General features: G+C 41.7%; 12 protein-coding genes and 2 pseudogenes across 16 annotated transcripts in view; 11 read left to right on the top strand and 3 right to left on the bottom strand.

Moving 5' to 3' along the window:
* Positions 1-3,865, top strand: part of LOC115674304 (disease resistance protein L6-like) — a 10,048-nt gene extending 6,183 nt beyond the window's left edge. Inside the window, exons 6-7 of the mRNA XM_030596664.2 lie at positions 984-2,893; positions 3,652-3,865. Of these exons, the coding sequence (XP_030452524.1) occupies positions 984-2,893; positions 3,652-3,718 (1,977 nt within the window). The 3' untranslated portion in view covers positions 3,719-3,865. The remainder of the gene's footprint in view (positions 1-983; positions 2,894-3,651) is intronic.
* Positions 3,866-35,938: 32,073 nt separating this feature from the next.
* LOC115674306 (disease resistance protein RPV1-like) lies at positions 35,939-40,515 on the top strand. Its single transcript, XM_030596665.2, has 4 exons — positions 35,939-36,566; positions 36,725-37,868; positions 38,012-38,305; positions 38,399-40,515. The coding sequence occupies exons 1-4, from the start codon at positions 36,076-36,078 to the stop codon at positions 39,884-39,886; spliced, it is 3,417 nt and encodes a 1,138-aa protein (XP_030452525.2). The 5' UTR covers positions 35,939-36,075; the 3' UTR covers positions 39,887-40,515.
* Positions 40,516-41,726: 1,211 nt separating this feature from the next.
* On the top strand, positions 41,727-44,390 carry LOC115674444 (disease resistance protein L6-like; annotated as a pseudogene).
* LOC130134546 (uncharacterized) lies at positions 44,337-45,120 on the top strand. The gene is made up of 2 exons (XM_056310353.1): positions 44,337-44,408; positions 44,506-45,120. The coding sequence occupies exons 1-2, from the start codon at positions 44,337-44,339 to the stop codon at positions 45,118-45,120; spliced, it is 687 nt and encodes a 228-aa protein (XP_056166328.1).
* A 5,934-nt stretch (positions 45,121-51,054) lies between these two features.
* On the top strand, positions 51,055-54,988 carry LOC115674308 (brassinosteroid-related acyltransferase 1). The gene is made up of 3 exons (XM_030596666.2): positions 51,055-51,545; positions 51,858-52,292; positions 54,219-54,988. The coding sequence occupies exons 1-3, from the start codon at positions 51,084-51,086 to the stop codon at positions 54,717-54,719; spliced, it is 1,398 nt and encodes a 465-aa protein (XP_030452526.1). The 5' UTR covers positions 51,055-51,083; the 3' UTR covers positions 54,720-54,988.
* An 8,204-nt stretch (positions 54,989-63,192) lies between these two features.
* Positions 63,193-66,584, top strand: LOC115674309 (deSI-like protein At4g17486). The gene is made up of 3 exons (XM_030596668.2): positions 63,193-63,630; positions 64,573-64,860; positions 66,008-66,584. Exons 1-3 carry the CDS (start codon positions 63,492-63,494, stop codon positions 66,280-66,282), a joined length of 702 nt encoding a protein of 233 aa, XP_030452528.1. The 5' UTR covers positions 63,193-63,491; the 3' UTR covers positions 66,283-66,584.
* Positions 66,585-70,714: 4,130 nt separating this feature from the next.
* On the bottom strand, positions 70,715-72,231 carry LOC115674312 (uncharacterized). The gene has a single exon (XM_056310843.1). The coding sequence runs from the start codon at positions 72,070-72,072 to the stop codon at positions 70,921-70,923; it is 1,152 nt and encodes a 383-aa protein (XP_056166818.1). The 5' UTR covers positions 72,073-72,231; the 3' UTR covers positions 70,715-70,920.
* An 8,756-nt stretch (positions 72,232-80,987) lies between these two features.
* LOC115674307 (disease resistance protein L6-like) lies at positions 80,988-86,338 on the top strand (annotated as a pseudogene).
* Positions 86,339-93,152: 6,814 nt separating this feature from the next.
* LOC115674310 (ethylene-responsive transcription factor ERF003-like) lies at positions 93,153-94,265 on the bottom strand. The gene is made up of 2 exons (XM_030596669.2): positions 94,039-94,265; positions 93,153-93,958 (listed from the first exon to the last, which is right to left on the bottom strand). Exons 1-2 carry the CDS (start codon positions 94,119-94,121, stop codon positions 93,481-93,483), a joined length of 561 nt encoding a protein of 186 aa, XP_030452529.1. The 5' UTR covers positions 94,122-94,265; the 3' UTR covers positions 93,153-93,480.
* Positions 94,266-101,209: 6,944 nt separating this feature from the next.
* LOC115674517 (60S ribosomal protein L39) lies at positions 101,210-101,951 on the top strand. The gene is made up of 3 exons (XM_030596912.2): positions 101,210-101,368; positions 101,513-101,616; positions 101,717-101,951. The coding sequence occupies exons 1-3, from the start codon at positions 101,366-101,368 to the stop codon at positions 101,763-101,765; spliced, it is 156 nt and encodes a 51-aa protein (XP_030452772.1). The 5' UTR covers positions 101,210-101,365; the 3' UTR covers positions 101,766-101,951.
* Positions 101,952-105,861: 3,910 nt separating this feature from the next.
* Positions 105,862-114,195, top strand: LOC115674514 (aspartate aminotransferase, chloroplastic). Of its 4 annotated transcripts, none has more exons than XM_056310643.1 (12): positions 105,862-106,120; positions 106,355-106,453; positions 106,662-106,733; positions 107,167-107,361; positions 107,552-107,590; positions 107,673-107,762; positions 107,842-107,950; positions 108,028-108,137; positions 108,275-108,418; positions 108,648-108,814; positions 109,315-109,579; positions 114,016-114,195. In XM_056310643.1, the coding sequence occupies exons 2-12, from the start codon at positions 106,376-106,378 to the stop codon at positions 114,178-114,180; spliced, it is 1,434 nt and encodes a 477-aa protein (XP_056166618.1). In that variant the 5' UTR covers positions 105,862-106,120; positions 106,355-106,375; the 3' UTR covers positions 114,181-114,195. The 4 variants fall into 4 exon arrangements, with proteins under 4 accessions (XP_056166618.1, XP_056166617.1, XP_030452765.1 ...); XM_056310642.1 differs by having other exon boundaries at positions 105,863-106,120; positions 106,323-106,453; XM_030596905.2 differs by having other exon boundaries at positions 105,866-106,284.
* A 688-nt stretch (positions 114,196-114,883) lies between these two features.
* Positions 114,884-118,876, bottom strand: LOC115674515 (probable receptor-like protein kinase At1g80640). 2 transcript variants are annotated; one of them, XM_056310645.1, is made up of 10 exons: positions 118,478-118,876; positions 117,936-118,076; positions 117,491-117,750; positions 117,257-117,389; positions 117,092-117,155; positions 116,910-117,006; positions 116,700-116,802; positions 115,980-116,098; positions 115,794-115,883; positions 114,884-115,518 (listed from the first exon to the last, which is right to left on the bottom strand). In XM_056310645.1, exons 1-10 carry the CDS (start codon positions 118,545-118,547, stop codon positions 115,396-115,398), a joined length of 1,200 nt encoding a protein of 399 aa, XP_056166620.1. In that variant the 5' UTR covers positions 118,548-118,876; the 3' UTR covers positions 114,884-115,395. The 2 variants fall into 2 exon arrangements, with proteins under 2 accessions (XP_056166620.1, XP_030452769.1); XM_030596909.2 differs by having other exon boundaries at positions 117,921-118,076; positions 118,478-118,875.
* A 3,821-nt stretch (positions 118,877-122,697) lies between these two features.
* Positions 122,698-123,971, top strand: LOC115674516 (uncharacterized). The gene has a single exon (XM_030596911.2). The coding sequence runs from the start codon at positions 122,862-122,864 to the stop codon at positions 123,420-123,422; it is 561 nt and encodes a 186-aa protein (XP_030452771.1). The 5' UTR covers positions 122,698-122,861; the 3' UTR covers positions 123,423-123,971.
* A 3,882-nt stretch (positions 123,972-127,853) lies between these two features.
* LOC130137945 (uncharacterized) lies at positions 127,854-132,191 on the top strand. The gene is made up of 5 exons (XM_056310647.1): positions 127,854-128,423; positions 130,529-130,585; positions 130,757-130,819; positions 130,903-130,971; positions 131,455-132,191. The coding sequence occupies exons 1-5, from the start codon at positions 128,052-128,054 to the stop codon at positions 131,746-131,748; spliced, it is 855 nt and encodes a 284-aa protein (XP_056166622.1). The 5' UTR covers positions 127,854-128,051; the 3' UTR covers positions 131,749-132,191.
* Positions 132,192-142,287: the final 10,096 nt, after the last annotated feature.

The following is a 142,287-nucleotide window of genomic DNA, read 5'->3' as shown; positions in this document are numbered from 1 at the left end:
GGGAAACTTGTTTGTGCATTGTAAATTTGAATGTTAGATGGTAAATTTGAAATATCATTGATAAGAAAAAACTGATTGGCAACTTTTTAGTCTGATAAATTATCAAATAACTAACAGTGTTACCATCATTAAACCTCATACCAGATTACCAATTGCTCTTGAATATTATAAGTGATCCCCTTCATTAATTAGTAGATAACAATTTGCGTAGATACTTTACTATAGCATCGTTTAATTGTTGTAATTTACAAATAAAATACTATTTGCCATGGTAAATGGTTGGTAGATTATGGCCATTGCTTCGATTTTACCGAGTACCATGTTTTTTTTTTTTCAGTAACATACAAATAAAATAATTGATTTATCAGGTTGAAATAGCCTCGTAGACTATGAACTGTCGTTCGCTTTGACAAGCGAGCACGATTTTCAGCTGGTGGACTATGAATTGCTTACATAATTAATTAACTAGTAGAATTGGTTAATGCTTGTGAGTCAGTAAAAGACTAACCAAATAATAGATTTACTGGGCTTGCCCTAGTAGATTATAAACAGCCTTTCGTTTTTTACAAATGAGCAGGTTTTTTCATTTCTAGATTATGAATTAATTGCTTATATACTTTACTAGTAGTATCGATTACTAGTGCTATTTTACAAACAAACAAATTGTATAATCACAATAAATCTCTAGTAGCTTATGAATTTCACTACTAACTTATTATTTCACCTCTAAGATTTAGTTAAGGGCAGTAAATTTATATAAAAAAATTAACAATTTTCAATTACATTGACGATACATGTTTACCATGAATGGATGATTATTTAGTCTTCCCCGAAGGAAGTGTTAGAAGCCACCTAGTTGCGCCATTTACAAGTAAACAAGGGAGTATATTGAATTATAAAAATGAGAATAATTACTTACATTAAAAATCTAGAGTGGTTGGTGTATTTCATTCTTTTTAATTTCACATTTTCTTTTTCTACAGATGACCAAAAAATTAAAAGTTTTGGATTTAACGGATTGCACAAAGTTGAGGAGGACACCCGACTTCTCTAATTTCACGTCCTTGGAGACATTAATACTTGCTCGGTGTTCCAACTTAATCACAATTCACCCCTCCATTTCTGAGCTTCAACTCCTAGAGACTTTGAATATCAAAGGGTGTAGTTCTCTTGGGGAGTTGCCCGAAGAAGTCTGTTCTCTACAATCTTTGAAGCAGATTGTCATGCCCCAAAATTTTCAACCCTTGAAGCTTCCGGTGAGATTTGGCAATTTGAAATCTTTATCGAGCTTTACATTAAACAAGAACCCTAATATCTGCCAACTTCCTGACTCAATTGGAGAGGCGGCAAATCTTACACGCTTAACTTTACGCGGGTGCGTAGGGATAAAGGAGCTTCCAAGCTCAATTGGGGAGTTAAAAATGTTGGCAGAGTTGGATGTATCAACGTCGGGCTTAGTTGCACTACCTGATTCTATCGGAAATTTAAAGAAACTAAAGGTGTTGAGTTTGTGTAGAACGAAGATAAAGGAGATTCCTCATACTATTGGAGGACTAGAGATGCTTGAAGGTTTATATGCCAATAAATCCTGGGATCTGACTGATAAAAACTTGGAGGAAATTGGAAAGCTATTCCATTTGAAGTCATTGAACTTAGCATTTACTAGTGTTTCTAGATTGCCTCCAGAGATAAGTCGTCTCCATCTCCAAAAACTTAAAGTGGGTTCGATTGAGCTTCAACAAGTGCCGGCTCTTCCATCAAGTTTGAAATCCCTTGCGGTTCAAGCTATGGACTTCTCTCTTGTCCCTCACCCCTCAAGCATCACCAATTTAGAACATCTGGAATTACATAGATTCAGTAATTTGAGAAGTAGATATCATTCTAATAGGCAGGACTATGACTCAAAACTTAAGGTAGCTTTGATGAGGGAGCAACCATCCTATCAGCTACCATCTCATTTGTTGACCTTGAAACTCAAAAGTATTAGTCCACTGCCGCATTTTTCCAACTTATTAAATTTGACGGTTCTGCATATAATTGAAAGTCCAATATCACACCTACCTGTCACTCTAGGTCTAACACATTTGAGGGAACTGAACATAACAAGATGTGAATCCCTTGAAAAAATACCTGGTCTGTCACTCTTGAGGAGTCTAGAGCGCTTGGAACTGAAGGGCCTAAATAGGCTAGTTGAGATTCAAGGTTTGTCGGAACTAGAATCTTTGCAGTACCTCCTTCTTTCCAGTTGTGATTTAATAGGACAGTTACCCAATTTATCCAAGTTGGGTAAGCTACAACATCTAGAGCTAGAAGCTTGTCCAAATTTAAGACCCATTGAGGGCATTGAGGGCTTAGAAAGTTGGGTGTTGGACAGTCGTGGCCACACTTTCCTAGAAAGATTGTTGAGTATCTCGAGATCAACTTGGCTTTCCCACAAATTACCTATGTACGATGTGTTCCTGAGTTATAAGGGACCAGACACTCATCATAGCATTGTCGATTATCTTCACAATGGGATGTGGAATGATCAAATTCCTGTTTACAGTGATAACGATGACTTCAGATCCAATGAAGGGATTGGAGAAGAGATCCTACAAGCACTCGATAACTCCAATATCTACATACCCGTCTTCTCTAGAAGCTACGCTTCCAGTCATTGGTGTCTCCGCGAACTTTCCCACATGGTAAAATGCACATCAGAATCAAAGGGGAAAAGAAGAATCCTTCCCATTTTCTACGATGTGGAGATTGATGATGTTAAGCTCAAAACTGATTTATACAAAAGCGACCTAGACAGGCACCAAGCGAACTTTGACCACATAGAAGTGGAGTCATGGAAAGAGGCCCTAATTGAGGTTGCAACAATGAGGGGTTTCGTCTTGAAAAATAACAGGTAATTCTGCTATTTCGCCACTAAATCACGAGGTAAATAAGTCATTCAATTGAACTTTCCCAACACGAAGAGTTTCAAAATTACTTCAATGCAACCCTTTTTACATATAAACGGTTGTCCACTCAAGCAAATTCAATCCTATGGAATAAGAAGCTGATCCTTCTAGTTTGTAATATCCGGAGGAACTCTGTGGTTGAACATAACATAATTGCATACTGGTACAGCGGCACATTTTTTTGTTTTGTTTTGTTGTCTAAGTTAAAAATCTTTAGGTTTTAGTGGTTTGAGAAATCAAATCAACAATTAGATCATCATTTTGAGGGAAAAAAAATCACAAGTGCCATAATTTTCGTACAACGCTCATTTGAGTGTCATAACTTATGTACGACGCCTACTTGAGTATCATAATTTTTTTCCCAATTACTTCATTGCTATATAACTTTTTAATTTATCACTCAAGTGCCATAACTTTTTAAAAATGTTTACCACAAGTGCTATGCCAAGTCAAATTTTCAACACTTGGATGAACATTTAAAAAAAATTGACACTTAAATGATCGATTGAAAGTTATGGCACTCGAGTAAATGTTTTTTTAGAAGTTATGGCACTTAAGTGGTGGAAAAAAAAGTTATGGCACTTAAGTGAGCGTTCTACGAAAATTATGGCACTTATGGTGTCTTTATCCCTCATTTTGATATCCTTTAAATTTCTATCTGTCCAACTAAAATGAGCTACCCTTCAATTGTGCATTGCTGCAGCTTCGAAGAAATACTTCAATCAGTTATTGAAGAGGTTTATAGAGCAAGGAAATTGTTAGACGAGTGACTCTGAAGCCTTCTTTTGGTCGGTTGTCAAAGAAAAAGTGAATGGATTTGCTATCAATGTAATGAAATTCTCCCTAACTACATTCTGATTCTATTGTTAGAGGATCTAGATATTTTATTTGGTAATGAAATTGGTTTACGATGCTAATGCTTAGGTGTATTATTTACAAGGTGAGCTTATTTGTATGAACGAGTATATCAATGAACTCCCATGCTTTATTAGAGGGTTAGTTAAGCTTATACGTCAGTGTTTACAGGCTGCTTTGCATTAAAAGGAGCTTCCATACATAGTTTGGAAAATTTAAATCGTTGGTGGAGTTGGATTGGCAACTGTTGAAGCTACCTGATTTAATCAGAAATTTAAAAAGAACCGAAACTAACTAGGATGGGCTATTCATCCATAAGAATGTCACATGATGCTATTGGACTGCTAGAAATGATTATTGTGACATCCTGAAAATTTGTCCATTTGGGATTTATGAAATGTTTGATTTTATGAATGTACTCGCAATTAGTTCTCGCCCGGAACTGATCATTCCTAGGATACTAACCATTAGGGAAAGGCTAATTAGGGATTTAAATTCGTGCGACTAAGAGAAAATTCGATCGTGAATTGAACTTCGATCATAAAATCGCCGAGGTGACATTTTGAACCACTGTTGGCCGATCCAAGGATAGCCAGGGGTCAGTTCGCCATTGTCATAGTAGTGGATCGCGGGTGATTCCGCTGGACCACGAAATGAATTGACGAATGATCTTGAACCTATACCAAACGATCGCGCCCCTCGGATCTAGCAATCGATCCTCGCGATTTAAATGACAACCGAAGTCGTCACGAACCGAATAAATTTGCACGTGACTCGATTTAGTATCAGTCACGAGTCGAAGATGCGAATTTCCCCAAAAAGCCGTCCGTTAGTTTGAGAAATGCTCGAGTTACGTTTAATAGAATTTAATTATTTAATTGAGCCCAGATTGGACACCGAAAAATTAAGAAGTCACAACAGGACGTTAGGACGACGTTGTGGTTGGAACATGCAGCTTCGGATTTGCCCGAATCCTTCAGAAAAATTCAATTTCGGCAAGAAAATGGAAAAGTGACCGTTTTGCCCTTGGAAGGTTATAAAGGCAAGTTTTATGAGGGAGGGGCATTTTGGTAATTTTGCCCTAACTTTTGGGTTAGACAATTTTGCCCTTGGAATTTTATGAAATTCCCAAATTGCCCTTGGATATTTTAGAAAAGATTCGATCTCGGCCGTCGGTTTCAAGATAAGATCGAATCTGGGCCGTCGATTTCGTTTGTGAGTAAAGGGCAAGATTGTAATTTGCCATTTTTGGTCAAAAATTGGACTATTTTAGTCCAAGGCCTCTCTCTCTCTTCATTCCCTCTCTCTCTCCTTCGGCCCCCCCTCTCTCCCGACCGTACCGACCGCCCCCTCCCCTTGCCGTCGCCGCCGCCGTTCGGTCGCCGCTCGCCGAGCCACCGCCCGTCCGCCGCCGTACCGCACCACCGCCACCACCTCACGCCATCCCCTCTCCCTCCCGGTTTTCTCTCTCTCCCGTGTGGCCGTGATCCACGGCCAAGGAGGTCGCCGCCGCCGCACGCCGAGCCGCGCCACCGCCAAGCCGCGCCGCCGATCGCCGCCGCTTTCCACTCTAGCCGCGTTAGTCTAGAGTTGGTAAGTAGCTCTCTAAACCTCATTTAGGACGTCAGATATTGACGGACAAAATTTAGGAATGAAATCGGGTTTATTTAGGTGTGGATTTGTGTGATTTTAGGAGTGGAAATATTTGGCGGGCCTTAGGATTGAAATCGGAAGATTTTGGTGGATTTTTAGAGACCGATCGATGGCTGGAAATCGCTGTTTGGAGTGCTGTGATGTGCTGTTTGGTGCGTGGTTCGTGCCATTGGATCCGGCTCGGAATTTCGTGAAAATGTCGTGAAGAGCCGGAACTGATTTGACGTGGTTTCGATATGGAAAAATGCCAATTTGTATGCCGATTGTGTGTTTGTGATGTGGCTGAATTGTGGTGGTGAAATTGGGTGCACTGGTGTGCCATTGATTGATTTAAATGTGCTCAATTATGTGCGCGCTCGGGCCGAATTGAATAAATTGTCAATTGGCTGTATTGAATGCTGAATGAGCATGAGATTGTGTGTGTGTTGATGCGTGCGCGGGCCACGTGTGATTGGCTAATTAATTGGCAAGTGAGTGTTGAGCACGTGAATGAGCAAAAGATTGTGTGGTGTGGCATGTGTATCTGCGAAAATCCCTGAGGCGTGTACTGCAACGCGGGGAATTGTGCCGTCCTAAGGCGTGTACTACAACGCGGGATGATGCCCAGTATTATCGGAAGAATGCCAGCCTGAGGCGTGTACTTCAACGCGAGTTGTGCCGTAGGTGGTAGGTGTTGAGCCTGAGGCGTGTACTGTAACGCGGGCAAGAGACATGGCCTGAGGCGTGTACTGTAATGCGGGCCCTGGAGTGTTGTGATGAGTTGGTCGCAGTGTACCTGAGGCGTGTACTGTAACGCTGGTCACTGGCGAGAGTTGTGGAAAGATGTGATGAAATCGGAACGAATGCGTGAAATGAGATTTGAACGTGCATGTGAGTGAAAAGCATATTACTGTGGCTAACGTGCAGGTTGCACGCAGGATAAGCCCAGGTAAGAATAAATGATGTGCCTGCTATGTGATGGTTGGGTGTGTGATTGTGTTTTACGATTGTCTGGAGGTACGTGATAGCCTAGGTGGGGTTTAGGGGTGGACTTATTGAGATGTAATCTCAGGTTGTTTCAACCAATATTTTTTTTCAGAACCCCGACCTGAGCCATGAATCCGCCGCCGCCCCCTAAGCGTTTTGGAGTACTGATGCACACCGAGCATAATGTAGTAGAGTTTCCTGTAGATGAGCAGATGACCTGGATTAAGCATACAACCGTAGTTTCTGTAGACATAGGATTACCCCTCTGGGAGGAGCATACATATACCGCCTGGTTCTTTAGGGACGGGGTAGACGAGTTTGGACTCGTCCGTGGTTTTGACATCCCCTTTGATGTAGTTGGGGATTGGGATCCGTCTGCTAGACCTCCTCCCAACGCTGAGCTGACTAGTTTGGAGACTAATCTGGCGCAGTCTGGATTGCAGCAAGGATCTGCAGCGCCTGAACCTTCGGGGGCTGAACATGAGCCAGAGCCTGATGGATCGCAGGCGGAGTACGATCCGATGGATGTGGATCTTGAGCCAATCCCAGAGGAAGCGGAACCGAGAAGAAGAAGAGCAGGAAGCAGAACACGAGAGCAGGCTGCTTGAGCACAGCTAGAGGAACCGGTATTTATACCCCGTCTGACGTGAGGTTGATCCACGATTTAAATCACGGAGTATGAGTCTGAGGAGGAGACAGTGGAAGAGGAACGTGTAGAAGTTCCAGCTGAGTCGGGTGATATAAACCACCCAATCGAGATTGAGGCCGAGCCGAAGTCCTCGGGGAGCAGACTGTTCAGGGGGACTCAGATTCAGATGATGAGGAGTCTGACTCAGAGTGGACGCCAAGCAGAGGGCGTAGGGGTTAGACTAGGGGTTATGATCAGATTTTGGGAGTATACCATTTTTGAGGATAGGGTATCCAGGTCATCGATCTTTTTTGTTGTCGGTGGTTTGTAGCACGGTGTGCTTATGTATGTTGGTGGCTTGTAAATTGTGAATATTATGTGAGTTTGAATAATGAAGAAATGAATATGTGTATTCTCCCTATTCTCCCCAGTTTTAATTGTCCGGGTATTCGGGGTTTCCACTGATCGTATCAAATCTCTGATATGTATATTTAAGCGAGGTCGGCGATACCCTGGGACGTCGCATAAATCGACCAGAGGAGTGTGTCACGAGCTCGATGGGACTCGGGGCGTGACATCCCAGTTGAATTGGTATCAGAGCAAGGTTAGCTCGATCTAAACTGGTCGAAGTTTGGAGTGATAAGGAGCAGAGACCCTGGGGTAGTGATTTAGGGCAACCTTAGCGAGATATAGGACGGAATAAGCTACACGTGCCTCCAGATTGTTTGTTGTGATTGATTGAGTGAGATGATTGTTGTGATGATTGAAATGCAGGTGTGTCTGGACATGAGATAAGTGTTTAGATCCTATTGATTGTGGCTTTGTGTTTGTAGTGATGGATTGCCTGCTGAGTGAATTATTGCGTTAATTCACAGTCTAGGACTAGACTGATCTAGTTGGCCTAGGTTACTAATTCCTGAGTGGAATTATAGCAGGTAGGAGAGCGATAGGAAGCTGATAATGAGCAGCAAAGGAAGAGGTATAGGAAGAGTCCCAAGAAGGGGCGCAGGAAGAGGAGCAAGAGGTAGAGGTCGTGCTCGAGCTAGAGCTGTAGAGGACCTCGGAATGGGTGCTGGAGCAATAGAAAACCCCAGAGTTGATGTTAGACCTGCAGAGGATCCTAGAATGGAAGCGGTCATAAGGACCTTAGAGCATATCGGTAACTTGATGGGACAGCAGACTCAAGAGCGAGCTGCTACGATTGCCCAAGCTGCCAAGGCCGCTATGGCCGCTGCTGCTAATAATAATAATGGGGATCAAGGGCAGGGGCAAGTGATCATGAATAGGCAGATGCATCATTTGGTCAAGCAGTTTATGAAGTTGAAACCTCCTAAGTTCTCTGGAAGAGGTGACCCTGAGGCTGCACCTCGATGGGTAGAAGAACTAGAGAAAGCTTTTGAGGTATTGGGATGCACTGAGAGCGAGAAAGTAACCTTGGCAGTGTATCAATTGCAGGACAACGCGAATGATTGGTGGAAGGCCACCCGAAATAGAGTGTTTCCAGAAAGGTATCGCCCATACTTGGGCTGCATTTACCGAAAGTTTTTATGGGAAATATTTCTCGGCGAGCGCTAGGGAAAGAAAATTAGCAGAGTTTATGAGACTCCGCCAAGGCCAGATGACGGTAGATCAGTATTAGGCGGAATTTGCTAGATTGTCTAAGTTTGCGCCAAGGATGGTAGAGCATCCTGAGGATAAGGCGCGAAGATTTCTGGATGGATTGAAAGCTGATATTCGTAGCCAGTTGTTACTGGTGAATTTGAGGACTTATGAGGAAATATATGATAGGGCCCAGGTTCTCGAGCGAGACCAGGTAGATAGGGCCATCGCATCTGGGTCGCGATTTGTCCAGGGTAGGGACAATCGTAATCTCGGGAAGAGGCCGATGACAGATAATCGACTTTTTGTCCCTCCGGCTAGAAAGAACATAGGGAAGCCGGTTCGTAATCAGAATGGCCCATGTCGGTTATGTGGAAAAAGGCATAGAAATGGACCTTGTCCAACCCGGGGCGGAGCATGTTATGGATGTGGTGGATTTGGTCACCACATAAGAACTTGCCCCAATCTCAGGCAGGATAGATCGCCTGCGTTGCCGCCTCCCAGGATCGGAAATCAGATTGGAGCGGCCCAGACAGCCAACCAGAATAGGCCACAGGCGCAAGGACGAGTGTACGCCATGGCCATGAGAGAAATTGAGAATGCGCCAGGGGTTGTCACAGGTACGATTTCTCTGTGCAACCATGCTGCGTATGCTTTATTTGACCCTGGAGCGTCACATTCCTTTATATCCGAGCAATTTGTTGAGCTGATTGGAATAGAACCGCAGTTGCTTGATGTTGTGTTATGTGTGACAACTCCCTTGAATGATAAAATGCTAGTGTCATTGGAGTGTCCAAATTGTAAGATTGTGATTGGGGATAGGGAGGAAAGGATTGATTTAGCGGTTCTAGCCATGTATGATTTCGATGTGATAGTGAGTATGGACTGGCTGTCTAGGCAGAGGGCCGTAATGTATTGCAATAGTAGGGTGATCCAATTTAATCCTGTTGAACATCCGGAATTTAAATTTGTGGGAAGTCGAGGAGGACCCTCAATTCCATGGATTTCGTCGCTAGAAATGACGAAGTTGTTAAGTGAAGAGTGTCAAGGATTTCTAGCGGCTGTAGTTGATTCGACGGCTGAGGAGCCGAGACTTGAGGATATAGCGGTAGTGTGCGAGTATCCCGATGTGTTTCCTCAGGAATTGCCAGGACTGCCACCAGAAAGAGAAGTAGAATTTGCAATCGAGTTGGCACCTGGAACTGAGCCAATCTCGAAGGCACCTTACAGAATGTCGTTGTCAGAATTGAAGGAGTTAAAGGTGCAAATTCAAGAATTGTTAGACAAGGGGTTTATTCGTCCGAGTGCGTCTCCGTGGGGAGCGCCGATTTTATTTGTGAGAAAGAAAGATGGATCGTTGAGGTTGTGCATCGATTATAGGCAGTTGAATCAGGTGACGATCAAAAATAAGTATCCCTTGCCAAGGATTGATGATTTGTTTGATCAGTTACAAGGGGCTTCGGTGCTCTCTAAGATCGATTTGAGAACGGGATATCATCAGTTGAGGATTAGGAAGGAGGATATACCGAAGACGGCATTTAGAACGAGATATGGACATTATGAATTTACGGTAATGCCGTTCGGATTGACGAACGCCCCTGCTGCCTTTATGGATCTGATGAATCAGGTGTTTAAGGAATTTTTAGATCAATTCGTGATCATTTTTATTGACGACATATTGGTGTACTCGAAGAGCCTAGAAGAGCATGCATTTCATTTGAGTAGAGTGTTGCAGACTTTAAGAGAAAACGCACTGTATGCTAAGTTTAGTAAGTGTGAATTTTGGCTCAATCGAGTGGCGTTTCTTGGACATGTGATTTCTGGAGAAGGAATCTCGGTAGATCCATAGAAAATTGAGGCAATAATGAAATGGCCAAGACCGACAACGGTAACAGAGGTTAGAAGTTTTCTGGGTCTGGCAAGATATTATCGTCGTTTCGTGGAAGGGTTTTCGGCAATAGCGACGCCGTTGACACACTTCTTGAAAAAGGAAACGAGATTTGAGTGGACCGATAAATGTGAGAGGAGTTTTCAGGAATTGAAGCATAGATTGACAACGGCACCGGTGTTGACTATTCCATCAGGACCTGGAGGGTACGAAATTTGCAGTGATGCGTCGTTGAAAGGATTGGGGTGTGTACTTATGCAGAATGGACAGGTTGTGGCTTATGCATCGAGACAGTTAAGGCCGCATGTGTTAAATTATCCGACGCATGATTTAAAATTAACCGCAATAGTATTCGCCCTGAAGATTTGGCGACACTATTTATGCGGAGAGAAATTTTAGATTTATACCGATCATCAGAGCCTCAAATATCTGTTTTCTCAAAAGGAGTTAAACATAAGGCAGCGTCGGTGGATGGAGTTATTGAAGGATTATGATTGCGATATATTATATCATCTCGAGAAGGCTAACCGGGAAGCCGATGCATTGAGTCGGAAGTCGAGCATCGCTCATTTGATGGTCAAGGAGTGGACATTGTTGGAAAAAGTGCGAGACTCGGAGTTTAGATTTGAAGTAAGTCAAGTCTCGAGCTTGCTGGCTACGCTTAGGATTGAACCGGAAATCCAGGCGAAAATTAAGACCTTACAGTCTGTGGATCAGGAAATCCAAAAGATTCTAGAGATGGATGAAGCCAAGAGAAAGCTGGACTTCCAGGTATCTGAAGACGAGATACTGAAGTTCCGTGGACGATTATGTGTGCCTGACGATGCGGAGCTTAAGGAAGAAATTTTGTCTGAAGCGCATTGGAGTAGTTATAGTATCTACCCAGGTAGTACTAAAATGTATCAGAATTTGAGGCAGTACTATTGGTGGAATGGTATGAAGGCAGACATAGCTAGACATGTGGCCAAATGTCTGACGTGCCAGCAAGTAAAGGCACAACATTGTAAGCCTGGAGGATTATTGCGACCGTTGGAAATCCCAGAATGGAAATGGGAACATATAACTATGGATTTTGTGACGGGATTACCAAGAAGCCAAAGAGGCCATGACGCTATTTGGGTGATTGTCGACAGATTGACCAAGTCGGCATACTTTTTGGCTGTGCGAAAGGATTTCGCATTAGATCGATACGCGGAGTTGTATGTGCAGCAGATAGTTCGTTTGCATGGGGTACCAGTGTCGATTACATCATATCGTGATCCTAGGTTTACTGTCAATTTTTGGAAAAGTCTGCAAACGGCATTAGGATCAAGGCTGCAGTTCAGTACAACCTACCATCCTCAAATAGATGGCCAGTCTGAGAGGACGATTCAGACTTTAGAGGATATGCTCAGGGCATGTGTGTTGGATTTTCAAGGTAAATGGGAAGAGCAGTTGCCCTTAACAGAATTTGCATTTAATAATAGTTTTCAGCAGAGCATCGGAATGGCGCCCTTTGAAGCGCTGTATGGCAGGGCTTGTAAGACGCCCGTGTACTGGGATGAAGTGGGAGAAAGGAGTATAACCGGGCCAGAGTTAGTTCAACAGTCAGTTGAGGCTGTTAAAGTGATTTGTGAAAGGCTGAAAACAGCACAAAGCAGTCAGAAAAGTTATGCAGACAGAAGGCGAAGACCTTTGGAGTTTCAAGTAGGGGATCACGTATTTCTTAAGGTATCGCCCATGAGAGGACTATCCAGATTCGGTAAGAAAGGCAAGTTGAGTCCGAGGTACGTGGGACCTTTTGAGGTTTTAGAAAGGATCGGGGATTTAGCGTATCGCCTTGCACTTCCGCCGAATTTATCGCAAGTGCATAATGTGTTCCACGTATCGATGTTGAGGAAATATGAACCGGACCCAGCTCATGTGTTAAATTATGAGGAGATAGAAGTCGATGACAAGGTGTCCTATGTCGAGAGACCAGTAAGGATTGAAGATCGGAAAGAGCGGGTTCTAAGGAACAAGACGTTCCCGATGGTCAAAGTTATTTGGGAACACCACGGAACTGAAGGCGTAACTTGGGAAAGTGAAGAGATGATGCAACGTCAATACCCCCAGTTGTATGGCTAGTAGCAGGATTTGTAAATTTCGAGGACGAAATTTTTGTAAGGGGAGAAGAGTTGTGACATCCTGAAAATTTGTCCATTTGGGATTTATGAAATGTTTGATTTTATGAATGTACTCGTAGTTAGTTCTCGCCCGAAACTGATCATTCCTGGGATACTAACCATTAGGGAAAGACTAATTAGGGATTTAAATTCGTGCGACTAAGAGAAAATTCGATAGTGAATTGAACTTCGATCATAAAATCGTCGAGGTGACATTTTGAACCACTGTTGGCCGATCCAAGGATAGCCAGGGGTCAGTTCGCCACTGTCATAGTAGTGGATCGCGGGTGATTCCGCTGGACCACGAAATGAATTGACGAATGATCCTGAATCTATACCAAACGATCGCGCCCTTCGGATCTAGCAGTCGATCCTCGCGATTTAAATGACAACCGAAGTCGTCACGAACCGAATAAATTTGCACGTGACTCGATTTAGTATCAGTCACGAGTCGAATATGCGAATTTCCCCAAAAAGCCGTCCGTTAGTTTGAGAAACGCTCGAGTTACGTTTAATAGAATTTAATTATTTAATTGAGCCCAGATCGGATACCGGAAAATTAGGAAGTCACAACAGGACGCTAAGACGACGTTGTGGTTGGAACGTGCAGCTTCGGATTTGCCCGAATCCTTCAGAAAAATTCAATTTCGGTAAGAAAATGGAAAAGTGACCGTTTTGCCGTTGGAAGGTTATAAAGGGCAAGTTTTATGAGGGAGGGGCATTTTGGTAATTTTGCCCTAACTTTTGGGTTGGATAATTTTGCCCTTGGAATTTTATGAAATTCTCAAATTGCCCTTGGATATTTTAGAAAAGATTCGATCTCGGCCATCGGTTTCAAGATAAGATCGAATCTGGGCCGTCGATTTCGTTTGTGAGTAAAGGGCAAGATTGTAATTTGCCATTTTTGGTCAAAAATTGGACTATTTTAGTCCAAGGCCTCTCTCTCTCTTCATTCCCTCTCTCTCTCCTTCGGCCCTCCCTCTCTCCCGACCGTACCGACCGCCCCCTCCCCTTGCCGTCGCCGCCGCCGTTCGGTCGCCGCCTGCCGAGCCATCGCCCGTCCGCTGCCGTACCGCACCACCGCCACCACCTCACGCCGTCCCCTCTCCCTCCAGGTTTTCTCTCTCTCCCGTGTGGCCGTGAGCCACTGCCAAAGAGGTCGCCGCCACCGCACGCCGAGCCGCGCCACCGCCAAGCCGCGCCGCCGATCGCCGCCGCTTTCCACTCTAGCCGCGTTAGTCTAGAGTTGGTAAGTCGCGCTCTAAACCTCATATAGGACGTCGGGTATCGACGGACAAAATTTAGGAATGAAATCGGGTTTATTTAGGTGTGGATTTGTGTGATTTTAGGAGTGGAAATATTTGGCGGGCCTTAGGATTGAAATCGGAAGATTTTGGTGGATTTTTAGAGACCAATCGATGGCTGGAAATCGCTGTTTGGAGTGATGTGATGTGCTGTTCGGTGCGTGGTTCGTGCCATTGGATCCGGCTCGGAATTTCGTGAAAATGTCGTGAAGAGCCGGAACTGATTTGACGTGGTTTCGATATGGAAAAATGCCAATTTGTATGCCGATTGTGTGTTTGTGATGTGGCTGAATTGTGGTGGTGAAATTGAGTGCACTGGTGTGCCATTGATTGATTTAAATGTGCTCAATTATGTGCGCGCTTGGGCCGAATTAAATAAATTGTCAATTGGCTGTATTGAATGCTGAATGAGCATGAGATTGTGTGTGTGTTGATGCGTGCGCGGGCCACGTGTGATTGGCTAATTAATTGGCAAGTGAGTGTTGAGCACGTGAATGAGCAAGAGATTGTGTGGTGTGGCATGTGTATCTGCGAAAATCCCTGAGGCGTGTACTGCAACGCGGGGAATTGTGTCGTCTTGAGACGTGTACTACAACGCGGGACGATGCCCGGTATTACCGGAAGACTGCCAGCTTGAGGCGTGTACTTCAACGCGGGTTGTGCCGTAGGTGGTAGGTGTTGAGCCTGAGGCGTGTACTGTAACGCGGGCCTTGGAGTGTTGTGATAAGTTGGTCGCAGTGTACCTGAGGCGTGTACTGTAACGCGGGTCACTGGCGAGAGTTGTGGAAAGATGTGACGAAATCGGAACGAATACGTGAAATGAGATTTGAACGTGCATGTGAGTGAAAAGCATATTACTGTGGCTAACGTGCAGGTTGCACGCAGGATAAGCCCAGGTAAGAATAAATGATGTGCCTACCATGTGATGGTTGGGTGTGTGATTGTGTTTTACGATTGTCTGGAGGTACGTGATAGCCTAGGTGGGGTTTAGGGGTGGACTTATTGAGATGTAATCTCAGGTTGTTTCAACCAATATTTTTTTCAGAACCCCAACCTGAGCCATGAATCCGCCGCCGCCCCCTGAGCGTTTTGGAGTATCGATGCACACCGAGCATAATGTAGTAGAGTTTCATGTAGATGAGCAGATGACCTGGATTAAGCATACAACAGTAGTTTCTGTAGACGTAGAATTACCCCTCTGGGAGGAGCATACATATACCGCCTGGTTCTTTAGGGACGGGGTAGACGAGTTTGGACCCGTCCGTGGTTTTGACGTCCCCTTTGATGGAGTTGGGGATTGGGATCCGTCTCCTATACCCCCTCCCGACGGTGAGCTGACTAGTTTGGAGACTAGTCTGGCGCAGTCTGGATTGCAGCAAGGATCTGCAGTGCCTGAACCTTCGAGGGCTGAACATGAGCCAGAGCCTGATGGATCGCAGGCGGAGTACGATCCGATGGATGTGGATCTTGAGCCAATCCCAGAGGAAGCGGAACCAGAAGAAGAAGAACCGGAAGCAGAACCTGAGAACGAGCCTGCTGAGCCTGTAGAGGAACCAGTATTTATACCCCCGTACGAGCAGTGGGTTGATCCTGATTTCGTACCGGAGTATGAGTCTGAGGAGGAGACAGTGGAAGAGGAACGTGTAGAAGTTTCAGCTGAGTCGGGTGATATAAACCACCCAATCGAGATTGAGGCCGAGCCGGAGTCCTCGGGGGAGCAGACTGTTCAGGGGGACTCAGATTCAGATGATGAGGAGTCTGACTCAGAGTGGACGCCAAGCAGAGGGCGTAAGGGTTAGACTAGGGGTTATGATCAGATTTTGGGAGTGTATCATTTTTAAGGATAGGGTATCCAGGTCATCGATCTTTTTGTTGTCGGTGGCTTGTAGTACGGTGTGCTTATGTATGTTGGTGGCTTGTAAATTGTGAATATTATGTGAGTTTGATAATGAAGAAATGAATATGTGCATTCTCCCTATTCTCCCCAGTTTTAATTGTCCGGGTATTCGGGGTTTCCGCTGATCGTATCAAATCTCTGATATGTATATTTAAGCGAGGTCGGCGATACCTTGGGACGTCGCATAAATCGACCAGAGGAGTGTGTCACGAGCTCGATGGGACTCGGGGCGTGACAATTGAGGGGTTAGGTGCCAGTATACGGGTCTGATAAGTGAAATCTCTAGTGAAATTAAGAGACTATCCTGGCCGTTCGAGGATCTTGGGCTTACACTCGTCGAAGTTACTTATGGATTCCTATGACAATCTGTTCTCTCTCCCATGTCCATAAACTTTTTTCTAGATTGTTACTTTCAAATTTGACAGTCACTGCAAGCTTCTTTAATTCGTCTTTATTTTGATGCATCTACACCCGGTATGTTCATGGCCTCATGAACATAGTTAGTTTATATTTGTTGGACACATCTGACATTTCCCTTGACCAATATCCACCAGCTTCCATTTACTTTGTCATTTTGCCACTTTGACTTAAGAAATATTGCTAGTTTTCAATTTTGAAGAACTTTTTGGTTCTCGAAGTTCATGAAACTCAGAGGTATTAGCCCACAGCCATACTTTTCAAACTTTAAAGAATTTGGCAAATCTGTGTCATTAGATGTCCAATGTCAAGCTTACCTGTCTCTCAAGAACTAATACATTTGAAGGAATTGAAAATAAGTCGATTTGAATTTCTCGAAAAAATACCTGGTTGTCACTCTTGAAGAGTCTACCATGCTTAACCCTGAATTGCCTGAATAGGCTAGTTAAGATTCGAGGTTTGTCGGAATTAGAATGAAAGTTTGGTTAAATGTCTTTGAGTCCACTCTATTATAGAGAGTCAATAGCATTAAAGGAGCTCTAAGATCGATTTTTTTTATTGTATCCATAACATGACAGAAAAGATACCAGAAAAAGTGATTTGTATGGAATGCATGAGGTATTACTTTCGTTATAACTCAGGAAATTGGTCCGAAACAAAATTGATGACACTCGTAAAGATATGTTTAGATGGATAGTCTATAACATCCGATTGATTCATCGAAAATCAACAAATGGAAAACATTTTTTCTCGATTTTCTACCTTTTGTATCGTTTAGAAAAATGAGTCAATATAAAATGTTTTCATTATCGACAAATACCTACATTTAAATACTTTTGTTGATGATAGAATATTTATTTGTTGGCTCATTTTCTTAAGTAATACAACAATGGAAAATGAGAATATTTTTATTCGATAGCATCCACTGACAGCTGCCCTGGGCAGTTCTAAGCCTCTCTCTAATTATCTTAACCGCATTCACTGACACCATACAATGCCCCGAATGGGCCCATCCCGATGCTCTGTTGATAGCTGTTTTTGTAGGTGAACTCAACAAGATATAATTGCTCTTCCCAACCTCCTTTAAAGTCCAGAACACAAGCTCGCAATATATCCTCGAGCGTCTGAATAGTTCTTTCGGATTGACCATCCGTCTGCGGATGATAAGCTGTGCTATATTGAAGCTTTGTTCCCATGGTAGTCTGAAGACTTTTCCAAAATGTGGTAGTGAACTTGGGATCTCAATCTGACGTAATTGTCACTGGCACTGCGTGGAGACAAATTACTTATCGCACATACAGCTCAGCATATCTGTCCATTGCAAAATCTTTCCGTACAGCGATGAAAAGGGCTGACTTGGTCAGTCTATCGACTATTACTCAAATGGAATCATTACATCTTTGGCTCCTTGGTAATCCCATCACAAAGTCCGTCATAATGTGTTCCCACTTCCACTCTGGAATCTCTAGCGATTGCAGACGTCCACCTGGTTTTCAGTATTATGCCTTCACTTGTTGACACGTCAAGTATTTGACTACATGCTTGGCTACATCGATCTTCATGCCATTCCATCAATAGTATTGCCAAAGATTCCAGTACATATTCGTGCTACCTGGATGTATGCTGTAGTTGCTTCTATGAGCTTCTGACACAATTTCTTCTTTCATTTCTGCATTGTTGGGTATGCACAATTGCCCACGGAATTTTAACATCCCATCCTCCATTGTTTGAAAATATGGTTTTCTCCTTTCCGCGCTCTCTTACAGGATCTTTTGGATTGCTGGATCTGTCTATTGCAGGGCCTTAATCGTTGTCTGCACTTCTGATTTAATTCTGAGGGTAACCAGAAGACTAGAAAGATGATTTATCTCAAATTTGTACTCTGAATCTCGTATTTCTTCGAGAAGAATCCATTCCTGAATCATCAGTTGTGCGATGGTTGATTTTCGACTGAGGGCGTCTGTTAATCTGTTGGCCTTCCCTGGATGATAAATAATATCACAATCGTAGTCCTTGAAAAGTTCCATCCAACGCCGTTGCCTCGTATTCAACTCTCTTTGGGAAAATAGATACTTCAGGCTTTGGTGATCCATGTAAATCGTGAACCTTTCTCCACATAAGTAATGCCTCCAAATTTTCAAGGCAAAGATAATCACTGTCAATTATAAGTAGTGAGTCGGGTAGTTCAGCTCGTGGGGCCTCAGTTGTCTGGACGCATAAGCCACCACTTTTTCATGTTGCATTAAGACGCAGCCCGGCCCCTTATGAGAAGCGTCATTATAGATTTCATAACCTCCGGGGCCAGACGGTATTGTCAAAACTGGGACAATGGTTAATATTTGCTTGAGTTCTTGGAAACTTCTCTCACACTTATCTGTCCATTCGAACTTCACATCTTTATTCAATAGTCGCGTCAAGGGAGTAGCTATTCCAGAGAATCGTTCCACAAATCCTCGATAATAGCTAGCCAGGCCTAGGAAACTTCGAACTTCCATCACTATCGTCGGCCTTGGCCAATTCGTGACTGGTTCTATTTTCGTTGGGTCCACTGTTATTCCTTCGCCGAATATCACGTGATTAAGAAAAGCTACCCGCGCAAGCCTGAACTCGCACTTATTGAATTTGGCATAGAGTACATGTTCCCGGAGTGTTTGCAGTACCATCTTCAAATGTTGTTCGTGCTTTTACTTGAGCTCTTCGAATATACCAATATGTCGTCAATGAACACTATGACTAATTGGTCTAGGTATGACTGGAACACTCGATTCATCAAATCCATGAAAGCAGCTGGGGCATTGGTTAGCCCAAATGGCATTAACGTAAATTTGTAGTGACCGTATCGATTCCAGAATGCCGTCTTCGGAATGTCCTCCTTCTTGATTCTCAGTTAGTGGTAGCCCGTTCTCAAATTTATCTTGAAAAATACCGAAACTCCTTGAAATTGATAAAATAAATCATCGATCCTCGATAGTGGGTATTTTTTCTTGATAGTAACTTGATTGAGCTGCCGATAGTCGATGCAATGACACAACGACCCATCTTTCTTCTTCACAAATAGGACCAGTGCACCCCATTATCAAGCAACTGGGGGCGCACTAGGGCAGATAAATCATTTATCAAGAAACTCTTGCATTTGCACCTTCAATTCCTTTAGCTCTAACAACACCATTCGGTAGGGGGGCCTTGGAAACAGGCTCCGTTCCAAGGGCTAGCTCAATCACAAACTCTATTTTTCTTTCTGGGGGCAATCCTGGTAACTCCTTTGGAAAGACATCAGAAAAGTCTCGCACCACGGCAATATCTTCTATTTTCGATTCTTCAACGGGCATGTTAACAACGGTCGCCAAATAACTTTGGCAACCTTCCTCTAGCAATTGAGCTACTTCAAACGACAAAATGAGGGGTATAGAAGGTCCTCCCCCGTTTCCTATGAACTCGTAACTAGAATGGCTAAGCGGACTAAACTGAATTACTTTACTATAACAATCCACAGTAGCTCGTTGCTTTGTGAGCCAATCCATCCCAATAATGACATCAAAGTCATACATGGTCAAAATAGCTAAGTCTATAGTTTCCCTATGACCACTTATGACTATCTTACATCCTTGACGCCCTACGGTGAACAACACCTTATCCTTCATCGGGGTGAAAACACTAAGGACCGTTCCCAATGGTTTCGGTTCTAGTCTCGCTAATCTGACAAATTGTTCAGCTACGAACGAATGTATGGCTCCCGTATCAAAGAGCACATAAGCAGCATGTTCATGTAGGGAGATCGTATCTGTAATCACGGTTTGAGAGTTCTCAGCATCCTCTCGAGTAACGGTGTACACTCTTCCTTGTGCTAGGGGTCGATTGGGGTTACCCTGTGGTACAGTTCCCACTTACGATCTTGCTTGCAGCTGCAATTGTTGTTGCATCCCTGGCGATTGTCGCGAACAATTCCTCATAAGATGGCCTGGCTAGCCACACCCGAAGCATGCTCCAATCTTGGCTGGGCACGGAGTAGTTATGTGTTGCCTCACACAAAGTCGGCATGCATCATTCAGCGCATACACCGGCTTCCTAATGTTGTTCTTCTTATCAGGAGGGGCAAAATGCCCTCCGCTCATCATCGGCCTCTTCCCTAACCGTTGATTATCTCGGGAAGATGGATAGCGTGATCCTGTTGTGGCTGCCCGCTCCAGCAAATCCCTTTTTATCAGCTCGGCTCGCTCGTACAGTTCGTTGTAATCCTTTAGATTCAGAGGCACCAACTAGCTTCGGATGTTCGGTTGCAAACTATCCGGGAATCTCTTTGCTCTATCCACCAGATCCTCAGTCAGTCTAGGCGCATACTTTGACAACTCGGTGAATTTAGCCTCGTACTGGCCGACCGTTAAATGGTCTTGGCAAAGTCGTAGAAATTCTGATATTTTCTGCTCACGTGCGCACTCAGGGAAATACTTCCCATTGAGCACCTCAACAAAGGTATCCCAGGTCGGAACTGTGTCTTCAGGAAAGATTCTTCCTTGGGTGGCCCTCTACTAATGACTAGCGTTACCCTGCAATTGGTATACCGCCAGTGTTACCTTGTCCTCACCTGAGCATCTCAGGAATGCGAAAGCTTTCTCCAGCTCTTCGATCCATGAAGCCGCTTCCTTGGGATCACTCGCCCCAGTAAACTTGGATGGCTTCAGCTTCAAGAAGTGTTCAACCAGTCTATGCATATGTCGTTCACCATTCCCATTACCGTTTCTGTTTCTAGGGTGGTCACCGGGAGCAGCAACGGCCTGATTCTAAGCCTGCCATCTCATCAAAGGGCCTCAAAAGCTTGCAGGATTCCGTCCAATCGAGGGTCCTCTTGTGACCTTCCTTGTGAACTTGACGAGCCTCGAGTTGCCCTTCCTATTGGAATCCTTGGGTCAAGGTTACTCATCTTACAGGAACTCTCGGGAAAGCTCGCTCTATAATTCCCAACAAAAGGTTAGGAATCAAGAATATCACTTAAGAAATCAATCAACAATCACAAACACGGGGTGTTTTCCTAATGATTTATCCCGAAATTCCCAGTGCACCTTATCACTCTAGATAATGACCTCGCTTTGATACCAAATCGAGGGGGTTGTCACGCCCCATACCCTATCACCCCGAGCCTCGGGCATGCGACACCCACGAGGTCATTGAAATGCAACGTCCTACGAGGCGTCGCCAACCAGTTTCTTTTATCATTCAATTAAGCACATGTAGAAGCATACTTGAACATCACTCAATCAACAACAACAAAAGGATAGCAAGAAAAACACGTAGACAAAACACACTTCATATATAAGCATCATTAACAATCAGAAGTTAACTAATTACAAGCCCACTACTACGGGCCTTTTCTGATTTCATCCAAAAAAAGCCGGGGTTAGTCCTAACTCCTCTATCTATAATGGCGACTTCCAAAAAGTGGTTCCCCACGGGAGGCCGATTCTCTATGGTTCGGGCTCGGAATCATAATCTGGGTCGGACTTGGGGTCACTCACGACGCCATCAGTAGGGTTCCCCACCATGGGATCTATTGGGATTCCGCCAAGGTCATCGGGGGGTTCGTCGAACCTGCGAAGAGGACCGAAGAGATCCCCGTCGAACCATACGAACCTCATCACAAAATAATGAGAAACCAAGTGCTCTAGGCCCTCATCGACCCACACCGTAGTGGTGTACTTATGATAGGTAATATCACTCACCGCTACCACGACCTCGGTAGCGTCCACTTCCTTGGTTACGGGGTGCCCAAAACGAACAATACGGCTATACATACCTACAAGCCTGAAAAAAAAAAGATGAACAATATCAAATGAGTAAAACTCAATAAGTAAATCACCTAATCCTCACATAGGAGGATGCCTCGCCTCGGAAACACGCAAAACTTGGAGCTCAATACGTCAATGGCAGATCAATAGCAAAGTCATTGTTTTGCCTTATCTATGAACATGAAAGAGGACCTCAAGTACCTACAATGTACATAATAACCAAGAGTCCTATTCATATCACATAAGTCACGCACAATCGCATTCACAACATCTCACGCTTGTTCCAATTATTACGACCGCAAGCGGCCCGATCGCAATTGGCCACAACCAAACCCCCGCCAGCACTTCCGGCATGACCGGGCATAGTCCTACCCCGTCAGGCACGACAACATCTCGACCCCACTCGACATCAGCATCCAATCAAGGGCTTCATTTCGAAATCCATTCGCGAACGGCATCAGGCATCGCCCCGAAATCCATCGGTGACGAGTCCTCTTATGTGATCACACGCACAAACAATCACTCATACCGGTTCTTATCTCCGCTTTAAGTCCATGCAAGTGCCTCAAAGGCGCGCAACAAGTGTATATTATGGCTTACCGGAACCGAGTCGATAGAGAAATGCCGAGCAACTCGGAGTGTGATTTCAAGCATCCATAATCACATATAACCAACAACACTTCATTATAAATCAATATTTGCAAGACAAGCACTAAAATCATTCATCAACAGTTCCGAGCATCCTTCTACGAACACATAACTCAATCATAACGATTTCTTGCAAAAATAGACATGCACATAGTAAAACATAATCAAATAACAACGGTCTCTCCTAATCCGACCATCATGTGGCAATATTAGACTTTCCTTATAACTAGTCATACACACGACAAGGATATACTAATTCCCGAACCTCAAAACCCAAGCAAATCATGAGCAAACCATACAAAATTCATACACGAGCTTCCTCTTCCTAAACAAGCAAGCAAGATCAACCATGAAAATCACGGAACCGAAACCTACCCTACATCCGAACTACGCAACACAACGCCCTAGTTAAGGGTTAGGGGATCTACTTACAAAACTGGGGTGAGATCTACGGACAACGACGAACGGCGACGGCGGTGAGGACGGCGTGCGGTGGTGGTGACGAGGACGGCGAGCGGTGGTGAGCAGCGGTGGCGTGGATGACGAGCGGCTAAGAGAGAGAGAGAGAGAGAGAGAGAGAGAGAGAGAGAGAGAGAGAGAGAGAGAGAGAGAGAATGAGAGAATGAGAGGGAAAAGGCAAGGCTTTCTTAAGTTTGGGAGAGAGCAATAATGCGAGGACACTTGAGGGTTATCCTATGCTAGTCTAGGCTTGTAAGGCTTCTTCAAAATTGCTTAGATGGGAGAGAACAATAATACAAGAGCTCATAAGTGTTAACCTAGACTAAGATTGTAAGATCTCTTCCTTGCCAAACCTCACCTTAGGTCATCATCATCTATCTTCTAGAGACAATTAATGAGGGGGAGCTTGAAGAGCAAGTCTCACCTAAGCCTCATCAAAGCCTATACTTTAGGGCACTATTTGAGCCCAGGGCATTAATGGGCAAGCTTCCCAATGCCATTAATGAGCTTGAATTGGGCAAGACAAAGGCTCATTGGCTTCCTCCTCCTCTCTTAGGCGTGTGGCTTCCTTGGACCTCTAATAATTTGCTCACTTCCACTTGTCCAAAGATTAGAGGACTAATTGTAATTACGGGGCTTAATTAAGCGTCGTCTAAAAAAAGATTATCTCTTAATAATCTAAAAATCGACACTTGTAACCGGATCGAGTCTTGTGGCTAAAATTGATCGGAAGTTGCTCTGACGAGTTCTACACGAGAGAGCGGCTTTGAGGGGCTTCGCACGTGCGACCCATGGTCTAATCCCACTATCGGCGCATTGATGCTTTAGACCATTTCTTGCGTCTGAGATAGGGGTTCGAATTGAGGATATCACAATGAAAATGCCCAAAGAGATGGATAACCACTTTTTATTATATATAGTAAAGACAATGACTTTTATATAGCTTTCTAGATTGATTTTTTTTTAATAAAATTAAAACAGATTAATATTGTTTCTGTTAGAACATCACTAAGAACAGCTTGTCAGAATATGCCCTAGTTTCTCAAGATCTTACTTTGAAATATGGATTAAACCCATGGGTTGGAAATGGTGGTCGATCAAACAACTGACGTTAGATGACATCCTCAAGTCTGGTAAGCGGATCCAATTTAATCCATTCCATCAAGAACACCTACTTCAGATCAATATCTGATGATGATGCTAGAGTGATAAATTAGAATAGTTGGCTGGGTCGGACTTGAAATTGTTAAAGATCGTCGGTCTACCTGATTCGACTGGAATTTTAAAGAAATCGAAAGGAAATTAGGATGGACTCCTCAGTGACAGAGGTCTCTCTGTGAACTTGCCCACGTGGTAATATGCAGGTCAGAGTCGAACGGGAAAAGAATCACCCCCACTTTCCATGACGTGGAGATCGATAATGTTGAGCTCTTAAGCTATTTTAGGAAATAGGTTTAAATCGTCACAAGTAGAGCAAAGCAGATAAGAGTTCAGAACAAGATGAGATAATTCCGATTTCAGTCCACTATTTAACTAAACCTGGTTATTATATTTGTTATTACGGTGATAGGGTAAAGCATGTTTCCATGGGACTTTCAAATCAAGTTTGAGATTGAAAGTTGTCTTCGCGTCCTCTGTAACTTGAAGAGGAATGATTTTAACATTCCGCAGCCAAAAAAAAAAAAATTGGTTTGGCATTGGAAAGAATTAAGGAACGTCGAATTCAATAGTAAAAATGTCGACTAATTTCCAAATTCACCATCCAATATAAAGACGAAAAATAGGAGAATCGGTACATATAGTAGAGAAAAGAAGTCATACAATATTGCAAACTAAATTGCATTTGGTTGGAATATCACTAAAAATGCTTGGAAAAATGTGCCATGGACTCTCGAGATTTAGCTTAACTGTTATCTGATACGTTCATTTCAGAATTCAAATTTCGTATTGATCGAAATGTCATTTTAGATAGATCCATGCGTTTCAAGTGTTGGTCAATCAAAGAAGTAGAATAATGACAATCGACTCAAATTTGGTAGTTCGATCCGGTTTCACCCATTCCATCAAGAATAGCTGCTTCACATTGGCTCATGAATTTTTTTTAGCATCTTAGACTTTTTCAAATTGAGCAATGTCCGTTCAAATTTTGGTGTAGCTATAGACCAATTAGGTTATCATTTATGACATCCTTTTTATAGCTTGCCTGACGAAACAAAATGTTTCTTTCATTGTGCATTGTTGAAGCCCTGAAAAAGTATTTGAATCGGCTAGTGAAGACATCCTCGAGACATTTGAAAACGTGATCATCACAAGAATGGACTATAAGAGGGCGGGCGTGTAAATTGAAAAAAACAAAAGATTGGAAATCATTTAAGAGAAACCATAAAATTTTGGAGTGGGGTCAAATCTTGCTAAATGGAAAGAATCGCGTGGAGTTTCAAAAACAGAAGAAGAAAAGAAGAGACGAGAATCGTGTGGAGAGAGGACGATATTTGCAATCTTTCGTAATTTTTTATATATTGTGCTTGTTCACCAATGACAACAAAATACATGCGGTTATCATGGGGAACGATTGTGATTACAAAGCTCACATTGCAATTAGAGATGATAATAGGTTTTGGATCCATGACCAAGTTCAGAAATTTAGAAGGTACACATTGTTGAAGAATAACCTCATGAGTTTGGTTGGGTGTGGATTCGTGGGAAAGCCGTGAAACTACTCGAGTGAAAAGAGGTAAATGGAAAGTGTGGAGAAAAGTGTCAAAAAAGTCATAAACCTTTTGCATTTGTGCCAATTTAATCATAAACCTTTTTTTGTGCCAATTTAGTCCTAAACCTTTTGCATTTGTGCCAATTCAGTCCTAAATCTTTTTTTGGTGCCAATTCAGTCCTAAACCTTTTGCATTGATGCCAATTCAATCCTAAACCTTTTTTTGGTATCAATTCAGTCTTAAACCTTTTGTATTTGTGCCAATTCAATCCTAAACTTTTTGCATTTGTGCCAATTCAGTCCTTCCGGCTAATAACTATTCACGTGTTAAATGACTGAATTGGCACCAATGCAAAAGGTTTAGGATTGAATTGGCACCAATGCAAAATGTTTAGGACTGAATTGGCACTAAAAAAAGGTTTATGACTGAATTGGCACCAATGCAAAAGGTTTAGAACTGAATTGGCATCAAAAAAAGTTTTAGGACTAAATTGGCATCAATGCAAAAGGTTTATGATTTTTTTGGCACTTTTCCCGAATGAAAAGCGGTAAATGGAGAGAAAAGAGGAAAATGGGAAGTGTGTATGCCCTGAAAAAGTACTTGAATCAGCTAGTGAAGAGGTCCTTGAGACATTTGAAAACAGGGTCATCACTAGAATGGACTAGAAGAGGGTGCGGGTGTAAATTGCATAAACAAAAGATTGGAAATCATTTAAGAGAAATCACAAAAATTTGGGAGTGGGTTCAAATCCTGGTAAATGGAAAGAATATCGTGGAGTCTAAAAAACAGAAAAGAAAAGAAAGGAATAGAATGGAGAGTGAACTCTATTTGCGTTCTTTTGTAATTCTAGATATAGTGTGCTTTTTCACCAATGACAACAAAACATGGTTATCATGTGGGACGATTGTGATTACTAATCTCACACTATAATTAGAGATGATAATAGGTTTTGGATCCATGACCAAGTTCGAGAATTTGGAAGGTTCACTATTGTTGAAGAATAACCTCATGAGTTTAATTGGGTACAAATTCGTGGGAAAGCCCTGAAACTACTGAAGAGAAAACAGGTAAATGGGAAGCGTGTATGTTTGAAAATATTTGGTGGAAGACATCCTTCAAATTTTCCTCTCATTGAAAGCAGCAACTTGGTTAAATCCTCTGTTTAAATTATCATAATAGGTAAGAAAATCTCTCTCTCTCTCTCTCTCTCTCTCTCTCTCTCTCTGCAAATCCTTCCCTCCATCTCAGATTCTTTCTAGAAGTTTTCAACTGAACTTTACCACCATAGAATGTCCTAGTCACTGCAATGCAAACAAAAGTACTCAAGTAGATTCTCACGCTGCGTTTGGAAAAGTTTTCTAGGTGGGTGTGAAGAAAAAGAAGGTGAAGAAAAGATGTTCTTTGTGTTGATTCGAATCACTCCAGTGGACTATGATTCTAGTGCTTGGTACATTGTTTGATAGATTTAGAATGAAATTCGACTAGCTTGTTCATGTGTGAGATCTAGAAAATCATTGACCTTCCACTATATTGTTACTCAAGCCTAACAAGTGACTATTAGTACCCTGCACAACACGCGTTTTGCGCACATGCAAACTACAGCTGTAGAACTTCTGCCCAATGCACAAAGTCAAAAGGTCACTACATTTTCAATCATCGTAGGTCTTAACACCTTTCATTGCACATAGTTTTTAGTTTTAGGTGAGAATTCCCGTGAATGCTAACCAACCACAGAACTCTCACTCGGAATAAGATGTATACACATCATACCCCATTCAGTAATAACGCTAACTAATCTGCCATTTTATTCCATCAACGACCAAATCTCAGAACAAGTACAAAAACAAGTACCCAGAAAACCATATCATGCTATTCTAAGCAATAACAAGGACTGTGGTTTATCACACATTTTGATGTACTTCTAGAAGTTCCTAATTAAGCTCCAAGTTTGGTTCTTCTATGGCATTTTCAAGCATCCTTCTTTTCTCCTTTTACTTAAATAAAATGCACCCAAAAACAAAAAAATTACCAACAATGGTATATATATTCACACACGTGAATTATGGAGCAATCGTTGAGAAGTTCAAATTTGCACAGGTGATTAATGGATAAATTTAGTATTTTTCTAAAAGGCAAACACTTTGTCATAAACATGAGAAATTTTTTGCATGATATATAACTCGCATAGAAAAAAAAACATAAATCAAGACAATCACACTGTAACCGTACATAATTCAGCACTAAATAACCCAGCTGGGAACAAGCGAGCATGTAGAAAAACACAGCAAGCCCAGCCCACAAGGACGAATCCATAAAATGACGGAGTTTCTTTTCCTATTCTCTAATGAGCATGGGCGGATTACTGAAAATAAAAAATTTTGCTCGTTCAAATATTCCATATACTCCAGCAAATCATAATTGCTATTTATATATATATAAAATTAGGAAAAGTCAGTGATCTTCTTTGCTCTTGTTTGAGTTCTTGTTTGGATGGTGATTCCCATTTTATCAAAAGATTGCACATCACAAGATAACAATCACGAACAACATCATAGAGCATTTATTCACCCTCGTCGCATTAGATGGATCATACAGATTATTGGAAAATTTATGTGCATGCATGACGTATATATAAGTGAGTCAATTTTTATGATCATAGAAAAAGAAAAGACATGTCTAATTCTATGATCAACCCAGAATAAAAATTATCACCTATAAGTTGTCCATAGATGCATTTCAGCACGCTCAAAATAATTGAAATAAAAAATCAATCTGCACCAGACGCACGAGTCGAGCGTGCGTGTGGGCGTTGCTTTCGCATGTGGCAACAACGGCGTCTTTGCCTTAATCACTGACACGTGTCAACCATGGGACGGTCCACGTGTCAGCCCACTAACATTGGCCAAAGCACCGGATGCAACAGAGGCTAGGATTAGCTTGGCCTCAACTTAGTCACGTCAGCTTGCCAAGTCAGCAAGTTCAAGATGCACGTCACCAATCAGAAATGATTATAGTAATAGTTATCTTCCGTGCAATACAATTCATTAACTATGCCAAAAAGTTATTGATTAGCTTTATATTACTCTTCATATTCCTGTGAAAACTTACTATTGATATTTGTGGAAAAGTTATTAATTATTATATATCACAAGTTGCTTTTCCATATAAAACCTTACTTGTCAGATAATTATGTTGATAATTTTCTAATCATATATATATATATATATATATATATATATATATATATATTACTAGTTACTTTCTATCCGAAGAAATTAGTAATTACTAGTATATTTCAACTACTTTCTTTGTTTTCATCCTATATTAGGAGAAAAGTTATTGACTGGAAAAAGATAGATACTTTATCTTGTGGAAGACAACTAAGATTATGCAAGATTTACAAATTACGAATGAAGCCACTAATTAATGTCTAGTAATTCTCTTCTTCTTTTTCCGTTGAGTTCCTATCTAAATTTTTGTTTCTGCTGCGTTTGAGTCATGTTGTTTTATGATCTCAAAAATTACCAATCGAATTAATTGATAATTAAATTAATGTACATATCTTGTTAATGAAATGTTTTTCTCAATCATTTCTTAATTCTTATTTTTGTCTACACAAAGCCGTGTACGCATGTTGTGTCAAAAATTATCACTCACGAGTAATTAAATTCAACTTATTTTTCTAAGATTTAAATATCTATTTTGTTGAAAAGTCGACTTCTTTCTGGGCATAAACTAAATTTAGTGCTAGGAAAGAAATAGAATGAACAGCGAAGTCTTTTTTAAATATCTTTTTTGTTGAAAAGTCACTCGCGAGTAATTAAATTCCACTTATTTTCCTAAGATTTATATATCTTTTTTGTTGAAAAGTCAACTTCATAGAGCCGTGTACGCATGTTGTGTAGAATATTATCACTTGCGAGTAATGAAATTCCACTTATTTTCCTAAGATTTATATATCTTTTTTGTTGAAAAGTCGACTTCTTTCCGGGCATAAACTAAATTTAGTGCTGGAAAAGAAATAGAATGAACTGCCAATTTTTTGTATTTGATTATAAGTAAAGAATTTCTATACCAAAGAAATTCTAGGTGGACCAAGTCATCAAGCACCATGAAAAGTTTCATGCCTCAACCATCAATCTAATGTGTAGCATTCTCAAAAGTTCAAGAACCCATTTCTTTGTCATATCTACACGTAATAATCTGAATCTAACATCACTTATAATGGACTAAAAAATATCATTCACAGTAAGTAACTATGATAGAGTTATCATGATTTCTTATTCCTCGCTATCCAAACATGATGATACTATGTCTTAATTCCAAGGAAGTTTCAAAAGAAAGATGATAACAACTTTTATTTCTAGGGCGAAACTGTCCATTGAAGTTCTTTCTCCCATGAAAGTACTTGTTCGGAAGTTCTAGAAACTTCAAAATCTATTGAGATAGAGAGGTGACCATATCTACGAACGATTTTCAATATTGATGGCGGCGGTACACTATATAATTGACCAAGCAATCATATGCAAAAGAGTATATTAGGAAAAATCACTATTCGTCATCCATGATGTCAAATTATAAGAGAGATTATCTCTTCTATTTTCAAAGATAAAGATATCACGAATGGGCCCCAAGAGAAAATTATTGGCTAACCCCGTTATCAGGCAGGATCATCATCATTTCTTACAGCTTTCCCATGAAAGTTCTCAACTAAAAGCGTGTAAAATTTCCGAACTAGCACATTAGATAATTCACATTAATGACCAAAATACCAAACCCATTTTTGTTTCTTCCTCTTAGTTTACTCGAACGGTCAAGTCTTCTATCTATCTGTATTTGTCCACCTTCTAGATCTGATTTTGGAGAGTCCAGATTCTTTTGTTCTCTGCACCCCAACTTCATTTGAACCCGCTCATGTTCGCATTTCCAGTTCAACAATCGTTACCCAAGAAGCATAGACGAACAAATATGGCACTGCGCATTGACGCCAACGTTCATGAACATGTTGACACTTGAGTAAGATCTTCCGTTGTCCAAAATGTTTGCATCAATGAATTGATATCATATTATACTAACTGGTACTAATGAAATCACCTAATAGCTTTATTTCTCAAGCTCACTCTTCTGTGTATTTTCTTGATTAGTCTCCCAACCTCAAGTTTTCCACGGTACTAAAGATTAACAAGAATTCCCTATCCCGCTTACTGTCTCCATTCTTGCCTCAATTAAATCTCACCATCGATAAAATTATCAAAAATTTCACGATTACCTCTCTTTGCATGCGGTAATAGTTTGGATGGACGAGGCACCGAATAAGAATGTGAACGGATGGTCGATGTAACCAAATGTTGAACGGGTCAAGGTTTCTTGTTAGTTTGATAAATGGGTAACGGGATTCATGGTCAAGGTTTCTTGTTAGTTTGATAAAGGGGTGAATTAAATACATGTCAAATATTGAACGGAGAGCGTTGTTACGGTTGGATAGTTTTGACGATTATCTAACTTTCCATTGGCACATTAATATTGGGCACCCTCGAAGTTCAAGCAATAGTTGTATAAGGATTAAAAAAAGGCAAAAAAACAAAACAATCATAGTCCAATTTGTATTGAGTGAACGGAATAATATTCACGTGATTGTCTTAATTCGTTGCCTTGAAAGAATATAGTTTGAAACTTTGAACTGGATGCTTTTGGTTTTATTTTATTTTATTTTTCCTTTGATCCAGACTGACTTGTTGGTGTTTAAAACCAAAGCAGTTCACATCTTGAGCAAACAAGCAAAAACAAACACTTCTTTGCTCATTTGGTAAAAGTTGCTCCTATGATGATGGAGAGTGCAAGTGACTCAAGAAATGAGTACGATGTGCTCTTGAGCATTAGAGGGTCTAACACTCCCCAAACATTCGCCGATTGCCATTATGAAGCCATGAAAGGCACTGGAGTCCGCGTTTTCAGAGACGAAAATGAAATCCAAGGAGGGCAAAACATCAAAGACAAACTTTGGCAAGTAATCAAGAGCTTCAAGATCTACATGAAAAAAAAAACAGTCTTTTTCTTAAAATCTAACATAACTAATTTTTGGTTAAAAAACTAGGATTAGTCGTTTTGCTCTTGTGTTTCATGATCTAGTAACATCAACGCCACATAGAGAGAGAAAATAACAAAAAAATACGTTAGCATTTTCCTTTAGCGAAGTTGGACAGAGTGAATATAAGAACTTGATTGCACCAATTTAACAAGTTTAATGACTTGATTGCACTTTTTGAAAGTTTTAGGACTCAATCTCATTTTCATGATAAATTTTATGATTTCTAATGCACTTATGCCGAATATTATTTATCCTAAGGCATCATAAGTTTCATAACAATGCTTATTTAGAACTGTTCTTTTATCTCTCATTGTTTTCGCTATGTGCGTTCGCTTGAAGCAGTTTCATTTGATTTAAGTTTATACTCAAGCCAGCCATTAACCAGATTAGGTGCAAGTCAACAATTACAAGCTTGAATTTGTCTACAACTATGTTTACCTCTCAAATTAATAATTAAGATGTTAACAACAAGGTTTACCCTATGTTCTTATTATTTCGTGCTCAGATGATTTGAGCCAACCTGTGTGGACGCATCTCTGCTGTTGTTTATGTAACTGTAAGGTTCCATGAATATGAACATTTTTTTCTGGGAAAAACCAAAGAAAATAGATGCAAACAAATAGTTTCGTTCACGTGCATTGACAAAGGCTCCTCTTTGTCGGGCTCAATGGAAATTAATGATAATTATTACATGTTAAAAAGAATACTTCCTGGGTAACACTGTGTATACTAATATATTAGGTCGACTTGCCCTTATAGATCCAAATGCATTGCCCCGTCCAAGTGCATCAAATGGCGTTCCACCCATACAGTGAAGAGCGTGACCTCAAATGCTATGATTCAAACACCAAGTTCACGGCATTGTGACCATGCTCTTGACAAGGGGGAAAGAAAGGTCTTAGGCTGCTTTGGGAAGTATTAAAAATCCTAGGCTAGCAATTCGGATTTGCATTTTATATTCGGGTCTTGTAATTGTAGCAAGTAACGTAGGTGAAGAACATTATTTTGTCAATTATATACAAAGATTATGTATGTTAAGTCGTTTTACCTTTAAATTTGTCATACAATTATTTCACAGCTTGTGTTTTCGTGCTAGAAATTATCAGCCCAGTATGTTTATCATGACTCGTTTGACAAATAACCCATCAACACAAGTCGAGCGTGTAATTTATATTTAATAAACTCAGAATGGTGATAGTGGGTCCACGGGCAAGCTTTTCCACTTTGATGAACCAACCAATCTCATGCAAAAAGAAAAAAAAAGGACATATACGTCAGGGTAAATTGATATTTGTCATCATCCATGACGCCAAATCCAATAGATATATCCCACGTCTATTTTGTCAAAGACGAAGACGTCATGAAAGGTGCCGGGAATAAGCATGTGGATAGGCCCTAATAAACAATCATTTACGGACAAATGACCACGTTAGTTAGGCAGTGTCGTCATTATTATTTTGTTCGCACCTCAATTTCATCTTGGAATTATTCCAAACGAACCCGTTTTTGTTTTCTTTTCTCTCGTTAATTTACTTCGAAAGGTCAATGTTTCCCATCTTCTAGATATCAATTTGAATGAGCCCAAAATCGCCCTCCCTCTTCCATCCAACTTGATGTCATTATTAGACCAATGCTTACTTTAGAAAATTGATGCTAACAAGTGCTTTTCCAGATACTTATTAAACATATTTGATACGAAGTATTTTCGATTTTTAGAACCTTTATTTTTCATGGTACACAAAAAATGTTTGGCGCTTTGAAAATTTGAAGAATTCTCTTATGTGATTACTTAACAAATGCTCGATAGAACTCATTAAAAAAATCCATTCGAGTTGGGGGTGTGGTTCATACTCCCCATCGTAGGGGCCAACGCCCTTGAGCAACTAAGAAATTTTTTAGTTTAGGCCCGTTATTTATTGGTAGTTTAGGTTTGGGTTCATGAATAGTAACGGAGTAACTTAAGACTTTCTCGGCCCCTAGGGTTTTCTTGTGCCGCATATATATAATTTATTTCTCTTGTAATTAAGAGTTGTTACAAAATGTGAGAGGTGTTAATTATAATAGAATCATTTGCTTAATGTATCCCTAATTTAAGGATGAATCACGATAAACCTTGTATCTTGATTTCTCTTTCTCGCATTTACTTTCTATTTCGTTGTATTTGTGCGCCTAATCCTAATCACCATGTGCGTTTGTTCATAAATGTGTAAATGAGATATGAATTATCTAAGTTGTTGATGTCATTATCGTAGGTTATCGAGTATTTTCTGAGTTCTATAGAAGTGTTTTATCTTCTACTCATGTGGAAACACATTGAATTAATATGACGCGGAGTTTCCTATGTACAATCCCGTTTTCCTTGGCTTTTGTACACTGAAATAGTTAGTACAATCATAACTCATGAGCTAGGAAATAGCCCGACAAAACCAACCTAATCTGGTATCACCTATTTATGTTCATAAACATATCTAGTTGATGGTGCATTGCTCATACTGGTTGCATTAAATGCGATATGTCTATTTACCAAATATTAAATGCTTATCTACGGATGCTAATCGTTCTATTTTTTTATTTTTTATTTTGTCTGTCATACTCCAACTCTCAACTTACTCTCAGACTTTTGTCATGTCTCTTTACAGAACGTGAGAGTCGAAATCCACATCTGAAACTGAACATCTCCACCTCTAACCCTCTGACGCGGAGTTTCCTATGTACAATCCCGTTTTCCTTGGCTTTTGTACACTGAAATAGTTAGTACAATCATAACTCATGAGCTAGGAAATAGCCCGACAAAACCAACCTAATCTGGTACCACCTATTTATGTTCATAAACATATCTAGTTGATGGTGCATTGCTCATACTGGTTGCATTAAATGCGATATGTCTATTTACCAAATATTAAATGCTTATCTACGGATGCTAATCGTTCTATTTTTTTATTTTTTATTTTGTCTGTCATACTCCAACTCTCAACTCACTCTCAGACTTTTGTCATGTCTCTTTACAGAACGTGAGAGTCGAAATCCACATCTGAAACTGAACATCTCCACCTCTAACCCTCTGAAAAGGTGAGGAATCGAACTCCCCATCTCCCCCTTTCCAAGTAAAAATGGTGGCCACTAAGTAAACCCCAAGTAGGAAGGCTGATCGTTCATAAAAATAAAAATAAAAAGTAGTCGGTTAATATTTCACTTGGTTCAGCTAGTTTTTTAGCTACAGATCTGCTAATTAGCTAGAGTAATTTGATTAAACATCTAGTCAAAGAGGTACCTTCAATTTGATTGAATTTTTTATGCCTATTTTGATATAATATTTATGTAGATATTCGCTATTTCCCACATATAACGACACTGAAGAAGACAAAGAATTGTTTTCCTAATTTTCCCCCCTCTCACATGCAAGTGTCACGGGCACAAGCATTTGAGTCAATAAAAAAAGAACCGTGCCACATTTTCAAGTCAAATATAAAAATTAAATAAGACTAAGGGATATAAATTACAAACTTTATTCAGTTGCCCTATCTGAAATCGGGACTCCTCATCTACCCACGTACCGCACATGACCGAATGTTAAATGGTCATGATGCCATTCAATTTTGACAATTAAATAGCAATCTGGCCATTCAATTTATTCAAGATGTGGCATTTAATTTCTTTATTGAGCCGGCAATTAGGGAAAATGGCAATTCAAGTTGATTAAGTTAACTTGGGATTAATATTCTGTTGACTCTAAAAACAAAAAGCAATTGAATTACCACTAAACTAATGGAAGAAAACCGAGCAAGAAAAGGGGATTGATCTTGAAATTAGAAAGTCTACAGGACCCTAAAGACAATCACAACCCTTTATTTAAACATAACAAATGTTCGAGATCCATGATAATCTATTGTACTGTATAGGTCATGGAGGTTGGTCGACGGTTTGCTTGTTTCTTGGAGGGGGGGCAACACGGTTCCATGTCTCAATCGCTCTATCTTACCATTAACATCATGAAATTACCAACAACTCAGTAGTATAACTTCATATGTTCGCTGGCTTCAGACCCTCAAAACGCTCGGCAGCGAAAACTTGGATGCTCACTTCCTAAAGAATGGCTCCTACAATGGAGAGAGACGGTGGCTCCAGGATTGAGTATGAGGTGTTTTTGAGCTTCAGAGGGTCCGATAGTCGCACAACATTCACCGATTGTCTCTACGAAGGCATGAAAGGTGCAGGGATCCGCGTCTTTAGGGACGACGATGAGCTCCAAGTCGGGCAAAAGATCAAGGAACAGCTCCCACGGGCCATCCAGAACTCAAGGATCTACATGCCCATCTTGACAAGGAACTTCGCGTCAAGCAAATGGTGCCTAAATGAACTCGCCGAGATGGTCGAGATGGCGTCAAAGTCAAAAGGCACAAAAGAGATCCTCCCCATTTACCTTGACGTGAATTCGGACGACGTCAAGCTCAAGACTCCATTGTTCCGCGACGCGTTCGCACGGCACGAGAAGAACTTCGCAGCCGACCAAGTGAAGTCTTGGTGTGACGCCCTCATGGCGGTCGAGGAAATCAAGCGATGGAGCTTGAAAAATTATCACGGGTAAGGAATTTTTGTAGAAAACTTTGAGTTCTCTTCATATGCATCATATTTGAGAAAACAGGTCAGAATTGAGTTTTCCTTTTTTAAGATTTATTTTCATCATAAGCTCTTCAATTTCGTGTAACGAGTAAAATAAACTGAATCGCGCATTGGTGCAGCTATGGCGAACTCATTAAAGTGATCATCCAGAAGGTCCTGATTAAGCTGAATGCCAAATACAAGAACCTTACCAAACACTTGGTCGAAGATCATGTTCAGGTCAATGCAATTATGAAGCTGTTAGACATCAACTCTAGCAGCGTGCGCTTCGTGGGAATCCATGGGATAGGTGGAATTGGTAAGACAACGCTGGCGAAAGTCATTTACAACAAATTATCTTCTCGCTTCGACCACTGCAGCTTCCTCGAAAATGTTCGAGAGATCTCCAGAAGATCAGATGGTCTTGTGCACTTGCAGAAGCAATTGTTGTCAAGCATCCGGAGGTTCAGCAGCGATACTTTTATCCGCGACATTGACCAAGGGATCGACATGATAAAGAAGGCACTTTGCGACAAGAAAATGCTCATTGTGCTCGATGATGTGGACGAGAAAGAGCAGCTCGAAAAGCTAGTTGGGAAGAGCGCTTGGTTCGAAGATGGAAGCAGGGTCATTATAACAACTAGGAACACAAGCATCCTGACCGACCAGATGGAAACATTAAAGGTCGGCCCTGCCCCGAATCGACATGAAGGAATCTTGACATATCAAGTCGAGGAAATGGGATTTAGTCAAGCACTTCAGCTATTCTGTCGACATTCCTTTAGAAGAGACTCTCCTACAGAAGATTACGATAGCCTATCGAGACAGATTGTCTCAACTTTAGGGAAGCTTCCTTTGGCTATCGAAGTGATAGGGTCATCTCTTTCATGCGGTACCACTGACAAGGCCTTATGGGAAGAGACACTGAAGAAGTTACAGAAAGTTCCTCCGAAGAAAGTCCAAGAGACGTTGATGATAAGTTATGAGGGTCTGGAATTGACGCAGCAGAAAGTGTTCCTGGACATTGCTTGCTTTTTTATCAAAGAAGCCAAGAAATATCCTATTTTCATGTGGAGCGATTGTGAATACTATCCTCATGACGCAATCAGAGTCCTCCTTCTCAGGTCTTTGATAACGATTGGAGATGACTATAGATTTTCGATGCATGACCAAGTTAGGGATCTCGGAAGGCACATTGTCCACGAAGAGAATTGCAGATTTCCTGGGAAGCGTAGCAGGGTATGGATTCCGGAGGACGCATTGAATTTATTGAGGAATAAGCAGGTAAAACTTAAAGAGTATGTACTTTAGAGTCCATTTTGCTAGTTGTTTCCAGGAAGTAGACAAACTTTACAAGTGGCTTACGGAGTTGACTTTTTCTTTTATCACACGATTTGTTGTCATTCATGCTTGGTCTCTAACGGCAGGCAAGTGAAGAAGTAGAAGCACTGAGACTGAGTTTTAATGGTCAAAGTAATGGCAGTGGCTGTACCATCACAGATGAAGAATCACAGAGTCTGCGGAGTCTCAGGCTCCTTCGAGGGAAAGGGTTGAATTTCGTCGGGAACTTCAAAAATCTTTTTTCTGAGCTAAGGTGGCTTTCTTGGCATGAGTGTCCTCCGGATTTCACGGCAACGAATTTTCACCTCACTAATTTGGTGGTGCTCGACCTTTCCAAGAGTGAAATTACTGAAGACTGGACTGGATGGAGTCAAATCAAGGTACTAATGTCTCTCCATATTGACTTTTGGTGTGTCTAATTCTTATGACACAAAGTTTTCAATTCTTTTATATGACGTTCGATTTCTCTGCAGATGGCACAAAAGTTGAAAGTTTTAGATCTGAGAAGCTGCAATTGCTTGAGAAGCACGCCTGACTTGTCTAACTTTGCGTCTCTGGAGATATTGGTTCTTGCTTGGTGTTCCAAGTTAGTCACAATCGATCGCTCCATTAGTAAGCTACAGAACTTGAAAACTCTGAATATGGAAGGATGCAAATCTCTTCAGGAGTTGCCTGAAGAAGTTGGTTCTCTAAATTCTTTGACGGAGTTAATCATGCCCAAAGATTGCAAGCTTCCCGAGACAATTGGCAATTTGAAATCTTTGTGTAGTTTGAGTATGAAACAGAATGAGAGAATAAGCAGACTCCCATACTCTATCGGAGGGCTAGCGAAAGTCACGCATTTGTCGATAGAAGGTTGCAAAGGAATTAAGGAGCTTCCACACACGCTCGGGGAATTAGAATCGCTGGTCAAATTAGATCTGTCATTCTCAGGAGTAGTCAATGTACCTGATTCAATTGGAAATCTGAAGAAACTCAAAGACATCAGGATGGGAAACACAAAGATAAGAAAGTTACCTGACACAATCGGGCTATTGGAGATGCTTGAAGAGTTACATTGCCCGGAGTGTCAGGGCCTATCCGGCGAAATCCCATGTTCTATTGGGAGATTGTCCCATTTAAGGATCTTGGACTTATCAGGCACTTGCATCTCTGGATTGCCTGCCACAATCAGTTGTCTCCCTCATCTCAAAGAACTTGAGTTGAAGGAGTGCCACGAGCTTCAACGATTGCCAGAGCTTCCTTCGAGCTTGACAAGCCTTGCCCTTGATGCTTATCACCGTCAAATTATTCCCGACCTCTCAAACCTAATTACTTTAGAAAACTTAGACTTGTCGTTCCACAGAGATTTTCTTGGGGGCACTAGCAAGGGGAAGGAACCTCTCTCACCTTGGAAAAACATAAAATCCATCCACCAGCTTCCATCTAGCTTGTCAACCTTGAAACTTACCGATGTCACGCCACTGCCACAGTTTTCCAGCTTCAGGAAACTATCAGAACTCTCCGTTTCTAGCTGCTCGATGGAGCAATTTCCAGCTCTTGACCACCTGGAAAATTTAAGGGAATTATCCGTAGAAAATTGTGAATCCCTCCTGAGAACACCCGATCTATCACACTTAAAGAATCTGGAAACCCTGCGTCTAACTGACTTGCAAGGACTTGTAGAAGTACAAGGTCTGGGGGAATTGGAATCTCTGGAGTCCCTAAAGATTACATGTTGTGGGTCAATAGAGATATTAGCCAACCTATCGAAGCTGGAAAAGCTGCAGCATTTCGATCTGGAATGTTGTCCCGGGCTAAGAGCCGTTGAAGGCCTCAGTGGCTTACGATGTTTGAGATACGTGACTATTAAAGATTGTCAGTCCCTGGAAAGTTTGCCAGATCTGCCGAGATGGACAAAGCTAGACTCAGATTGGGAATCATCAGAAACGTCAGACCCTTGTGTTTACATCAGCGGCTAGACCGATCAGTGTCTTGTGAGCCACTCACGTTGGAGATAAGGACAAGTAGTCTGAATATTAACCAACACAGGTCCTGCTAAGAACTATGCCAAAAGTCCGGCCTCGGTGAATAGTACTTCATCTTCGAAAATGCAATTTCCCTTGGACACTCCTCACAAGACACTACAAAGGTGCTCATTCAAAGGGGAGGACACAGATTCAGAGAAGATATACGTAGAGGCATCAAGAGCTCTCAACATATCAAGCGTCCAAGCCCCATAATCTTCTTCAACATACATCGTAGTCTTGTAGATCGCTTTTCAAATCCCCGTCACCTTTGTCATCGTTCATCAGAATTCTATTGGATCAAGTTTCAAAACCCCAGAGATTCAAGAAGTCAAGTTTTCCATCGTACAATTCGAGATCAACTGCTTAGGCACTCGAGTTAACGTCTCCATTTAGTCAAGAATGAGAGATACACTTGCAATCAAGTTGTCGAACTAGAGATTGTATCCACATCGTTTGTTATTATTAAATTTTGGCACTAGTTTTCTTGTCTGAAATTTAGACTAGAATTTCATTTGTGTACAATCATAATGGCTAAATGTCCTGTCTTTTTCTTTACTCTGCAGTTTATCTAAGCGTAGTTCCATATGGCAGAATGGTTGTGTAACTTGTGTTCATTTTTTCAGTTAATGTGCATTTACATTGTTTCTGACTTCTAAGTTTTCTCCCTCCTTTTTAAAACTTCTTATGCAGTCAGGAGTTATCGAAAGTCACTCCTGATAATCTGTAAGTCATACTTTCCGCATAACGATTCCTCTTCTATACCTTAGGAAAAGCTGCAATCTTTTGCATGATTTGCTAAGCTGATAAAGCTACAATCTTAGGGACTTTTTGCGGTCGTAATTCTGGATAAGTCTGTAATTGAACTTATGGAGAATTATATGAGGTTTCAATTTGAAATAACAGAAAGCATAAGTTTTTAGCAAAGCTGGAAGACAGATTCATAAAACGTAAAGCTATTAACTTTGACCACCATCAGTGTACACGCCAATAATGAACGAGAAGGCTTGTGATCCAGATTGGAGTAAACAAATGTCACAGGAGTGCCAATGAATGCTGTTTGGCCTATACTGACAAAACTAAATTGCCAGTCACTCAAAGAATTACCGAGCTTCTCGTATCTGGTTTTGTCACTATGAATTTGCCACGATCACGATCGTGAATGCTAAACTGCAAATCTGTTTGCACCAATTTAAATTGGAACTTTCATTTAATGAATGAACTTCATTTCTCAGCAATAACCTGATAAATATGCCATCCGACCAAAACTGCCATGGCGCAAGCTTGGAGAACTTGGTGAACGATGCTTGAAGACATCTCGTGTTGTTCATGCAACGTCGATTCTAGAGTGGTCTGAAGGACTAAATTTCTGCAGCAAGAACAGGGTTGAGTTCCTTGCGTCGATCAAAAGAACTCTGCGATCAAATGAAAGGTCAAACGACGTAGCGAGTGGACAACGGTTTTGAATTTCTATCTGTTCAACTTCCTCTTTTAATGCTTTTTTTTCCCAATATTTTAGTGAAGGGTTCAATAGAATATTATTCCACTTCCAGAGCTGATTTTGGTAGGTCCAAAGTCCAAACTCTGTAAAGCAACCTGGTGCAGTGCGCCCCCATATTTCTCAGAAGGCCACCTTCAACCTCTCCACGTTGACTCGAGCGCATATGATGTGCCAAAACAACTTTGATCTCGAGAGAATTCGCAGAACATAAATTACTTTGATCTGAATTCACAATTAGCTCATTTTACATTGCCCGGGAGCAAACTGATTGACAGAACCACCTGTTTCAGGAAAATGAAGAGGACTAGGAACTCAGGCGCCGCAGTGAGCCGTGAGAGCACCTTGAGAACAGAGTACGAGGTGTTCCCGAGTTTCAGAGGACCAGACACTCGCAATGGATTCACTAACTGCCTTTACCATGACATGCTAGGCACGGGAATTCGCATTTTCAGGGATGAAGAGGAGCTCCGCGTGGGCACAGAAATCAGCGGAGAGCTTATGCAGGCGCTCGACATCTCCTAAGTCTACATACCCAACTTCTCTAAGAGATACGCTTCCAGTTCGTGGTGTCTACGCGAGCTCACACAAATGGTGGAGCGCACCTCAAAATCAGATGGGAAAAAGCAGATACTTTCTGTTTTTTACTACGTCAAGCCAGTTGATGTCAAGCCCCGAACAGGATTATACAGAAATGCCATGACCAAGCATAAGAAGAAATTTGGCTATGATGAAGTGTCGCAGTGGGAAGATGCTCTAAAAGAAGTCTCCGAGATAAAGGGATGGGACCTCAAAGCTACAGGGTAACGATCCTAATCTTTTCAAGTGAATCTTGTTTCTGTCATTCCACTCAAGAATTTCATTTTGGGCGTCATAAGTACCATCCGATAAATTCAAGTGATGATGATGCCGTTAATCATGCCTAAATTCATCATAACTTTTCTTTTTCCAACGCCTTGCTCCAGCCATGGAGAACTAATCAGATCAATTGTTCAAGAGATTTTGATTAAGTTGAATGCCAAACACAAGAATGCGACTGAACACTTAGTTGAAGATCATGACCAGATAGAAGCCATAATGAAGCTGCTGGACAATGGTTCAAATGGCGTACGCTTTGTTGGGATCCACGGGATTGGTGGAATAGGCAAAACAACTCTAGCAAAAGTTATTTTTAACAAATTGTCTTTGAAGGCTGCTGTTTCCTTGAAGCTGTTCGAGAATCCTACCAACGCGATGGTCTTGTATATTTGCAGAAACAACTATTATCAAGTATTCTCTACTCTAGCTTTACTGACCAAACTAATAATGTTGACGATGGGATCAACATGATTAGAGAGAGACTGTGCAGCAAGAAAGTCCTCATTGTTTTTGATAATTTGGACAAGAAAAAGCAACTTGAAAAGCTTGCAGGGAAATGGAGTTGGTTTGGTCCTGGAAGTAGGGTGATTGTAACAACCAGAGACCTGAGCGTCCTGATGGCGGAGGTGGAAGCATCCAACGATGAAATCCTAAATGAAACTAAAAGAGTATTTGCTTATGAAGTGCATGAGATGGAATTTGATCGAGCACTTAAGTTGTTCTGTAAGCATGCCTTTAGGCGAGACTCTCCTTTAGAAGATTACGATGATCTCTCAATAAAAATTGTTTCTACTGTGGGGAAGCTTCCTCTGGCTCTCGAAGTGATAAGTTCATTTCTTTGTTGCAATCGCAAGGTTTTGTGGGAAGACACATTAAGGAAACTAAAGAAAGTTCCTCCCAAGGAAGTCCAGGAAACACTGATGATAAGTTACGACGGACTAGATTATGAGCAAAAATGAGTGTTCTCGGATACAGCGTGTTTCTTCATCAAGGAAGACAAAGAATACCCAGTTTTCATGTGGCATCATTGTGGATACTTTCCTCATGATGCCATTCGAGTCCTTTGTCTCAGGTCTCTAACAAAAATTGGAGACAAGAAAAAGTTTTGGATGCACGATCAAGTTCGAGACCTCGGAAGGCACATTATTCGTGTAGAGAATCTCAAAAATCCTGGCAAGCGAAGTAGGGTGTGCGATGATGAGGAAGCCTTGGACATACTAAAGAATAAGGAGGTAAACTATGGAGTCAATTCAATAGGAGAACATTCTTTTTACTCTTTTTCGTGGTTTCGTTTTTACAAAAGCAAAGAGAATCTCACTTTTGGTTTCTAGTGTTAAAAAGATAAAAACAGTTTTGGTTTTATCCTTACCCAAAAAAAAAAAGATTAAAACAGTTTTCGGCTGATGTTTTGCTAGGGAAAGAGCATATTTTATAGTTAGTCCCTGTTGCATACTCATAAGTCTTACTGGCAGATAAATCAAGATGTAGAAGCACTAAGCCTAAGCCTCAGTCAGTTTGGCTAAACTTTCACAGATGAAGAAATAGCAGGCCTACGTAATCTAAGGTTTCTTGGAGGGGAAGGAATAAATTTCGTGGGGAACTTCAAAAACCTTCTTTCTAAGCTAAGATGGCTTTCTTGGCGTTACTGTCCTCCCGGATTTCCAGCCACAAACTTTTACCTTAATAATTTGGTTGTGCTCGACCTGTTGTGGAGCGACATAACAGAGGACTGGAGAGGATGGAGAGAAATCAAGGTAGAGTTCACCCTGGCTGTTTACTTCTCTTCCTATTCACTGCCCTGTCGTTGCGCTAAAACGTTTCTCATCCTTTTTTGACATTCAAATCTTCTGCACATGGCAAATAAATTGAGAGTCCTGGATTTGTCATGGTGCAGATGCTTAACAAGGACACCTGACCTCTCCAAGTTTGTGTCCTTGGAGACATTAATTCTCGATAGCTGTTGCAATTTAACTGCAATCGACTGATCTGGAGGTAAGCTAAAACATCTGAGGACGCTTGAATCTAGAGGGATGTCGCACGCTTCAAGAGATGCCCGAGGAAATCGGTTCTCTAGAATCTTTGACGGAACTTACCTTGCCTCTAGATTCGGATCTGTCCAAGGTTCCCGAGACAGGTGGCAATCTAAAGTCTTTGTCAAGTCTTAAAGATAGAAAATGCAAGAATCAGAGAGCTTCCATGCTCTATTGGTGAACTGAAGCTTACGCATTTGTCTCTGAGCGGATGCTCTCTGATAAAGGAACTTCCATGCTCACTCGGGGAATTAGAAGCATTGGTGGAGTTGCATTTGTCATCATCAGGTATAGTAAATCTGCCTGATTCAATTGGGAATCTGAAAAAACTGAGAGTGATTAGAATCGACTATACAAAGATAAAAAGGTTACTGGACACCATTGGATTGGTCGAGATGCTCGAAGAGTTGTATGTAGGGGGTTGTCTGTTTCTGAGGGGTCAGATCCCCGATGAAGTCGGAAGGCTCTCCCATTTGAGGACCTTGCACTTGTCGTACACCCGTATTTGTGGATTGCCCATGACGATCAGCCATGTCGCTCGTCTCCAAACACTTGAATTGGAGGGTTGCCTCAAGCTCCAGCATTTGCCAGAGCTTCCCTCTAGTTTGATCCATCTCTCTTGTCATGCTTCTAGCTTTCTGTCTGTGCCAGACCCCTTGAAGCTAGTTAATTTAGATTACCTAGATTTGTACGGCCCATACAATCCTCCGAAGGAATTTCTCCAACCCGAGGATATCTCAAAGTCCATCAAGCAACTTCCATCTGATGAGACTAGCAAAAATCACCTAGAGAGGGATGAATAGGTGATTTGAGTGCTTTTTTATCAATATAAAGCAGAAACAATTGATCACGGGCAAAGTATGAACAATGTTTAGATTTTGAACAATCTTTGAACGGCAAATAAACAAATGTGCAATTAACTAACTAAAAGGAGTTTTAGGGATGAGAAAAATTGCACACAGATGTATAGTGATTCGCCTTAAATCAAGCCTATGTCTACTCTCTCACGTTGACAGCCTACTGGCCGGATTCCACTAAATGATCAATGAAGATATTACAAATTCTGAATGATGACTTCTCTGTGAAAGATAGGTCACTCTATCTCACTTTATCACTTTTACAATAGATCTCTCAATATTACTAATTTTTGCTCAAGAAGAACAAGTCACATTGGTTGGAGTTTGTTCAGACTTTAGAATGAATGATTCTTGATATCGTCTCTCTTCCTCTTCTCTTCGACGATTTGTCTCCTTTATACTCTTCCACTTCCAAACTAGCCATTGGACAGTCTTCAGAAGATCATTTTCCAATCTTCACCTTGGACAGATTTGTATAAAAATGATTGAGTAGTCGTTGAGTGACAAAATCAGAATCCCGCTAAATCTAGTTGCCCATACAACCAGAATTTTGGTATCCATAAGTAGAGCTTCTCTATTTAGAAAAGAACTTGTCGTGGGGTTTGATTATCAATCAATTTAGGATATCTTGCTATATAAATATTCCTTGCAAAATAGTCTTTTAAGATCGAATCAATCAATTCTTGCCATTTGTGAAATCCAAGCCAGATTACTAGCCGCTGTTTACGTTCTGAGTATCGATAACGTCCGGATAAAGTTTGAATCTTATCTTGTGCTCAGAACTTGAGTCATAATGGTTTGTTTTGAAAAATCTTGAATCTTCTTATTCCAATATATAAACTGAAGTTCCTCGACTGCCGTGTACAAAGTCTGAACTTTGTTTTTTGCGGTGCAGAACCTGAACTTCTTCTTCTTATTCATGTAAAGTCTGGACTTCCAGAATATAACTTTCTGGACATAGAATACTTCAAAAGCATATGTCAGACTTACTCATGGACAATTTTGTTGACATCAAAATCTATTAGAAAGTTAACTCAACACCATCTAGTTTATCAACATTGGGACTTCATGGTGTCGTGGCATTGCCGCATTTTTCCAACTTGAAGAACCTGTCTGTTCTCTATATGAGCGCATGTTTGATGCCACACTTCCCAGTGCTCGAAGACTTAGAAAAGTTGAGGGATTTAGGAATTGGCGAATGCGAGTTCCTCGTGAGAACCCCAGATCTGTCACTCCTGAAGAATCTGCAATGTTTAACCCTGTTTCGATTGAGTATACTGGTCGACATTCGAGGACTGGGGGAACTAGAATCCTTGACGCACCTGGTTATTTCCAGTTGCGATGCATTAGAGAGATTACCCAACTTATCGAAGTTGAGAAATCTACAGAGTCTGCATCTAGAAGATTGTCCAGAACTAGGACCAATCGAAGGCCCCGACAGCTTAGATTGTTTTGAAGGACTTGGTGATTAAACGTTGCGAATCTTTGCAAAGCCAAGATAGAGGTTAGATTGAAGTCCTGGATACGTGTTCCTAAGCTAGTAAGTTTGTTGTTATGGAGATGTTTTGTAATTCCAGTCTGCCTGCATCAACTATTACTAATTAAAGCTACCTTTAAAATGTACAAGCTAGCACAAGATTTGAAAGTTGCACTTGATTTGGATGCTTGTACGAGCTTTCTTTCTGAGGTTGATAACTTCGCTTCTATAATTTGATGTACAGATGCAAACTTGATCTCCACGATACAAACATGGCTAAGAGACTGTTGCGAAAAACAAGCGACCAAACAATAAAATAAACAGAATAAAGAAATAAAACAAACATCGGCTTTACGTGGTTCGGTCTATATGACATATTTATCAACCACACTCAACTTACTCAAATATTCTCAGCATTTCCCAACCCCAACCACATTCAATAACTTACACGGTAGTTTCACTAGAACTAGCAAAAAATCTCTCACTAATGGGCAAAAACCCATTAGGTGCGCTCCCATTCTTATAGCCAAAAGCTCCTCTGCTCATTAATGAGCAAAAGCCCAACTCCAACGTGGAAAGTATTTCAATAATTTTTACTTGTTCGGTCGTCAAAGCACAAATCCTATATGGATTTGAAAAATCTACTTGGATCGGATTTTCTACGAGCTCAAATTAGAGTCTTGTTTTAATGTTTTTACTCTTTTGCGCTGGTAGGGCGCGACCTACCCAATTTAGATAACATGACATATGGTTACGCCATCTCTAATCAAGTTTTGAATCAAACGTACAAAAATGAGTCCTTTACTGTTCGTTTAAGGAGTAATGTTGGCTGGGATTAGATCTAGGTTCTGGCCGTGTGGGACGACTGGCAATCTGACAAGTCCGACGGGGCTCAAATGACATCATTTTGAGAAATATTTTTAAGTTTTTATTTTTTTCTTTTCTTTTATTTTCTTTTATTTTTTCTTTTTTTCTTTTTTCCCTCATCTTCTTAAAGTCCTAGCTAGCAGAGTCATAGGGGCCTCAGCGATGGCCGACGACCTTCATTAGCCATCGACGAGACCTTGGCGACCGGCAAAGAAGAAGATGAACATTAGAATAAGAAAAAGAAAAGGAAAGGAAAGAAAAGAAAATTAAAAAAACCAAAAAAAATTGCAAAATGACATTGTTTTATTTAAGATTGTCCACGTCATCCGTGCCACGTAGGATAATCAGTGCTAATTGAACCGCCGCATTAGTGCTTAGATTGATAGGATTGACTACATTGAAAAATCGTCAAAAAGTATATGACTGCATGAGTTAAATTGAAAAGTTTAGGACTGAATTGACGTTTGTACGATAGGTTATGATTTTTTGGATAATTTTTCCTCGTTGTAAGAAGTCACCAACATACAGATATAATAAAGTTATTTCGATGTATGTAAAGTAACTTAATCGGTAATGAATAAAACTATTCCAAATACAACATAGAGAATATGTTCTCTCTCTCTCTAAGTTAAAAAACTATTTTGGAGCTAATCATTGCCCACATTTAACGTAACCTCTCCATGTGACCACACTTTCTCCCTCCTTAGATCCATTTTATTCCAACATCTAAAGGTGACTGATAATTGACAGAGAATTTTGACTTTTGCGGCATACTACTGTCCCTGAACAAAAGTCAAAAAGGTCACAAACGAAAAGGAAGCAAAGAGACTTCACATTTCGTGGTACACAACTCCATCAGCTTTCAACATGGTAGGATTCTTCAATATATTTACTACAGCATGCACGGCTTCTAATAAAATCTTTCTATTTGCACCGAAAGGAAGATTCCAAGGTATAGTAAAGTAATATATGTAAGGGACTGCTAAAGCTGCGCCAAGTACTTATGCTCATACACACTAGAAGACATGGAACCTATGAGAAGTAATAAAATGTAATGGCTATGGTGGTGGATCATCTTTTGTTGGTTAAATAATGGAGACAGTGGAAAAGAAAAGTGTGGAGGACAGAAAAAGGAGTGAAGTGAAAAGGCGAAGGGAAAACCAGGAAATGAGGCAATATGCTGGGAAAGTGGAGACAACAGGAGACAAACTGTCTAGGGCTTCAACCTTCACCCACGCTTCTCCTTCAATCTTACACCCCAGCTTCTTCCGAGGGACATGCCAACCTGTTTTTCCAGCAGGCTCAGCCCACTTATCTTTTGTTCCTGATTAAACTTTTTCTGCTTTTCTTTTGTTGTCTCGGAACAAAGTTTACTTTCTCTCTTTCGTTTCTTCTGATCTGTTTCGAATTTTCATTGTTCCCACATCATGCAAGCTTTGTTCCTCTATCTCAATTATATTGATGGTTTTAAGGATCATTGTCAATTTATCGTTCCACCTAAACGCTTAGTTAATGAAGAAGTATACTACTTTATTATGTTTCCCATCTCATTACTCTGCCGTATGAAAGGATTGATAGGATCATGGAGACCCAGCAATTTCACTTTTTCATTCTTCGATCGGTATGGTGTTTTAAAATTTAAATATTATACAAGGAAAAACAAAATTTAGATAATAGACCAGAGTTGTCTTCTTCGATAACATTAAGGTTTTTTCACATAGAATTAGATTTACCCCGGAGTTAGTTCATGCTTTCAAATTTTTGGATGCATATTTTAATCATGAGTTCAATTCCTACTGAAATGTGGACCTGTTCCACGCTTGTCCTCTCTTCACGAGATGTGATGAAGAAGCTTGCATTGTTAGATTCGTCTTTTGCAAATATATAGTTGTCCCATCTGAAAAGACTTTGAAATTTGTCCAAAACCCTAAGATGTCTCCTTCAGTGCTCAGATGGGGATTTTCGGACATTCTTTTCTCTTTCTTTCTTTTTCTGTAGAAGCAAAAGCCATCATCCACCTGCAACAAGCATTGTTAGGGTTAAGAGATGATGAAGTGTTTTGCCTTTTAATCTGAACAGGATACTCTCTTTTTCTTTTTTTTTGGGTCCAAAAGCTACCAAGTTCTTCATTTTCGTTATGCTTTCTGACTTAACAAAAACTCAAAGATAAAGTTGACCTCCAATTTGAGATTGTTGAGTTGTTAATGGAAAAGCTTGAGAATTGGAGTTGAAGTGACTAAGCTCCAACTGCACAAGAAAAGCAGTAATGCTAAAGCTCCATCAAATAATCATTTTAGCAGAAAATTGTATTAATTATGCATGTGGGTGTTCATTGTTAAACATAAGACGTGGAATTCTGGAATCAGATGATATGCGTTCTGCCTCCATTTGCTTTGTCATTTTCCTAAATGACATAACTAAAGAAGTTTTGGTCATGTCTCGACTTTTTGAATTATGAAAAAGAGAAAACCCATTTTTTATTCTAGAAAAATCATTATCTTTGTCAGAGAAAATTTGGTGTTTGAAGGTGAGTTGCAACCGGCAATTTTTGTTGTTTTGCCGCACTTTGCAGAGAGCTCTAGATCTTCATGTGGCCAGAAACAAAAGCAGGTTCAATGGAGCAAAAGGAGACATTCGAATGTGCACTTATGGTACAGAGAAAAATGAATTATGTAATGAACTCAGATAATTATCCTTCATTTTTCTTAAGTTACGATAAGTCATTAGGTTTATTAGTAATTAAGCAGATGCGGTAATGTCCTTTATCTCCCCTTTTTGTAAGAGCTTGTCTGCTACTTATTCTAACTTGACCGGATTCTTAAACCACTCTTAATTTTCCTAGAAATGCAAAAATAAAATACAAATCATTGCATTTGATTTACTTGAATTGATATCACACATTATAATTAGTTCATGAAAAATGAGTACAAACAACATAAACTCAATCTATAGATCAAGTGAGATTCATACGCTCTATCGCACTCCCAAGGACAAATTAAGTACTTATCATGTACAAAAATTGATTTTATCTATCATCTTCCAACGATCAAATCGATGAATTTATGCAAAATGTTTTCTCCATGAAATGGGAGAGGCTGACCGGATTCCCGCAATTGTGCATGACATGTATAGCCAGAAATTAACGATCCACAAACGTTTGACGCGTGGACCAATTTGATCTTTGTTTCATCTATTGAGTTCAAAACAAAGATAGACAAAGGTTAGTAGGTCATTTTCATTGATCGACCCATCCAGTGTGATCCAGATCACATTGTCAAGCAATTAAATATATGGACTTGCCCTCTTCCTAAACAGCTCCATGCAAAGCTTTTAATTAAGTTCATAAAATTAGCCTGATTCGCAATCCCCAGCCCAATCCCGTTTCAATGGGACAAATATAAGAAAAAAAAAATGCAGACAAAAGACACATACAAGTGGGGTTCATGACCCTCCTGGAATCTGTAGCCTCTCTGTTCTCTTTATATTCACAAGCTCCTCTTTTCTCTGATTCACAGTAAGGCCTACAAAACATTACAGATCAGCCATTCTCAAAGCTACAATTTCCATGGCCACCCCACATGAGAGCCATCATTTGAGTGTCTCAATTAGAAGGTCAATCATTGTACGACCGAAAACATTGCAACCTCCAAAGCTACTCAATCTCTCTAACCTGGACAGACAGTGTCCAGCTCTCATGTACTTGGTCTTCTTTTATAAACCACCTCTCAGTAATAACTTCTCCAAGAATGAAATTTCACTTGGTCGTGTGTTTGATAGCTTAAGACTTGACCTAGAAGAGACATTATCTGTGTGGCACCCAGCTGCTGGTAGGCTCAGCTTGAACCAAGAAGATGGGAAGCTCAATCTTTGGTGCAACAATGAAGGTGTGGTTTTAGCTGAAGCTGTCGCTCAAGTGAAGGTTTCAGAGCTTGGAGATCTTTTGCAGTACAATGAGTTCTTTGAGAAGTTGGTCTACAAGCCTGACTTTGATGGGAACTTGTCCAAGATGCCTCTAGTTGTTGCTCAGGTGAGTGTATTAAATCTTTTGAGCTGCAGCAGACCAAGGTATTAGAATTCTCTCTCAACATTGATCTCTCCCTTAGCAAGGTCAGGTCACCATATAAAAGATTAGGTGTCAATTAATCATGTGACATTCATTAGGGTTTCAATGCACTTACTGTTGTTTTTAATCACGACAAATACAGACATGTAAGGACTTTGAAGTGTATATAGATGAGGTTTGATTGGATCAATTGTATGAATGGTCCAACAGTTTGATTAAGTGTACTGTTTAGAGTAAGTGTAGAAGCAAACTCAGAAATGAACCATGATTACGCAGGTAACTCAATTTAAATGCGGAGGCTATTCCATAGGGATAGGTACAAGCCACTCCTTATTCGATGGACCTGCCGCATACGACTTTCTCCACGCCTGGTCGTCAAATTCTGCAGTTACAAAAGAAAAGGGATATCGTCTTGAGATTCATGTGCCAGTGCATCACCGAGGAAGGCTATTGCTTCCGAATCCTCAGAAACAAGTGGCAATTGCTAACCCGGTGAAAAGTGCTGCTGCTATAGATCATTTATATCGATTGATAATGCAATCGGCGGTGAATCCAAACAATTTGTCTGATGTGAGGAGTTCGAGTTTGGTTCTCAAGACTTTTGATTTGTGCGGGGAGTTCATAGAGAGCTTAAAGAGGGAGTTGTGCAAGGGGATGAATGGCAGCTTCTCATGTTCGTCCTTTGAGGTGGTTTCAGCTCACCTGTGGAAGGTAGAATTTCCTTAATCTTCCTCATTTTTAGACCTTATGTATATTTTTGCTGCTGATAATTTTGTTGCTGTTCTTATCTTGTGAGTCTCGCAGAACTTATCATGTAGTTAAGGCTACAGAGAACAGATAGAAATTAGGTTTGTTCATCCTAAAATTAATGGATACCTTTGGCTCCATTTATTTTGCAAAAAATGTTAATATGCAAAACACTTTTTCTAAAATAGATTGCTTGTAACATTTACAATGAATGAATAAACGAACAATAGTTTCATCATTCTCGAAAATGTTTAGATATAAATTGTTGTCAATAATAAAAATATTTTTCATTGACTAATAATTTTAAGCGATACAAGCTATCATTTTCAAGAAAGTATTTTCCAAATCATTCATTTTTCGCAAAACAAATGGAACCTAATAATGTGCATGTTAGGCACCAATAGCTAATTGTGACATGTAATTATGCTACGGATTAGGTTTCCAATGACAAATCCAAATAATATGTGTGGAAGCAAGAAAAATAAATCCATGTAATCGATCATACAAGCAAGAAAACATTACTATACTCGAGAGCTACGTATTGCATAGAATAGACACCGAACAAACTCATTTTAATTATATATGACGGGATGGACAAATTAATTGAAAATAAAGAGAAGATGTAGGTCTTAATTGTTCTTAATGTCTGAAGTTCTTCATTTATCTTGAATTGTAATTACCATGAACTGTCAAACTGAGTCTAATTAAGATACATTCTTGTATAAGAGTGTTGTAACAGATTTCCATTTTTTTGTGTCCCAAAATGCGGATTTTTTCCATGCTAGTAAATTTCAATAAGTGTTAATAAATGTAAAAAATGTTATTGAAAAAAGTAAACGTGAATTTTTTCCATGTAACCTGTTGATTACTAACCAAAACATTTTGAATTTACCAACTTTTGTTTGATAGTTTGTAAAATAACAATTTTTTTATTAGCTTACCAAATTTTAATTGCGTAACTTACCAATACTTCGAATTTTTTAACTCTTATGTGAAACTACCAACCTAAATTAAAGTGATTTACCAAATTTTGTCAAATTTTTGGCTTATCAATTCTCATTTGAGTGAAAAAAAAAATCTCATTTGAGTGACTTACCAACATTTAATTATTTTTCTTAGTTACCAACTTTCGTATTGATTACCAACTCTTATTAGCCTTGGTTAGCAACTCCGTAAATTTATTATCTACTTTTAGAGATTACCAACCAAAATTAGCATGACTCACCAACTTTTCTCCCATTAAATTACCACCTATTATTGGGATATCAACTCTTGTTTTGAGTTGCTTGCTGACATTTCTTTGATTTTGTTTAATTCGCCAAACGTTTACTATTGTTTACAAATTTTTATTTCCATTTCTTAGTAACTCCTTAAGTTTAACCAACGCTTTTAGAAATTACCAACCTTAAGTTACCAAATAATTTTGGGTTACCACCCTCAATTGAATTGCTTACCAATTTTATTTTTCCTTTATTTACCAAATTGTAGAAAATAATTAATTGTTAATAAGTAATTCAAATGAGGATTAGTAATCCAAAACTAGTTGATAATTTAAGTGAAAAAAAATTGGCAAATCACTCAAATAAAGATTGGTAAATTCATGTAGTTGATACATATAAGTCGTTAATAAGAAAGATAAATAAAAATTAGCAAAAGATAAGAAAAGTTAATAATTTGTAGACCATCAAAAAGAGTAAGTAATCTAATAAAAGGCCTAATAAGTAATGAAGAAACTACCAGAAATGAAGTAACCGGTAACTTATTTAACCGACGGTTTTTTGACATTTATCAATTTGTTCCGAAAAGTACTGATACGGGAAAAGAATCGTCCTATGTTCGTGTTCCAATATCCAACTCGGACCTTATACAATATGGATTGTCGCACTTCAGGCAAGGACCAAGGCTTTAGGACTACACAAAGGGACACTGGTTTGCCTCCAATTTGCAGTGGACACAAGGAATAGGATGTCGCCTCCGCTCCCAAAGGGTTTCAGCGGCAATGCGTACGTGCTCGCCTCGGTGGCGTTGACAGTCGGAGAACTGATGGAATCGAGCCAAGCAGACATAATCGAGAAGATAAGAGAGGCCAAAAGATCTGTGGACGATGAATACGTGATGGCATACATGACAGCCCTTGAAGGGCCACCAGCTTCCTTGCCTCCATTGAAGGAGCTGACCCTTGTGTCTGACTGGACGAGATTGCCGTTCCACAAGGTTGGTTTCCTAAGGGAAGAAGCAGCCTGTGTGTCCCCTTTGGTCCCTCCAATCCCACATGTTACTTACTTGATGCAAAACCCTCGTGATGATCACCTAGGAATTCATGTGAGGATCGGTTTGTCTCCGGAGATCTCGAGCGCTTTCGCCGGATACTTCCTCTCGGCAAGCCCATGAAACAAGTCATCACCGGAAAATCAAGGATTTGATGGAGTTTCGTGATTGGGTTGTGATACGTCGTGTCGTCGAGTGGAAGGGGAGTTAGATTCTCAGTAGATTGAGGACTCTTATATGTCAATTATGTTTCTTATATATAATGAAACAGATCCGTGTTGCCATATCCTTGATGAAAATAAAGAAAAGGGGAAACATTGAGATCTATCATGTACTTGATTCAGTGTGACAAGAATGGGAGACTCAGTGGTTTGGTTGTATGCATGCTAAAATTGGGTCGCGAGTTCGAAGTTCTTGCTCTCTAATTGAATCCCTAAGAAATGAACCCAGTACGTGATTTAATTTAAATCACCGTTATTATCAAACATCACCCCTGGAAATGTAGAAATTATTATTATTAACTACTCAGGTTGTTGAAGCAAACGCGGAAAAGCAAACACAGAACACGAGGATTTACGTGGTTCGATCACAACGTGATCTACGTCCACGGGCGAGGCAAGACAAGATTCCACTATAATCAAAGAGAGTACAGTTTTCAGAAGTCGAAACAACGACAAAAGCTCACGGCTTACAAAACTCTCTGAAAATAAAATTCTCTCTCTCTACATCAATGAGAAAACCTAGCCGCAGTATAAATAGTGCTCCCGAAATTTTTCCTCGGGGGCATAGCCCCCGAACCCCCCGAAACATTGGTTCGTTGTTCCAGCTCGGGCGGACCGCCATAGAGATTTGTTCACTTGCTACGAGTTGGGCCTATCGGCCCAACTCTCCGCGTCGCGAACTAAATCTCAATTTTCGGGTCGCACAAAAATATGTCGGGTCGAGTGTTGAACCGGACCGAGAACATAAAATTCAAGACATATTTAACACAGGTCATCTAAAGAATGATCAGCATCATCAGCAAGAAGATGATTAGTCAATTCAAAACCCATTATTTCACCCAATTCAACAAAGAGGTGATTCGAAATGCTTGGCTTTGGTGACTATATACCTATCAAAATGATAAAAGATCGTTATTTTATATCTTTTCTTGGTTAATTAAAGTATTTTATAGATAACTCTTCTATGAATTTCATGGATTGCTAATAGAATTTCGACATGCTTACATAATGTATATGATCAAGGTGGTGTTAAAACTTGCATGATTGGACCGCGTAGCTCGATCACTTGCAAGTTTCGTACATTAGATTTACTTCTGTGGTCACTCTAATCTAATATATAAAATTAGAATATAATCAATTCATGAATGGTGAATTGTGAATCTTGAAATTTTGAATTTTGAATATTATTTAGCAATTGAAATTTTGCATATTCTAATATTTAAGTGTTATGGATGACATCAAAGTAGTTTTTACATGTTAATCATCTAAGCGAGTATAATCATAACATTAATTAAGTTCAGGAGTTTAAAAAATATGACTCCCAGCAAAATGAATACCACTTTGCCTGAGTGAATATACGAGGCTGGAGGCCCAAAATGAAACCAGGCTAACATCGTGCCATGGTCATTTTCTAACATGGACCGACCTTAGACATCCCATATATATCAAACTTGCATTGCAAGTTTTAAGAAAACGAAAAAGGATCAAAGCACTCCCAAAAAAATAAAAGAAAATATGCAATATCCCCGGTCACTAATCCAAAAATCCTGCAAATAACGTTGGCAAAAAGTACTTCAAAAAGGCTTGCTTCTCTTTCTTTTACTTGACTCGCATTGCTTAGGAGGTTCTCTTTTGTTCACTTTATTAATGGGTTCACTTTACTAGCTTGGTAATAATAAGAAAAAGGTTTTGGGCTGGCACGCATGAGCTTGGGTCGAACCAAGTGTAAAGTTAGATTTCGCCTATCCTGTGCGCAAAGTATACGCAAGACCCAATCCATGGTCTTTTTTTTTACCAAACTTTTGTTGTTGTCTCAAGGCCTTATTCGAAAAAGCCTATTTGCAAGCAAACAAAATATCCTTACCTCTAGACCTTTGATTTGCATACTTTGGAGCCAATTTTCACATTAATACTGTCCCGTTCTTCGTCATTCAAGTCAACATATGTAACACTCTCTTCTCTTACATTCTCTGTTGGTTTAATAATTCTCGATGTTCCGTTCTGCCTAAATATTGAAATGTACACTAATCGAAAGGTATGTTAAATATTGGAGGATAGCCGCGCATCTATCTTTTGCACTCTTTGAAGGGCGGAAATTATCCTTCAAGACAATACTTGCATACCTCACACGACCTTCATTTCTCATTTTTCATCAGTGGTTCTCCAAATTTTTCACAACAACCAATAGCATTTTCGAATTTTCGCTTTGCCTATAAATCGCATGGTGGCCCGATAGTCAATTACGGTTAAAATTCAATAGCCGAAATTTACCATCTATGAAAAGGTTTTGTCATTGATACAGAAAATAGAAAGCAATAAGCGGATATTCGGAGCAACAGATGTCTCAACTCTATTACTATTTGCGATGTGCTTGTGGAGATGAGGAAATCTTCAAAAGCCAAGTTGCTCCAAGGAGAAAGCTGCCATCTACTTTTGCTTTGCTTCCAAATTCATCACTTGACCAAACTATAAAAAGCATATCTGAATACATAACTTCGTCAAGAAGAAATCAGAAGCAAGCGGTTTTTGCTGCTAGCTTTGGAATAAGGTTACACATGCATACACTTACAAAAGGCTTTACCATAGAGAGAAATAGAATCTGCCTTTTGTCAATGAAAGTGGAATTTCTCTTTTAACTTTTTATCTTTTAGGACGTGCATTATTTTGTCTTCAAGCGATTTTTTTTTACACTGATTATACAAGATACAGATCTTGCTGAAAAAGGGTAGCTGATGTGCACATTGGAGACTTGAGATGAATTTACATAAGTAGTGGCATCCGATGGCAACGACGGATCAATGGGAGGGGCTGGCGACTGGCGATGCGGTCACCCTCCTTGGCTACTCAGTGCTTTGCACATGTAATTTCTGTCAAATGTATGCAATGTCCTATAAAATCTCATATGAAATTTCTGTATTTCGCTTTCCCGAGCTGAGTATTGCAAAGATTTTTTTCGCTTTTTTTTCTATCTTACCCTTTGAATTATATTTTTGAATCCGTCAATGTCCGAAGGGCTTCAATTCAATCGACACTCTTATCTGAAAAACAATCCTCGCATTTTTGTTGAAAATCCACATAAGTGAGTAAAATTATTGCTATCGCTCGGAAAAAGAAAGGGAAATTTCAAAGAGGGCCCTGAAATGGGACCCTTTTTTCAGAAATGCCTTCAAAGTGGACATTGTCTATAATTAAGCCATGAAGTTGGCAACATTGTCTCGAAACACACCCCGAACTCACCATTCCGGCCAAATCTTCACCAACTGGCATTTCGCATGCCACTTTCTAAGCCATGTTCTGCGGCATTTTCATCGAGGAGCATTTTTCAATTTTCTTTCTTATTTTCTCTCATTTTCTTCTTCTTTTGTTGCACTTTGCCGATCGACTTCTAATGCCCGATCTCGCTCGACATCATGAAGTCGCCAATAAATTTCTGTACTGGCATGACCTACAACTGCTCCTCCATCCTACGCTAGCTCAACGGTGTTGATGATCGTTCTCTCTCTTTAGACTCACGGTCATGGCCATCATTTCTTCGAGCTTTTAGCCACGGCTATGGCTACTTGAGCTTTGAGCTCTAAACAATGGTCACCAGAATTTCGAGCCGGTGACCATGGCCACTCTAGCTTCGAGCTCGCTGCCATGGCCATTTTCTCTTTTCGAACTTACAACCATGGCTACCTGATCTCTGAGCTTCATGGTCGCTCGAGCTTTGAGCTTACGCCTATGGCCACTCCCTCTCTTCTCACTCGCGCCTCTCTACGTCTCTCACTCACTGCCCTCTCTAGCTCTGGCCGCTTGATAGCTTCAACATCTCACAGCTAGATATCGAACGAATCGACTAAGCTAAGCCCCGACATCACAGCCATAAGGTAGCCGTCCTCACGCAACCACAAATCTATGACCGTGCAAGTCTAGCGAACTTTGATAGAAGAAAGAGGGAAAAAGGAAAAAAAAAATGCTCCGAATAAAAATGGCCCTAACCATGGCTTGGAAAGGGGCACATGAGATGCAGGCGCTCGCCGGCCGGCCAGGAAGTTGGAAGTGTGTTTTGAGATCGAATTGCCCACATTAAAGCCTTATCTAAGATAATACCTACGGGTAATCGGTTCCAGGATGGGTCGGTTCCAGACGTGAAACCTGAAACCGACCATGTTATAACCGATTCCTAATTTTTGGAACCTGAAACCTATCATGTTTACCCTGGATCCTGTTTTGAAACCTACCCTATTTATTTGGTCCGATTCCAGGGTCTACCCGAGAACCTTTTTTTTTTTTCCTTTTTTTAGTTTCATTTTTTCGAGGTAGTGAATAAGAAAACTTATAACTCAAATCAAAGGTTATAAGTTTGATTGTACAAACAATCTTAAGTATTCATACAAAAGCATATTATCTTAGTCTCAATAATTTAATGGACGTGATAAAACAGCATAGGTTTCAATTGGATATGTAATTTCTTCGTTACAGAACAAAAAGTTTAAGAAAAAGGAAATTGCTCCCTATAATGCTTACAAACCCTTGAGTTAGACTATCCATAAATAATGATCACCTCCATCATCTTCCTGATATAATGTTTTGAATTCTGACCATATAAAATTGCAAGTGGACCTCCATATAAAACCGGTTCTAAAATCGGTTCGGATGGGGTTTCACTTGGAATCGGAAACCGGATCGGTTCTAACTGGTTCCCAAAAAATGGAACCGGTTCCCGGACCAGTTCAAACGGGAACCGGTTCCCGAACCTGTTTTTCGGGTGGACCGGTCCGGTTTCCGGGTAAACCCGGTCCGGTTGCACGCCCCTAATAATACCCACTCCAAAATTATTTTTTTTTTTCGAGAAATCGGTCCAACTTTAAAGTCTTATTTGAAAATTTTTCTGCGGAACAATACACCATGGACGAGATCAAAGCACAAATTAGACCGATTGCCATTGTCTGTCAATGCTCAAACAGGATGACCCAATCCATCAAACCCCTCCCAATCGAATTGAAGCCATGTGATTCCCATGGACAGCCAAAATCTACATAGGCCACCGGAAAAATCTCAAGGATTAGATCAGATCCCATTGGCGATCCCAAAAACTACACCACCCAGAGGAAGTCAAAACATTCCATCGAATCTGTCAAATCGCAATGCCACTGCATTTATTTAAGGGTAGTGAATTTCAGCAGACCAATGCAAGACCAATGCACGAGGCCTCCCGGCATGGGAATAAATGATGCTAACACGACTGCGGTCCCCCCACCCACTCCCTCCCATCTTCCTCCGACATGCACGGGTTCCTTTTATTAATTCCCCGCTTGTCGCCTTCCCCCAGGAACTCGCACATCATGCTGCTCCCCACATGCTCAATTTCATCCAATTTTTTTTTTTTTGCACTATATTTTTGTCCAATTTTATATAATTTAATTCTATTCACTATTTGATTTTCTTGGGGCTTGCCCATCTCTCCTGCCTGAATGGACCACAAGAACAGTAACTTAAAGAAAATATCAATTGGAACATGAAATTTAAGGGATAATGACACAAACAGCCATTTAATGTAATCCCCGAATTTTTAATTTGTTCAGTGCAGTCCATAAACTTTAGCATAATGTTCAATGTGATCCCTGAATTTTTAATTTGTTCAATACGGTCCGTGGACATTGAATACATGTTCAATGTAGTCCCTGAACTATATGAAAATGTTCATTGTGACACAATGAACATTTTCATATAGTTCAGGAAGTAAATTGAACATGTACCAAAAATTCAGAGATGGCGTTGAACGAATTATTGCATATTGAGCTAAAGTTCATTAATCATATTAAACAAATTAAAAATTCGAGAATCACATTACACATTGAGCTAGAGTTCATGAACTATTTATATCATTTTTTCGAAAATTTTATGCGCATGGGTATGGTTACCCGTCGGCATCAAACAGTAAAAATTGTAGTCCTTTTGGACTCGTGACCCCGTCTTGGGTTTTAAATTATTACAACCTCTTTTCCGTCGTCGTAGTTGTCTCGGTAGCCTGGACGCATGTGGTACTCCTAAGACTTTGACCGATTTAGACGCCAAGTCGTCTGTTTGATTATTTGAAATATCTTATTTTGGACCTTTATTAGACCTGTTTGATGGTTTAAAGAAAACTAATCGAGCAATGGCTACTTTATACGTGGCGTGTCGGATGATCGGATAATGTAACTTATTGGCTCACTCTTTCGCATTGGGACGATTGTTCGCAGATTCATGAACCTATTATACGGCGGCCAATTTAGTCATAACCTTTCATATTTGACCAATTTAGTTCTAAACATTTTAACAAATTTTTTAATAAGATGTTTTCCGATCAATTTTGGCCGGAAATTGATGATGCGGTCGCCATCCGTATTACATGGTACGACGGTGCTGACGTGAATGATTTTTGGAAAAAATAAAATAAAATTTCTATTTTTCCTTTACTTTTCGTTCCTTTTTCCTTTTTCTTCCTATTTCCCTTTGCCGATTGGCGGGGCTTTAGCCATGGCCAGTGGAGGTTGCGAACCACAGGCAAGGAAAAGCTCAACGACAGGCAGAGGAAAAAAATAAAAATAAAATAAAAAGGAAAGAAAAGGAAAGAAAAAGAAAAGATTCGGAAAACTTATATGAAAAAATTACAAAAATCATCCACGCCGGCACTGATCGTTCACTGATCAGGTTACGTAGGACGATCGACGCTAACCGAATTGGCCGAAAAGATTACATTGGAAAATCGTCAAAAAGTTCATAACTGAATTGGCCAAATCAAAAAGTTTTATAACTGAATAGGCCGCCGTACACTAGGTTTACGACTTTTTGGACAATTTTCTCCTAACACACGTACGCATCACTACTTTAATGGTGTTTTTTTCAGGGGTGGTATGAGCATTAAAACGATCATGAAAAGTTAAATGGGAGTGAAAGTGGGTTGTCACTGGGAATTTGGGAGTGGGAGTAGGACTCCCACTTTCGTAGTGCATTGCTGCATTGGCGCAGATCTTGGGGTGGAGAAGCCGGTCAACCCTAAATGCACTCCCCAAGTCATTGCATAAGTCAACGGGCTTTGCTTAATTAAAGAATTAGTAACTATTCATTAGCAGAAAGGTCAGTCCAATCCAATATGTTCCGTACAATATACATAAGTCCCTCTCGTTACCTAACTCAAAGATTGTAACCTTATCCGGTCACCGATGCTCCGCCCCCTTATTTGATGTTTGACTTTTTTATATTTATCATTTGCAAGTAACCCGAGTCAACCGGCTGCTTGGTGAAATTACTCTTCTTCTTTTTCTAAGAAAAGTAAAATGGTCGAGACGAGTTATAACGTGTCGTTTGTATTTAAGCAATGTAATTGATATTAGAACCATGGGAGAAAATTGATAGGCCGCTCGCTCATTCGATTGTCCAATTTTCATAACGTGTTATGACCGTTTGTTAGCATCTCTGCTATAATTAATTTGACCGTTGTTAGCATCTCTGCTACAGATTGTCAAATTTTCATAAAAGCAAAGAATCATATAAAAAGCTTATATCTCCTATTAAAGTGAATGGTAACGGCCGAATATTCTCTTACGCACAAAAGGCGACTTAACAATAGATGTCGGAGTTCCTATGCTAATGCATGACTACCGCTGACTAAGGGAGATTCCAGGAAGTTGTCTCGTCTCGCAACAACAACGGAATATCCTCTTTTTCCCTATCGACGTACATACCCGACGCCTAAACCCCTTCGAATTTATTTTTTCGAAAGAAAAAAAAAACCCTCAAACTCGAACCGGAAAATCTCCTAGCCTTTTTTAGCACACACCTATATATTGTCCACCCGCAACAGAAAAAAAAAAAAAAAAAAGAAGAGCAGAAAACCATAACTCACTTTGGAATTTCCTCCCTAATTTAACCGCGGTCGCAACCAAGAATGGCAAAAACTCTCCGGCAAAGATGAACTCATATTCCTCCAAAAGGGTAAAAAAGAGAAAATGACACAAACAGTCTCTAAATTTTGGCTCAATATATAATTTGATCCCTGAACTTTTAATTTATTCAATGTGGTCCCTGAACTTTGGTCCATTGTTCAATGTGATCCATGAACTTTTAACCTGTTCAATGTCATCCCTGAACTGTTGGTACATGTTCAATTCAATCCCTGAACTATATGAAAATGTTTGAATATTGAACTAAAGTTCAAAAATCATATTAAATAAATTAAAAGTTCAATGATCAAATTGCACGCCGGGTCAAAATCGAGGACTGTTTGCGTCGTTATCATGATAAAAAAAAAAGAAAAAGGTAAGTGGGGAAGGAAGATGCCCGAGGACGAGGTGAATCCCATGGCAGACCGCTTTCGGCCGCCGATGGAAACTATAAACGCCCCACCTCCCCCGGAAGGTTGTCCCTCCCCCCAATAAAAATCGAAACTTTACCCGTCTCTCTCCTTGTCTCGGCACACCCGCCATCGAATTCTTCTCTCCGCCGCTCCCCGATCCCGGTCATCATTGCCGTCGTTACTGTCCCCGCAATATAATAAAAGCTTTCCGCCCGCCCCACCTCCACGCGCAATCACTCCTTTGGATCCCACCTTTCTTGCCATCACACTCCTTTGGCCCCCTTCGCTTCTCCCTGTCAGTCGCTTGTTTGCTGTGCCTGGTGGGTCGTCTCTGGGGGAGGTTTTGCAGCCATGCTGTGTAAGATGGTGACGGTGACCCGGAAGAAGAAGAGCGGGTCGGTCCCGGTTTACTTGAACGTGTACGATTTGACCCCGATGAACGGGTATGCCTACTGGCTTGGGCTTGGGGTGTATCACTCCGGTGTGCAAGGTAAAAGGTTTGAGCTTTGTTTGGGATTCGGTTCTCGTTCTGTGTTGGGTGTTTGGTTGGTTGGGGATATCGACGGGAAAGTGAGCTTGAAGGGTGAAATTGGGTTCTTGCGGGAAATTTGTGGGGTATTGAGTTTTGGCAGATTCGTGTTAGCTGAAAAAAAGAAGAAATGCTTTGGCTTTAGCAGCGACTGGTTCTTGTCGGTGCTTTTCATGATCTGAGGCGTGGTGGGAGAGGCGAAGGCAAATCGTGGTAGCTAGAGATTGGCGAAATTGTTCGTCTTCTTTTTGAGCAGCTAGCTAAGTGTAATTGAAGACATGTTTACTTACGATGATTTTTTATTAGTGCATTTTTGCATACCCTGTTGAATCATAGGCTGGAGTTGCGTTATGTTCAGATGTGTATCGTTGTATTTTGTTAGTACATTTTCGCATTCCCTGTTGAATCGTAGACTGGACTTGCATTTGCATACCTTGTTGAATCGTGGGCTGGAGTTGCATTGTGATTGACCGATGACAGAAGTTGAAGACGAGGACCTGAAATTGCTCTGCTCGGTTACCCTGGAAACTGGAAGGAAACGCAGTGTGAAGTGGTTGAATTTACTGAAGCAGTTGCTGCTGTTACCATTGACCCTGACCTAATTTAGCAGACTTGGTCTTTGGTTTCTCGGACTTTCTGATACTCTTGACTGGAGAGTTTAAGGACTAGTACAATGTCAAGCTTCGTTAGGTTGGATTAGTTGAGAGGGAGAAATTGGTTCGTACTGTTTGAAGTTAGAGTCAATCAATACTCTGATTAGCTTATTTCAATTTTCTTTTCCTTTCTTCATGGAGGATTGCATAGTATACTGCTTCTAACTTTCTGTGTTTAAGTGTACTTGAATGTCTATGAAGTTCCACTGTTTACAGTAAAGAATTCTCGTCTGTTGTGTTCCATTTGCAGTACACGGCGTTGAATATGGTTTTGGAGCACATGAACATGCAACAACAGGGATTTTTGAAGTTGAACCAAAGCGCTGTCCTGGTTTCACCTTCAGAAAATCAATTTTGATTGGAAGAACAGACTTAGGCCCGAGAGAAGTCCGCTCATTTATGGAGAAACTAGCTGAAGAGTACTCTGGAAACACGTACCATCTCATTACGAAGAATTGCAATCACTTCTGCAACGACGTGTGCATTAGATTGACAGGGAAACCGATCCCTCGTTGGGTCAATCGATTGGCTCGACTTGGTAAGATATGATACGGCTATTAATGTCATTTCATTGTCTGTCCTGCCAGCCATAGTTCTAGTTCCCTTGTATCCACTATAAAATGATAATATTTTACTCGTGATATCTTATAACTCACTTACTTACACATTGGAAAACATATGGTACTGAGATCTTAGACTGCAATGCAGTTTACTGAAATCCTTTTGCCACCATATGGAACTGGCAACCTTGCAAGCATCCAATCCCTAACACTTTTTTCATATTCCCCTGATTTCTGAAGTGCCACGAGTTTACTTGTCGATATATGGGACAATAGGATATCCATAGCAATTACTGTATTTACAGATCCACTAGCTGCCTAAGCTTTATTTTGCCGATTTCACAACTTTTCATTCAAATCATCGGCCTTAAAGGCATCGGAATGAGTATCATTAACTTCTTGTTGAAAACTAGGAAGTACAGCCTTGCTGTCACTTAGCTAGTATACCCTCTTTTAGTCGAGTCTTTACCATTCAGTAACTTCGCCATCTTTGTCACATGCTTCCTTTGCATGGTGACTGTTATGGAGTGCCTGACTTAGCCTATGGAATTCCCATCTTTGATGTATGAATTATCTTAATTACCACATCTACCATGCACAATCAAGCTATATTTGGTTCTTTATTTTATAGCTAAATGGAGAGAGAATATGAAATATTGCGGGTGAACAGATTATCTGAAAGTGCTCCTGGTAAATGCTTCATCTTTGACACTGAAATACCAATAGAAATGATGCTGTCTCCGTTTACTGACTAAGGGATCCGAACATGTTGAGGATCCCCATCTTGGAACTCCTTCTACACATCAGCCAATACGATTTCAAGAGACAAGATGTTTCTTGTTTTCTTTGTCATGTCAAATGCATTGTCTAAGTATCTGATTTGCATGGTGTTGAACCAATGAGGCTGATCTCTATGCCATGTTGTCATGGCTGATGGATGCCAAGTGACTCCATGTATGTTCTGAGACCATGTTTTGTTTAGACAGGGATAGAGATAGAGGATATTGGAAAAATTTTGTCTGATCTCATTGAATAGGGATCGAGATGTCTTTATCTTTGCTTGATTTTACCGTAGTATGACACAATCAAAAACATAACTGTGCTTTGGTTTATTTGAACGATTAGGTTTCTTCTGCAATTGCGTGCTTCCTGCTGGATTAAACGAGACAAAGGTTCGGCAAGTCAGATCGGAGGACCAAGTGATCCTTGAAGGAGAGAAGAAGAAACTGAGAAGCCAATCGAGCAGGTTCCCGTCTTCGAATCGTTCAACTGATATGCCATCATCTCGCCATCTGCGTTCTGCAAGCAAAAACAGTAGGCAGAGACACTGTCTTCCTCCAAATTCTTCTTTGATCCATTCTACTTCTTCGCCTGCAAATCTAACATTAAATCTTCAATAAGAGAAGCGTTCATAATCTAGGGCCTTAGAATCATCATCGCAAAAGGGAAAAGGGAAGATCGCAAAAAAATTTCTAATGAAGTTCTTCCCTGTCTCCCTTTATCCTGTTGTACCTGCTGATTCGTGCTTTAGGGTTGTGGACAAGCCGGTTCTATGACGGCTAAGGCATATTTTCCAGTGTAAAATGTTTTCCTTTTATCAGCTCATTTGATTGACAAGTGATCGAATGTTTCGTCGGTGAGGAATGATGTTCTTCCTTTTCCTTTTCCTGTACATTAATCATTATGCGAAACTTTGCTCCTATGAATCTCGGCTTGGATGTTTTGTCGTGAACATGATGGGTTCTGAGGATCAGCAGAATGTGGCATTCAGAGTAATTGAGGTATGCAGTCGGAGACATTCATAAGATGATTAGAGGGCCCAAATGTTCTCAAGCACTTCCATTGTCCAGGCTAAAAGTTGATGTACTGTGAGATAATGAATATGAAAGAATGAGACCGCTATATAACACTAATTGATGTGCCTCATTCTTCTGGCGAATCCATTCCCCTCTAAAGTCTAGTTTAGCAATCCAAAAGCTTTCACATCAAGCACTGGATACTTGTCATCAGATTGGCTGTCAATAGGAGCTCTTTTAGTTTTTATGTTTTTATTTTGTTCAGTTGAATCTCTTTCTTTAGGTTGTGTTTCTGCTCGTGGAGTTGCTTATTGGCCCTAATAATGGTGGTTGGAGACTTGCTCATATCACCGTTTTGGAAGTATTCAGACAGAGAACCTGATTGTAATGAAAGCTCATGATATTCCTGAACTTTATTCTTTATGTCGGGCACAAAACTTTAATCAGAAGTTTATATGTTAGCTCATCTTTTCGTACCGTGCATTGACTTTGTCCCCTAAATTTAGCAATTACACCCCTCTTTATGATGCCTAGCAATATGAAAATTGAAAAGTACAGATCACAAAAATCAAGATAATATATATCCCGAGCACAAGATATGCTAAGTTTGATGCTTGTTTGCAGAGCAGAGATGAAAATTCAGGTGGGTTATTCATGTACCATATGTTCGTGCGTACAAAGGTGGTCATTTGGCTTGATATCTAGCCTGATGTCGCCGCGTTCTGACAAATGAGTACTTGTAACGAACTTTAATATCTCTAGGATTACTCAGTACTTAGCATTCGCACGAGTTAACGTCGATTATGAATTCAGTAAGGCCACGACGCAGTTCTTTGATTACTGAATGTTTTCTGCTGCGAATCTATGGCCGCCAAACTTGATTTTTTTTGTGGCTGGCTCGACGATGAACTCATGGTCAGAGAGGCAAGAATCTAAACCGACGACCATCATTCTGGTCATACTTTTCACCCTTTCAAATCCTGGAAAGCGCAGTACCCAGAAGATCACCGGAAACTTACAAGTCACAATCACAATGTGATTGAACAAAAGGGTTCTGGCCATTAGTTCAAATTGTTGAAGAAGCTCGGCAGTAAGATCCTGGAAATTTGACACCTTGGAAATGTTCGAGCGAGCAAAAGTCGTCTTATTTTGACTGATTCAATCTGTACACACAGACTTTGCAGAGCACATAGTCCTTGACTTTTCAACCATGTGAACGGCTGCTTCATGGAAAATGAGGAGTGCATCAGCAGGATCTACGAGGAGGTACTCATGTTGCTGGTGGCTTCATTTTGTTTTGTCAATGAGTTGTGGTTGGACCTTGATTTTTAATGATAAAATTAGTTTCAACAACTCAAAAGTTCCGAGAAAATTACTCAACCAGTCCTAAACCTAATATACTCAATATTAATTTAATATAAACTTTTTAGTTTTGCCGATTTGATCGTAAGTATTTACGCAAAATTCAAATGTAGTCATTCCAGTCAATTTTCACTGGAAATCGCTGGCGTGACGGTCCAATCATTGACAACCATCCTGCGTGGCACACCGTTATATCAGCGATTTCCGACGAAAATCGACCGAAGTGACTAAATTTGAATTTTGCACAAAAGTTTAGGACTAAATTGGCAAAATTAAAATGTTTATGACTGAAATGACAACCGCACAGTAGGCTTATGACTGATTGGACAATTTCTTCGTGAAAATGAGAACTGCATCAATAGATCTAGAAGGAGGTACTTATGTTGCTTGAGGCTTCATTTTGTTTTGTCCATGAATTGTGGTTGGACCTTGATCTTTAATGATACAATTAGTTCCAACTACTCTTAAATGTTCTAAAATTCAGCCCATAGTTAAGGACATGCGGGGTCCTTTCAGACAGTGGTTTGTTGAGGTAATTGAGTAAAGGACAAGACTGTGTGGCATGGGATATTCTAATCATGTCTCCAAATTGGTTTCAACCCAACCATTAAAACATAGTTGGTAACATCTTTGGATACTTAAAACTTACTTGGGGAAGCACAAAACTTAACTATTTTATGACATTAGGTTGTTGGGGTCAATTAAAAAAAATTATTCGCTCAATGGAATAAGATATGAGAAACCCTAGAGAGATTTAGATTACAGGTTGGATTCCAACCAACACCAGACCCCATAGAGTCAATGAAAGGAAAACAGAAAGGTTCCCCCCACCCCACATCTTGATTTTCCAAAGTGGCTTTGCTTTTCTAACGTAAGTTCTTCCAGGGAAAGTGAACAACCATGCGATTTCTTTAGTGACCTTGACGTGACATCCTATCATGGGGCAAGAATCATATGCAGAGAAAGAGGACAAAGCAACCCCATGATTTGCACTAATTGGTAATCACATTGCATCATATATTTTTTTGCATCTCGGACAGGTTTTGGAACACCAACTTTGTTCACGAGGTAGTTGGAAATTAGTGGGTCGTGAACTGGAAGAACTCGACGCAGGATGCACTTTGACAAGATGCGTGGTCGAGGAGAGCTTGCAGGTGTGGAGCCCTGCACCGGTGTAACGTGGACGGAACAATTTGCGTATATTCGTAAAAATCAGCCGAGTTGAAGATTCAGATATATAAGATAAATTATATCGTGTATTCATATTAATATTTTTTTTATATACAACCAAAGGGAGTGTTGTGTCTTATTTGTGCGAGCAACATATGTCGATCATAGTATATAGACTTCATCAATTGTCGTGGTGATAGGAGCGGTTACTATAGTCGTTTTTCTTAATAAACTAGGGACACAAGTAAGGAGAATTGATTATTTGAAGATCTATAAAACACCATGCAAACCCTATAAATCGGTAATCCAAACTTTTGGCCTCCGTAGATAGCCCTGACCCAAAACAATTTGGACGCAATTTGTGATATTCGAATAGGCCCTCTATAAATAGCCTTGATCCAAAACAATTTGGATGCAATTTGTGATATTCGAATAGACGACAAGACCTGGAAATCCCTCGATGCCCCAATCAACTGCGCCTATTCGGAGGGATTTAGCCACTTTTTGCCTCAACTAAAGAAGGAAAAGTGGGGAAAAAGAAGAAGGAAGAAACAAAAGAGTGAATTGTTGAAGTGCAAAGCTTATGCAACATTAATTTCTCAAAAGCATTCATAATTCACCTAAACGTCCTAATGAAAGAGACTCCAATGGCCCTTTTATTCACTCATTCGATGGATTGAACCGAGGAAAAGATCCTCGGTTTCACCTCAACTCGCAGCAGGAACAATGAAGCATCTCCTATGTCTTGCAATCCAAGAAAATAATAAAGCGTCAACCTAAGAAAAAATCTTTGATTTCACTCAAGAAAAAGCAGATTTATTTATGTATTTCTGGTTTTGCTTTTGGTTCACGAGACTGACTGGTCCGGTCTGGTGGTCTTCGGAGAGGCCGAAGAATGACAGAGCCACGCGGTCAAACGGTCAACTTTTCAAACCCTTTTACCCAAACCCGACGCACCTCTCTCGCGGTTTCCGAGCCCCTTCCGATGCCGTTTTCGATCAGGTACCGCCCCGTCCGAGCTTTTCAACGTACCCGCAACTGGCACGGATCCCGAGACGCCGTCGTCCTATTCGACGGTCGAGATCGGTTTCGACCTCGACCGGACGTTGGGACGACGAAGGAAAGAGAGACAGAGGAGGAAAGAGGTGCTGTCTGCTTGCTGTCCTATCGCCAAATCAATGCCAGCCGAGCCGAGACAACCCAACCCCTAAAGCTACGCTACAAAAAAACAGGGAACCCACGATCACATGCATCGTGTCCTATATTCTGGTCGGAGAAATGAAAAGGATCTCTGCCTTTTTCCTCATCACACATCGATATCAAACGAAGAGACAACTCACGTTTTCACTAGACCCAGCATCGTTTGAAGAGTGGACAATACATTGTATAATACACTCGATACGATCCTAAATCTTTATCTTTGTGAACAATAACGCGAACCGTGTATGATTTGTCGTGGAGAAGGACGAAGAAATTTCTCGGGTGCGAACCCGGGAAAAAAAAATGACTTCAATCTCAGTTCTTCAATGGAATACCTATGAATTTACATGCCTATCTTCCTATATGTAATGAAATCTTACTTGGTGTTCCACAATGAAATAGAGCAAGCTTAGCTTGCGCTCATGAGAAATTTCGATGTTTACCGAATTCACGCGAAAGAGAGGGATTAAATTGCTCTCGCTAATGGAATGGAATCGAATTGGATCTGCATCATCTCTTCCAAGCGTAAACGAGCAACGAGAACCCGACGAACGGGCCGCTCAGCTCGTTCTCCTCCGTGCTCGCCCACTCCATGACCGAGGAGCTCCCGCCGGAGGACGCCGAAGACGATATCGAGGAGGAGGAGGAGCTCCTCGCGCTCCGCAACTTGCTCTTTCTCATCTTCCTCAGCTCGATCTCGTTCATCCCGAAGCTGCACGAAGGTTGCGACCACAGCAAGAGGTTGCTCACCGCATTAACACCGTCATCGCCACCTCCTCCTATCTCCTCATTATTGCTGAATTGCTTCTCGAACCTGAACATGAACACTGCATGAGAATCGCTAGCGTCCTCAAAGAGCCAATTGTACACGTCCCAGGAGACTTGGAAATTGACCCCATCGACTTCAACCCGCTCGTTCCCTCTGAATTTCCACTTCAACCTCTTTACTTGCAGAACCCTTCTTTTATCCACGTTGATGTACAGCTTCCCGTCGCCGTGCACGTTGCAGTCTATCGAGATCGCCCGGTTCTTGCCGCCGAACCTCGCGCTCGTCGCGTAGACCCGGTGGCCGAACAAGTGCTCTCTCCTCAAGAACAAGACTTGGCCTCTCTCCGCGGGCTTCCGGGCCTTAGTCTTGTTGTAAGCCGACTTCTCCGCGTCGCCCACGAGGAGCGCCATTTCGCCGTTGACGACCACCGCGATGTAGAACCCGGATGCGGGCTCTGGCCCGGACCCGAACTTGGCCCTCGCGAGGTCCCAAAAGATCCGGATGCTCGAGCTCGTCCCGGTCTTGTCGGCATCGAGCTTCCTGGAGCCGTGCTTCTTCCAAAACACCAAGGGCTTGATATGGAGCTGAAACGAGAATGTCGAGGACGAAGGCGAGAGAGGCGACGAATTGTAGTCCAAGAAACTGGAGCCGTGGTGGGAATGGAGGCTGAGGTGGAGGGAGCGGCCGAAGAGGGTCTTGGACCAGGTCAGGGAGAAGAGGCCGAGGCGGGTGTGGTAGAGGCAGGTGGTGAGGTTCGCGTTGTCGTTCCCCCCCGGCGGCCGCGGGGGCGGCGGGGGGAGCGGCGGGGGCGCCGCCGCCGCCGCCTCGGCGCGGAGGTTGTCGGCGGAGGGGGGCCGGAAGCAAGAGGGGAAGGGTGAGGAGTGGGTGGACATAACTTGGTGCGCTATGTTCTTTGTGGGGTTTTGGTGGTTTCGGTTTCTTCTGATATGGAGATGGAGAGCTTATTCTTCCCAAGGGGTTTTGGTGGAGATTATATATATATAAGGATGAGCTTGAATGTGTAAGAGAGAAAGAATAAAGAAGGGTTGGCATTCCAGAATGAGAGGGACGTAAATGAAAGAAAAATATGAAAGAGAAAAGTAAGAAAAATTGTTGGAGAAAATAAGGAAGAAGAGACTTTTCCAAGACACGCATATACGAAAAGGAGAGCGCAGACTTTTTGAATAGGGTGCGTGGTTCGTTCGTTTCATTTTCATTGTATTTTATTGTGCTTTTCTACATTTTTCTTTTGTGGGCTGCAAATGACATTTCCTTTCAATTTCTCTAGATAGTCACTTAGTCAGCACTAACGTAGTTGCCATGAAAATGTATACAAAAAAGTCCATGGTAACAACTCAAAAGTGGTACGGCGACAAACGGAAGGTAACACGAGCATACCAAACGCACGTCTCCGAAGAGATAGATCGTTAAAATCTACATCTATCTGTTGAACCAAGCCGAACCTAGAAATAACTGGGTTTCGCATTATTATGACGTTCAACATAAAAAAGTACAAGTTCTCAAATTACATACTCACCGAATTCCCTTGACTTAAACACTTCATAAATGAAAAAAAACTTGAAAAAAAAATGTTCTTGATGAAAACCCAACAGGCTTGAAGGCCCCTAAGAAGGGCCACTTGCGGAAGTAGGCTCTAGCCAGACCAGTTGCAAATGTATGTGTGGTTCTTGGCTGTACTCCATATGCATATCGTTCGTGGTTTCTATCTGTAAATTGGGCAGGGTGGTGGTGGTGTCTGCAAAAGTTTGGAGTTTCTGCACGATTTTCCTGTTCCTTTTCGTACCGACCCATGATAAAAATCTTGCTTTTTGACTGCGTTTGACGTGCTCGTTGCGGTGTTTTCAACCTTTCTGGAGGAATATTCAGTTTGCGGAGAAGGAAAGAATCATCTTTGCGAGAGACAGTGGGAACTTCTTTACCTTCTACACGCGGAAAACGTAGCTGTGTGGAATTCACAGAGTATTATCTTTCGTTAGGTATACAGGTCATGCACGTTTGGTTAGCGTGGATATCCGTACTTCGGTGATTACCTAGAACGTACCGTATTCGTTCAAGGGAAAAACTAGTGAGGTAGAATGAAAATCAACAAAATTTCGATAATTCCGAAACAATTTTTCTTACTTGTTATGATGCACGGTGACTTATTATTGAAATGTAATCGACTTACCAGATCATATCATAGTTCTGTAGATAATAAGAAATCCATTAAGGGATAGATTGTGTGTGGATAATTCTAAAACTATATACGTCCTACTTTTCATTTAATACACACTATTCATAAATATAGTTATGTTTACTGGGATAGGGCAAGCTGACAGATTCTCCGCATCATAAAACATCTAAAATTAGGTATTTGTGAATACCCAAAATTCTTGGTGAAAAAGAAATCATTTCGGATAAGGATGGCGGTTTGGCTTTGTCTTTGAGCTAATCTCCCTAATTCTACAAACTTCATGCCCATGTAATTATCAATAAAACTAGGGATGCATTTGCCTTATTGGATTCACATCAAACATGGCAGGTGACTTTATCCAGGATACGTCTCTCTCTGTCTCCTCTTTTGGGTTGGGAACCACGGTCCAATTTCAGTTCAAACATGGCATGTGTGTCACGAATGTGGGGACTAACACCAGTTGGACAGCAAAACGGTTTCAAATCAAGCAAATTCCATTGAAAACGTCAAGTAAACTGGCCATCATTCGCGGGAACAGGAGAACAAAAGCAATGAGAACAACAACTGGAATCCATCCAATCGGTCACAGCTCACCTAGCAATATTCAGCAGACACCAAGAATACGAAGCTTAGATTAGGATTCCGAGAGAAATATATGCCTTCGGATTCACTTACAGACAGGCATGTCCCATTTCCTCAAATTCTCAACACGCTAACTAGACAACCTACAGCCCAAAGTCCTAGCCATTCCTTTTATCAGTCTATTATTGTCTCTGCATGCCAACTAAGTTCGGTATCGGCGCAAGAAAAACGCGCCAATCTGGCACTCTCAAGATACTCGTTACATATCGCATGTCTAAGTTTCTTATCATGCGTGACAAGAATAGGTATAAGTTTTCTAGTACACTTACCAATGCTTAATCATAATAAGGAAAAATGACACAAATAGTCACTAAACTTTGACCCAATGTGCAATATTATACTTGAATATTTAATTTATTTAATGTGGTCCCCGAACTCTAATCTGATAAGTAATGTGGTCCATAAACTTTTAATTTGTTTAATGTTATTCCTAAACTTTTGGCATATGTTCAATTTAGTCCATGAAGTATAAGAAAATGTTCAATATAGTCCATAAACTTGAATTAATAGAAGGACTAGTTTATGGACTACATTAGACACGTACCAAAAATCTAGGGACTGCATTAAATAAAATAAAAGTTCAGGGATCTTATTGATCATTAAGTTAAAGTTCGGTGAATACATTGAAAAAATTAAAAGTTTAGAGAGCATAATAAATTCATGGACCATTTGTGTTATTGTCACTCGTAATTAAGAATATTCGTGTTAGTAAAAAATGGGACTGTGAAAGTTCCGAGAAAATTAAAAGGGTATCCTTTTTAGGTTCGTGGATTCATTTTGGGGAATTGGCGATGTTCCCACGCTTATAGGCAAGCTTGGGGAAGGGAATGCAAGGGACTATAAATGGGGCAGACAATGTGACAACAGGGGTAATAATTTAATCTTGTTTTTAGCATCCAAGGTGAATAAAAATTGAAATAACCATTTGTTTGATATGACGTCATAAGTGGTTTCTAGCGACATACTAGCTCCTATTTATGACACACAGCAGTTGTCGACCGTTGCCTTCCGACAAGTGTCGATGTCGTTGTAACTGCATTCCACCTCGTTTGCCGAAACGAACGATAATTGCGAAACTTTCATGCGGAAAACTTGGAACCAGTCTTCGCTGAAAATAAATGCATGGAGAATGACTTGTTCACGTCACTAGATAGACTAACAGAGCAATTTTTTTTCTATTTTTGCAGAAGAGATTTGATGCAAATTTCAGAGGGGAAACCTCCTTAGAATCTGTGGCATTTAGTGATGGTTCTGAAATTGATGAACTAACTCCCATATCTTGTAATATCTATGGGCTCATGTGTGCGAGCACGTTTGTTAAGTATACTTAATGATGGCTCGTGCTGTTATCGTAGCTGAAAACAGGTTAAGTGCGGCATTTCTTAGCGCAATATCAAAAAATAACCTTGATGGGGATGGTTCAAAATTAGTTTGAGACAAAATAGCTCATGGACCCACCTCTGCTCCTCGAACCGGCCACCTGCCATTGCCCTCTCCGATTCACTGCATTGTACTCGCCGAGTAGTATCTAGATAGATCGGCGACAAGATGGATACCGTCTTTGTGAATTGTAAGAGTGGCCCCGAGCAAAATCGAACCCAGAAATGGGCTGCGGAATCTACCTATACCTATACTCATACACGGGAATTCGCTCTCCGGCAAATCGGGAGTGTAATAGCTGCGCAGATGCTCATACTAGGGTGGGAAAGGAAGTGCATGAAGATTTCATTTTCTTTTCTATTCCCCCACTAATTGTGTAAGGGGTCTTTTGGTTAAAGACAATGAACCTTTAGACATTAGTAATTCTGTGGGCGCTACTTTGGGCAATGATTCTCCGGGGTGATACACCCCCTGTTTGCTTTATGTAATCTCTTTTATTTTCGTTTAGTGAAATGCTAATTTCTACCGGAAAAAGAAAAGTCAGCTCTTTGAACATTGTAACCTTTCTAGTCTCGGTACTTGACTACTCAACCATAGTTCCGAAAGCACATGTTAATAATACCCACTTGAATTTCGAAAGCTTACAACATTATACCATATGAAAAGTCCACAATTCTTAAATAAGTTTTGTTCGATTCGATTCCACTTAAGGGTGGACAATGTTAAGGCACAAGTCATCCTTTCTAGGGTTTCATTATATGGGTCTAAGTATACCTTGCCAATCACATAATGATTGGTTGAGTCTATTATGGTTACACTTAATCAGATGACAATCTAGCTCAACTAAATCTTTCCATGTACCTAAGTACCATCGTTGATAGCTCATCCAATGATTTGCGCGAATTTTTCAATTCAATTCGCGTCATTGAACCCAATGTGAACTTATAAAAAGGGGAAATTGCCAGCTTCCATCTTGTCTTAAACCTCTTTTTAAAAAGCCAAAAGCTTGCTATCTCATAAATCACAAAGAGGCCCACCATGTGCATTGATGCCCTAATAACTTCAGCTTCACGCACAAACTAAGACTTGCTTGGCCTGTGACCTCTCACTTCTTGCCAGCAAATACCACCAAACGAAATCATCCAATTTTCATATATATGACAACAGATTTAATCATGAAGCTGCCAATTAATATATTATTAGATCATTGACATTCTAGTGTGAGTGTGCGTTGTGCCCGTTACCCCATTTTTGAAAGTGTGTTTGAGGTTTGATGTGAGCTTAGAAGCTTCAAAAACGCGTAGTTGAACTTTAAGAAAGGCTAAGAAAGTCAAGACCTTTTGGCTATGCTTACACCTAGACCCTTGAATTGTCAATATATAAGAACAAAAGAGAACCTTGGACCTACGGCAATCTAATTTTTTTAATCAGTCCGACTGCTAAGTTTGTGCCGTGAGACGAGCCTTTCCATACCGGTCCTATTGTCCCATATGTGATATATATAAATTAAATTCATGGAGAGACCTCCCTAGCAGGCACATATTGACAATTTCATTTGATATTTTCCTATGTCTCAAACATCCAGATGCTATAGTTTCGAAATTATGTTGCAAGATGGATGTACTCCAGCAACCCCGTCTTATTAGGTCATTAAATAATCTCTGTGGCCAAAGGGTTCCGAGATGGTGTAACTCTTGACAATTTTATAGGATGATAAGAGAAGTGAGAATGAATTGAATTGCCTATCCAACCATTGTGTTGTTGGGCTCTATGAGTCGATATTGACTAAGACCTCGGGTGCTTTGAGTGGGCGGATATATAACATACTGCAAACCTCGCCCGCAGTACTCGTTCGGGAACTTCGCCCTCATCAATCCTATTGGGACATCACACGTACTCCAAAGAACATAAGTCGATCTATGTACTCTCAGAAAAGATGTATAACGCGTGCGTTGAATTAGAAAATTCGAGCTGAGTTACTTTTCCTTGATCTGACCCCCAAAGCCTGGTTAGGAAAATTCAAACGTAAGTTCATGCACGTTTCCAAGAGCAAAACGATTCTAGTTGTCCTTTCCAACTTACTAATATCTTAGAAATTTCTCGCCGTGAATGTTCGCGATTAGAGTTTTCGAACACGTATCTTCCTTCGTATTAGCTTTGTGAGATGGAGGCATTGCTGATAACACTACTCTTCCGCCTAGTTATATCGTTCTATCAATAGAAAACCCTCATTACTTTATGTTATATCTCTCCCTCATTCTCCTACGAATCCACAATGAAATTATAGTCCAAAGTAACTAAATTATTATCAAGTTCTATTTTGTGTGAATTGCATGATTTACACGTCTTGACCGAGCTATCCAAGTCCCCATTTTGGTCCGAGTCGTGAGTCAAAGTAAACTCTTCCAACCAAGCAAGGCAAAAAGCAGGTCAACCTTCTTCTATTATTATGAAGTCGCAGGCCAAGTCCCCCCCGACCGTACTCAATTCCAGACCTTTCAAAACCCTCGAAAGCGCACCTTGGACACCACGATTGAATTTCTTTGGAGACTCCTTCGAATTTTCTTTCACGGTTGATTTTCTCCTATGGTCGCAAAAACTCGGAGCATTCGATTAGGAAACGCGTCAACAACGTGCGTGTGGTATATGTTTCTTGACTCTGTCGATCATATTGCGCATGACTAATATGAACTTGGGACATGTTTTTAACAACTCGACACTCCATTCGAGTGTTGATGATGTTATACGTCGAAAACGAAAACTAGAGAATTTTATTTGATAATAGCTGAAAATTGAATGCTTTAATGTGATTAATTTGTGCACCGGATTGAATGAACCCCACCATGTGCAAAAGTTCCTAGTAGTTCCACACATTTCTCCACCTAATTATACCTTTGTTGTATTATCTGGATTATTTCCTAAACCCTCCTTGGCTAAGCCAAAAGATCGGGTTTGGTACGTTCAGTCCAATCGAGGAAGATTCGAGTGCTTAAATTGCTGCTAATTTCGTCCAGCTTAGGCAGCTAGGATCTATTGATTTAGAAATTATATATAGATATGTCAACATTAGTTAGTTTTTTTGGGACCCGAAGATCTTTACTTTATCTTTCTGTAATCCAAAAAATCAATTTTGGGGAGGATTAGGTACATAGTGTTCATTAATTAGGACACGATGGCCTTATAAAGAAGCACAAAACACGAGATAGTATTCAGTGATAGTAACTTTATCTATCCAATAGTGATTTTCTTGATATATATAATAATTTAGGATTACCAACTTTCCTTGTCGATGTTATAATTTTCGAAACAAATACAGCAAATACTAAATTGCAAAAACATATAGAAAAATAGGAGATTAAGTGCTATATATGCATACATCGTATGCTCCAGTCAAGTGGCTCCTTGAGTCATGGGTGCGATAATGTGCGTTGACTGTTGACTATTCATGGAATGCAAGGCAGTTTGATTTGCTATACTACTTTGACGGCCAAGACCCATTATTGACCTCAAAACATGGACAAAATATTATGCAATAAAATTGACAAGACAAAAGGGTGGATGCGGTGATAGGTAGCTATGATCTCTTGCTTGTCTTCGACTTATAGATGTCTCTTATGCTTATAATGCAAGGTGCACCTAGAAGCCAAGGGGACTATGGTAAAGAATGAGCAAGTCTACCCAAACAATAATACGTTATAGGTGGTCACAAGTGCCAGCTAAACAACATTATATTAGGAGGCGTGATGGAATATCAAAGTTAGGAGGCAATATAAGAGATTTCTATATGAAACTTTGTAAGTAAGATATGATTAAGGGTGAGCACGGTACAATTTGATGTGGTTTGGATGTCAAATCAAATCAAACCGATGAACGTGGTTTGAAGGATAGTGAAACAAAGCCAAAGCAAACCCAACCGGCTTTGTGATTTGGTTCGGTTCTAAGTCAAATCAATTTAACCGTTTTTTCATCTTTCATTTTTTGTACTTTTATGAGATTAAATATGCTAAGCTAGCTTAAAAGAGCATTGGTTTCATGAAAGAAGGCAAAGTCTACACTCGCAGCAATTCATAGATTCACACTAAATGAAGATCAGACCTATTTTAATAGGCTATTTCAAGTATAAATTGTAAAAATAACTAAAAAATTGATAAGTTATACGGTATGGGTTGATTTGGCTTGCGAAAAAATTGTTTTTTCGAAAAATTACTCCTAAACTGAACCAAACCGCCTAAAACTGTTTGATTTGGTTTGGTCTAATGGTTCGAACCATATTTTTGCTTACTCCTAGTTATCATAGACTTCGTTTTTCGATTTGGTTGTAATCCAATGGGCTGGTTTGTAGGCCCAATCCAATGGCAATCGAAATAAAATGAACCATGAAGATACAATTCCCCCTTCTCCAGTTCATAGTCCAAGAAATGAGCCCAAAAAGGCCTTTATTTAGTGGATCCGGGCTCAATTCCCCTCGCCCACAAAAAACCCAAAATATATGAGGGAGAAAAAAAAAAGAGAAAATGAAAACTCATTTTTTTAAAATTTCGATTGCCAAATTAAGTTCCCTGATAAAAAGAGAGAAAAAAAAATGAATGCCATCCTCCGCCGCCGGCCGCCATCTCTACCTCTTGACGCCGCCGGCCGCCATGCTCCACCGCCGGATGCCGGCGGCCACCCGCCACTTGCCGCCGGCCGCTGTGCTCCACTGCTCGACGTCGGCCGCCACTCGGGGCCAGCCGCCTCCCATCGTCCTCCGCCGCCAGACACCTCCCGCCGTCCTCCGTTGCTGACCACCTCCCGTTGCCGCCAGCCACCGTCCTTTACCCCTCGCCGCCACCCGCCGTCCTCCGTCAGCCGCCTGGAAGAGATAAATTTTGTGTCGTTATCAAACGAATTTATATTTTAGAAACAGAAATTTTATATTGTTATCAAATGCTCATTTTTGCTCAAAAACTCGTCCAGGGAATAAAAATAGAAAAATCTATTTCTGGTCAGAAATTAATTTTTGAAACGGAATGATTATCATTCGCACCCTTACGTTCCTATCCAAAATCAGTCAAGAATTCATTTTTCCTTAAATTTCATCAATTCCATCCTTTCTAAAGACTTTCGCTTTTTTAGGGAAACAATATAGCGCGCAATTTTTTAACATTCGATGGCTTGCATATTTTATTGTTCTTTTCAAACCCAATGCTCCGACTAGCAGCTGGGTGATCAGTGGAGTTTTTTGACTATAGTGGTTTGCATATTTTATTGCCTAGCCTCTCTTTCACAGAAATTCACCTTCATCCTCTTCGCGTTCTTGGTACTTTCTTCATATTGAGAGAAATCGCAGAGCCAAATATCGCCTGTCCTTGAGAAGCGTTAGTCGATCTTCTTTCACTAAATCTTGTCGCAATTAGCTCTTTTTACACGCTTTGATTCAAATGTTGGTCAACACAGCATAGAGGATCCGCCGCAAATTGGACATCGTCGAGGAATCGCCTTAATAACTGTCTGAATTTTGTCGTGCTTGGCCAACTGTAAGTACATAATCTGCGTAATCGCACGACATTGGGGTGTTTTTTTTGTTTTTTTTGGTCAACAATGGGGGTTCATATGCTGGTCCTTTCGGGATTTGTTGGTGATTACAGCTCTGAGCAGGATCGGCTGTAAATGGGACTGATTGCTGCCGTTGCTTTAATCACCATCATCTTAGCCTCGATGCTGTGCGGGCTGAAAGTGATCTCTATTCGGCTTATTTTCCGACGCTTGTTTGATGGTTTCCTGTTTTGAAGTCTCTTTAAAGGCTTAAACTCAAGTTCAGGATAATTGGCAGGGACCTGAGACAACTGCCGAGAATGAAGAGAAGGCGGACGAGCTCAGAGGCAACCCTGAGCGTGGAAGATGTGCCGCATCAATATGAGTACGACGTGTTTTTGAGTTTCAGGGGACCAGACACACGCAGCAACTTCACCGATTGCCTTTACCATAGATTGATACTCGCTGGAGTCCATGTATTCCGAGACAACGAAGAACTCCGAGTTGGCAAAGAAATCAGTGGAGAGCTTTTGAAAGCACTCAACAAGTCTCAGATCTACATTCCCATCTTCTCGCAGAACTACGCTACCAGTTCATGGTGTCTCCGTGAGGTTGCACACATGGAAGAATGCACCTCAAAATCAGATGGGAAGAAAGAGATACTCCCCATTTTCTACGATGTGGACACTGATGACGTTAAGCTCAAAAGCGAATTGTACAAAAAAGCCATATCTGAGCACGAGAAGAATTTCGGCTCTGATGAATTGAAGCGGTGGGAAAATGCTCTTGTAAAGGTTGCACATCTAAAGGGATGGGAATGTAAAGATAAAGGGTAATTTTCCTCAACCTTTTGGTTATCATTAATAAGCGCAATAGTTACACTTCTCATTTGAAGAACCTTTGTCATTCCAAATTTTAAGAATTAAAGACATTTTTTCATTTGGAATTTACATTAGAAGTTATGACAGCTATGGCCGACGGAAATGAGATCGGATCCGGCAAAATAACCAAAGAAAAAAAAATGACGGATGACAGAAGAAATGTACACTCCGCAGTGAGGAGTCACTTGAGGAAAAGAAAAAAATAGGGCAAAATATGGGTCCGCTTTGATTCAAATTATGAACAAATTCAGATGACTCTTACTCTGAACGAACTATACCTGCATCGAGTCCGATTACCTGTCTGATAGGTCTATGGAGAACTCACCAAACAAAATCTGTTCAGTTTTTTTCGCCAGAAATAAAACTTGTTTACTAAAGAAAACAATGTAACAGATTCACCTATCATGAATCTGTTATACTTAATTTGATTTTGCTTGAGACCCCGAATTTATCTTGGTTTTATCTCAGATTCAACTCCTATATGAGCACAATCCTATAAATTTAGCTCAATAAGACACTCACTTTGGATTTTATGTCACTGCATGTCAGTTAGTCAATGCAAGCATTATGGAAAAAATATTACCTTACCAAGTTTTGTGAATCTTGCTCTGTTCATTCCATCAAGAATATGTTCTTCACATAAATCAGCACCTGCATTATCTTAAGCATCGCCAATACGTCAAATTAAGGGATATTCCATGAAATCTCAACGCATGTATTATCTGATTATAATGCTGAATTTCTGTCACAGCAACCGAAATGGTTGACTTATATTACCATATGGTCCCAAAAGAACCAGAGATCGTCATATCCAGAAGAAATTTATACCCTTTTCTTTCATGTCATTAACGAAAACAAAAATTTCCTACTTTGCTGCAGCTACGGAGAACTAAGTGAATTGGTTGTTGGAGAGGTATTGTGTAAGCTTAATGCCAGAAACGTGGATGTGCCTGAATATTTGGTTGAAGATCATCGTCAGGTAGCAGACATACTAGAAAAGTTGGAAGTTGACTCCTATGGGGTACGTTTTCTTGGTATTCATGGAATAGGTGGCATTGGTAAAACAGTACTTGCAAAGGTTGTGTTCAACGAAGTATCTTCTCACTTTGACAGTGTTTGTTTCCTCAACAACGTTCGAGAATCATCGCAACATGGGATTATAGACGTGCAGAAAAAGTTATTATCAAGTATTGTGGGTTCTATGAATTGTGAGCATATTAAAGACATTGGAGATGGGATGAATTGGATCAAGAGAGCATGTCATAATAAAAAAGTCCTCATTGTTCTAGATGATCTTGACAATCAAGAGCAACTCAAAAAGCTAGCCGGAAAATCAAATTGGTTTGGTTCAGGTAGTAGGATCATCTTCACCACTAGAAACTTAGAGGTCTTGATGACACAAGTGGAATCATCCACTGAAGAGGTCTTAAATCAACCCAAAGGAATTTTGGCTCATGAAGTTCATGAAATGGATTTCGGTCAAGCACTTCAATTGTTTTGTAAGCACGCATTCAGGAGAGACTCTCCCCTAGAAGGATATGATCATCTTGCAAAGAAAATTGTTCATAGAGTGGGTATGCTTCCTTTGGCCGTTGAGGTCATAGGTTCATTTCTTTATTGCCACAGCTCTGCCCTAGAGCAACATTTTGATAAACGAAACCTATGGGAAGATACGTTGAAGCGGTTAGATGACGGTCCTTTTAAGGATGTCCGAGATGCATTAATGATAAGTTATGAAGGACTGGAGAATAAACATAAAGAAGTATTTCTGGATATTGCTTGCCTTTTCACCAACGAGGACCAAACATATCCAATTATTATGTGGGATGATTGTAATTACCATCCTCATATTGTAATTAGTGTCCTCCACCAACGGTCCTTGATAAAAATTGGACATGACAATAAGTTTTGGATGCATGACCAAGTTCGAGATCTGGGAAGATACATCGTACTTGAAGAATATCCTTGCAAACTTAGTAGGGTGTGGATTTATGAGGATGCTATAAAACTACGGGAGAGAAAAGAGGTAAAAGGGAAGTAACATAATTTCTTTCTTGAAGGAGAAACTCTCTTACTTACTTTATAGTTAGCTTTGTTCAACTTTCCAATTGTCTTGTGAGTGAGATAGCCCTCTCTCAAAGTCTGGGTCAAAAGGTCTTGTGAATGGGTGTAGAGAGACCATACAGATTACCTAGTAGTTAGCTTCGTTTTCTAGATTATGTACGATAGAAAATAATTTTCTGGAAATTCTGAAACTGCAGAGTGCCGTTTCAAATGGAAGCTGAAAATTTTCGTTAATGGTGGTTTACGAAAACATGTAAGTATTTTTTTTTGGTCGAAAAAAAAAACATGTAAGTTTACTTGCTGGAAATAGGCGGGTGCCGGGGTAGGTTCCCTATTGGAGAGATTGTTTACCAATGTTCATATGCTTCCTTCTTTTTTTTTATAGCTTTGTAAGAGTGTTGAGTGCTGTGTTCTCAATTAATCTTGAGTCTCTGTTGGCAGATAAATGAAGATGTGAAAGCACTATGCCTGACTTGCAATGGCTGCAGCCGCAACTTTGGACCTGAAGAATCAGCTGTTCGACCACGAGTTGAAGGCACTAATTTCTGTGGCAACTTCTGGAAACTGATTCGATGTCGACTTTCTTCGATGAGGACGCATATTTATTTGGAGTCGCTAGAAATTTCTCCTTTTAAGGATGTCCGAGATGCAACAATGATACGTTGTGAAGGACCGAAGAATAAGCAAAAAGGAGAAGTTTTGGATATCGGTTGCCTTTCCATCAACGAGAACCAAAAAAATGCAGCTATCAAGTTGGATGAGTATAATTGCCTTCGTCTAATTAGTGCCCTCTGTCTACTGTCCTCGACAATAATTGGACATAAAAATGAGTTTCGGACCAATGACCTAATTCGAGATTCGGAATGGCACATCATGCTTGAGGATGCTATTGAAATACTGGAGAGAATAGAGGTAAAATGGAAGTCTGTCACATGACTTCTTTTTTGAAGGAGAAACTTACTCTTACTTTGCAGTTAGCTTTGTCCAACTTTCCAATTGTCTTGCGAGTGAGATAGCCCTCTCTCAAAGTCCGGGCCCTGTAAATTGGTGGAGAGAGACTATACAGATTGCCCAGTAGTTAGCTTCGTTTTCTAGATACTATAGAACAGAAAATAATTTTTTGAAAATTCTGAAACCGCAAAACTGCTGTTTCAAATGGAAGCTGAAAATTTCCGTTAATGGTGGTAAACGGGTGCCAGGGTAGGTTCCCTATTGGAGATATTGTTTATAAATGTTCTTATGCTTCCTTTCTTTATAGCTCTATAAGAGTGTTGAGTGTTCTGCTGTCAATTAATCTCAAGTCTCTTTTGGCAGAGAAATGAAGGTGTAAAAGCACTAAGCCTGACTTCTGATGATGGCTGTAGCCGGAACATAGTACCTGAAGACTTAGCTGCTCTACCAGATCTAAGGTTCCTTCGAGTGGAAGGCATTGATTTCTTTGGCAACTTCGAGAATGTTGTTTTGAAGCTATGTTGGCTTTCTTGGGAAGTGATGCATAATAAGTTTTTTGCAGAGAATTTTCATTTTGCTAGCTTAGTCGTGCTAGATCTGTCAAAGAGCAATATCGAAGACGACTGGGATGGATGGAGCCAATTTCAGGTATGCCTTTCTCTGTTCATCACACTGAGAGACCGAGAAGAGCATTGTATTGGGTAGAGAATCTATGTCTTCTTTCTTTCTATCTTCACCAATCATTCATGCACTGTATATATTGGTTTCACGCTCTCCTGATCTCACGTGAATCAAGGAACGTAAATTATTTCGCCGGAGTAACATCTAGCATTGACAACAGCCGGCTAGATGCATTAAAAAAAACAAGAATAGGAAGCTATAGGATCACATCAATTTGATTAAACCCATACGTTAAAAAATTCCTTCTTCAATTATCCCGTTCTAACTTTTATTTCTTCTGCTTTCTCGTTTTCCACGAACTTGTCAGCAATTGGACTCATGATATGATTCAATCTTTTACCATTTTCTTCTTCATCAAGTTGTGCTATTTGCAATTACCGCAAGATTTTACTGACTTATAAAATAAATAAATAAAAGAAGAGGGTAATTAGGTTAACATTCCATCCAGATATTGTCCCCCGGGATGATTGATGTGTTTCATTCATTTTAATTCAATTTCCTTTCCAGCAGATGACAAAAAAATTGAAAGTTCTGGATTTGAGGGGTTGCAGAAAGTTGACAAGAACACCTGACTTCTCTAAATTCGTGTCTTTGGAAATCTTAGTACTTGCGGACTGTGTCGAGTTGATCACAATTGACTGCTCCATCGGTAAGCTTGAACTCCTGAAAACTTTGAATATAAAGGGGTGTTTCTCTCTTGGGAAGTTGCCTCCAGAAGTTGGTTCTCTACGTTCTTTGAAGATTGTCAGGGACGAGCGTACTGGAATCACTGCCACTATAGAAAGCCTCGAGAATCGGGCAAGTTTTCGTTTGCTAGAGTTGACGCTCCTACCGCAACTTTCCTGGCTGTAAGTGCTTGATTTGATGCAAAGGCCTCCATGTCCATGGCCTCATGGAGTTGGAGTGTGGGCGAACCTCACCCGATTATGTTTACATGGGTGTGTGGGAACAATGGCGCTTCTGGGGAGACTTGACAATCTGAATTTTCGGTCAGATATTACAATGGAAGTGTACCCTCGAAATCAGCTGACTCCCAAAGGCTACTGGAAGGTAGGTAGGTGAGCCAAATTCCATCCATCTCCCAGGCCATTAGTGTTCTTTATGGAGTTATCAAGTATATATTTGATCGCCATGTGACATTCTCAGATGCAGATTTTGATTATACTATAAGTGTTTTGTTTTTTTTTTGGTCGAAGATTATACTATAAGTTACTTCATAACGAATGGTTCTCTTTTTGTGGCTAAATTTTAGAAGATATATATGAGGAATATTTCGTCAATCACTGTGCGAATTGGTAGATGAGAGTGAGCAGACTGGCAAGGTTGGGCTCCTGGAAATATATAAGAGGAATATTTCCAGTACTGGTGAATGAAGAGAAATCGACTAAACTTGAATGAATTTTTCGTACTGAACCTTTTAAATCTGAAGTGTAAAAAATTGTTGAGCTAAATATGGTAAATTTGCAGCTGATATCTCTATCTGCTAGGGCTATGTTCTATTTTTTCGGGCAAAAAGTTGTTTATTGACATTCTCGCCAAAACTTAAACATATAATTTAAACTCTTGTTTTTGTCGGAATATAATTTAAACTTTAAAAAAATCATTAAAAAATGGTTTTATACGTCACATGATTTTGCACCAAAAAAAAAAGGTCAAGCATTTCACATTAGAAGAACTCAAAATAATAAGAGTTGCTATAATAAAGAAAAAAAGAGTAAAAAGTGAAAATAAACCTAGCGGAGGACTAAAAATTCTATTTGTTAAAAAGTCCAATAAAAAAGTTTAAATTATAGATGGAGGGACATCAAATATAAGACCCATTGAATTCCCATAGACAAAATGAAGTGAGAGGAGATGCTAATTTGGTTGACCCGATGGGTTTTCCTTTTGAGGTGAATTTCGTTAGGAGATAATGAGGAATTCAGATTATTCAATAAAAATATATATGGTTAAAAAGTTTCATTTACCATCCCCCATACTTAAAACTCGGTCTACCATTGCTCGAAGGTAAACGCAAATTACTGTGCCGACTTCGGTGTCGTGTCTAGAATCATGAATAAAAAGAAATTTCATGAATTTAAGATGAAGATAGAGGATTTCGTTATAAATAGCACTAGACGAAGAAATGGAACTTATCATTATTATATGTTATCAACTGTTAGTGGACAAAAGATTATGTAGCACCGGTTATAATATAGGAAAATTAGACAATCAGTCATAAACTTATTGTACAAATACCAATTCGATTTTAAACTTTTCAATTTTATCAATTTAGTTCTAAACCGATGCGTGAATTTCCAATGTTGTCCTTCCGATCAATATTTGCAAAAAATCCTTGACGTTGTGGTTTGCTAAGTTATTGATTTCCAACGAAAATTGGCCAAAAAGACTGCCATTGAAATTCCGTGCAAAGGTTTAGAGGTACAATTAAAAAGTTTATGATTGAATTGACGTCCTTATAATAAGTTTAGAATATATTGGATAATTTCTATATTATAGTAGCTGGCTAGTTAAAATTAATTGTTTCAACCGAGACTTTTGTTAAACGCATACAAAGGTTTTTTTTTTTTGCCTACTTTTGGTCATCCTAATACGAAATCCGACATATGATTATTTGGCGAAACTTCAATGCTCCAAAGAGGAACCAAATACTGTTTAATCTAAAAACACAAAAGGAAAAGAGCAATACAAAGAGGACAGAGACCAGTTATTATCCTATTACGAAATATGACAAGCCCAAAGAAGTTGCACGCGAGAACTACCAATGTCGGGGTCTTAAACCTGTGGATCTATCACCTTGTTGTACCTACGTGAGTTGTGTGCTCCATTCAACTTTAATAATTACTTACATGAATTTTGTTAACGAGTGAAGAAGGTTAGGGCTGTCAAAAAGGACTGCCGAAATCTGAACCAAATTGAATTGATCCGAATCGAAAATCGAAAGTTTCGCCTTTTGGGTCGGCTTTCCGTTTGGTTCGATTAGTGAGTAAAATGATGGGCTTCTAACTGTTCGATTATGTTTCGGGTCATAAACCTAAACTGGCACGAACACATTATGGTAATTGCTTGTTCTGGGTTGACGCCATCAATTATTGCTCATCACTTCCCCACCGTTGATAACACTATCCATCTTACCTCCCTCTATCGGCTTGTCTCTCCACACTCGGAGTCATACCTCTCCGTCGTTCCTTCTATAAAACATCAATTCTCGCGACATTCGTCACTGATCTGGGCAAGGGCGGCCTTCAATCGATGGCAGCCCTCACATCCAAATTGAGGGCCTCCATCGATTTGGGCAACCACTAACTAAATTGACTCGTGTCTACCGAGATGCAAACATGTTAAGCAGTCCAGTCTCGGTTGAGGGTGAAGGTCGACGCCATCACCGACGAAGCCTGGAGATGGTGATGGCAGACCCATGAGGCGACCCAGCCCGTTAAGTTAAACATTGAATTGAGCCAATGAAACAACCAACTTTATTAATACTTTGTACAATATAAATAGAGAGATTTCACCTCCTACAATTACTATCGTTCAATTCGGTTTTTAAAAAGTTGAAACCAAATTAAACCAAAAAGAAACAATCTAGTTCGGTTTGTGAATTATTTTTTTAAAAAAATACTCTTAAACCGAATCAAACCGAATCAAACCGTCCAATCTAAAGGCTGGAACCGTTTTTTGCTCGCTCCTAGTTATCAGACTTCGGTTTTAGATTTGGTTGTACTCCCATGGGCTGGTTTGTAGGGCCTGTCCTTCCTTTTCTCCTTGTACAATGAAAGGTACATTTCTCCCCACTCCAATTTAGAGTCCAAGAAAGGAGCCCCAAAAGACCTTTATTTAGTCGGTTTGGGCCTAACTCCCCTCACCCACAAAATGGACCCACCTATCCATTTAAACTATGGAAGGCACTCAAAAGAGTGCATGAAGAAAAAATACTAATAAAAAAGAAAAACCCATGCTTTCCTATTTAAATTACCAAATTAAGTTCCCTGATAAAAAGAAAAAAACAAGCCATTTTTTCCTAATTGGTTTACCTAAATAGGTTCCTTACTTCCAAGTTTTTTTCGAGTACTTTGAACTCAATTATGAAATTTAATGTGTTAACAATTTATCCATGAGTCACATCAATACGGAGAGGATAACGACTAAACTCATTTTAATAAACCGAATCAATCATATACGAAGAAATAGCACAACCTTTGTTAGGGCTCCACTTTTGCGAATATGGATGGCACTTAAATCTCTAATTTGTGATTAGCTCCATCCGATAGAACGAGTCTATGTTACGTCCTTTCATGATAATGGACGGAATTTTGCACAGAATTTTCCCCATGTTTGGACAAAGAGATAGAGAGAGAGAGCATGGTCCAACACAATCTTTGTCACGGCATGGCCTCTAGGGAGGAAAGGAAAGGTCGGCGGCTAGGTCCATGTGGATGTTCACATGCACATGGACATCCATGTGAAGAAGTATGGAGGAGACATTGCCTCATGGAACTCTACACATTTCTAATTCATCCAGTACATGTCATGTTCACAGACCCTACCATTGAAAATTATCACTTTCCCCTTCAACCAAATCTTGAAAAGAAAAAGAAAATTAGACAAAAGGAAAGGATCATGCTCCAAGATGGGTTGAAAGAGATTTGGCTTTTTCTTGGGTATTAGGCCACCAACCTTTTTGCCTTCCCTCCCAAACCCAACTTAAAAAAAACCTAATCTTTTCTCATGCCCCTCTTTGGCTTCTTGCCTGACTCACCAGATCCAAGGCATCTAAACCAAATGATGAAACCCCAATTGAAAGGACAAGTGAAAAACATCAGAACATTTTATTCATGCTCTGATTAAAGTTGATTAGGGGGGTCATATGATTGTCCCTCACCCCCAACACCTCCACATGAAATTCTCTACATCATGATTGGGTTTGACTGCTTTTTTTTGTTTCCCCTCTCCCCTTTTCTTTAGCCTTTCCTTTTTCTGTTGGAAGATCAACTCCTCTGACCTCCAAGTTAAAAATCTCCCTCTTTTTCACCCTCTGCTTTGCAATTGCTAAGTGCTGGGATGGATGCCTTTACCATATGCATTTTTGTGCCACCACTTTGTATATTGCCTTTTATCTTCTTGAAAGATTCACAGCAAAGTTAATCTGCCACTCATAAGATCTGTTTTTACATGCCTATGTAGTTTCTCCTCAAGAAGTGCCAATGTCAGGAGTTGCAATGCTTTGAGAGTGTTTACAGGATTTCAGACTTTCATCAGAATGGACATACTTTCACTCTGTACAAGAATGTGATGCGCACTTCTTCTCAAAGATTTCTGTCTAGGGTTTGCACACTCAGCAGCAATGTTCATTGAGACAAAGGAAGGTTGGTGGTTGATTACTCGAAAACTTGCAGCCCCCCGTAAAGAAATTCAAATTAACAATGATAGTAACTCACTAAAATGCAATGATGTTACCCACACTTTTGCTGAACAAAAAGTTGTAACAGAATAATGAGATTAAACAACTTTAAATTGTTCATGGTTGTGGGGGGCAAAATCAATTTCCCTAACAGGTGAAATCATGATGGAGTTTCATTGACAGAGATGGGTCACCAACAAAAGGAAAGGCAAAAACATATAGTACAAGAACTAGTGAGAGAAAACTGTGGAGCAAACTAATGCCTTGACTGATTGCCAGAATAAGGTCAAAGTGGAAAGGAGAGAACAAATTGCATATCCCTCACAAACAATTAATCAAACTTGTGCTTACGTAAAGAATTCATTCTGCGATGTACTGCCGTTGTACGAGCAGTTCACAGATGACTAAAGCGCATAGTGAACATGGCAAGTTCTGCATAACAAGCCACCACGACAAATTTCCCCAAAAACCATTTAGTATAATTGCCAATTCTTTTTACTTGAAAATGAGAGTAAAACGAATGTTGGTAATAATTGATTTCCTTTATATCGCTCTCGATCCTCAACTATTAGCGTTCTATCATTGGAAAAAGCGGTAGAAAGAGACAGAGAATAGAAAAGAATGACAGCAACGGGTAAAAAATTGCTAACATCTCCCCGCCGCTGCATCACCACGTCATGGTATAGGTTAACTAGCTTTCTTAACTTGGAATGATAATGACTAATCAGTCTTCACAGCTGCAAGATTCTCTTTTTACCAGGGAATTTTCCTTTTTTTACCCAGGAAAGAAATGAGAACTCTTTATCACAGGCTGAAACTGTTAGAGAAAGGAAAGCAGAGAGAAACTTTTGGGAAAAAGTAATCGAAACTGGTTAGGTGGGGGTTACTGAAACAATTCTACTGACCATAAACTGTGAGCTCAAGTCACTTTGTGTTCAACCGAATAACTCTATTTCCAAGATTTTGTGAAGCTTGGCAACTAGCTTGGTATCTTCTTTTGGTAATCAAACTTGATATGATCAAGCTCTTCTTAATACAAATATACCTACAAATTGGAATTAGGATCACATCTTCATTGCATACTGAAATTTTTACAATGATAATATTATGTTAAAACTGTTCCAGAAATTGGAAGTCTTGTGCATGAACAAGAAAGACGAGTCATCGAAACACCCACTAGCTTGTAACTACCACTATGTTTTTTCCTTTTCCAGTAACAGCAGCAATCCCCATGCAAATGCAAAGGCACTTTCATGCCCGACAATTCATAAAAAGTTTTCTTAATGGAAAACACCCACAACCCAACATTACATTCACAAGTCCACTGATTTTTTTGTCCTTGGGAATGATCATAGGATTCTTTAATACATTGGAAGGACAAAACAAATTGATAAGAGCATCTTAAAGCTAAACCGAACTTCACCGAGGGTCTAGAGGAAATCGATTAACTTAAACGTCACAGCTTCAATAAATTCAAATTCGATGTAAATCCTGCACAATACAACAGAGGAAGCCTTAACTACTGGAACACCTCTGTTCCTTTTCCTTCAATAAGCAAGTGAACTTCATGGCAAAATCGCGTGAATGTTTACTCGTTCTGTATTTGTCAAGAGACTGCCATCTCCTGTGTAAGCCTTTTTCACTTGATTCAAAGCAGAAGTTAGGGCCAACTTTAACTTCACTAGCATCTAAAATAAGCTCAAATGATTCCTTGAACAAATCATTTAAAGAATAATCATGTGCATAAAAATTTGATCTTTTTCCCAACATTTTTGCTTATTTACTATTTTTCTTCAGCGGTGGTGGTCCTCTTTCCAGAGAACTCCTTTTCAACTCCTAATAAAGATGCTCATAGTTACGCATGCATTGTCGCTGCTCTGTACATTGACCAAGAAACGCTACAGACAAAAGATGTCATCCTCAAATCACCCATTGCTTCAGAGCAGAGCGGTTCTGCGTTTCAAATCTCCCCAACGGCCAAAAATTAACAAAGTCCTGTTTTTTGTCAGCTTCTGTAACAGTAGTCTTGTGAATGAGCAGGTACACATCACTTGAAATACGGGGTATCTCACAATTTACTCATCAGAACGACCTTGACATAAAATTGTTGTCTTTACTTGCACCTAATAATTAAGGCACTTTTCACATTTTTCTTCTTGTGGGCCTTCTTATGCAACAGAATTTCAGAGAAATTAGCAATTGGCATTGAAGTTACTTCTTTTCTTGTTTATGAGTCGTGTAGTCATCTCTGCCAGCAAACAGGGGAACATGAAACAGAGGAAGTCTTGCATTGCTTCTCAAAACAGAGAAAATTACAATGTGAATACATATTGAAGCTTAAGGTAAGTACTAGGCATCATAAATAGTGGCATAGTACAGCGCTGTACACATAGCATCATCAAATGTGCCATATCTAGGGAATAAGTTCTAGGAATTGGAAGGAAAAATCTAAAAATTACTCAAAGCAGCCCCAGCGAATTCAGGGGAAATGGGGTTAAATTAGTGGGACGAGAGAGAGGCATTAGTAGGTGAATTGCGGATAAAATTCGAGGCTAGCTTCAGAATCTTCTCTTGCTGCTGAGTCTTCAGACTCCTAGGATGCGATGCTAGAGCTTAATTCCAGCGATCCGTAGTCGAGAAGCTCCTCAATCATTTGCTCTATGTGATCATCTTCGAGAGGCTTGAACTGTTGGGTCTCGGCCTCCTCGACTTTCTCTTTCTTGATCACCCAACTTTCCGATTCTTGCAATTGAAATTGCATCTTTTGATGACCCATTTCGTTGCTCCTCTCAAAGATGCCACTGGTGTTGACAAAATGGGAACTCGGTGGCTTCTGTGGCTCCTGCACTTGCAATGCAGACTTGGTCATCTGCAACGAGGCCATGTAGCACCTGTGTAGCTTCGCCGTCAATGTCGCTGAGAGGAGCTTCGACGAAGAAGACTGAGATGTGTTCGGGTTGTAAGGGAAGTTGGTCCGAGCCCTCGGTCCGCACATTAGCCTCGCCGCTTCGTCATAGGCCCGAGCCGCATCCTCAGCCGTTTCAAATGTCCCCAGCCAGATTCTCGTTTTCCTGCATCGACAGAACGTTTCGGTTCAGTACACATGTCGAGAACGCAAAAACACAAAAGTTCCAATTAAGCGTGAGCTTACAATAACGGGTGGCGGATTTCGGAGACCCAAGAACCCCAATGCCTCTGGCGCACACCGCGATATCGCTGCTGCGGTCGAGCCATGGTAGAGAGAGAGAAACAAAAAACAGGTTTTCTTTGAGAAAATGCTTGTGAACACGCCTGAAGTAGAGTTGGTTTGTTGCTGTCTGCGCAAGAAAATTCTCCTGATCTGTGAATGGGGCGGGAGAATTTGGGGGGTTTTGCAGTTGTAGCTTGTGGACATATATATACTGGGCCTTGGGTGCTGTTTTTCCTACACTTGCTGGAACCAATTTAGAAAACCCGGGTCCCACAAATAGATGTTCAATTTTCTTTTTCTTCTTGGTGCAGACTTCACAACTTTTTTTCGTATTCTTTTCTGATTAGCAGTTTACCAGTTGGCCTATTGCTTGAGCTTGATATGATTAAATTGATTATTGAAGCTGGGAAGGAGCTCGAGAGGAGATTTGAAAATCAAAAATGTGTCCAAATTCAATCAACACGGAATATAATATTAGTGTTTGTTTGTTTGCTTATCTTGAAAGGGGTATACTCAAATGGCGCTCAACATGTTACCCTTTTGCTGGATGAAATCTAAGGTCATAATCAGGGAGATTCTTCATGTGATGCAGTTGCAAAGTTCGGATAGTGACTTGAGCGAACTTCATCGCCCCTTAAATTAAAACTAAGAAGATTAATTTAATAATTGGTGCAAAGAACTTTGCTTATTTGTTGTTCCGTAGCCATAGGTAATCCGCGAACATGTTGAGTTCCTCCGTGAACAGCTTTAGAAAAATGAAATATATGATTCTCTTTTCAACTTAGGGATATCGTGTACTTTAGTGAATAAATTTTTAAGTGGACCGACCACTTAACATATATCAATGCAGATTCCTAAACACCAGTCACCTCGGATTATGTGGCTACCGTAAACTCGAGGTGTCCTGGAGGTCTAATTCATTTTCAGATTTCCCTCGTTCACAGTCAAATGCTTTTTGGTAAAATCTCAGAGGTCAGAAAAGATCGATCGAATCAATTGCTATGTATCAATTGGTGGGTAATGATTGAACCTCCCCAAGTCATGATTATGGTCCAAGCTAGGACCATAATGATCGCATCTCCCACACTGTTGAGGTATCTAAATGAACTCAGACCGCAATAACCACCACCCTTTTCACATCCTAATCAACAGCCTACATGGTTTGCGATTGTGTAACGAGAAAGTGCCCGTCATGAATCCGAATAACGTTAGATATAGTAAACAGATTTTCATATTCGGAACATAAAGTGAGGTGGCGAATTTAAGGATCGAAGATAATTTTTTCATAATATATCACGTCACTTAATATATCAATTCAGTTGACACAACAAAATTTGAGGGATGCATTTTCTTTACTGACATAGCAAGAAAGCATCAGCAACATGGCAAATTGGAATTGATGTTTCTACAAAGAAGTATAGTGGGTAACTTTTTACAAGTGGTATTGGGGGGTTATAGCTTTCACTTTCATGCAATTTGAGTCTTCTTTTTTTTTTTTTTGGTTCTTTTGTTGATGTGCTTCTTGATCCTGTGGGGTTCATCCGCACACGGCTCTCACAACTTGGGGCTGCCCAAAACCGAGACACGAGCATATGCCAACCACGTAAGAAGAAGACATCCCAAATGACATACACACACACATCCCACAAATATGCTTTGGCGACCATGTTCACTGTTCCTCCACATGCAACACCAACCTCGTCGCCATATCCCACATTGTCCGGACTGATAAGAACAAACAGAAGATGAAGCGAGCAGCATCTGCAAATGGGTGGCGATCTTGTTGTTTCTTTTCTTGATGTACACACCAGGGGTCGTCTAGGGTTTCGCGTTTATAATTCGTGGGTTGTGTCTCTGACGGAGGAGAAGCTTTGGATCCTCAGCTGCTGTTTCTTGACTCCTTCTGCTTCCTTAATTCAGGACTTATCCACATGATCCGAACATGTTCACCACGAACATCTTTCTTATCTGTTCATTGAACCCGTTTAGGGTTTCAGGTTCGCCCCTTCCACGTGTCCATCCTTTGCTTGCTCTGACGGTCATGCAGAGATCAATTTATACATTATCCCATGATTCCCAGTATATTCCATTCGAACGGACATAAAAGACTCTCGTGCATTGGGTGAAACAAAAGGTCGATACGAACCCGCGAAGTCAAATGTTCAACGTCATCAAAACTAATTAACTTCACGATATCCTAAAACGGACATTAGAAGGGACAGGATGGACCCATGAGTTTATTTCAGGGGTAAAAACGATCGACACCACTGTATGCGGGCAGGCAGGTATTTACGTTCGGTTTCTCTCGCTATCAAGTACGAGTAAGTTCATGTCCGGGCTATACTCATTCTGTGTTGCAACTCATATCTTGCCGAACACATGATATGGGCAAGGTATCTCATCATTTTCGCGGCTCGAAAATATCAATATGAGCGTATCGTGTCGAATTATGGTGAATTACCGTTGCAAATCATTATCGCGATAAGCTGAAAACATTCTTGAGCATGTCCTTAAAAAACTTCATTCTAAACCTCAGAATCCCAATGATGTAAAGCAGAATAATGGGTAATCCCCCTCCTTCAGGAAGACAAAGACAGGAGGAGAATTGGGAGTGCAAGACGTACAGGTACCGATACATTAAAATAATAAACACATCCGTGGAGTCCGTCCTGACGGGCATTTATGTTATGTTTCTCTCGTTACCAAGTACAAATAAGTTCATCTTCGGCCAATACTCATTTGTGTTTTAACTCGTGTCTTACCGGACACGTGCCATCAGGAGGTTATCTCATCGTTTTCACGGCTCGAAGATATCAACCCGAGCACGTGCCGTGTCGAATTAGGGCGAATTACCGGTGCGAATCATTGTCAAGATAAGCTGGAAGGGGAAGGAAAATGACAAAAGGAACTGGGGCGAAAGAGCATGAGGGATCATATCAGATCTAACAGTGACAGGATGAAATCTTGGATTACAGCTATAAAACCTTGGACCGAAACAGAAGCTAGCCCCGGTCAAAAGCCAAGGCGTACGTCGCGGTCGGGCCGGGCCCACCATGGAAGCGCGTGAGGTGGGACCCCGGAGACAACATGGGTGTGATTAGGGTTTTTAATACAAAGATGACTTGTGAAGCAGCTAGCGAATTTTGTGGAGACGAAAAAAAACTATGGACACACTTTTAAATTTCGCCAACGGGATAGAAGAATATGAGTTGCATTGTTAAAAAAAAAAAAAGGATGAGATTTACTTTGCTGCTTTCTTAACAAGATCGGAGTTATTACATCTACTCATTTTTATCGATAGTTTTCATCGATAAAAGAGGTTTATAGTTTTCATCAATAAAAGAGGTTGGCCCTAGTTAGCTCTTAACTAAACATGCAATACTTGGTGATGATATTTTGATCAGAGACGAAAAAGGTAGCTAATGCCTTTCTCTCTTTTACAAGAGAGAGGTAAGATCTCACCATTTCGAATTTACGTATAAAAAGAGAAAGAGGTTTTTCTTGCTTCTTTGCTTTTGCTTGATCATTGAAGTGAAGTAGATATATAGACAAACACAGACCTAGGACATAAATTTATTATAATTCAGGGCATGAACGAAGTGGTGCGGCTACCTGGAGGACATGAAATACCCCGTGAGTTCCTATGAACCGATTAAGTTTAAGCCTTTGACTTGTACATATGACCCCGATTTTAAGTAATTTGCATGCAGTCGGCCGACTTTGAACCTGAAGCTGGAATTCTATGGGCATCTCAGTCAACTTTTTAACATATTCAACAAGGGAATAAGGTTCCGCAGTAATATGTACATGACGCGAACTCATAACTCGAATGGAATACATGAATACGAATTCTCAAACCTAATCTTTTTCATATCCCCGCTTTAGAACAAGCCTAAACAACTCTCTCTCTCCCTCCTTCTCTCTGCATGGGAAGTAAGTTTTGAAAACCTCAGACGGTTTTCATGCAAGCCAAAGGACATGAAAGTAAGATTTGAAAACCTACCCCTCCCTCTCTCTCTCTCTCTCTCTCTCTCTCTCTCTCTCTCTGCATGGGAAGTAAGTTTTGAAAACCTCAAACGGTTTTCATGCAAACCAAGGGACACGGGTCAGGTCGATTTCAATGGCATGATATCCCCTGTCGAACGCCTAACAAAAAAGTCTCAAATGTGTGGGGATAAGAATAGAGCTTAGATATCACTGTCATGGATGTCATACCCATTTTGTAGATACCGATGCTCAGCTTGCATGCAACACCACACATGCTTTCGTGGAAGTATGTATAATCTCTAATTATTTTCTGATTTTACAGATGTTAACAGACTTTGAAAGCAACACCACCGCGTGAGAATGTCCCTCTTTTCCCCTTCCCCTCCTCCTTTTTAGGGTTTCTTTGATCCGCTTTAATTACGCTGGAGAAATTTGGAGATATACGCTTAGTTGTTTCCACTTCATTTTGTGAAAATGACATTTTCATAAGACTTTTTGGGCTAACACACCTGGTTGAAGTCTGTACTTTGACAAACATGTCCTGAAAGTTCTTGTTTGAAGACTCGAGTTTGGACAGATTGAAATATGGGTGGAACTAAATCCCATCTGGCAAAATCTTTTTCCACACAAAGTCTTGATACTTATTTGCTAATGTAATTTAATTTTTGAAACGAAAAAAAAAATTTAACCGTATAGTTTCACAACTCTAACCCGTGAAGCGAGATAAAATTGATCCTTTTCAAGATTACTAGGAAGAAATATCCCAAATTATTGTTGGGGAAGCATAGATCGGGAATATGATGTGCCGAGGAGGTTTCGATATTTATCTAATGATTCTGTAGTCATTTACCAACTTACATTAAAGCATTGATCAAGAGGACCAAAGATGGACCGAACCCGCAAAAGCACAAGGACGCTCGATGCTCGGAGTAATTTTTTGTTACTGTGTATTATAATCCATACAATGCTATATGTATGTATTAAAATTGACCTAAAACCTTGTAATACTAGAACTTAACCATTAGTAATAGTACAAATATGATTTCTTAACTCTATATATTGAAACGTTAAGGTGAAGAACTAACCAATCTTCTTGACGCGGTTTGGTTAAGCAAAAAAAAAAGAAAGAGATGACTTAGGGAGAGGGTTGATGTGATTGAAGATGTTTTGTCTTTGAAGTCCTCCCCGCAGTCTGTGGGATTTGCACAGCCTGGTCTCTTTTCAAAATTCTCTTTTGGCTTCTTGCTTTCATTTGTTGAATTATATATATAATAGGAGAGACCACACACCAATTCCTCATCATTGGCTTGGTCATTGAAAAGAATGGCGTCCCCTTCCCATCCCATGTGCATGTATCTCCCCATTTTGTCTCATTCTCCACATACGTAGCATCCAATGAAGACCAAGAACAAAGAGAAAAGATGAAAACTTCAAGACCCAACAACTACGAATTGATCAATATACGAAGTTAATGATTTGAAGAACAAATGGTTTGGGAGAGGTCGGGTAGCTACCATGTTTAATTTGTTCCTAGATTGATGCAAATCATCATGTATATAAAACCCTAAATCATCTCTATCACCCATTTGATTTAAGCCACCCGATACTCGGTTAACTTTGTTAAATGCTTAAATTTGCCCTCATGTGCGATTAGTCACATGGGCCTCGATTCCGCTATCTATCGCCATATCTATGATGTAAATGACACGATCGACGAGCCGTGGTCCAAGCTCCTCGGCATCGCTCTACAGTTCCGTTGTTCATATTTTGTTCTACGCCGACACCGTCACAACATAATAACTTTTCCTGTTAAATTTCAAGACCGTGTGTTCGGGAAATCCCTAAATCCCATCATGTAGAACTAAGTATAGAATTGATTACTTCTCATGGTAGCAAAGATAGTTTTCATTTTCTCTCATGAGGGCGTGATTGGCCACACTCAACCACTTAGGTCAACATAATATGGTTAATATATAGTTTAATCCATGTGGGGGCAAGAGCATTTAAAGAGACCCTTTGACAAAGCATATGTTGTAACCACCTCGGATGTGTTTTTTTTTTTTTCCTAATTCACTATTTTTGGTCCCAACGAAAAGCAAACTCCGAAATGCCAAACATCTCGTCCATGCCATGTGAGCTCGATTTGAATAATGTTTAGTCCAAAAAACTAGGGTAATCTTTTTCAAAGCCGCGTCGTGCCTTTGTGTTATACAAATTGGCTTTGCTAGCTAGTATCTACTACTGCTACTAATTTAGTATTAGCTGGAGGGTACGGTTCTTCAGAAGATTCTATGAAACATATAACTGAAGAATAGGTAGCTACCTAGCTAGTTCCTTCTAGTGTTAGACATAACCTAAGTCGATTAAAAAAAACCATAACATAACATAACATAGCAATACGAATATACGCGGCATAAAAGAGCAAGTGCCGAGATTCAAGCGAGTGACGAGATTCGGGCCTTTACCGCGCCCGAGCTCCGATGCTAAATCAGACCAACCATTTGTCCCCTGAAAAATGAAGTCACGATGCATATGGAGTTTTGGAATACCTCGCACCGCTTAACTTCATATGCTCTATATATAAGCACAATCCACCTCTACCTATCGGTTGATGCCTTTTTGGTTGAACTTTCTAACATTATGTCGGGACCAGTTCCGCCCCCTCCCCCCCTGTTTATTTAGCACGCGCGCCCATCCCTGCTCGTCGAATTCGACGCGTCACTCATCGCAAATAAAACCTGATTATTTTCTCTGATATTAAATTTTCTAACAAACATCTCTGATGATTTCTGCTAAACTAAAAGTTCAAGTGATTTGGCATGTTGATGTTGTGACTAAGACAAGACGATGAAGGGGGGAAGAGTCGTTGGTTTGCTGCATGTCTTAAGGCCTAGTCTTCTGCGATCCATGGGCCTCCTGAAGATAAAGCCCCATGGAATCGCAGCAGAGCGAAGGAATCATGGCGAAAAAATTTTCCTTCTTCCTTCTTCCCTCCGGCCCAAGAGTCTTTTGGGGGCAAGAACTTTGCCGGAGCTTGCGAAAGGATCTCCGCCGTGGACGGAGCTCGAGCCCAATGGGTCTTCTCGATCTGGTTCGATGAGCAATGGCGACGGGCCAATGAGAAGACCCCTTTTGCTTCCTGATGAAGATGGACCGACGCCCATGAGGCCCTCGTATATATGGAGCGTTCTTGTTCCCCCCCGTGTCCCTTCTCCTTCCGCTGCTGTTCTAGGGTTTTGGGTCTCTCTCTCGTCTCCTCCGCTCTCGCAGGACCTCCGCGGCAGCTCAGCAGGAACCGAAGATGGTCTCTCTCTCTCTCTCTGTCCCTCCTCTCGCGTTCTCTGGGTTTTGTTGTTGAGTTCAATTTCGTGCTGTGTGCTGTTGGTTTGTGGAAGAGATTGATTGCGGTTTCCTGAAAATGGTGGCTTTTTGTTTTTGTGGGTCGCAGCCGTCGCACAAGACGTTCAGGATCAAGAAGAAGCTGGCGAAGAAGATGAGGCAGAACAGGCCCATCCCTCACTGGATTCGCATGAGGACGGACAACACCATCAGGTTCGACCCATTAATTTCTTTGCCCCTTGTTCATGTTTTGTTTCAAAAAGATGTCTTTTTTTGCCTAATTTGTCTCCTTGTTTGCACCGAAATCGTTCAGGTACAACGCGAAGCGCAGGCACTGGCGCCGCACTAAGCTTGGATTCTGAGGCGTTTTTTCAAGGAAGATGCTTTTGCTTTGGTTAGAGCTTTTAGTTGTTGCGAAAGAGACCTTGATGCTTTTCTTAATTATTGCCCAATTTAAGACTTGTAAGGAAGCAAATAGCTGGCTTAGATACAGTGCGGCTTTGTTACTCTCGAGCATTTTTTATATGTGATGATCTGCGAATTGTGGTTACTTCATGTGGTTTTGATAGTATCAAGGATGGGATTGAGCATGTTCTAATGTTGCTTCAATTTTGAGTCTTGTTAAGCTAATTGCGGTTTCAACATGTTGGGCAACGTTCGGCGCATTTGATCGATTCTGCTAATGATTGGCATTGTCTTCTTATTTAGATGAGACTTCTAGGCTTGTGTTGGACCTGCTTTTCCCATTCAGTGTTTGTTGAGGTCATGGTGCTTGTGCTCATAGTGTAGTAGTGATTATTAGTGGTCATCCAATTAGACATTGGAGAGTTTCTAGCTGTGTCAATTTTGAAGAATTTTTACTTAGGCGGGAAGTATGTGGTCGTGATTGAGTCGCCAATTAGCTGGTTTACCATCTTTAATGTCTATATGGGTGTAATCAGTTCACTAAGATCTTCGGTAGCTCCAGATCAGTTTAGATGCAAAGCCTGCTCTAGCATTTGGGTGCGGGATTTATGGCTACGTGGTTATTCTTAGTGGAGATATGCTGTGACGGCAAGACCAAACTTTGTTGTGTTTTAGTGTTGTTGGAATGAAAATCTCATGTTACTTTGCATTAGTCTGGTATTTAATGACACTTCGTGATTCACTAGAAGTGATTGATCTAAAATTGCGAGAATCATCATTAGTTGTGGCTTCCAATGAACAAAGGCCATAGCTTTAGTTTGCAAGCTGCTCATAGCGGTGGAATGAGAATCGACGGAAATTTCTGTACCGAAAATTCGTGAGAATCCTCGTTGGCTATAGGGTTTTGACGAGTCTCATGAGTTAGTATATGACAGGTTTTACGAATGTTAAAGTTCTCCGCCTCAAGTTTCTGCTATGGCTATAGCACTCCAGGTGGTGATGATGTTATGTCATGATTGTCAAATTCAGTTGTATTTCCTGAATGTACCACCACCATTCCTTCATGTTCTTTTCTGTGTCTTTCGGTGCCGGTCTGCTCTGTAGCACTGGATCAGTTTTACACTAAAGACTACATTGAGTCTGGCGAATTTCTGCTAGTGGAAGGATTCACAGTCAGAATTACTGCTCTTAGGATGGCTCTATGCCACCATCTGCACAAAAGTATTGGCAGAGTAATGTCTCTGGCTGGGAAAATGGTTGGGTTATCTTCTTACGTTTCCCTTCCGGGAGACCCGAGGAACCTTCAGAATCGCTCGAATGGAGATTGAGTGAAAGTAAGTGGGGGACCTTGGCATGGACCCTCCATTTGGACGACGGCCATTAATACGATTTCTCTGAAAACAGGGTCTAATTTCCTTAAGAAGCGTCAATTTTAGTTTGGGTCTCAACTTCGGCCCGCATTGTTTTCTCAGTTTCAGTACTTAAACTTGGGCCCCGTCAAGTTTCCGTTTTATGGTGTTGTTAATCAGACGAGTCATTTCACGTGTAGATCTCTCCTCCTCCTCCTTTCACGTGTCATTTCACATCGCCTTTATTATTTTTCTCTCTGTTTTCCTTTGATCCTCTTCATCCCCAATTCGATTATAAAGTACTCCTTCATAGCGAAGAAAAGCACCCGTAACAAATCAAGACACTGCACAATCTGAAACCACATGAGCAAAAACTCAATCTCTAAACCTATACCTATACCGGACTCGAATCTCAAGCTTCTCCTCAAGAAATCCTTTTGAACAGCGAAACTTGGGGCGACCATGGCTGCTAGAGCTTCGAGCTCGTGGTCGAGAGCCATGAGATCTTTTCGAGCCACAAATCTCAAGGTCATCATGACCACTCAAGCTTCGACCTTGCAACCATTGGTGCATGAGCTTTTCGCGGAGACCATGATCCTTTGAGTTTCGATCTATGAAGCTCCGAGGACACGGCAGCTCAAGCTTCGAGCTCACAGCGGTCATGGTTGTTTGATCTGAGCTCGTGGCCATAATCGCTTGATTGGTTGTCATGAGTGGGCACATATTTGAGCTCGAGATTGTGGCCACTCGGTTTTCGAGCTTGCGACGGTCATGGCTACTTACCCAAAACTCATGCAAGTGGCCATGGCATCCACGGGAGCGGCAGTGGCCACCGCAATGAAGTAGATGAAAGGAAAAAATAAAGGCAACATCAAATTACACATCAAATCTTTTACGGGATCATTGGATGAGAATTTGATTGGGTTAGATTCGAGTGCTGATAAAAAAAGTTTGTGTTTATATATATATTTTGTGCCGGAATTGAGACTCGATAAAAAAGATTGATTAAATCTTCTGTAAGGGAATCAGCCCGGAAAAGAGCAAAAAACATCGGGAACGTTTCGGGTCCCCAAGCGACATTGCTCAGAGCCGTAGAGGGTCGCTTTCGGAGACTTCTTGGTCTAAAAATAAATGCTAAACAGGATCCGCAAGCGCGGCGATCCGCTTGAGCGATCGGAGCGGCGAACGGACGAGTCATTCCCAGCGGCGAAGTCAGAAGAAGAATGATGGTTGGTGATGGGTGTACTGTGCGTAATGCTGACCTAATGTTTCACGCTTTCGAGTTCTTCTTGCAGCACAGCACTTTTGAATCAGTCAGTGATCACTAAATTCAGACATAACTAAACAGCAATGCCACGTGCGGAAGCCGAGGTTAGGTTAGGTTGTACTGAGATGGTGTGATGATATCTTTCTCTTGAATATGTCTTGGACCATGTGATTTGAGGGAAGGACTTGCTGGTGGTTTGATGCTTGTCCAATTAGAAAAAGAAGGAAGGAGAAATTCTCCATGAAGACCAAGTGGAAAAAGAAAGAAAACTGTGGACTAAAGTTCAAAAGTACAATATTTATGAGGCCACAACACCCGGTCTAACTCTTTGGCACGCCCAGCTTATAGTAATGAGAAAGACGGATCGCTTGTATACAAGAGCCATGGCATTTGAGACATTAGTGTTCGACATGTTCTCATGGTGGTGGAAAAAGTACAATTACAAATTCTTTTATTCATCATACACGAAAATTTGTGAACACGGGCGATACACTTATCCTCCATATGACTCAGTGTCGGTCGGTAACTCTCGGGAAAATTGTCTAAAAGCCATCAAACCTATTGTATGAAAGCTAATTCAGTCTTAAATATATCAATTGAGTCATTAACCTTTTGATGATTTGCCAATATAGTCATTCTGGTCAAATATCCAAATAATAGACTTAGGACTAAATTGGCAAATCATTAAAAGATTTATAACTGAATTGGCTATAGTACAATTGACTTAGACTTTTTGGACAATTATCCCATAGCTCTTCAATGGTTGGAGTCCAGCAGATCATGTACCTAATTGACTATGTCATGCCTAGACTTGTTGAAGACTAATATATGATCTAATGATTGATTATTTTCGGGATAGGTAGGTTATAGACAAAAAACTTGGAACTTACTCTATCAAAGTAGTTTCTTGATCTCTGAATTTAGGAAGCAAGCCGGTTCTCTTAAAAACCGACCTGGGATGGAACTGGCCAGTTCTAGGGTTGATCCGAAAGTCAAGCCCAATTTTAAGCAATATAACTACTACGTAGGCAAACATTGAACGAGTTATGGATAGACCAATTTTATAATTTGGTTGGGGAGCAAAAAAATCTCCTTATCCTTTGACCTTGTGGAGGCGCATCATTTCAAGGGGGCAAACCGTAAACGAGTGGCCAAGATTACTTCCACAAATTGATGTGAAGTTTGCCTCTCCTGAGCCTAGCCTGCAAAGAAAAAGGACGCTTCCTCATTTGACAAGGCGTGCCCTTTTATGCAGCGAAAAGAGAACAGACAACTACCATATAAGATTTGGAATGACAACATTTATCCACGCGAAAGGTCCAACGGGTGGACAAGATTCGCTCATGGTGAACAGTGTACAGAACATATACGGAATCGTATGCCTCGTATTTGTCCACGTGTAGTGTGTCTGTACAGCGTACAGTAGCACTGACTGCTTCCGTGAATGATCTCATGTCGCTCAATCCTGTTACGCCTGCGACGAAATCTAATTCCACCCGCCTGAAAATCCAACTAAAAGACTGCAGGCCCCTAGTTTCAAGAGATGGCAACGATTAAATTTATGAAGGAAAAGCAGAACAAGAAAGAAGCACCAACTAATATTTAAGCAGCGATACTCAATCGAGTTTTGCCTTCTCGTCGCCGCTTCGGTTTTATCGTCTCTCTCTCGCTCTCTCTCTGCTCTCCCTCTCTCCAGGTGGGTTCTTTGTTCTGTTCTTGATCCGTGTGCCTGCTCCACCAGTTGAAGTCAGAATCTTGAACTTTTCCCGGTTCATTTCGGTCTTGGGCTCGGATTGTTTGAGTGCTGAATTGCACTCGTTAGATCTCTTGATCGTCATTTGATCGTGGCAGATCAATTGGGTAATCGACTGATCACTCAGAATCTTCATTTTTTGTAGCTTTGGCTCAAAAGACATCGGTTTGGCTGCAGAGTTGGTAGTTCTTGAATCAGATGGCTTCCACAATGCTCTCTTTCGCGCCAGCTGCCGCCTCGGCTTCAGCTGCACTGTCGGTGCATGAAAAACTCCAGGTACTTCTCATTTCATTGTCGTGAACGTAGTGATTTCGTCTCGTGGATCTCTCTTCTGCTTTCCTTTGTGATGGTTGAAATCGAAATGCGTCCTTTTTTCGTTTTTCTCTGGTTTTCGCTGTTTTCAGTGTGGCGTGTGGTGTTTTCTCTTTATTATTTTCAATGCTTAATTTGGGTGAATCACACTGATCTTGTTTGTCTTCATTAGGGGAAAACAAAGATTGGAAGTGTTCATTTCAGCGGTAGTGTGCAAGAGAGACACCCATTTGCCAAAACTAAGGTATGGTGCTTGTGATCTCCTGTCATTCATCATCTCTTTAATTTCGCAATTCTCTTTCTTGGTGTTGCTCTAGTGACCTGGCTATGCGTTGACTATGAATTACACGTCCTGAGCATGCTTTGTTTGGCTGGATAAGTGGTATGATTGTGTCCTAGATATGGCCTTATTCCTTCTATTCAAGTTTCGATTATGTCCTTGTTTCTCTTCCTTATTTTCTGGATTGTAAATACCGTATTAATTTCTTTTTCCTAAAGGTTGAAACTTTTGACTGGTGAAATCCTGTTCATTCTTTTTTCTGGTTTTGAAAGCAAGCCTGCTTTGGAGATTGGTTATGAATATAGATGTGTAGAGTCACATCAGGATGATTATTAAATCTCATAGGATCATATCTAGAAATTTTGATTTCTGAGTTTGGATCATCTCTTCTATGCAGGATTTTGGTCGGGTATCTATGACTGTTGCTGTTAATGTTTCTCGATTCGAGGGCATAACAATGGCCCCTCCCGACCCGATTCTTGGGGTTTCTGAAGCCTTTAAAGCAGACATGGACGAAAAGAAGCTCAACCTTGGAGTCGGGGCGTATCGGACGGAAGAATTGCAGCCTTACGTGCTTAAAGTTGTCAAGAAAGTGAGCATTCTCAATCTTAATTAGGCTGCAAATGATTCATTTCTTTTCCATGGTTCAATGCTCCCTTTCTTCTGTGAGCTTCATTTTCCTTGAAAACTAGACTTCATGCTTAATAATTCAGAGCTCCTCATCTATATTTGGATTTTCTTCTAGTCAAGTTAATTTAACAATGGATTCTGCTACTTTGTAGGCTGAGAATCTCATGCTGGAGAGAGGGGAAAACAAAGAGGTACACAATTCTCTGAATTATATCAATAATCTGGTGTCACTCTATTGATCTGCGATTACTCTGATGTTAATTTGATCTGCAGTATCTCCCAATTGAAGGTTTGGCTGCATTCAACAAAGCAACTGCAGAGTTATTGTTCGGGGCAGACAACCCAGTGATAAAGCAACAGAGAGTATGTCTGCATTTTGTGTTACCCAAGCTCTTTGTGTAAAGTTTCCTTGGAAAACTATATCTGTTGCACTTTTTTCCAGGTTGCTACCGTTCAAGGTCTTTCAGGGACCGGTTCTCTTAGGCTGGCTGCAGCTCTTATTGAGAGGTACTTTCCCGGAGCAAAGGTGTTGATATCATCTCCAACATGGGGTACGTGCTATTGCCTCTTGAACTTTATCTTTAATTATCTCTGTGGGTTAAAATTTTTGTGCACTACAATTCTGCAGGAAACCACAAGAACATTTTCAATGATGCTAGAGTTCCCTGGTCTGAATACCGATATTACGACCCAAAAACAGTGGGCTTGGATTTGGAGGGGATGATTGCTGACATTAAGGTGAAGTCCCTATAATGAATGATGCCTGCTTAGCCTCATTTTTTTTTTGTTTTGGGCGGAGCTTAACTTCATATTTACTAAGTTGAATAGCATGTCCAAATGAAAACCTAACACTAGGCATGGCCCTGTCTGTTCAGGCTGCGCCAGAAGGATCTTTTATCTTGCTCCATGGCTGTGCTCACAACCCAACTGGCATTGATCCAACCCCTGAACAGTGGGAAAAGATTGCCGATGTCATTCAAGAGAAGAATCATATACCTTTCTTTGATGTTGCTTACCAGGTATTAATCACTTGTGATCAAGATTTCAATTAATTGAGCGTCTTACATGCCCTCAACCCATTCTAAAAAATACATGCCCTCAGATGCAATGAGGGTGTTGTAACTCAAAGAAAGAGCTTCTTCTTTTGGAAGTACTGAATCTTTTAACAGACTGAGTGAAATAAGTTTGATTTTTGCCTTCTTGGAGGTTCCTCTACTAATTTTATCTGGACTATCATATGCATTATAGGGATTTGCAAGTGGAAGCCTTGACGCTGATGCTGCATCAGTGAGACTGTTTGCTGCTCGAGGCATGGAGCTTCTGGTGGCTCAGTCTTACAGCAAGAATCTGGGTCTTTATGCGGAGAGAATTGGAGCAATCAATGTTGTCTGCTCATCTGCAGATGCAGCAACAAGGTACATGGATCTTTGCTCTTCACATGATGAAAACATAGTTTGCCTGCTTATCTTACTTCTATGCCCATTCCTTGTTTCCGAGAATGTGCTGTGTAAATCTGTCCAAATTTTTCTCTGACCTCAACAAGTCCAATATTATTCTAATGTTCTGTTAGAACAGTTGATAGAAGCTCTTTGTCACAATCATTCTTATACATAAACCTTTGCAGTTGGATGAAGTAAATGCAGCCTGTTTGTTCGGTGTGATGTATGTGTTAAATATGATGGTGTTCCCTTTAAGAATGTTACAAGGTTTACAGCAACTTGAATGACAAGGGTTTTTGTTTGCTAAAAATAACTGACAAGAAATTTTGGCAACGTTGTAGGCAGTGATCTAACCCTAGATATTACTGGAGAAAGGTGTTGTTACATTAGCTGAGCTTCTTTGAGCACCTTATAGTTATTAAATGGCATATTGCTCCTTGATCACCTGCTAATTTCATGGCGCCCTACATTCTCAGGGTGAAGAGCCAACTGAAGCGGCTTGCTCGGCCAATGTATTCTAATCCTCCTGTCCATGGGGCAAAGATTGTTGCGAATATTGTTGGTGATCCAGCTCTATTCAACGAATGGAAGGCAGAAATGGAAATGATGGCCGGAAGGATCAAGACTGTGAGACAAAAGCTATATGACAGCCTCTCTGCAAAGGACAAGAGCGGGAAGGATTGGTCATTTATACTCAAGCAGATTGGCATGTTCTCATTTACAGGCTTGAGCAAAACTCAGGTAATTTCCCTTCACAAGTTGTTACACTCTGTCGGAATAATTTTCTTGTTTGTTGCACAGTTCGATATGAATCATGTCATCCTTCCTTGTCTCTATGGGACCTTTATAGTAACGCTCAAAGGGGATCGCTCACGCCGGTCGCCCTTCCCCGCCTTTTTACTTTTAAAAACTCCGTTTTGCGCTGTCATCCTCTTCATAGTTATCTTTCTTTGTTGCCTTTACAGAGTGAGAACATGACAAACAAGTGGCATGTGTACATGACAAAGGATGGAAGGATTTCCTTGGCTGGACTAAATTTGGCCAAGTGCGAGTCTCTTGCAGATGCCATCGTAGATTCATATCACAACGTCAGTTGAGTCTCGGAGACAAGGATGAGGTAATTCTATTAGGAACCTTCAAAAGTTTTGGTCAGTCCAATATTGTCATGGGATATGGCATAGCGGAAATTGGACAACAATAATTCAGCAATAATGTATCTTCAGCAACACTTAGAAATAATTGTACTTGAAGTTTCAATTTTTGGTGGGGATTAAGCCCCTAGTTCTCTGAAAGAGGAAGTTCAATGAAAATTTTGAGTTGTCATGACAAGGTTTTTTACACTGATCTGAGTTCAGTTCAGTTGTTGCCTCTTACAATCTGCTTTTACGCCATTGATATAAGGACATACACCTCATTAGCGCTTCGACATGCAAACACTTCTCTCTTTCCCATCAGGCGAACAGCCCATGAAGATGAGCTCTGAAGGTGTAACCATGCTGGCGAAATTGTGCTAATGGATACTGATTAAATTGGGTTGTACTTCTCGGCGCAGCCTGAATCTCCATGCTTAATAGTATCTTGGTACCTCTCATGATTCCCTTGTCTTGGGATGGCATGGAACTGTTGCTTGAAGATTTGATGGAGTTGGAGATTTCAGATCCCCTCACTCACCACTTTTAGTCACCACCACACCAGTAGCGACCCCGTCTTGCTGTCAACCCTGTGCTTTTCGACTATCATCTGCATACGCTGAGACCGGAAGTCAGTAAGAGTCACTACAGCTAATGGAACTTATTATTGATTCCCTTTGCTCACAAACAGTTTTCCAGAAAGGTTGAATTCTGGACGTTATGGAAAAGGACAGCGGGCGTCAAATGAGACTTGAGCTCTCTGGAAAATAATGCCAATGACTCTATTTGCTCCCACAAGCTTCATGATCCGAATTTGTGCGACCTAACATTTCCTGGACTAATCATCGAAATGAGAGCAGGCAGAAGCGCGAGCAGTTTACTGAATGTAACTAATTTACAATCACCTAAAAGAAGAATTATTGTCCGCCTGACTAAGACTTTCTTCTGTACAGCGGCATCTCGTTGATGATGTTAGAACATGCACCTCTCTCTCCTATCAAACCTCTCTTTCAACATAAGCTGCGAATCACCTATTGTTATCTATATGCAGAATCTCTCTAGATGATATTGACTAAACCGGTACTTCCTTGGGACGATCGTATCTCCAAAATTATCAATAATCAGAAGGCGGTGGGACGCTGATCGCTAGCTCTTCAGTGTTCCCCCGGGCTCAACAGGTGCAAGAGGAATGAGAGAGGGCTCAACAGGTGCAAGAGGAATGAGAGAGTGCAGCGCATCCGTTATCAGTGGCCGGTAGATCAGTTCTGGTTGCAGACACAAAACAACAACAGCAGCTGCCTACAGATATACTAAAACTTAGATTTTAGTAATGCCAAAACAGTGATACTTAGCACATCGTTTCTTACTTAGATGGTCAAGTTCTATTATAAAGCATGAAGCAGAATTTATCATCATAACCTGTTGACCGCAGATTTCATGATTAATCAACAAGAAAAAGCTGTATTATCACAACCTAAATCATCTTCTGTCCGTATGTTAATACAGTGAAAACTCAAGATGGAAATTTGGAATATTTTACCAACCTTGGCATTGAAGTCAGCATCTAGAAGTATGTTAGCCGATTTCAGATCTCTGTGGATGACTGGCGAGTAGCAATGCTTATGCAGATACTCTAAGCCTCTGGTCAACACAACCCAATTGTTTTAGCTACATATACCATTTGATATAAATAATGAACTTGAAAATCTGAGTGACCCTAGAGTCTTACTAAGCTGTGTCAAGAGCTATTTTCATTCATATATGCCATGTCAATTCTGACCCATTTGAAGTCCCTGATGGATAATTATAATAACAGAAAAAAATCGCTTCCTTCATTATAACCACACTCAACCTCTATTCAAATTGGACGAAGAATGATGGAAAAGTTCTTTACCTGTAGAGATTGTTCTAAAATTACAAGAATTGTCATTGCATGCGGCTTCTGACAGACAAAGGTTGTAGCTTAGTTTGCAAGCTGCGCCATAGCAGAATGAGATTTGTTAGAAATAAACTGTACCAGAAATTCGTGAGAATCCTCGTTGGCTACAGGGTTTTGATCAGTCTCATAAGTTAGTATGACAGGTTTGCAGCACTCCAGGTTGTGATGATGTTGTGTTATGATTGTTGAATACGCTTGAATATATCCCGAGTGTACCACCATCCTTCATGTGCTTCTGCTCTGTAGCACTTAAACCAGTTTCACACTAGTCAGAGGAAGGATTCACATTTAGAATTGCTACTCTTAGGATCGCTCTATGCCACAGTCTGCAGGCCGACATTGTTTTTAGCTCGCAAAATGGCTAGGTTCGCCATCGTGTCTACCTTCCAGGAAATCCGAGGGACCTTCAAAATCACTAAAAATGAGAATTGGGTGAAAGCAAGTATTCGGACAATATTGATTCGTACAACTTCTCTTAATCGGAGAATAGTACGAAACTTGCAGGCAGATGTTTCCGGTCGCAATCGACATTGCTCTGAAACGGAGAGTGAGAGCACCACCTCCCTCTCGTTCCCAGATTTTCTAGAAGTTGTCATCTCCAGAATTTTCTGAAGAAAAATCAACAGTGAAGTCGGAAAGTTGAAGAGAGGCTCCAGTTTTGTTCTCCAAGCTGCCACTCTAGAATCGTCTAGAGACAAAATCAGTTAAAGGCAGCTGTTATGTAATGACTTGTCTAGAAAATACTTAGAAAAGTATGGAGACTTCCTCCACCGACTTTTATCACCCTATAAATAACAGCAAGTGCTCCTTGTGCGTGTGTAGAAAAGCAAGAGTGAGGCAAACACTTGGTGAGACCATTGTGTGAGAGTAAGTCTCCAAGCGTTGAAAAGGAGTTTTACTCACAGAGAGAACGTATAGAGCCTCGACCGCTTTGGTGTTCCATTTCCTTAACTCGCCATCGTTCGCGGGTGGTGTGGTGTTGTCACCGCCAATGATATCCATAAGTCTTGAGTCAACAATTAAATTTGCATGCGGCTACTCCAATTATTATAATTGGCGTACTCCGGTCCTTGACCACCTGCTCATGTACAATGGTCCTAGACAGTAGCATTAGCAGCTACAACACCACACCACCCGCGAACGATGGCGAGTTAAGGAAATGGAACACCAAAGCGGTCGAGGCTCTATATGTTATTGATGTGGCCGTTGAAGATGAGTTGTTATGGCCCATCAAGAGTGCAAAGACCCCAAAGGAGGCATGGGGTAACTTGGCGGCACTATTCGCAAGGACGAACGATGCAAAGTTGCAAAGGTTGGAAAACAAGTTATTGTCGGTATCGCAACAAAATTTGGCAATGAGTCAATACTCAAGTACAATGGTCCCTGACCACTGTCTTCACGTACCACGCTTCGGATTGCTGGGTTGTCAATCCCCGATCTCTTGTTCTAATACCACTTGTTGGACTCAAGTGTTTCCAAATAAACACTCTCTTCTATTCCCTTTCAGGATGTTACGAGTTTAAAGCAACTTAATGACAAGAAAGGTGCCGGTAGATTAGATGAGGTTCTTCGAGCACCTTATAGTTTTTAAATGGCATTCTGCTCCTTGATTACCCGCCAATATCATGTGCTCCTACATTCTTAGGGTAAAGAGCCAACTGAAGCGGTTCGCTCGGGCAATGTACTCTAATCCTCCCGCCCATGGGGCTAAGATCGTCGCGACCATCATCGGCAATCCGGCTCTATTGAATGAATTGAAGGCAGAAAGGGAAATGATAGCTGGAAGGATCAAGAATGTGAGACGAGTCATATGACAGCCTCTCTGCCAAGAACAAGAGCGGGAAGGACTGGTCATTCATACTCTAGTACATTGGCTTGTTCTCGTTTACAGGCTTGAGCAAAACTCAGGTAATAATTGTTCTCATCTGCTGCATATCTCGAAACGAATCATGTCGTCCTTCCTTGTCTTTATGGGACCCTTATAGTAATGGCCAAAGGGGACCGCTCACGCTGTCGCCCCTCTCCACCCTTTTACTTTGAAAACAAAGGCAAAGCTCCTTGTGTCATCCTCCGTGCTGTCGTCCTCTTCATAGTTTATCTTTCCTCAGAGCGAGAACATGACAAACAAGCGGCATGTGCACATGACAAAGGACGGAAGGATCTCCGTGGCTAGATTATCTTTGGCCAAGTGCGAGTTTTTTGCAGATGCCACCGCCGATTCTTATCACAACGTCGGCCAAGACTCGGAGACAAGGATGAGGTATTTGTATTAGGAACCTTCCAAAGTTTTGGTCAGTCCAATATTGTCATGGAAGAGGAAGTTTCTTCAGCAACCCTGCGAAAAATTGTACTTTAAGTTTCAATTTTCGATGGGGATTAAACCCCTGGTTCTCTGAAAGAGGAAGATTAGTGAAAATTTTGAGTTCGTGACAATGTTATATATTAATTTGAGTTGCAGTTCAGTTGTTGCCTCTTATTTACTTGGTAGATGACCAAAATTGTCAAATGAGACCGGGCAAAAAGTCCAAATGCTTTTCGCCAAATGACGCTTTCTTAAGTACAACTGCTTTTACGCTGATGATACAAGGACATGCACCTCATAAGCGCTTCGATATGCGAATGATAGCAACAAGATCTGCTGCTCTCTCTTCCATCAGGGAAACTGCGCTTGAAGATGAGCTCTGAAGTGTCGACTGTGCTGGCAAAATTCTGCTACTGGATATTGATGGAATGGGTTGTACTCTTGACACAGCCTGAATCTCCACAGTAAATAGTAGGTTGGTACTGCTTGTAATTCCCTCGTCCTGGAATGGCATGGAACTGTTAGTCGAAGATTCGATGGAGTCGGACGTGTCAGAAACCCTCGCTCACCTCTTTTAGTCACCACCACATCAATAGTAAACCCGTCTTAATGTCGACCCTGTGCTTTCAACCGTCCCCTTTTTCGACTATCATCCGGACATGCCAAGACCAAAGTTGTTAATAGTTACTACAGCTAATGTGCTTATGAGTGAACCCCATTTGCACACAATGGTTATCACCAATGGTGGAATTCTGGATCCATGAAGGAAAAGGACAGAGTAAGCGTCAAATTACATATGAGCTCTTGCAACAACAGAAAGTAGAGAATACTGCCGATGACTCTATTTGCTCCCAAAAGCTTCATGATTCGAATCTTTCCTGGACGTAATCATCAAAATGAGGAGAAGAAGAGCAAGCAGTTAACTGAATGTACCTAATCTATAGTCACCTAAACCAAGAACTATTGTTCGACTGACTAAGACTTTCTTCTGTACAGCTGCATCTCATTGATGATGTTAGAACATGCACCTCTTTCTCTTCTATCAAGCCAATTCTCTTTGAATATAAGCTATATCGCCTATTATTATCTATATGCAGAAACTCTCTTGAAGATCTCAACTTTAGTGGTACCTTCTTGAGACCACCCACATCTCCGAAATTATTATATGATCAGTAGGCGCTGATCACTAGGTCTTCAGTGTTCCCCCGAGCTCAACGGGTACAAGTGGAATGAGAGAGTGCAGTACATCCGTTATCAGTGGCCGGTAGATCGGTTCTGGCTGCAGACACAAAACAGCAACAGCAGCTGCCTACAAATATATTAAAACCCAGGTTTTTGTAAATCCAAAAAGATGATACTTAGCACATGGTTTGGCACAGAAATGGTCAAGTTCCATTTAAAGCATGAAAGAGAGTTTATCATCCTAACCTATTGACCGTAGATTTCATGATTAATTAACAAAAAAAAAGCTGAATTACCGCAACCTAATTCATCTTCTGTCCATCAACACTAACAACCTTCGACAGAGGAATTGGTTTGGAAAACCAGACAACAAATTGGAATGAAAGAAGTTAATTTAGGAACCTGGTACAAGTGCTTGATGTCCATCATATCTTTAATTACAGGATCCACGATATCTGGAAGCTTAGATCGGTCGGTCAGCTGAGGCATGGCCTGTGCATGTTGAGATAAGATAACACATTCAACTGTCAAAATTTAATTCCTTACAAGCATGAAAGAATCTATCAGACTTTATGGCACTAGCCATACCCATGCAACAATAGATTGGCACTGAGTGGGTGCTAGTTTCTCAAGAGGCCTTCTTCTCAGGAGGAGCTCCAAAAGCACAACTCCAAAAGCATAGACATCGCTCTTATCAGTCAATATACCTGCATAAAGGTAGTTGAAGTTCAGTAAATTTTCCAGAAGGAAACGATAAACAAATTAACTCAGGTTGAAAAACAAGGATCTTATTATCAAGTTATTCGGATAATAACTTCATTCTACATGTTGAATTAAATGGGAAGATGCGCCGGAAGAACTATATGCACATTCACTGGCATTAAAGCTTAACTCCACATGTAATTGGCCCAACGCGTTATGCCGAGACAAGTAAAAGTGTGTCCTCTGATTTTTACATAAATGAGAGACATTTTAATGATGTTACATTCAATCCGGGTGTCAAACGCATGGTGACTCTTTCAAGGAACTCTTTCCATATTTGGTTTTAATGACAATCAACCGAAGTACTACAATGCTCAAAATTGGAGATATTAAGTAGCTCTTTCCAGCTGAAAATGCATGCACAAGATGGTTCTGGCCAACGGAGATCACAATTATGCCAAGCAAAACTTTCCTCAACTCAATGTCTACCATTTTCCACCTTGCAATCCCCATGAAAGCTCAAAACTGAAAGTTACTGTCAAAACCATGTATCAAACAGACACCACAAAGTCATCAATACATTAGTCATGGATATTGTTGCCTCACCGTCCAAGACATATTCTGGGGCTACATAACCCAAAGTGCCCGAAAGCTTTACCCTGTTTTTCTTCCGGGTCACCTCGGTCACAGCTAACCCAAAATCTGCAAGCTGAGAGAGAGAGAGAATTTTAATAGAATGTGCGTACATATGTTAATACGGTGAAAATTCAAAACAGAGATTTGAAATATTATGCCAAGTCTAGTTGTGAAATTTACCTTGGCATTGAAGTCAGCATCTAGAAGTATGTTAGCAGACTTCAGATCTCTGTGGAAGACTGGCGGATTGCAATGCTTATGCAGATACTCTAAGCCTCTGGTCAACACACCCCAAATTTCACTACATATACCATTTGATGTAAATAATGAACTTGAAAATATGAGTGACCCTAGAGTCTCACCTAGCCATGTCAAGAGCTATTTTCATCCGTTTATGCCATGTCAATGCTGATCCATTTGAAGACCCTTATGGAAATCATAAGAACAAAGAAGAATTGATTCCAACATTAAAAACCACACTCAACCTCTATTCTAATTGAAAGAAGAATGATAGAAAAGTTCTTTACCATACAATTGAGTCTCCAAAGAACCATTTTGCATTAATTCGTAAACGATAAACCTCGCCTCACCATGGATACAATAACCCAGTAGCGAGATGATATTTGGGTGCTGCATTTTACTTAAGAATCCCACCTCACTCTGCAATCACGAGAAGCCTCCTAATGTAATACCAAAAACGCAAGACAAACTTCTGATGATTAAAAAGGAGAATAACAAGACGGTTTTTTCTAATATTTTACCTCATATACTTTAGAGGCATCTTGGCTGCCACAGTCAAGCTTCTTGACAGCAATATTCATGTCATCATCTAACTTCCCCTTGTAAACACAGCCAAATGCGCCTTGCCCCAATATGTTGTTCTCCTTAAAACCATTTGTCGCCTTTTCCAACATCTTGAGGTCCATCACTAGAATAGAAACGTTCCTGTTAACCATCTTCAAGGAACTGAATCTATCCATAAAGGAAGTCACTGACAGCCCCATCTGCGTTTCCTCAGAATCTAACCACCACCAATGTACAATAACCCAAAGTAAGCAACCCGTAGTGCTCTAGTCCATAACCATGCTAGTAATTTGAATATGTTCAAACAGACGACCAACATTTTTTTTCGTCCAAAGACTATCAATATTCGAAAGTACCTAAAACTGGATACTAGCAAAAAATGAATACCTGAGCTCTGAGTACCATCTCTTTGTGCTCTGCGCTTCCGCTTGCTGCGAAAACTCCACCAACATACAGAAAAGAGCACACTTGCGCCCAGCGAAGAGCAAGCAACAATGAGTGCTATAAGTGACTTCTTTTGTGAGTCCATTTGGCACTTCGCACCTACAAACCAAAGTCCTTGACTGCGTGAGAATTGTAAATTTGTAGACATTAGAAGCACAGAAATGAATCAGTTCATTTGGCTTTGATATATCCAAGCAGTATGTTTGAAGAAACCAGAAGAAGATGCAATTTTTGGTCAAACAAAATGGAAGTCTCTACATATTTCATCGACAGAAGTAGAAGCAAAATTTGCCGACAAACTAACTGATTGAATGAATAATTTCGGCAATCTAAGATGACATTGGAGATTCTTCAACAAGCAAAAATTTTGAGGGAGACAAGGGCCACAAGGCTGACTTTGGACACTCGCCTGGAGAGAAACGGGACAAATAGGAGATAAAAACAGGAGAAGGAATGAAGGATTGAGGAAGGAAAATCAAAGCATCAGTCCAAATGGGTACGTGAAAAGGAAGCTGAAACTTCGTTCTTTCTTTTCTGTTCCTTTATAGGAACACACGAGGATGGAGGCATCTGAGAAATCAGAACCCCAGAAAGAGCAAAGCTCTGGTAGCTGTAGGTTGTGGAAACTTTCTTCTTTTTCCTAAAGCCCCTGCTTTTGTTCCTTAAATGAACAGAAAAAGGGATGCAAAAGTCGAGAAGATTTGAGGAAAGCAAAATCTTGCCGGGTTCGAGGGGTGACTTCTCTGCAACACAATCATGTGAGCAGTCAACGAGCAGCACCCAGAGTCTAATACCCACCAAGGAAAAAGCTGTTGTGGAGCAGATGGAATGTAAAGACACAGAGAATTTGTTTGGACAGTTTCGGGAATTCGGTTTGGCTGACCCAATACCCAATGGAAGAGGTAGCTTAAAGCCTCTCCTTTCACAAAGAAAGAAAAAGTAAAAATCTCTTCACCCAAACCAAAAAAGAAAAGAATATTCTTTTATCAAACCTGTGGAAAGTCTTGATTTTTACAAACATGTATCATACAGAAATATGGGGAAAAAGTATAAATTTTTCAATATTGGAAGTTACGCGAAACATCATTGTCTTTTCTTTAAGATAATCATGTGGACTTTCATCATCTCTTCGTTTGTTTATGTCTTGCATTGCTGATGTGATGTTCCCATACATTTGAATAAATCCTACTTCGGCTTATTCAGCCCAGGGTCCAACACCATCTGTCCTCATCCCTTCTTTTCATACCAAAAGGCTGCAGAACCCACATGAATTCTTAGACCGGAATCACCTGTTTAATCCATCTTGGAAGCTCAATTTACTTCAAATGAACGCATAGTCTCTGCATGCCCCAAGAAAGCCCTTCATGCGCCAATCGCCGACAATCAATGCCGACCCGTTTATCCATGAGATTGGCAGATGCACGATAGGAACTTTTGGGGTTAGTTGAACAGCATGCATCAGATGAATTCTTTTATCAAAGTGAGATTGATGCTTTGAATGAGAATGCTCTCCTACCAAACATTATTAGAATAATCGAAATGGGATGGTTTTACCAACTCTTGATCCCGAGAAACTTGTCATTTCCCTCTTTTTAAAGTTTAAGTTGAACATGCAAAGTACAACCACTCTCGACCCTATCACTATAGTTCTGTGAACCAGAACCACCAATCTGGATAGTGAAACTCAGACCATATGGGCAAAAGTAGCAGTGGAGGGGCCCCTCTTGTCTTGGTAGGTCATAAATGCTTGCGGGAATATAGATGTAGCAAAGCTAGATAGGAAGTTAGGTCATCGAATCAATGAACCAAAGATAGAATAAACCAGGTTGATGTCCAAAGTACAGATTTATCATGCAGAAATATTGCTGGTCACATCCGAGTGTCGGGCAGACAGCTCGAGGTAAGCCGGTCGCCTCAATGTCGAGTTATGACGTGAGATTCAAGGAGGACTCACGAGGAACCGAACTCTCTGAAACGTTATGTCATGTTTCAATCAGAGAACATCATCGACGCCGGGCCCGGTCATCGACTAGGTGGACTCGGCTCGAGATCGATTGAGCCGAAGCAGGCTTTTATGACAAAATGTCCAGGTTCAGGGTCAAGTCGGGTCAGGTTTGGGTCGTCCAAAAGCCGAAGGTGGCACCAGAGAACAGAGAGAAGAACCATGGTTCAGCTCATCTTAAGCTTTTAACCTCTCTGGTTCATGGCGATGTCGGCAAAGTGGGCCCTTCACTGATACTAATCTCTCCCTCATCCAGCCCGTGAGGCCCGACATGCAGTGTCGTGGGCCCACTAATTCCTCTAACTTGGGCTTCAAATTCAAAGTCAACTTTGTCCGACCCGAAATTCCATTCTTGACCATTATTAGGAAGGGGAGGAAACATCCTAGTCCTACCATCACATCGCACCGTTGAAAAAATTGAATTTGGGACAAGACCATGCTTAGCCGAAATTAATCTGAATTCATGTTCTTGACCCCCAAAAAACAATTGAATTAAGGATAAATTCAATTGTGTGTCGAATTATTAGTGGAGAAGAAAAGAGATTTTCTCCTTATTCTCGAGGTAAATGTCAATGTCACTTGCACTCATTAGGGCAAGCGAACCAAATACACAGAATGTCTTTGTTAGGACGATAAGAATGTTGGGTGCACCTAACTTGACCATACGATCTGCTAAGCAAACATTCTTTGCCACGCCCCAAATGAGGAAAGAACCTTTCGATAGTTGTAAATTAAGTAGCCAAGAGACAAACGTATACACATCATGAACCAAACACAAAAACAACATGAGTTCGATTTTTCGTATCTATATTTATACTAATCAAAGTGGCTAGAGATTGGTGTGCCGCATATCCACTAATTAGAAAGACGATAAATCACCCACAAAAATCGTTGCCCCCGCTTATACATTATCAATTCATAAGATGGTGATCATTCATAATTTTGTATTAGGTTCGTCGCAACACGTTACGACTAGATCTGATCATGGGCCTAGCGGCTCAAGGCCTTGCCCACCAAAATTGGCAGGCTTGGCCGAGGATCAAGTCGAGCTATTGCCATTGCATTGTAACTACCAATGATCTTCGGATAACATTGCACGTGCGCTTAGCGCGTGCTCAAGAACTATTTTATAATAGGCGCACATCAACATTTGACTACTCAAATCAACTATCCAAGCTTCTGTCGGTTCCTGGCTGTCAAAAACTAACCCAATATAAGGGGGTGCGTTTATTTCGTTCGAAACTAATGATTTGAAAAATATTTTCTTAAAAATAATTAACCGTATCACTTACAAAAGTAAATGAATGATAAATATTATTCATCGTCCATCAAAAGATTTAGGTATAAATTATTATTGATATAAATATATTTTTATCGACTAATTATCTCAACAAACACAAATGAAGAGGGGAATGTTCATCGGATGATTCGTTTTTGGTGCCACTTTTGCAATTAGATCTTTGTCCTCAAGAGGGGCAAAAAAGGGAAAATAGAAGTGACTTCTTTTTCTAGAGAAAATCGTGGGCCAATCAAAGACGAAGTCGTGGTGAGCTTTGCCTTCCTCAGCGGCGATGCCGTGCATGATAAGCGATGCACCCGATCACAGCTCATCCCGGATGGCGGTTCCCAATCCCAATCCCAAGCCGCCGCCCCCCGCGACAAAGTCGGTCGGCCAGCCCGAGCCGCGGCGCGACACGTGTCTCCAATCACGCCCCGCCAACCGTCCACCTCCCACGGGGGCCAACCGCCTTTCCCTCTGTTTTTACCATACCGCCCCTCCCCTTTCGAGGGCATCCGGCGCGGCATTTTCGTAATTACGGTGAGAACTGAGGGGCAATCAGTTAAAGGCTGGAGGGGTAGGGGAAAGAGATCATCACGCCACGACAGGGAGGGCCGTCGGTCACGCGTCGTGGGTGGCGGGGTCGCTCCGTCCGCGGCGCTTTTCTTCAAGAGGGGGGTGAGCGACCTAACCTCTAGGCGCCACGCGCCTTCCTCGTCGCTTCTCCGCAACACGCGCCGTCGCCGTTGACCGTTGACCCTCCCATTTCCCCACCATAGGCCTCTTTTCTTTGGAGGTCGGATGATCCGATTCAGGGGAAGCGAGATCGACGGTATCTTCGATGAATCGCCAACAACAAAATTGCTAATTCGAAAGTAGAGATTCTCCATATCCCGTCATTATATCGCGATTCATAAAATCCTCTCTCGTGATAAATTTTAAAAGAACATCGTTAAAGATAATTAATAATGATCGATTCTTCTTATTATTTATTGATTTTTTTTGGGGCCCGCCTGTCGAATTACATATAAACTTGCTAGCTCGTCGCAACACGGACAAAATGGTCCCTCTCCTTGCAATTTTCCTTCGGTCAACATTTCATCATTCCCTTCGGGCCAACACGAGGTCAAAGGAGGATTGCATGAATTCCACATTTTAAAAGAACATTAGGCGTATGGACCCAATTAAAAAAAGAAACGAAGAACATTAGGCGAGTGACAACCACGTCATTTGACTCGAGGCTGTTCCTCGAACCTCCTCGCCTTTGCCTCCCGCGACAAGCTACCAAATCCTCTTTTGATGTCTTTTTCCAAAGCAGACAAAAAGAAAAAAAGATAAATCTTTTTTTCATTTCTCTCCCCCTTCTCTCTCTCTTTCAAGAACAAAGCGAACGCTCTTTCTTCGTCTTCCCCAATGCTATAAAACCGCCCTCGCCACCGTCCCTCCAGATCCCATCTGAGTAAGTTTATCGACTGTTTCGCCTCCATCTGTCAGCCCACGTCAAAAGTCTTGCTCCTCTCTTCAGCAAAGATCGTAGCTTTTCTCGCGCTTTTGAACCATTCTCTTTCGTGTTCTTGTTGTTGATTTCCATAGGAATACCGAGATGGGTGTTGCTGTTTTACATCCCCAGAGCCACCGCTTCGTAGCCGACCCTCTGTTTCCCAGAAAGCACGGGCGTGGCCTGTCGCAACCTGCTGCGAGGCCGCCGCCGGGGGCCAAGACCAAGCCCAGCTCTAACCGCGCCCATCATAACCGCCGGAGGAGGAGCCCCACCAAGTCCGTGGCAGCCTCCTCGCCGCCGACTCCCGCGCCGCCGGCGAAGGGCCTCGCCATGGGTCGAGTCAGGATCCTGAAGCGCGGCGAAGAGATTGCCTCGCCGCCGCCGCCGCCGCCGGCTTTGGAGTCGAAAGTCGAAACCGAAGCTGCAAGAACCGAGGAAGGCGCGGGTGGTGCGAGCCCAGCTCGCGAATTGGCCCAAGCTCGGACCCAGAAGGCTGAGCCGTGCCGAGTCAGTGCCGGTGGCGGGCCCGACCGAGTCCTGGCCGGGTTCTACGCCGGGTCGGCGTTCATCACGTCGCCGCCGCCGAGTTCGGTTCCGATGCCGGCGTTTTTGCAAAGAAGACCGGTGGTCTGGAGGGATTTGTCGACGCGACGAGTGATCTGAGGCGGCTTCTGCGGCTGGATTAGCGGATCACAGTAAATTAAGCGTGTTCTGGATGGCTTTTTTCATGCGAAAGTTTGGAACTTGATGGTGTTTCCAAGTTATGCGACTCTCGATCTCCCCTTATTTTTTCAAGGGGGAGTCCGGCCGAGGTCGCGGCTCAGTTCAGGCGTTTGTTGTTGCGGTGACTGGTGACTTGCTACCGACTCTCTTTAAGGTTATGTAGTTAGGCTCTAATTGTCTGTACAGCTTCGTCGAAAAGACCAGCTTTTTCCTCACTTGGGTAGGTTTCATCAGCGTCTTCTTCTTGTTGGGTCGATCAAGCTTGTAGCTGAATTTAGGTCGGCATTTAGCTCTGATACTGCAACGTTTGTTTCCATTTCTTTCTCTGTTTTTCTGTTTGTTGGGTTGGGAAGATCATAGCTTTGGATTGTGTCGAAGGTCCAGTTTCGAGTTCTTGTTTAATGTATAGCTTCTGCACCACGTCTGTGATGTAGCTCTGCGGTATCACATCTTCAATGAAGTTACATAGCGTCTTTTCATTTGTCAAAAGTTCAGAGCTTTGAACATTTCTCTTGCGTTTGTGGACGCAAGCCTGCATCAAAAATGGTCCGGTCTTTGATCTCGTTCTGGATCTCTTGCACAGTTCATCAAAGGCGGCAACTGGTTGGAGTTCTGATGCGCGTGCGTGCTGAGGTGCGATGGTGGGGAAGGAGAATTTTGATGGACTGCATCTCCAAACCCAACAGAAAACCGGGATGAGCATTTAATAGGATCTTTGATTGGGAAATTTGTCCTTTTTCAATTCGGAGCTGCATCGGATCTTTCGAATTTTGGCTAGAAGATGATTCTCACGTATTTAACAAGATCTTTACCAAAGATGAGGCAGGAGAAAATCGAGCAGGTTGAATTACAAAAGAAGATTGCCATGAGATTAGGTCAAGTTCATGAGAGAACGTGATCTTATCTAAAGAGGGTAGGTTTTTAAATTGCTGCCCAGAAGACGAGAGGGTGTTTGGTTTTTGTTTATGAATTACTACATAGGTCGATGATCCCGGGTTAGTCCTGGATCGATTGTTAAGATGGATCGGCCGTGGTTCGGGGGCTATCGGTAACGATCGAGAACGATTCGAGGGAGCGAGTGCCGTGATGATCAAAGTGATTGGCGATAGAATGATTATAAGTTGTTAAATTCAAGAAAATCCATATGAAACAAATGTGATCTGATGGCTTGCGTTAATGGAGTGTATGTTATAATCAATCGATCAATGGTCACCTCTACTTGTGAGAAAGAGTTCGATCCGACAACCCAAGTTATAGCGAAGCCTCAAACTGACCTCATCGTAAAAAATTCATTTCAACGACACTTCAACGGCACTTCTACGTTATAAGATTAGGGAAAATGACATAAACAGTCCCTGTATTTGGCTCAATGTATAATGTGGTGTATAAACTATTAATTTGTTCAATGTAGTCCCTAAACTTGTACTCGATGTGTAATGTGTAATGTGATCATTGAACTTTTAATTTGTTTAATGTTGTCCATGAAATTTTGTTACATATTCAATTTAGTCCTTGAACTATATGAAAATGTTCAAAATGACTACACTAAACATTTTCATGAAAGGACTGTATTAAACATTTTCATATAGTTCAGAGACAATATTGAATATGTACCAAAAGTCCAGAGACCACATTAAACAAATTAAAAGTTTATGAACCACATTGAATATTTTCAGAGACCATTATTAAACAAATTAAAAATTTATAAACCACATTGAACATTTTCAAAGATCACATTAAACAAATTAAAAGTCCAGATACTACATTAATGTTCAATGTAGTCATTTTGAATATGAAAGGATTAAATTAAACATATATCAAAAGTCCATGGACCATATTAAGCAAATTAAAAGTTCATAAATCAAATTGAATGTTAAACTAAAGTTCAGGGACCACATTAAATAAATTGAAAATTCGATGATCATATTACACATCGAGTCAAAGTTTAGAAACTGTCTGTGTCATTATCTCTAAGATTAAACCACATGCATTAGCCTTCAGCTGTTGGATGGGCACTTCCTCGACAAGAAAAGTCAACTAGTTAGCGAATATGTATTAAATGGAGACCAAATGCTGAACGGCGTGCATCGTTTGCTGAAAACAGAAGGCAAATGTTGCATGTCACGGCCCCACCACCAACGACGGTCCAAACCGATATTCGAAGAGGGACATATCATATCAATAAATATCACAAAAGGGTGAATAAAAAAAAAGTGCCGCCGGACGTCACCCACAATGCCATTTCTCACCCACCTTATTGTAATAAGGATGGTGGATTGTAGGAGAGTGCGTCCGGACAAGTTGATCCTTAAGACCGATCCGAACCGGGCCTGTCTATTCCCTATTTCAAATGATTTAAACGTTCTCGATAGGTTCGAAGTCCCGGGATAGGGATGAAAACCGGTGTTAAACCGGTTATCCATTCTAACCTTAAGTTTAATTCTCTCTATTAATTTGACAATCTCGCTTTGCTTCTTTCTCTCTCTGTTCGATTCCACTCCGACGACTTTAGTCACTATAACATTTGATTCGGCATCTCCGCTCCCTCCAACACTCATCGGTTGCTCACCAATTGCCACTCCAACATCTTGACTCCGCTCTGATCCGAGGTACTATCCAACTTTTCTCTGCACCCTATTTTGCATTTCGTCCAACGAAGGACCAATCGCTCAATCCCGATTTTACCCTGAATCTGACAGGTTCGATCCTACACTCGTTCCAGAATCTATAAGGCCGGTTCCGGATTTTGAAATAAGATTCAAGGTTTGGAACATGGAACAGATCGTCCCTAGTGGATCATAATACATCAAATAAGCGTACGGAGTTGTAATAAAATCCAAAACATCTATACGGCTTTATTGAAAAAAAAAAAACATCACATAGAACTTCATATGGTTCGGGTGGCGGTTAACTGATATTCAAATTAGACTAATTATATTTGCTATGATACTATTATTTGCGATAATGCAAAAAATTATTTACATAATTATATTATTAATTCTATATTACTTTTTTTTATTTACTCATTCGTACAGGGGACAGACTTGGCTTTAAAGGAGTGGGGCTCTTGCCTCCAGTCATTTTGTCAAAAATTGGGCATATTTTTTTAACTGCTTCTAAATTCCTTTTGGCCTAAAAAACAACTCTTCGGCTCATTAAATTACTAAAAGATATACAGCTACCTCAAATATAAATATTTTCATTTTTTTGAACCAATAAATATTTTCATTTTAATTTCCCAGAAATTGATAAGAAAAAATAATTCAATAATCTTGAAAACATAGTTGTAGACAAACAAAACCTATATAATATAAAACTCTATAATATTTTCAAACGTACGAACGATATATTAATTATTAAAACTACCAATCAATCGAATTTTGTCCTTGCAAAGAGAAATTTCTAGATACGTCACTGCATTTATGTGTTTTCTAAGGTTTGAGTGGGTATCAAATTCCTATCTATATAATCGAGAATCAATTACAATTTCCTCTCAAAATTGGCATAGGTTTATGTTTTACTTAGAGATTATTAGGGTTTAGGATGCCATCCGTTACTGTTTCCTGCACGATCTGAAAATGCCAAGAAAAACAAAATGAAAAGAGAAATGCCAATCTTTCAAATAATGTCTCTTTTGAATTTGACAAGTTAAAACCGATACGATGTTGAAAAGGGAAAAACCCGAGGTCACCACAGGTTATCATTTGTATATACCAAGCTTTAAGAACAAGGATTCTACAAGGACCCCACGAGCACTTATTAATCGACCAACTGAGGAAATTCTATCGATTTCTACGGACAATCGATGCATTAAAAATCGAGTTATTTCAAATAAAGTATATTAAGGACACTTGTCAATATAATACCAAGGAAAGATAATCTAAGATATAATTTGGCAGAACCTTTTAATGGTTTCTCGATTTGCAATAACACCAATCGATCGTTTAGTTTTAACTTTTGACTGGAAAGCAAAATATATATACATATTAGTTTTTTCATGTAGCTAAGCCAAAACAAACAAGCTCCTCTTAATTTTAGTGGGAACTGGCGACGGATTAGACTCGATTTGAAAAAAATACTGCAAGGTTTAACGATCTAGTCGCACGAAAGCGCTAAAATTCGAGGACCCCGTCAGAAAAAAAAAAGGAAAAAGAAAAAACTGTGTCAGTTTCGCACTTTAGAAACCCCAAAAACGGAAAGAAAGAAAGAAAAAAACGAATAAAATAAAAATCCAGACGAAGAAAAGGCATGAAAAATAAAATAAAAAGGGAATTAGAAAAAAAAAATAAGGAAATGAAAAAAAAAGGGGGCCAATATATGAGAATGAGAAGCGGCTCCTCCGTTGGCCCTTAACCCATCCCCCTCTCTCTCTCTCTCTCTTCTCACGCATTTCCTCCTCCACATCCTCCTCCTCCTCCTCCTCTGAACACAAAGCCGCACAGACACAGAAGAGACGACGCTCCATCACTTCACCTCCACGCTAGCCCCCGCCCCTCTCGCCGTTCGGTTTTCCGGCGAGCATCTGGGTAATTGGGTTCTTGGTGGCCGGCGGCGGCGGCGGCGACGGCGATGGCGGCGCAGGACGGGTGGGTGAGGACGGCGATGGCGGAGGACGGGATGGTCGCGGAGCTCCTGATGCGCCTCAGGCAGGAGCAGCCCCGCCGCCACGCCGCATGCGCTTCCCCCTCCTCCTCGGCGGCGGCGGCGGCGGCGGCGGCCCTCCTCCTGCCGCCGCCGGGGTGGGGGATCCGGCAGCCGCGGTCGAGGATTGCGTTCCGGTGCGACGCCTCGTCGCCGGGGAAGAGGTGCGGCGACTCGGCGAGGAACAGCCCCACGACCCCGCTCTCGTGGAGCGCCGGGACCGCCTCCTCCTCCGGCACCGCCGACGGGTTGGACGACTCCAGCTTGCTGGTCTGCGGCTCCTCCGCCTCCACATCTAAGGTAATCTCTCTCTGTCTCTCTCTCATCTGGCTCGAGCTCGCGGTTCTCCGGCATCTCCAGCTGCGCGGAAAGATGCGCGCGCGTTCTTCGATCGGTCGTAGCTCGATTAGCAGATTCTCAGCGGCTCTGTCTGCATGTCAGATTTGAGTTCCTTCTGAAATCCCTGTGCCCAGGTGCCTTTTTGAGCTCCATCGCCGTTTCAACTCTCTGTCTCTCTCGGTCTCTCTCTCTCTCTCTCTCTCTCTCTTCTGTGACCAACGTCACGTCATTCTCTAACTTCTCGAAATCGAAAGCATCGTCATCTTCTGATGTACTTCAAGATCAACTGTCGCTGTTTCGGTCCCCTCTCTCTCCAGTGTTATATTATGGAAGTGCCATCGCCGGCGCCTGGCGACCGGACCGGCGGCGTACGGCCGCGAGATCGGCGGCCTCCAACCACCCGCGGGCCCGTCGCTTCGTCAAGCACGGGCTGTTCGTCGAAGAGACGCGCGCTTCCCTTTTCCCGTTTCGCTCAACCCGTCCCTCCAACCACCTTGTTTATTTCCACTTTCCCTTCCTCTCTTTCTTCTTCGAAAAGAAATGGAAAAACACGACGAGCTCTCGAGAAAACGCATTCCGTTCCCCCGACGGACCCCGAACGCCGCTGGATCCGGCGGCGGAACGCCCCCCGCCCGCCGCGCCGACGCGGCGACGGTTTCGACCGGCGGGCCAATGGGGTGAGGGAAACTTCCCCCTGACACGATCTGCGGGTCCTCGTTCCCTTTTTTTTGGCTTCTTCCTCCTTCCTGAAAGTACTGCCCCCCCGTCTCTGAATTTCCTTGGGTGATGGCCGGGGGGGTGGGGCATTCACGTCATTCGACGCGACCCGATCCCCCTCGGTGGGGCCCGCCGGGAGAGGAGGGAGGCGGTGGGGCCCGAGGCGCGATGCTTGCTTCGAGTAATGGGGCGGCCATCCTCTGCGCGCGCGCGCCCAGGTCTGCTCTCCGTGCACCCTTCTTCCTCCTCCTCCTCCATGCTCCTTTCTGGTCTTTTGTGGGGGGGTTGTGGAAGATAGGATTCGTTTTCTTCTTTTTTGAGGTGGGTGGGTGCGTGATTATTCTTTTGCCTGCGCGCCGACCCTTTCTCGAGGCGGAAGGGAAGAAGGTACAGAGAGAGAGAGAGAGAGAGTCTTGAAAGGAATGCGAAGTGGGGCTTTGACATTGCCGATCCAGATGGGGGGACCCAGCGGCGGCCACGAATTGGGGGTGTTTTGTGCCTTCGTTCTTTGGTGGTGTTTTCTTTGCTGCCCCTTCTTTAAAAATTGAATTTTGGTTGGGGGGTGCATCTGGGGGAAGAAGAGGAAGTTGACGATGGAGCTTCGTTTTGAAACGACTCTCTCTCTCTGGTCAGAAACGCACGGATGAATCGAGGGGGAAGTTTCTTGAACGTGGGGAGAGAGTTTTTGAAGCGAGAGAAGGAAAGCAGCCTTCGGGGGGGGTGGGGGGGGGGGGGGGGGTGGTGTTTGGAGGAGCGGTGCGTCGTGTTCGGAAGGGAGAAGAAGTCAAAGAAAGTGCGTTCGCGGCTCGTCACGTGAGGCGTGTGGGTCGCGTGCGAGGGGGCGGGCGACACGTGGTTGGGTTGGTCTCCGTCGCTGCTCGTTCGTCCATCGGGTGGGTGGTCCACGTTCGGTTTTTTTCCTATTTGTTGCGGTCTTTGTCGTGCGCGCTCGGGAAGCGAGAACTTCGGTCGAAGGGCTTTTATATAGCCTTGTTCGGTGCGTTTACTCAGGGTCGTGTGCGGTTCTTTCCATCGTTAATGGTCGTGAAGGGAGGACGGCCCGTCGTGTTTATGGGTGGGAACGATTTGAAAGTGATTGCTGAATGAGGCGCTGTTTCTTTTTGGCGTGGTTGTCGGTCTGCGCATTGTGGTTCTCTTCTTCTTTGCATCTCGCGAATTGTTCCAGCGGTCGAGCTTTCTCCTTCATCTTCCGGAAACTAGTTCCGTCGTGTGTTGTCTTTGTCGATATGGGGTCATCGTCTAGTTTCGGCATTGTTTTGAATGATGGAGTGTGATTTCTCCCCCAGATGTTTTGACGCTAATTTGAATTTCTTTCTTTTGGGTTGCAGGGCATTGCTTCGAATGATTCTAGGACGCCCGATATTAAGAAGTCAAGGAAAAGGAAGGTACTTGCGCGTTTTATACCTGCCCCAGTTAACTGCTAAACCGACGTAGATTATTTAAAGCTGAACAGTATTTTGGCTTTTGAATATAAGCTTCTCAAATCAATCATGAATGTTTCTGCCATTTATCAGCGATGAAAGATAGCTGTTAATCTTTTGATTTCTCGTTCTTAGACTTTTGCTGAACTTAAAGAGGAGGAGGACCTGCTTTTGAAGGAGAGGGTACACTTAAAGAAGGTATTGACATTTTCTTTCTTCTGTCGTTCATTTTGATCACATCTCCTTCATTTCTCATCTCTGCTTTCACATTTACTGAGCAGGAGATAGCAACCTTGAGTGCAACTTTCAAAGAGCAGAGAACAAGAAACGAGAGCTTGAAGACAACGAAGGTAAGACCGTATGTCTTCTCGCTTCAAGATCGTTAACTTTTCTTCGTCTTCCCTGATAATTTCTGCTTCAATGAACTAACAAAGTAGAAAGGCGTTGGCAGATGAATTTGTCAGATTAAATGGAATACTGTCGTTAATTTTGTTAATAGACGTTACAATTTGTTCAAATTCATCACTACCGAAAACACGAATGTATACATTAGTTCTAATTGGTCACTCATTTCGCTTGGTTGATCAAAGTGTGTTTACATGTGCGAAATTCCTTCTTGGGAGATCAATTGGAAGTGCTTCGCATAGGAAAGCAATACAATCACATAAACTGGATTTGAAAAGTACATACAACTTCCCTCCTGTATAGGATTCGTTTTACCTAGGTCTTTACCACGTAGTTTCTTCGAAACTGCAGCAGCTCCTACCTTGTTGTTTTACTCTTTTGGCCCTGAGTAGCAGCGAAAGTTTCCTAAGATGGCATTCACTTTGCAGCTTGATGCGGATATGAACTCAACAAAGATCACCATCAGTGCCACCCACGAACCGGAAAAAGCGAATTCTAACGCGCATGGCCGTGAAGCTCCCTCCACTGTAGATCATGCTGCTTCGACATTGCCATGCCCTGGTCAATCCTCAGATTCACATCAAAGATGCGGGTCTCCCGAGAAGCAAAGTACTTCTTTCCTACTGCCGGATCTCAACATGATGCCATCTGAAGAGGATCCTCTCCCTGAGGCGTTAAACGGGGTGAGCAGCGGAGAAACACTCCAGGCATCTGTCAACTGAAGCAAGCAGTCACAATCACACTCGCTTATTTTCGCTGTCCGATTCGTATTTGCCGTTTGATGATGCATTCCAGTAAAGAGGATCTATAATCCAAACAGCCTTCCCTGGATGATCTTGGCAAGAAAAGCAGGGGGATCATAAGTCAACATCGGCACGTAAGGAGATTCCTTGCAGTTGGTGACAGCAGTTGACAAGCAGTGGAGAAGGTTTTTGAGGGTAGTGTTAGCGATTGTAGGCCATCCAATATGCAATGTAGCAGCAGGTAGGCGAAGAAGCTCATTTGGAATTCTTTTCTGGTAATTCCTCGTTACTTCTTTTATTTCTTTTTAACATGTAGGGGTCATTGACTCCATTCTTTCCTCTATGTAAAGAGCCCATGGATTCTGAGAATTACTTAAATATTTTTTCTCTCTTTATTAATTCAAATCTCGTCTTCCCCGTTACCGCCTTTTGTTCGTCTAATCCGATATCGTTTCTCAAAGAAATCGATACCGAACTTTGGCCTTGGCCATGCGTTAAGCGATACGAGATGTTTTTTGGTCGCTTAGGTTGCGCGGTAATTATGCATGCGTTTGATGAATTTGGTGAACTGGCGATGCGTGTTAATTTGATGTCATTTTACAATGGGAAGGCAAACGATTCAAGGATGAACATGGGGCAAGAAGATTCGATGCTCATGGGGACTAAGGGTGCGTTTGGTAACTATTCTGTTTTCGGAAATAATTTCTGCTCATAAATAATTTTTTTTTTATTCTGTTTCCAGAAACAATTTCTAAGCATTTGAAGGCATTTAGTAACGGTTCAAAATTTTCATTCCTGTAATAGAAAAAGAACATAAATGCGTTTGGTAACTGCACAAATTTTTTTTATTAATAATATTTTATTTTTTAAAAAAAAAATTTATATTTTTTTTCTTTTCTTTTTTTTTCCCTCTTCTCCTTCTTGGCCAGCGACCAGCCACAAGCCGGGCCCGGCGAGGACCGCCCTCGCCGAATCGCCTAGGCTGCGAGGGTCCAACCCTCGCCCTCGCCAGCCTTGTCGCCGGCCACAGGCCAAGGAAAGAAGAAGAAGAAGAAGAAGAAGGAAAAGTGTCACGCCCCGGACCCCAACGGGCTCGCGACACCCCTTCAACGGTCGTATTGAACGCGACGTCCCAGGACGCGTCGCCGACCCAAACGAAACACCCAACGATAAAGGCAAGCGGAAGCGAATTTAAAACAACCCAGACAATAAAATATGACAAAGGGATAGCACAAAACAATAATTCCAAATACACAACATCAAAAGGGAATAGTGGTGGGGTATCCTACTTCGCTATACAAAAGAGGGGCACATAAAATATGGGGTAACTTGACCCGTCCTCCATCCCTGAGATACCCTGGTGTCGTCTCCAATCAATCACGGTCGCAGATCTGAAAATGGTTATATAATAACCGTGAGAACGAGTCTCAATAAGTAACCCCCTATACCCCACATAGGCCAATGCGTACCCAGACAAGTCGTACATGCAATCTACCCGATTACATATATATAATTCACATAAATGGACTTACCTCGCCATCCAACCACATGCCCACACTGCACATTAGTCAAATCATAATAATGCAATAATAGTCAATGAACACATCAAAATCATTCGAGCGCCATACACACGTACGTTCATCCAATTCAACCCAAACACATTTCACATGCGCATCCATCCAACTTTCACACGACCCGGTCAACACCCCACGTGTCGCCCTCCGATCAATCCGGCTCGTCCCGGTCAACACCCCACAGGACCTTTCAAAAACAAACTTTCACACGACCCGGTCAACACCCCACAGTCGCCTTCCGATCAATCCGGCTCGTCCCGGTCAACACCCCACAGGACCTTTCACAAACAAACTTTCACACGACCCGGGTCAACACCCCACAGGTCAGCCCTCCGATCAATCCGGGCTCTGTCCCGGGTCAACACCCCACAGGACCTTTCACAAACAAACTTTCACACGACCCGGGTCAACACCCCGCAGGTCAGCCCTCCGATCAATCCGGGCTCTGTCCCGGGTCAACACCCCACAGGACCTTTCACAAACAAACTTTCACACGACCCGGGTCAACACCCCACAGGTCAGCCCTAAGATCAAGCCGGGCTCTTCTCATGCACATGCACCACAATACAAAATTCACTATGCTCTTAGTCATATAAATCAATTTCAATCACCACCCTTTCACCAATGTCAATCTAGCACGCCACATCAGTCAACTCAATTCATGCTCCCCACATCGGTCCACCGACCCGACATTCATGTCGGCACATTCAATTAATTCAATTCACCCACAAGCGCCACAACAATTCAGTCAGGCATATTTATCTCAGTAAATCACTAAATTAGTCACACAATTACCACCACAATAATTCACAAATTGGGCACCCTCAATCTAATTAGCCCACGCCTAAATTAATTCCTAACCCGATACTAATCACATCCTAAACAAGTCTAAAAATACCCAAAGTACTAGGTAGGGTTTAGGAAGTCACTTACTTGGTTTTGGCCCGGAGAAAATCGGCTCGGGCCTAAAATGGCCCGGGTGAACAGTGTCTCACTCGGCACGGGCAAGGGCGCGACGGGCGCGAGGCTCGGCCATGGCGCTCGGCCATGGGCACGACCTCGGCCACGGGCACAAGGCGCGGCACGGGCACGGGCACGGGCGCGGCGGCGGGCACGGGCGTGGGCAACGGGCGCAAGCACGGGCGTGGGCGCGGGCACGGCGGCGGGCACGGGCGTGGGCAACGGGCGCAAGCACGGGCGTGGGCAACGGGCGCAAGCACGGGCGTGGGCGCGGGCACGGGCACGGGCACGGGCAACGATTCGGCCACGGCTTGGGCGACTTGGCCACGGCCGGGAGCGCTCGGCCGACGAGCTCGAGCATGGGCCGGGGCAAGCTCGGCGGCGAGTGGTGGCCGGAACGACGGTCGGACGGCGACGGGGCAAGCCACGGCGGCATGTAGCATCAGTCGGTGGGGGGCGAGCTCGGGCAAGCTGGCCGGCGGCGACATGGCGGCGGCGATGGAGACCGGACGGCGGTGACTCGGCGGCGCCTAGCACGGCGAGAACAAGGAGGGGGCTGCGTCGTCGCCGGAATGGCGGGGCGAAGGTGGCTGAGAAGGGAAACTGGAGCGGCGGTGGCGAGCCGAGGGAGGGCGACGGCGTCCGGGACGGCGGCGCGCAGCGGCGAGGCCGGGTAGGGGCGAGCTCGGGGTGGAAGAAAACGGGGGTAGGAGAAAGAGACCGAGTCGGGACGGAGCGCGTGGGGCGGCGCGGCGGCTAGTAGGGCGGCGTCGGGCGGAGGGCGACCGAGTGGCGGCCGGAGGCGGGGAGGAGGCTGCGGTGGACGGGAGTCGGGGAGGGAGATTGACCGGGTGACGGGCGGCGAGGAACCGCAAGCGTCCGGTCGGGCGGCGCGGCGCGCGCGCGGCGGTTGAGCTAGCGACGCACGGCGCGCGACGGCCAGCGAGCTCGGCGATCGGCGTCGGGCAACAGGAAAAGGAATGTGCGGACGCAGAGGCGGAACAAACGCGGCAAGGGAGAAGAAGAAGAGAAAGGAAGAAGAAGAAGGAGAAGAAAAGGAGAAAGGAAGAGAGAGAGTGTGTTAGGGGTGGGTCCGCATGGGCGTGGGCGAGGGGACGGGACGCATGCGGAGGAGACGTGCGGCGAAGAAAAGAAAGGAGAGAGAGAGAGAGAGAGAGAGAGAAGAGAAACGTGAGCGGGGGAGGGGACGGGCGGCGCGGCAGAGGAGAGAGGAGAGAGAAAGAGAGAGAAAAAGTTAATATTTATCCTCGAGCGCGAACCAACGGACACGGTTCAAACTAAATATCGATTTAACGGTCACGATTCAAATATTAAATGCGATCCGATGACCCAAATTCAAAACCGAAAGCGATCTACCGGTCCAAGATAAGCCTCGCATATAAAAAGGGACAAAGGCCGAATTAATTAAATCAAACTATAGCGAGGGAGGTCTACTAGTCCAAATTCGCACCCGGTCAAAAACTTCCATTTTTCCATTATTCCTGACAATCTCAACGCTGGCTACGATAATATTGACACCGTCCAATTTATTTCGTCCTGAAACTCCCGAAAATCGACTGCCAAGTTTGAGGTCTAAATAACGGCCAAATTCGATCGAATGCGATTCTAGCGAAATCTCAAGATTTAAAAATAATAACCGGGAGTGATCAGTTCCCGGGCGAGATTTTTACTATAAGCGCACTGACGGAATACCCGTTTTATAAATCCCAAAAATGGGCCAAAATTCGGAATGTCACAACTCTTCCCCCCTTACAAAAATTTCGTCCTCGAAATTTACAATCCAACTCAACTATTCAAACAAATGGGGGTATTGGTGTCGCATCAACTCTTCACTTTCCCACGTCGCACTTTCGATTCCATGGTGTTCCCAAATCACTCTGACTATTTCAATTGACTGCTGAACCAACTTGGGACCCGTGATGTTCCTCTCACCCACTCATCCCAACAAACCGGTGTTCTGCAAACCCTGCCATACCATGCCCCAAACGGTGCCATTCTAAAACTCTGCTGATAGCTATTGTTATAGGCAAACTCAACCAAGGGCAATTATTCTTTCCAGCTTCCCCTAAAATCCAATGCACATGGTCGCAGCATATCTTCCAAAGTCTGAATCGTCCTCTCAGACGAGCCATTCGTCTGCGACTAATAGGCCGTGCTAAACTGTAACCTTGTTCCTAATGCCGTATGAAGACTTTTCCAATAAGCGGCAAGAAACTTAGGATCACGGTGCGAAGTGATCGTCACTAGTACTCCATGAAGATGAACTATCTCATTGCACGCACCATCTTGCGTACCTTCCTAACGCGAAGTCCTTTCGCATTGCCAGAAAATGTGCTGATCTTATCAGCCGATCTACTATAACCCAAATTGAATCATGGCCCATTTGGCTTCTTGGTAGTTTCATAACAAAGTCCATCGCGTTATGCTCTCATTTCTATTCGGTGATTTCCAATGACTGCAACAATCCACCCGGCTTACAATGCCGTGCCTTCACTTGTTGGCATGTTAGATACTCGGTCACGTGCTTGGCTACATCTACTTTCATGCCTTTCCACCAATAATGCTGCTGTAAATTCTGACACATTTTTGTACTCCCCGGGTGAATACTGTAATTACTATGGTGAGCTTTTGACAAAATCCCCTCCTTAAGCTCGGCATCACAGGGTACTCTCAACCGTCTACGGAACTTCAGTATTCCATCCTCGAATACCTGAAAATCCAATTTCCTTTTTGTGGCATCCTTACTCAGAATCTTTTGAATCTCTGGGTCCGTCGACTGTAAAGCATTAATCTTAGTTTGGATCTCCGTGGTTCAATCCTCAATACGACAAGTAGACTTGAAAACATGGCTCACTTCAAACTTAAACTCTGAATCTCGGACTCATTCCAACAAGGTCCATTCTTTGACCATCATATGCGCAATGCTCGATTTCCAACTCAGTGCATCCGCTACCTTATTAGCCTTTCCGGGGTGATATAAAATATCGCAGTCGTAATCTTTAAGGAGTTCCATCCAAGGACGCTGTCTCAGGCTAAGTTCTTTTGAGAAAACTGATACCTTTAAACTCTGATAATCTGTATAAATCTAAAATTTCTCCCTACACGAGTAATGCCTCCAAATCTTAAGGACAAATATAATTACGGTCAATCCCAAGTCATGCATCGGATAGTTCAACTCATATGGTCTCAATTGACACGATGCATATACCACTACTTTCCCGTGTTGCATTAGCACGCATCCCAATCCTCCTAACGACGCGTCACTGTGATTCTCAATTCCTCCCGGACTTGACGAGATCGCTAACACTGGCGCGATCGTCAACCTCTGTTTCAATTCTTGGAAGCACCTTTCGCACTCATCCGTCTATTCAAACCTCGTCTCCTTCTTTGACAACCGTGCCAACGACGTAGCTAGTGCCGAAAACCCTTCCATGAAGCGCCTATAATAGCCTGCTAGACCCAAGAAGCTCCGAACCTCGGTTACTGACGTCGGCCTCGGCCAATTCGTGACGGCTTCAATCTTTGTCGAATCCACTACAATCCCTTCCCCAGTATCGCATGTCCTAAGAACGCCACTCAATGAAGCCAGAATTCGCACTTATTAAACTTAGAATAGAGTACGTGTTCCCTTAAAGTCCATAGATCTCTTTTCCAAATGTAACTTATGCTTAGCGGGACTCTGCGAGTATACCAAGATATCGTCTATGAACACGATTACAAACTAATCCAGAAATTCCTTAAATACCTAATTCATTAAATTCATAAAGGCTGCAGGGGGCATTCGTCAGTCCAAACGGCATCACCGTAAACTCATAGCGTCCATACCTCATCCTAAATGCCGACTTCGGCACGTCCTCCTTCTTGATCCTCAATTGATAGAAACCAGTCCTCAAGTCAATCTTAGAAAATATTGATGTCCCTTATAACTGGTCGAACAGGCCATTTACCCTTGGCAACAGGCGTTTATCCTTAATAGTCATCTGACTCAACTGTTTGTAGTCACTACATAACCTTAACGATCTGTCCTTCTTCATCACGAATAAAACTGGCGCTCCCCATGGAGACTTACATAGACGAATAAAACCTTCTTCCAATAATTCTTGCATTTGAACCTTCAATTCCTTCAATTCTGACAACGACATCCTATAGGGCGCTTTCGAAATTGGTTCCGTCCCTAGGGCCAACTCAACCACAAACTCCACTTCACTATTAGGTGGCAATCCCGGCAATTCCTGAGGAAAGACATCGGGAAGGTTACACACCTCGGTTATGTCCTTTAGCCTTGGTTCCTCAACCAACTAGTCATCCACAAAATAATCACCTTTTTACACCTCGAAGATAAAGCTCAACCCATCCAATTTCAATCCAATGGTCTCTCAAAATAATCGCCTTAGTCCTTTACAAAATCCGAAATCTCCAAGCAACGCATATCCTTCCCAACTCGTCCAAGAATATCGTCAGTAATTTAGAAATCCTTAAACCGATTGCGTCTACCCATTATAAGCAATTATACATCGTGCATCACATAATGCATCTAGGCTTTTAAGACAAATTCTCTGATTCCTTCCCAATCACAACATACACATTTCCTTACGTCCGTAGCCGATTCTGATTATTCTGCGGGGCAGTTCCCGCTTAATGTCCTACCTGCGGTCGCTGCGATTGCATTAGTGACCTAACCTGTCGGTTCAATAATTTCTCACTTGGTGACCTTTCTGTCCACATCCACAACATGCTCCACTTCTACCTTGGCAATGGTCATTCCTCTGCCTCTTTCCATAAGACTGACATGCGGCGTTGGAGTAGTAGTTCGGCTTTCCAAAGTTCTTCCTTAACGAAGGGACAAGTCTCCAATTCTCGGTCATAGACTTCTTCCCAAGTTCCAATTGTCCCTAACCGGCGCGTACCGCGATCCATATACGGTAACCCTCTCATTCATATCCCTTTCAACCGTTTAAGTCTTGTCATATAGCTTATTACAATTCCTTAAGACACAAGAGTACTAACTGACTGCGGAGTTCCGATTTCAATCCATCCCGGAACCTCCTTGTCCTATCCACACAATCATTGACTATCCTTGGTGCGTACATAGGCAACTTTACAAACTCGATCTCGTACTGATCGACTGACATTCGATTTTAGTGAAGCCGAAGAAACTAGGTCATTTTCTGTCCTCGCACACTCTCTCCATGTACTTCTCATTGAAGGCCTCAACAACGACACCCCAGTTTGAGGTTATGCCCTTCGAAATATCCTACTTTTGGGATTCTCTATCCAAAGTAATGTAGCTTCAGGGTCACCTCTTCCCATTCAACCTTGCAGGTTTCAACCTCAAAAACTGCTCGACTAGCTTGGACATTGGCATGTTCACATTTACTCGCACTGGACCAGGATTTTTACCGATCACATTATTCCCCTGACCTCCATTATTCCCAATAATCTCGCTGGCAGCTGCAGCGGCGACAGTAGCATTTCGCTCCTCAATTTGCCTTCTCATTAAAATTCCAACTTCCTCGAGTGCCCTCAAAATCTCATCCCATCTGGGATCCTCTGCAACTCCAACTTGCGGACCTACACGACCTCAACCTCGACCTCTACCTCGACTACTCAACCTCACAAGGTTCAAGGGTTCACACCACCCACTTACCTGCTATAATTCCCCTCGGGAATTAAAGACCTAGGCCAACTATACCAGTCCCAAGCCCTAGGCAGTGAATCACCACAATTCACTTAGCAGATAGTCAATCATCCATGACACCAAATCACAACCACAATTCACAAAGCAGGCAGCAAATCACCAACATCACTCAATCACAACCAACAGGTTTCACGCACTTACCTCAAGTCCCGACGCACCTGCATTTCACATGTCATTGCATATAATCACTCAGCAATCACAATCACACGGTCTGGGGTACGCATGGCACACAAATCTCCCTAACTAGCTACCCCAAAGTCATCGCTCCTTATCACTCCAGGTTTCGACCACTTGGATCGAGCTGACCTTGCTCTGATACCAAATCAACGGGGATGTCACGCCCCGGACCCCAACGGGCTCGCGACACCCCTTCAACGGTCGTATTGAACGCGACGTCCCAGGACGCGTCGCCGACCCAAACGAAACACCCAACGATAAAGGCAAGCGGAAGCGAATTTAAAACAACCCAGACAATAAAATATGACAAAGGGATAGCACAAAACAATAATTCCAAATACACAACATCAAAAGGGAATAGTGGTGGGGTATCCTACTTCGCTATACAAAAGAGGGGCACATAAAATATGGGGTAACTTGACCCGTCCTCCATCCCTGAGATACCCTGGTGTCGTCTCCAATCAATCACGGTCGCAGATATGAAAATGGTTATATAATAACCGTGAGAACGAGTCTCAATAAGTAACCCCCTATACCCCACATAGGCCAATGCGTACCCAGACAAGTCGTACATGCAATCTACCCGATTACATATATATAATTCACATAAATGGACTTACCTCGCCATCCAACCACATGCCCACACTGCACATTAGTCAAATCATAATAATGCAATAATAGTCAATGAACACATCAAAATCATTCGAGCGCCATACACACGTACGTTCATCCAATTCAACCCAAACACATTTCACATGCGCATCCATCCAACTTTCACACGACCCGGTCAACACCCACGTGTCGCCCTCCGATCAATCCGGCTCTGTCCCGGTCAACACCCCACGACCTTTCAAAAACAAACTTTCACACGACCCGGTCAACACCCCACAGTGCCCCTTCCGATCAATCCGGCTCTGTCCCGGTCAACACCCCACAGGACCTTTCACAAACAAACTTTCACACGACCCGGTCAACACCCCACGCCGCCCTCCGATCAATCCGGCTCTGTCCCGGTCAACACCCCACGGGACCTTTCACAAACAAACTTTCACACGACCCGGTCAACACCCCACAGTCAGCCCTCCGATCAATCCGGGCTCTGTCCCGGGTCAACACCCCACAGGACCTTTCACAAACAAACTTTCACACTACCCGGGTCAACACCCCACAGGTCAGCCCTAAGATCAAGCCGGGCTCTTCTCATGCACATGCACCACAATACAAAATTCACTATGCTCTTAGTCATATAAATCAATTTCAATCACCACCCTTTCACCAATGTCAATCTAGCACGCCACATCAGTCAACTCAATTCATGCTCCCCACATCGGTCCACCGACCCGACATTCATGTCGGCACATTCAATTAATTCAATTCACCCACAAGCGCCACAACAATTCAGTCAGGCATATTTATCTCAGTAAATCACTAAATTAGTCACACAATTACCACCACAATAATTCACAAATTGGGCACCCTCAATCTAATTAGCCCACGCCTAAATTAATTCCTAACCCGATACTAATCACATCCTAAACAAGTCTAAAAATACCCAAAGTACTAGGTAGGGTTTAGGAAGTCACTTACTTGGTTTTGGCCCGGAGAAAATCGGCTCGGGCCTAAAATGGCCCGGGTGAACAGTGTCTCACTCGGCACGGGCAAGGGCGCGACGGGCGCGAGGCTCGGCCATGGCGCTCGGCCATGGGCACAGCCCTCGGCCACGGGCACAAGGCGCGGCACGGGCACGGGCACGGCGCGGCAGCGGGCACGGGCGTGGGCAACGGGCGCAAGCACGGGCGTGGGCGCGGGCACGGCAGCGGGCACGGGCGTGGGCAACGGGCGCAAGCACGGGCGTGGGCAACGGGCGCAAGCACGGGCGTGGGCGCGGGCACGGGCACGGGCACGGGCAACGATTCGGCCACGGCTTGGGCGACTTGGCCACGGCCCCGGGAACGCTCGGCCGACGAGCTCGAGCATGGCTGGGCAAGCTCGGCCGGCGAGCTGGCTGGCCGGAACGACGGTCGGACGGCGACGGGGGCAAGCCACGGCAGCATGTAGCATCTGGTCGGTGGGCTGGGCGAGCTCGGG

This window comes from Syzygium oleosum, unplaced genomic scaffold (assembly GCF_021117445.2).
Source record: "Syzygium oleosum isolate NSW1041296 unplaced genomic scaffold, Sole_v2.1 Sole_v2.04, whole genome shotgun sequence".
Lineage (NCBI taxonomy): Eukaryota > Viridiplantae > Streptophyta > Magnoliopsida > Myrtales > Myrtaceae > Syzygium > Syzygium oleosum.
Note: the sequence above shows the minus strand (reverse complement) of the source record. Positions and strands in the feature narration are given on the sequence as shown.

Coding starts and splice junctions, on each gene's coding strand:
- LOC115674306 (XM_030596665.2), top strand. CDS start 36,076: ATGGCTCCTACAATGGAGAGAGACGGTGGCTCCAGGATTGAGTATGAG. Junction 36,567..36,724: donor AGCTTGAAAAATTATCACGG/GTAAGGAATTTT, acceptor GCATTGGTGCAG/CTATGGCGAACTCATTAAAG. Junction 37,869..38,011: donor ATTTATTGAGGAATAAGCAG/GTAAAACTTAAA, acceptor CTCTAACGGCAG/GCAAGTGAAGAAGTAGAAGC.
- LOC130134546 (XM_056310353.1), top strand. CDS start 44,337: ATGCCCGAGGAAATCGGTTCTCTAGAATCTTTGACGGAACTTACCTTG. Junction 44,409..44,505: donor TAGATTCGGATCTGTCCAAG/GTTCCCGAGACA, acceptor GGTGAACTGAAG/CTTACGCATTTGTCTCTGAG.
- LOC115674308 (XM_030596666.2), top strand. CDS start 51,084: ATGGCCACCCCACATGAGAGCCATCATTTGAGTGTCTCAATTAGAAGG. Junction 51,546..51,857: donor TGCCTCTAGTTGTTGCTCAG/GTGAGTGTATTA, acceptor ATGATTACGCAG/GTAACTCAATTTAAATGCGG. Junction 52,293..54,218: donor TTTCAGCTCACCTGTGGAAG/GTAGAATTTCCT, acceptor GTCGCACTTCAG/GCAAGGACCAAGGCTTTAGG.
- LOC115674309 (XM_030596668.2), top strand. CDS start 63,492: ATGCTGTGTAAGATGGTGACGGTGACCCGGAAGAAGAAGAGCGGGTCG. Junction 63,631..64,572: donor GTATCACTCCGGTGTGCAAG/GTAAAAGGTTTG, acceptor TTCCATTTGCAG/TACACGGCGTTGAATATGGT. Junction 64,861..66,007: donor CAATCGATTGGCTCGACTTG/GTAAGATATGAT, acceptor TTGAACGATTAG/GTTTCTTCTGCAATTGCGTG.
- LOC115674312 (XM_056310843.1), bottom strand. CDS start 72,072: ATGTCCACCCACTCCTCACCCTTCCCCTCTTGCTTCCGGCCCCCCTCC.
- LOC115674310 (XM_030596669.2), bottom strand. CDS start 94,121: ATGGCTCGACCGCAGCAGCGATATCGCGGTGTGCGCCAGAGGCATTGG. Junction 93,959..94,038: donor GAAATCCGCCACCCGTTATT/GTAAGCTCACGC, acceptor CTGTCGATGCAG/GAAAACGAGAATCTGGCTGG.
- LOC115674517 (XM_030596912.2), top strand. Junction 101,617..101,716: donor AGGACGGACAACACCATCAG/GTTCGACCCATT, acceptor GAAATCGTTCAG/GTACAACGCGAAGCGCAGGC.
- LOC115674514 (XM_056310643.1), top strand. CDS start 106,376: ATGGCTTCCACAATGCTCTCTTTCGCGCCAGCTGCCGCCTCGGCTTCA. Junction 107,763..107,841: donor CAGTGATAAAGCAACAGAGA/GTATGTCTGCAT, acceptor ACTTTTTTCCAG/GTTGCTACCGTTCAAGGTCT. Junction 109,580..114,015: donor CAGGCTTGAGCAAAACTCAG/GTAATTTCCCTT, acceptor ATCTTTCCTCAG/AGCGAGAACATGACAAACAA.
- LOC115674515 (XM_030596909.2), bottom strand. CDS start 118,547: ATGCCTCCATCCTCGTGTGTTCCTATAAAGGAACAGAAAAGAAAGAAC. Junction 117,390..117,490: donor ATGCCTCTAAAGTATATGAG/GTAAAATATTAG, acceptor TCGTGATTGCAG/AGTGAGGTGGGATTCTTAAG. Junction 117,007..117,091: donor ATAGCTCTTGACATGGCTAG/GTGAGACTCTAG, acceptor TGTGTTGACCAG/AGGCTTAGAGTATCTGCATA.
- LOC115674516 (XM_030596911.2), top strand. CDS start 122,862: ATGGGTGTTGCTGTTTTACATCCCCAGAGCCACCGCTTCGTAGCCGAC.
- LOC130137945 (XM_056310647.1), top strand. CDS start 128,052: ATGGCGGCGCAGGACGGGTGGGTGAGGACGGCGATGGCGGAGGACGGG. Junction 128,424..130,528: donor CCTCCGCCTCCACATCTAAG/GTAATCTCTCTC, acceptor TTTGGGTTGCAG/GGCATTGCTTCGAATGATTC. Junction 130,820..130,902: donor AGAGGGTACACTTAAAGAAG/GTATTGACATTT, acceptor TTTACTGAGCAG/GAGATAGCAACCTTGAGTGC.